General features: G+C 40.4%; 3 protein-coding genes across 6 annotated transcripts; 2 read left to right on the forward strand and 1 right to left on the reverse strand.

The window, feature by feature from the left end:
• The first annotated feature begins 3140 nt into the window (after positions 1 to 3140).
• Positions 3141 to 6977, forward strand: ppa2 (inorganic pyrophosphatase 2). 2 transcript variants are annotated; one of them, XM_074690292.1, is made up of 12 exons: positions 3141 to 3398; positions 3918 to 3982; positions 4097 to 4141; positions 4233 to 4286; positions 4759 to 4878; positions 5116 to 5202; positions 5335 to 5461; positions 5977 to 6104; positions 6222 to 6307; positions 6405 to 6474; positions 6582 to 6621; positions 6721 to 6977. In XM_074690292.1, exons 1-12 carry the CDS (start codon positions 3209 to 3211, stop codon positions 6741 to 6743), a joined length of 1035 nt encoding a protein of 344 aa, XP_074546393.1. In that variant the 5' UTR covers positions 3141 to 3208; the 3' UTR covers positions 6744 to 6977. The 2 variants fall into 2 exon arrangements, 1 of the variants encoding a protein (XP_074546393.1); XR_012599711.1 differs by lacking the exon at positions 6721 to 6977 and having other exon boundaries at positions 6222 to 6318.
• A 185-nt stretch (positions 6978 to 7162) lies between these two features.
• On the reverse strand, positions 7163 to 35969 carry tet2 (tet methylcytosine dioxygenase 2). Its single transcript, XM_074693738.1, has 10 exons — positions 35568 to 35969; positions 13699 to 16692; positions 13526 to 13616; positions 13327 to 13420; positions 13016 to 13224; positions 12750 to 12900; positions 12570 to 12659; positions 11915 to 12052; positions 11465 to 11819; positions 7163 to 11323 (listed from the first exon to the last, which is right to left on the reverse strand). Exons 2-10 carry the CDS (start codon positions 16646 to 16648, stop codon positions 9969 to 9971), a joined length of 5433 nt encoding a protein of 1810 aa, XP_074549839.1. The 5' UTR covers positions 16649 to 16692; positions 35568 to 35969; the 3' UTR covers positions 7163 to 9968.
• Positions 35970 to 37112: 1143 nt separating this feature from the next.
• cxxc4 (CXXC finger 4) lies at positions 37113 to 92627 on the forward strand. Of its 3 annotated transcripts, none has more exons than XM_074694952.1 (3): positions 37113 to 37130; positions 64673 to 65611; positions 91452 to 92627. In XM_074694952.1, exons 2-3 carry the CDS (start codon positions 64787 to 64789, stop codon positions 91494 to 91496), a joined length of 870 nt encoding a protein of 289 aa, XP_074551053.1. In that variant the 5' UTR covers positions 37113 to 37130; positions 64673 to 64786; the 3' UTR covers positions 91497 to 92627. The 3 variants fall into 3 exon arrangements, with proteins under 3 accessions (XP_074551053.1, XP_074551045.1, XP_074551036.1); XM_074694944.1 differs by lacking the exon at positions 37113 to 37130 and adding an exon at positions 55854 to 55959; XM_074694935.1 differs by lacking the exon at positions 37113 to 37130 and adding an exon at positions 62091 to 62733 and having other exon boundaries at positions 91452 to 92626.
• The last annotated feature ends 51552 nt before the right edge of the window (positions 92628 to 144179 follow it).

Genomic DNA, 144179 nt, shown 5'->3' on the forward strand with positions numbered 1-144179 from the left:
GAATACCTCGCGGACATTGTCACAATGTGACAAATATTTACAGTAAAGAATTTGTGTGCTGTGGTGCCGTAAATCATACACAGAAACACCGTAAGCTTACTATTTATTGAGAATGGAAAAAATGTTGAAATAGTCAAGATTTTGATGCATTTTTAATGGTATCTTGAAATGAAGACTGACACGTACCTCTTCAGTTCACTGCAGTGCATAGATTGATAAATGCTGTCGTAAACAATGTGAATGTCAGTTGCCTCCAAAGTTGCATTTCAATTTTTTAAATCTATTTTTTATTTTGATTTACTTTTTTAAAAATGTGGATGATAAAATTCTCCATTCAAGTTGAATTGAGGCTGTTATTCAGCGATTATGTTACTGTTTCTAAGACAACCAAGTTCCTGTTTGACAAATGATGAGTATCTGATTCCTGGTAAATCTTAAAAGAATCATTCACAGTGTGTTTCCTGCATTATTGTTTATCTGTACCAAAAAGTATCCTTTCCTGAATCAACCTACAACCTGACACTGAAATCTGGTTAGGCAGGTAATACATCAACACACTTCAATGATTATTGGTCATAGCAACCAGATACTGAGTCTCCTGACAGAACAATGAATGGATGCATTTCCTCCCCATTGAACCGCAGGTAATGAGGACTCTCATTGTGTTTTTAGATCACTGTGCAGTGTCCTTATACCACACCTGTTTGACTTCCATTAGACTGGAGGCAAACATACGACAGCTATGACTGGGTTTCAGCAGGTCATGAGATGAGTTCACCTTCATCTTGTGTACCATCATTATCTTCATCATAACTTTGTGGGTATTTATTAAAACTTAAACAAGAATAAAAGTATGTCTCAATTAAACAAGCACAGTTTAAATGAGTACAAACAGATCAGACGTCAATGTCAGTGGCATTGCGTAACCAAATGAACTTGGAAAAGTAAACCATACAGAACTGCTTTCTCTATACAAACATGCAAGTGGGTAAACAATCTTATCTCCTGTGTGTATTAATTGTTTTTACCCTGAAATAACCATGTGACTTTATAGAAGCAAGGTTAAAGCTTTTCATGAACTGCTTAGGAAGAAAATGTATTTTATAATCCATTTTTTTATGAAGTTGAAACCTTGGAATGAATCAATCAAAAAAGCAATCAACCAGTTTTCTGTTTATTGAGAAAAGAAAAAAGAAACAATTACGCCTTGAAATTTAGATAAAGGTCCATTAAAGGCCCTGCAGGGTGCCATTCCTGCAGTGAAAAATGATACTGCTCAGTGGTAGAAAACATTTTGCGTACTGTTTAATTTTCTAGCTTCTACCCTTCAAGCTGTATCAGTTCTCCATTGGCTCCATATGAAAAACACATTTTTCCACAGAAAGCCCTCAGTACAGAATATTGTGCACATACTTGTAGAAACATAGATGAAGACACAAGCATTTACACCTAGACTGAATTCCACAATATAAAAAAAGTACTTAGTGCTAGTCAAAAAAAAAAGGAGCTAATAACAACAAGCGCTACATTTAAAGTCTGGGGAACTTTTGTTGCTTGCAGCTGGCAATGATGATCCCACCTCTGTGAAACTTTCAAATCTCCCTTGTGAAATTCTTCAATAGTCAAGTTTGCCGCACTACATCAAAATGTAGAGTCATAGTATTCCTTAATCTTACTGACCGTGTGAACTAAAACACAATGGATATATTGTTGGAGGAATCAAAGCTGCTTGGCAACAGTATCAAAGGCTGGTATGCACTCTTGGATTGTGATAACCCAGCTTTTTTATGGCAGGTGATGTGTAATTTGTTTGAACAGCGACCAATCTATACAACACTAAAAGAAAAAACATCAAGGTGGCTGGGCTCAGTGTTTGTTCACTGCAGCACAATGGATGCATATGGACTTTGATCCATGATGTATTGTGAACCTTTCAATGATAAAATCCATTCCTCTGGCTCTAAAAAGAGAAGCAGCAAGGGACATTAAAGAAAGTGCCTTTTGTTCTTAAACTTAGGCCAGAGTTTCAGATAGAACTAATTGGCCATGTAAGATTGACGAGTTAGCTGTTAGCTTGTTTAGCTTTAAAGGCTACTCAAAAGGTATTTTATGCCTATCAGCACTTTCAATTATAGCTTTTTAGCTGTAATGAAAGCAGTTCTTAAAGAGAACAGAAAAATAAATGTCATGAATGTATTTGTTTATTTAGGACACATGAGGCTGAGTCATACCCCTGTTTCCCAGACGAGGGCGTTCTTTTCAAATAGCGTTAAACTAATAACGCAAACTCGTGTATTTGTGGTCTGTTATGTGGGTACATGTTGGCTAGGTGGCAGTAAAGTCAAAATACTGCACATGGCAACACAGTCAAGTGTCGTGAAGACTACGAGTACGACCAGGCTTCCGGTAGGAAGGACGATCATTTTCACAATAAAAGCCCACTCAGCGGCTCAACGTATTGTCAAAGAGTAAATGTTTAAGCCATAACATTTTTGAAGGGGGAACTATTGTAGCTAAAAATAAATAAATAAATAAATAAATAAATAAAATAAATAATAATAATAATAATAATAATAATAATAATAATAATAATAATAATAATAAAACAGTACAACATATTTTTTTTACTTACTCTGTAGTCATTTCATCATTCATTTTCTTAACCGCTTATCCCGTTGAGGGTCGCAGGTGGCTGGAGCCAATCCCAGCTGTCATTGGGCGAGCGACGGGGTACTCTGTAGTCTTGAGATAATCAAAATCTAGTTGATAAGCTTATTATTTTCAACCCTCAAGAAAACAACACTGTTTTTTGTGTCAATGAGTAAGTTTTAGTTATCTAACCGAGACTGTATCAAATATTCACATTATTAAGGTAAGAAAATAGACAATATGTGGACTATGGTCAAGACTTAACTTTCCCACTATTTGTCGCAGTTGCCTATCCCTGTAAACCATCTTTATTGCTTGAAGTCGACGTCAAAATATTACTGATTTATTGGCATGGATGATCATGGATGATGATGATTTAAGTCAGAAATGCTTTCATCTAATGACAGCTTTATTTCGACATCAACCATCAGTGAAAGCTTTTATTTTGAAAACCGCTTGTAGGAAGTCATTGTTTACTGTGGTAACTTTGTGTGTCCCCCCGGTGTGTGTGGGAGTGAGTCGGAAGGGAAGCAGGAACCCCGAAGGGGAAGAAGTTCCTATGATGAGACCGCTTCTGTTGCGCTCCTCGCTCGGCTGTTTGGTGTCAGGTTTTGGTTCATTTTCTGGTTATCGAAACAAAATCGTCACTCAAGCAGCAGCCGCAACTCACCTCTACTGCAGAAAAACGATGCATTATCAAACAGAGGAGAGAGGACATCCTAATTCTCCTGACTACCGGATATATTTTAGTAAGTTGACACTCCGTGTCGTGGGAAGAATCATACATTGACCTATATTGTGCCGTTCGAGACGTCCGTTCGAGTTTCATAGCATAACAGAGTAGCACCAGAGCTTGGTTCCTTGTAGATAACGAAGAGTCGACCTCGGGTCAAGGTAAAACTCTGACCTTTGAGTCACTAGCGTTACACCTTTTTGACATGTGGTGTCCCCTGAGTCTAACAGTTTTGAACAGTCTATTCATAGCCCCTGTGTCTGCAAGGCTGTAATGTCTCATAGGCTTAAAGCTATGAAGCGTTGCATCGCAAAGCCGTTCCTCACATGGTTCTACTTCCTGTTTATGTCACGTGAACAAAACCCCGCAAAAGAAGAACACGTTGAAGAAAACCCGCTATTTCTCACCAACAACCGTGAAATTCAGCCAATTTGTATCAAATCTAATTTCATAAAATTGTGCTGCAGATGATGTCACCCTTTGTTTACAATAATGTCTCTTTTTTTTTTTTTTTTTTCATTTGTGCTTTTCTTAGAAACAAAGGAAGGAAGTTACATTTCACCCTTCCATGATATTCCACTCATCCCAGAGAAAGAAGAGGTAATTCTCAGATACTCCAAGTTATTGCTTCTGCTGAAGAACACGCTGTGAGGTCTTCACGCCATAAATCTATTTTGAAGATGAACAGGTAATTAATTACTTTTCTTTCAACAGGGAAGTGGTGTGCCAGCTAAAAGGGCTAAGCAGAATGAGCATGAGGTACCAAACCCTAACATTTGATGTCAGTTCTATCAACTGAAAAAAATAAAACCAAGTATGTCCTGTATACAGCATTCATCTGTCTCCTCAGGTGCTCTTTAACATGGTAGTGGAGGTGCCTCGATGGTCAAATGCTAAGATGGAGGTAAGAGGCTCTAGATGAAGTACCACACTTGAAGTTTACTTTAAATTGCAATTTTAGTCTTGGTGTCCTTATTAGATGACATTCACACTATGACTTGCACACAGCAGTTTTAGCGAAGGTTGACACCGACATACGCGAGTAATAACACTTCATGCATGTGTAATATATTTTTAGGAATAAAACAATACTGTATCCCGGAACTTTCTTTAGTATTAGTTAGTTGTAAATATTGTCTGATGAGCTAATTTACGAAACGATTTTTAAAAAACTTTTAAAATACTTACAAGAAGCTGCTGCTATCCTAACTAGTTTGAGGCAAGAAGCTTGAGCTTAAAGTGCAATCAACATGAGAAGAAGTCATGCTTGAGGTCTGGTAAATCATAAACTCATATACACCTGTACACACCTACACACATCAACCTGTACACATGCACCTATACACATACACCTTCACAGCTGCTTCAATTTCCAGATTGCAACAAAGGAACCGCTGAACCCGATTAAACAGGATGTAAAGAAAGGAAAGCTTCGGTATGTTGCAAACATATTTCCCCATAAAGGCTACATTTGGAACTATGGGGCTCTCCCACAGGTGAGGAAACATATATCATGATAAATGTATAAAGCCTATATTTGATTTAAGTAAAAGAATTATAGTTCTTTTGAAGTTCTTAGTTATTAATTTTTAATAAAAGGAAAGTGTATATATTACTGTCCCTTGTTGCATTTTTTTAAATTGTATTTTTAATTTGATGTCCTGTCTGGTAGTGTAAATGTTTACAAGAAGTTTTAGATATCTGACATGTTTCTCAACTGTTTCTTAAAAAAGACATGGGAGGACCCAAACCACACAGACAAGGACACAAAGTGTTGTGGTGATAATGATCCTATTGACGTTTGTGAGATTGGAACCCTGGTGAGGCTCCTAGGGATAACTTTTTTCTTTGCACAACTACAAAAATGTTCTGCTGTCCTTATCTGGAATTTTTAAAGAGGAAGGTGTGGTTGGTTGATTGACTCACTGTTATTTTTTTTATCTGTTTGCTAGGTGTGCTCTCCGGGTCAGGTGATCCAAGTGAAAGTGCTTGGCATTTTAGCCATGATTGATGAGGGAGAAACAGACTGGAAGGTCATCGCTATCAATGCTGAGGATCCAGATGCCAAAAACTTAAATAGTGGGTGTTTTCCATAAAGATGAGTAATCATATCAAGAGGAATCCCTCAGAGAATGCCTCACATGGAAATATTTTTGAGTTCTCAAAAATATGAGTCCAGGAAACCTAGTTTTATCAAAATTATTGACAAACTAAGCTTGGCTGTGCACAAAGAGGAAACCAATGGACTCTGGAATGGAGCCAGAAATGCTGAGGAAAGCTGGCAGCTTGACACATAACTCAAGTTTTTATTGTCAACATAGCTCTGTTTACATTCATCTTTCCTTTCCAAAACATTCTGCAGATCCTTCAGGCCAAATGGACCCATCGTATGCATAAATATATTTTTATTTATACTACACAGGAAAAACACTGTTTTTTTTGTTTTTTTTACATTTCACCATGACCCCCAAAGGTCAACAATCTGTATTCTTTCTCTGCGGAGTTGATAACGTGTACAGCGCAAATGTAAGATTAGTGTAGTTAAATTGGGTCCATTCTCCTCACTCCATTATCTTTGCTTCTGTGCTCCCTAGACATAGAAGATGTTCGCAAGAACCGGCCTGGTCATTTAGAGGCCACTGTTGACTGGTTCAGGAAATACAAGGTGCCTGATGGAAAACCTGAGAACCAATTTGGGTTTGATGGACATTTCAAAGACAAGGTACTGAGGCCCTTTGAGGTTTAAAGTATACGTGTGAAACAAGACAATTTTTCTGAGTTTGAAGGCTAGTTCAAAAGCTGAAAAGAGTCATTATTTGCGTTCCTTTGAATTTAACAGGACTTTGCAGTTCAGATCATTAAGTCCACCCATGAGCACTGGAGGGCACTAGTGCAGAGCCAGACCAACAGTGGAGGAATTGAGTGGTAAGTTGGAGGTGAGACTGCCTTTGTGAGTGTGTGTTCATTTCATAAATGACTATGAAAGTGTAATAAACCCCAATCTTTCCCCTTATTTGTACAGCAAAAATACCACTTGCTGCAATAGCCCTTTTACTTTCAGTTCAGCAGAGGCCAGAAGTTTGGTCCAATTGGTAAGAACTTGCATATGTTGTCAAAGAAAGTTACAGGCACAGATAGAATTGACTAACCTGCATTTTAGTCAGATTTGGTGATTTTTTTTTCTTTTTTGACTTCCCAGGCCCCTCCATTTGGCAACAGATACCCTATGTCTCCAGAAGGTAAATAGACAAAGATGTAGCTAATTACATTTAGTATGTTTAAGGTGCAACATTTTTGAAGGTTCACATGATTGTTGTTGTCAATCTTCTCTTAAACAGTGGACAAGTGGCATTTTGTCTGAAGGTCTATGGTCATCATTGAAACTCAACAAACAAAACTCCTTCAGCTCTTGAAGCTGTTGGATCTTTTACATGCTGCCACTCTGACGTTTTCAATATGAGTCTCTACTTTGTCATGAGTAGAGAACACAACATGTTTTTTATGTTTAACACCTTGTTGATTTGCCATTGAATTAGAATGTAGTGGTCAACTACATTTTGTAAAAAAAAAAAAAAAAAGAAAGAAAAACAGTACTGTTTTGTTAAGGCAAATAAATAATGTGTGTATAATACATTGTCTTTTTATTATCTCATTTGTATCTACACATTTGAAGCCTTCAGCATGTGTTCAGTCAAGCACAGGATGTGGATATCAGTATTGACTTGGAGAAAGAGATCAGAATGCTTTAAATAAATATAAATTTTATTAAAAAAACACCCACATCTCAGCAATATCAGGAATGATATAATAAACAGCTTTCAAATAAACTGCATTCAGTACATTACAATACTTACAGTATTAATATCCATCCTTTATTCCATTGTTTTGTAGCAAACCAAACTTCAGGAGAACGAGGGAAGCCTCAGAAAAATAAAATAACAGGAAAAAACTTGCACCGTTTTATATCTTTAGTGTCTAACTGCAAAAAAAAAAAAGACCAAGTGTGTAACAACTGCTAGCTGAACCTTTTGAGCTGAGCACATATTAGTGCACAGATTCAGCCCAGAAAGTCATTCAAGTAATGTTGACTTACTCAGAACACTCTGAAGCATCTTCAAGTATGGCTATGCTTTTAACCCGCTATGTCTTAGATACCTCTCCTTTCTCAACCACAACCTGCTACTGTAGCTGGGTTCTGTACAACAATATTTGACATTTTTTTTGTAGATTTATTTTACAAACTGGAACAGTTACAAAAAACTAGGACCTCTAATGTCTGAGCAAACAGGATACTGTAACTGTAAACATTGCTTTGAAAGTTAGCACAGATTTATAAAGACTTCCTGGATAATCTAACCATGATGATTCTTTAAACCTGAAAGAGCCAAAGGGAAATTTAAAGATATGACGAGAATCGCTGATAGAGGAGCTGTGGGTCCATTTGACAAAACAAGATGAACTCAAATCATTTTGGAGAATGAGTTGTATTTCTGCATTACAGATTCTTGGTATGTACAACAGACATAATTTATTTTAATTTTAACACATTTACAATCTTTTTAAATAAACTGTTCTGTATTTCTTTGTTACATATTTTCCTGAAAAAGAACTGAAGTGCTTTCAGAAACTGAAAATGTTAGAAAAAGTGGGGAAAGTTACTACAACATGACAAATGTTTCATTTTATATCACATGAAATAATTAAATGGACAGGGAAACTCAATAATTTTACAATTGCTTAGTGGTTATAAATAAATTTAACTATTAACATGCACAAAGATGTGCAACAATTTCATCACTGCCCTGGTCCTGCCTCACAGCAAAAGCAAATTCATTGGGCGTTATTTATCAAACTTTCCCTTTAGTTAGGTCAGTGCATATATTTTCAAATTACTTTTAAAAATCACCCCTTTCTTGTGGCTAAAATTTAAGAGAAAGAGAGGGTAGTAGCTTTTTTAGTCTTTTTAAAGTGTAGAGGGCAATAATTGGATTCAGGGTGCAAAGGCAAATACCTGAATGAGAAAAACAAGATGGATGCAGGCAAGAAAATTTACAAAAAATGAAATTGAACTGTCCCTGATTTTACAGTAACATCATAGATTCAAGTTCAAATAATACTTTCTTGGGGTTATCAAAGTAGTAAGAAAGTAAGAAATGAACTTCTCTGCCTTTTGGTGGCCTTAATTTTAGCTGTTATTAACACTTGAAGTAACACACAAAGGAAGAAAACAGTTTAATCCTATTGCCAACGTAGTTTTGAGGTATATGACAGGTCTGCACTGTACATTATTTAAAAGCCTTTTCATTTCCTAAAGTCTCACATTGTATGTTTCTAGCAGGTTTTATAGCACCTCATGATATGAAATCAACTGAAACCCCCCAAAATACTATGAAATAGGCTGTTAGCATTCTTTACAACACAAAACCTATAACAGTAATTCCAAAAGGGAAATTAACTTACTGTACAAATCTCATCTGTTTATCTTACAGTTAGATTGCAATAATTAAAGACCCCACAGCAAGCCAGCTGCCCTCTGAAACTGACGCCGAGCTTACCCTGTTGTATGTTCCTCAGTGTATAAAAAGCACATTAACTAAGCACCACAGACATAAAACTACATGAAATATTCACAGTCCAGGTTTGTTCATTGAACCTAAGGTAAGGAACATTAAAAACAGTCACTGACAACAAAGTGAACCTGGAAAAACCTAAATCAACACCATTGTGTCTTTTTCCTCAAAATATCAAAAATTCACCATCAGAATGGCTCAATTTACAGTATAAATGACATTAGAAAGTAAAAGAGAACAATTCAGAGAAGCACCAAAACAATGCTGGTTTAAAAATGTTTTCACATGAGCTAGTAACAGTTCCATGATTTTATCTTACAACCCTCCATCACAAATTCATTACTTTTTGCTTAGAAATTAATTACTCCATGTAGGAAACAGTAAAACCAAATACAATAGTTTTGAGGTATTACCAATTCATATGACTACTATCAGTAAAAGTGCTCGGGGAAACACAGACTTCCCAAAACTCATTAAGATGCTGATCATTTGACAGTAGAATGATATTTTCAACGCCCTGTTGATAAAAGTAATTAAGTATCGATGGTAGAGTGTGTTGTGGTTATAGTGTGAAGGCATTCTCCTGAAATAAACAAGAACTTATTTTAGCACCTTGGATGTTGTCATTTACAAAGTCAGCATCTTGTGTCAAAATGACATCCCTAAAATTGTGTAAGAAAAAACAAAGAAATCAAAATAAAAGTTTGTTTGCATCAAAAATAGGTCCTTGTGTGTCAGACTGAGAGCACCATAGATTTTGACAGTGTGTCATTGCAAATGTTGACAAAAAATAAATACATCCTAAGGGTTTACTGGTAAAGCTTGGTTGTTAAAAATGGTGAAAGACCATATGTAAAGGATGATACATCTCTCATCTAATCTCAGGCTTCTTTTACTTTGTGACACTATGGCCAACTTTGGAGACAAGAAGGAGTGTTTAGAAAAGGCTAGTGGTGCTTGTGATAGTTGTTTGTCATAAATACCCCCATTAGTTTTTCTTCTTTATGAATTATTTTTTACACAAACTTACTGTAAGGCCCTGTGACCTTGGTGAAGGCGTATGGAGATGAACTGACATAGGTGTTTGTTGTGCATGACAAGGACCCCTCCATTAGTGCCTGGATAAAGCGCTTGTAAGGAGGTGTTCCTACGGTTTCCGATGGCTCTGGGTGCTCCCGCTTCACCCCTTTTTTGCTACTCTTGCTGGGTGTCCCCTCACCACCATTTCTCTCTGCCTCTTCTTCCTTCTCTCGAGCCTTCTCAGCCATTTTGGCTTCCCACAGTGCCAAACCGTGTTTGGCCTCATTCATATTTTTGTGCTGGTAGAAAACCAAGGATATGCGCGTTGGGTGGTTGCGGTCAGGATTTTTTAGGGGCGTTGTGGCATGGAGCTCTCGTTTTGCACACTCAATAAGGACTGAGCCGTGTGTTGGTGCCACTGCCACACCACCAATATCAGGGTCCAAGAAGTTGTGCTCATTGTCAGACCACATCTCTGGCTTTTGTGGGGTTGTGGGTGTCTGTGGTGTTCCAGGCTCTTGCTTAATACCATTTGGTAGACCTAACTCTGATTGTGTTTCAGGGTTTAAACACCCACCACTTAACTGAGGGGGAAGCATCTGTGGGCCAGGTGTACCCATCTCGGTTTTGATTTGCATATGAAAAGGATCTTGGCCTTGGGCTAAGATCTGGGGGCTCTGAGATAGGTAAGGATTTGAGTATCCTCTAAACTGGTTTCCTTTGCTCACAGCAGCTGTATAATCTAGACCTCCGTGGGCTGATGAAACTCTTGAGAGGGGGTCCATGAACTGGGAGCTTGGGGTTCCATTTGGACCAAAAGGAGGGAGAGATCTCATTGGGTGTACTGGCCTCATGCTATTAGCACCGTAACCATTGACCTGTAAAGCTGGCTCTCCATACCTTGGTGGATAGTTGACCTCGTAACGTTGATGCAAACCATACTGCTGCTCTGAATAAAGGGCTGGTCGTTGTTGTCGATACATGTCAAGGGGCTTTGGGTTTGAAGCATAGTATGGATGATAACTATCAAGGGACATTCCTCCATTACATTGATATCCTGGATATGGACGATTTGATCCATTGATGTAGGAGTTTGGTACATGAAGTGGAGAGGGGTAAGGGCTGGCTGGTGTTGGCGGCTGAGGAGGATACATGCTTCCTGGCTTGGAAGTGCTTGGATAAGACCCTGGGTGGTTGGGGAACCTGGGGTAGCTGGGTGCAGTTTTTGAGCCAGGATAAGGGGGAAGAACACTCTGGTGCTGTTGTTGGTGTAGTTGCTGATGATGAGCTCCAAGAGGGAGTGTTGGTTGACCTGACTGAAGAGTGGCTCCCATAGCACCTGGAACTATACCTAAAAAAAGCATACCAAAAAAAAAAAAAAAAAATGGTACAAGCAGTTAAGAAAAATAATCCTTAACTTTGTTGATGAATTGCAAAGTGTGTTGGTCTTATGTTTCACTAAGGGATAACATAATCTGGGTAGTCCACTTACCAGCCATAATGGTGCTGTGAGTTGAGGTCTCATAAGTGGCTGCTCTTGACTTTGACGACAAGGCCTTCTCTTGCTTATCATTAGCACTGTCCAACATGGCATTCTTGTTGGCAGCTGCCTTCTTGGCATCCAGCTTTTTTTGTCGGCAAGACTTGGCAGGTTCTGCAAGCATGCGCACCTGGCGGCGGAAGGCACTGAGTACTTGGATGGCGCCTGATTTGACTTTTTCCTGCTGACCCTCCTCACTTCCAAATTCATCAGTGTTGGAGGCCTTGTAGAGGGGCAGTACATGGAGTTGCTCATCCTCTGGTATTTTGCCAATCTCTCGGTTATCCTCCCGTGTCAGTGTACACACCTGCAAAGCAATGGATGGTGTAAATAGTTATCTTAGAAATGTCACTGATTTTTTTACACACATATGGGCATTTAGAGTTAAAAAATTTGACATACCACAGTGCTGCCACCCTGCATGTTGTGAAGATCTCTGTGGGCATGGGCACAGAAGTCCAGACAAGCAGTGACCCCAGAGAAAGGACGGCCCTCCTTCAGTCCCAGTCGACAATCTGGTGCCCTTTGTTCATGTTCCACCTATGTTCAGGAAAAACAAGGGGATTTTGGACAAGATATAAGGTTTCTAAGAGCTTACAACAACTTTGTTTGGGAATCAACTTAAATCTATTCTGTTGGGACATTCAGGATTAACTATCCCATAAACATGCACTTAACACAGTTACAGTTGCATTGGCCACCCTTGAAATCTGATTGCTCACTCCAGTGGTCTTCTTGAAATGTCATAACATGGTTGAATATTTGCCTTGTTAAAGGCAACAGTTACACTAAATTTAACAATTTAAGTTGGGTTTCAACTGGCTGCCATTGCAATTGAGGTTAAAGAATCAAGTTTAACAGTTTTTAAGTTTATGTTATTGTATTGTGTTGTGTTGAGTTACCTTTTAGAGTAAAACATTAGAAACAAGGTAAAATTATTTGATACTTTAAATGGGAAGTTAAAATCAATGTGGTAAGTAATAATCGCCCTTCCAGGTTTGTGAAAGCCCCCCCCCCCCCTAATTTTAAAATGTAATTTTCAGTGTGTGCTACTAACCTGGTTTCCATATGCGTCTGGTGCCATACTTTTATACAAGGGAGCCAATAAGGATGCCAGATTTTGGAAGTTGTGCTCAATTCTCTCTTCCTGAAAGCCAAAGATGTGTTAGCATAATTAGCAGTTACATACAAATGTTTCCATATTACACATTAAGATCAATATCTGTAATAATTTTACCTCTTTCACATCATCTCCAAGAAGCTTGAATTTTCTTGGAATTTTGCTGCGGGCAAATTTGCAGCCATTGTAGTACATGCTCCAAGAGCAGCCAAAGGAGAAAGAGGCTCCACAGGCATCTTGCTCTAACCCTTGGCATGCACAGGTCCTCCTGAAGCATGAGAAAACAAAAAAGTGCTGTCACTAATTCCCAGTGTATGAAGGTTTTCTTTTTTCATATTAGGTACTTTTGCACACATAATATGGCATGTATTTCTGTCACATACTCCTCATTGAGAGCACAGCGTCTCTGGGTGAGGGCTCCATGCTTTCTCAGAGTCTCACTGAGTTCGAGGTAGAGGCGGTCAGCCAGGCTGGGAAGGATGCCCTCCCAGACAAGAATTACCACAATGATGCAAGCTGTTTCACATGTGTGACCAGCACGTTCTCGCACCAAAACTAGTAGCTTTTCTTCAGCACTGGCACGTCGAATCACCTGAAACAACGCATAGCAATTTATACAAAGGGGGACATAGGATGCATAAAAGAAAGCAGCCAATTTGTCTATTTATTAAATTGAAAATACAAACAGTCTTACCCATTTGGCAATTGGACACCCTTGTGTACTTTTGCCTTCCTTGCCAGTGTAAATTACTTTTTCAATCCTGATGGCACGGCCAGTTAGCCCAGACCTTCAAAGCAGAAAAAAGGTATTAAAAAATACACAATTGTTATGTAACAATGTATGTAAGTAACACTTATTTTTATATTTTTAGAAAGTCAGATTTGTGATTGACCTTTTTTCCATGACTTCCCGTATACCAGCAACATTTGGTGCTGATCCCAAATGAGTGTAGTAGGGGCCTTCATCCTTTTCACTGATTTGTTCTGAGTAGCATACAAGAGCAAATGTGAATATTAATAGGCCAAGTGAAAATGTATGCATTAGATCTGTCATTATAAAACTCACCAACACAGTGGCATGATGCAATCTCATATTGTGTTTTCAAAGGGGTATCCAATAGATTCTTTATAGGGGTATCTAAAAGCTTCATTGGAGAGTCCATAAAGCTTTGTAGCAGCTGTTCCTTCTTAGGGGTGGAATCAGGGTGTTTCTTTGGAGTTACAATGGCTGAGGAAGCTGCAGAGGATTCTACCCCACTCAGATCAGTGTTGGTTGACAGGATTGTGACTGGCCCCGAGGATTCTATCTTAACCTTATTTGAATTGATGACAAGATTTTTCTTTTCAAAAACAGATGAAAGCTGATACTGCTTTAGACTTTGTTCCATGGAAGCCAAGATACTTCCCTGTCCCTTGCTTTGCTCACACAAGGATTGTTGATTCTCCTGCTTGATTCGCATTCCACATATTCCTGCATCTTGCATCTGCACCCGCTGATCCTGCGACTGAGAACCAGGCACCTCAAATCTGGGTCCGTTTTCCATTTTGATAGGCCTCAAGCCATGTTTACAGTCACTGATGCTTTGAGGGGGATGTTGAGGGCCCTGGCGCTCCTGCCTTTGCAACAAATGCGTGCGTAGGGCTGCATGTCTCGGAAAATCTCCATGTGGACTCTGGGGTCCCAGAGGTAGTCGAGGTCCCCTTTGGAGTTGAGTGCATGATACCTTTAACTGCTGTTCAGCTTTGGGATAAATCTGTGGTGATAACTGTTGGTTTACATCTCCTTGTGGTAAGTGAGATTGTGACTGTGAAGAGGTCTGTGAGATGTCCCTATGGTTTGGCTGGTTGCAGTGGTTGTTTGGCCGCTGCGGTTGAAACTGCTTGAGGTTACTGGTGCTGGAGTTTGATGTATAATGCCTTTGATGCTGTTGTAGTTGTTGCATCTCTGTTGTCTTATAGCTGAATATTGTGTGATTATTGTGCTGGAGTTGTTGATTATTGGATTGATTTGAATTGTTTCTTAGAGGATGGTTCTGTTGGAGCTGCTGCTGACCTGGGTGGGGTTGACTGTGAGGTCTGTAATTGGGTGACTTAAGTTGCTGCCCGTCATATTGCGGTGGTTGGGACAGGGGGCGTTGAAGATTTGAGTGCTGTGGTTGCTGTGTTGGTAAAAACCCTGGAGACAATATTTCCTGCAGGTCAGGATCTTTACATAAGTGCTCTGACTGCATCTGGGTATGGAAGCGGCTTTCTGCTTGCTGATTTGGGGTGAATTTTCTCTGCTCTGGCATTTTCTGAGGTACTGGCTGCTGCATTTGCAGTGCTTTAGAATTTGATTGCTGCCACTCAGGGGCAGTGTTGTGCTGGGCTGGAGCACAATGGGTCTGGACTGGGAGGCAGTCCTGCTGTTGCTGTTGGTAGCTTTTGGCCCCCTGGCTGCTATCTGTGTAAACTCCATGTGCCTGGAATCGTTGCACTGAATTTGGCTCCATCATCTGGCAGTGAACCTGGGGGTTAGCTGTCTGCTGCTCTGACTGAGGCCTTGCAGGGAAACCTCCCCACATATCCTTCCCTTGTGCCTGTGATGATGGGCTACTTTCTGGTTGCTGGTGGGAATTTGAAGTGTTCATCTCCATCCAGCCTCTCTGGTGGGGTGTAGAAAATGACAAGTTGGATCTCTGCTGAGACATATTCTCCATCCCATTTTCTAATTCAGCTTGACATGGCTGCTGGAGATTAGGCCCTGAAGATTGTATACCATCAGCTCTATGCAGGTTGCCTCCATTTTGGTTTAAGGTCTGGCATTTAAGCCCATATTGATGGCCCCTGTCAGTGCCATGGTGACTAGCTTCTGATTCTTCACCTTGCCCTATCTTCTGGATCCCAGAATTAGGAAAGGCCCTGTATTCCGCCGCTTCTGTCACCTGTATAGGAGCATGCTGCTCTAGAAAAGAGTCATGATTTGAGTCCTGCTTTGCTTTAGCATATAGACCAAGGGGATTTGTCTCATCTTGATAACACCTTGGTCCATTTTGATGTTGTGAGCCATTAGCTATATTTCTTGGTGGGATCATGCCAGGCATATGACCCAGAGACTGCTCCTGGGTACCAGGGTAAGATGGTGGTCGTTGCTCTTGCTGCTGTTGCTGCTGTTGCTGGTGGTGGTCTGCTTCAAAACTGTTGGAGTATCCATTCACTAAATAGTTGGCAGGGTTGTAGTTGTTGCCTCCATCAACATTGCCTGATGCCACAGGCCGCTGTTGCTGTGAGTCAGGCATCTGAGCTGAATTGGGCAGTCCTGAGGTTAAGGAAGGGGGTTGAGAACCTTCACTGGGTGGCTTGGTAGCTGTCAAACCGTTGACAGAATCAAGCCTTGGCAGAGATGTTTGTGGTGCAATTAACACCTGTTCAGGATAATACTGAGACAAAGTTTTCTCCAGTAAATCACCTTGAGTGCTTTCTATGGTTGAGGGGGGTGAAACAGCACCATTTGGAATTGGAGCTTGTCTATTTCGTGGTAAACTAAAAGCATCTCCGTTTGGAAAACTACAATTCCTCTTGTCTAACTTAATCTCCATCTGGGGGGTGTTGCATTCAAATTCTATTGCCTTTGTCATCTCAGGGAAGTTATCCAACAAACTGGTGCCCAAGTCGTCATTTTCTTTAATCTCAGAGTGAACTTTGAGTTTCTTGGATTGGTGGAGCAGTAAGGACTGCTCAGTGAGTGCATTTTTCAACTCTCCATTCATCAAATCTCCATTCATCATGTAAGATCCTTGATCTAACAGCCCATGCACTGAAGCAGGGCTGTCACAGTTCTCCCTGTGCCTCTTCATGGAGTTGGTACCTAAACTGGGCTTGTAATGGTTCCAGTTCGTGTCCCCAGTGATCTGCAGAGGGTCTCCCTCTGAGGACTGGCCTCCATTCTGGAGTTTGTGAGAGATGTGGTGAGATGAGCCAAATTGTGCTAACATCAAACTTTCTTCCGTCTCATGTCTGGCCTGTTCTGTTTCCATCTGGCCTGCTCAAAGTCCATCCACAGGGCTGCCCTCTGTCCGTCCTGGAATGCAGAAAGTTGGAGATAAGTTTGAGGCACCATAGTTATGATAACAGAGATAGATGTTCAATACACAAATTTTTACTCTGCATCAAAAGCTACAACTTATTAATTTAGGATGTATTGTGCTCAGTGCAACCATTTAAAAATGTGCAGTAAAGTGTGAAAGAACAAAACTGTTTTCTAGCCGTGCATATATACATTCAGAGCATATTTGGCGTGACAAGGACAGAGCATAAGGTCAGTGGGGAAGTGTTTACTCTATGGGACTGAATATATCTAAGTGGGAAATCTAAACCTGTGATGGAATTAGATTGGCTCTCATTAGTAATATTATCCTTCAGTTACCACCCAAAAGTAGTCAGAAGGTGGAAAGTGAGCATGGAGACAGAAATACAAACGCAAGTTCATCACAGGCTGTGGTTTGCTGCCAGCTTGCGATTTAATCACACAGCACGCAACACGGAGCATGGTGCATTGATAAACTTCAGCACTAGAAGTAGCAAGATGAAACGAAGACTGTTTGCTACATTGCTTTCCAAAAAATACAGGGCTATGCAAGCAGGAGCATAAACCCAGCATTTAAAATCTAATTGTCAAACTTGTTAGTGCATCTTCCCTTTAACTGCACTTAATTAATAGAGACAGAAAGAGCTTGAAACATGCCTTTTTGATTTTACTCAGTCCCCCATGTCATCTGCGTTTGTTATAATTTCTTGAAGATTAGAACTATGGAATACTGCACAAAATATTTAAAACACTGGGCATCCAACCGTTTCTTGCTGACCAAGCAAGCCAACCATCAGACCTACACATCAGACAATGCATCTGTCCGAATCCATCTTTTATATTCCATTACTATTAAGTGTTACCAAAGTGTATCTTGTTGAGAAAGCTTTACTAGAGAGTAAGACTTTAAATCCTGAGTTTACCTCATTGGTTGTAACATGAAAGATTGTATATAATTATAGAAGGCAGTATAACAATAGCTGATTGACGGCTTCAGGGGGGAAGGTCAATGTCCCAGATGGTAGATGAGAGGAGGAGATGACTGCTTGTCAGCTGTTCACTCCTGGTATTCCTCATCCTACATTCATTGCAATGTCAGATATGCAAATACAGTTTGGTGTTTCCAGCCTATGCATTGTGAGCTCCGGATTGTAACCCTAATAAGTGCAGAATGAAAAATCACCGCCACACATTTCCCACGATCACTTAATGGTTCACATTTTTATTAGTCTGATCCAAGCAAATGCAGTTGTTGGTGGAGCTGGCTCCTAAGAAAAACCTATGTATCTAAAAAATAACAGCAGTTTTGGGTAATTAAGGCTTCTGTCTTATTTCAGCTTAGTGCGTAATTGATCATTTTACTACACAATAAACACGAGTTCAGCAATGCTGCTTCTGGGTGTGAAAGGAACATAGATAAATAAAGCTGAAAAAGAGCTTCAATCAAAAAAATTATGGACAAACAAAAGCAGCCTTTATTTGTTAAGGCAACTCTGCCGTTGGTTTAGTAACAGCATTTTAATAATGTTTTAAAAGTGATGTATGGTAAAATATATCTTACAGAGTTAAGCAGCATACACTTTTTCTTTACCCCTTCTCTGCCAGAAACAAATACATCTTAGTGGTTCTGGTAGAACATTGATTTCTGTCTACCTCCCTTAATAATTAATGCATGTCACATCCTCAGCATCTGCAAAACAATTGCAGGGTGCAGGCACAATGAACTGCAGGCTAATCCATCATAATTATGAGCAACACTCCTGCAGACAATAAAAGCATGGGCAGCTAAGAGCAGTGAGAGGGGCCTGGATTTAGTTATAAATGCTCACGTAAAGTGGTTTACATTTTAAGCTGCTTTGCAGAAGAGAGAACCTTATAATGATATGTGGATTCATACTTGGCAGTTGATGGAAGAGTTCTCATATATATTGCAAAACCTGTTTGAATTATTTGGTTTTAAGTAATGATAATACTAAACTTAATGATTAGGACACTTTTCAACACAAGGTTTCAAAGTTTCTACAGAATTACAGTATTAAATGCCAGTAGAAAGGAAAAAATGAAAAAAAATATAACAGAGGTATGGCTGCATTCTGTTAGTCTTTTTTACTCTTTTTTTTTTTTTTTTTTAAAAAGTAATCTGAACCAGAATCAGAATCAGAATCACCTTTATTGGCCAAGTATTTTCAAGAATACAAGGAACTTGACTCCGGTTTAAACTGCACTCTCTCAGTACAAACGTGGATAGAATTACAAGAGTAGAAAAATAGAGTTTAAGTAGTAGAAAAAGAATAATAATTATTACAATATTAAATAAAGAACTCTGCCTTAAGTGTATGAAGTGTATAAGCTTCCTAGACCCAGTACAGCTACTCTTAATAGTACAGGAGCTGAAAAAGTTTGGATAGACAAGCAGGCTTATCTCACATATTTTGTATTTTGTGGTCTACAATGTGGTGTCTTTCCTTATTTATTGACATTTCTGCTTAACCTCATTTCAAACATTAAAAAACCATCCTCACGGCCAGCAAGACCCTACTGCCATGTGAATCCACATCTCTCCATGCACTGCACCAATTTATCAGCTCTTCAAACCTTTGTGTTCTTGTGACTAATAATATTTAACACTAGCAAGTGTTCAGGGTGTTCCATTTGTTGTTTTAAGCTGGTCAACGTCCAGCTTGAAGCATTCATTTTTAAATGTCTTACACAGGACAGTGATTAGTGCAAAGAGGTGGAAGATAATGTTTGTAAAAGAAGTTTAAGATAGTTGGTACACATATTTTTTAAGGATTTCCAGGGAGCTGGCAAGTATATATTCTTTTCTGATTTGTACTCTTGGAAATCTTAGTCACTTAAAAAACTGAATGTATAAGCAGTTTATAATGTGCCCTGAGCTTTGAGGGGCACAAATGTTCTTGCTATGGTCAAATTCAGAAAAAGAAAATGCTTGACAAACTTAATTGGAAAACATAATTGGAAACAGCCCTAGCTTCCCTCAAAAGCCCCCTGCTAATGTAAACTTTAAATATCTTCACCATAGGCAGTGACTGAAGTTTGAGGAAGGAAAAAATGGCTAAATATTTGTGGTAGTTTGGCATGTTCCATTTGGCGTGATCTTGCTTCACCATCGGGACTGATTATCACATCTGGAACTCATTACAACCACTCGTGACTCTGGATGAAGAGCTGTCTTTCTTTAAAATGTGTTTTATCATGTGCCTGATACCTTTTTGGAGTCCATTTAAAACTCAAAAAGCACAACTTTTTGTCTGAGAAGCTGTGAAAAACATGTTAAATGTTGATGTATTTTTGAACATAGATGGGTAACGAGAGTCAGAAAATATCTTTCTGATAAATAGAGGTAATAGTAATTGCATACTCTTAACAACATTCAGTATGTGGTCACATGAGTTATAAAAAAAGGAAAGTCACTTTTTGCTCTTGTGACCCCGTCTACTGTCTGTAACAAGGCAATCACACAAGACACTGTCAGAGTAAAACTCTGCCCAGGCGGCCGAGCTGGTAGACATAATCATCTGCTCCTCTGCCAATCACCCCCTCTAGGACATTAGCAGCCCTCCAGACCCCCAAAGTAAGAGTGCTAAATCTCCCACTAACGAGCCAAGCTGTTACAAGAGTGTCTGGAAGCACCCACCGTTGTCACAACAGAGCAGCCAGCTGCCTGTTAGCAGGTGGAAGAGAGAAGCAGCACACCACTAACAAAGACAGCTCTCAGGTCACTGACTCGGGATAGGGCCTCAGAGGTGTCTTTTAGTTTCAGCGCTGAGAAGAGAGCAGGAGCCACTCATCCAAAATACAGATTAACTTGTTTTTAACTTGATGAAATTAATTATTTTTTTTTTTTTTTTTGCATTTTCCAATAGGCTGAGGATCGGTTTCATGTACTAGAAGAACATATAGGTTTCTCAAACTTAGGAGTATCCAAGACTGTCCCACTGAAAACAAAGACAAAATTGCAGTAACTCTTCAGAAATAGAAATGTTTGAACAGAGTCGGATAAACACTTTAATTTGATTGATTGAACTGACTTCTTTTAATTTTGTATTCAGACAGACTTGTCTCAAAACTGGACCAACGTCCAACTGAAATTAAAGTAAAAATGTGAACTGCCATAAACAATTTGATCTACGTGCTAAGACAAACATGCAGAGAGTTTTGGAGCCTGAAATCAAGAGTCACATGAAACACTCAGACAACAAGTTGCAGAATTACTCTGCCTTGTAATCGCCGTCAGACATGGACGGATGCAACGTGCCTTAACGATATACCACTGTCAGCTTTGTAATCAGAAGTGACACCAAGTCTCTTTATGATAATGTCAGGCTTATTGGAATTGAAATGTGTTATTTTGATAAATGAGTACACGAGTACATGTGGGAACAGTGAAACATAAACTGCTCTATTTGATTAATGGCAAACAGAAAACATCTGGACAGATCTGTTCATTTTATCATGCTATGTTTGCGTTAGCAAGCTTATTCCCAAACCTTAACTGAATTATTACTTCCTCTGGATACATAAATAAAGTTTAGGTTTTGACTATAAATACTCCAAAAGTGAGTTGAGTCCCATGATTACTTTCTTGGGGTAGAAAAAAACTACACAGAGCAGTTGATGTGCAGTCAGCTCATTTAACTCAGTGTAGTTTGAGGAAAATGGAGTGAACTGATTTTCCCTCCTTTTTCTGACCCTTCCAAACACAGAGCATCTAATCCTTGAAAACACAACAATGAGATAAGCAGGTGAATACCACTTCCCGGCCCCATGTGACTGCTCCTTTGTTTTGTCTGGCTCTTAGAGCAGTCTGTAAATCAGTAACGCAGTCAAAGAGTTGAACACTGGGTCTCAGCTGCTCTGCGTGCAGCTCCATTCCTACGGGACACTCCAGGGTTTACAAAGGACCGCGCGGAGCCAAGCAGCTTGTCACAGTTGGATACACCCACACTGACAACAAAAAAATCTTTGCAAACCCAGAACAAAGCCAGAGATCCCAGCTGAGTGTGCATGTACAAACGGACAAACATACAAACACACACTATTTACATTATGGTGTAAGTCCAACTTAGACTATGCAAGCATGAGGACATGTAAAATATTGCTTTAATTCTTTTGATATATATCTCAGCACTAAAAGTAGAGCACTAAACTAAACCAGAAGAACGGCACAGCAGTGGTTTTAGTGTGGACGCCTGCCAGAGGTTATAATGCTTTGATCTATTTTGGTTTTCTGTCTCGTGCTTAATGTCCACCAGGGAAATGAGCCCTCTGTTTCAGTTTATGTGACTCAACTCTCTTGGCTTGAGCTGGATTCCTTACAAATCTTCCCTCTAGAAAGCATTTTCTTTGTCTCTTCTGTGCTGTTGTTTTGTTTCCCTCCCTCTCCCACAGCCTAAACTCCAGTCCTCTGGCCTGTAATTACACTCCAGGTTCCCCTGTACTTCAATCTGCTCTTTTCTACCCTTCTGTTCACTCTATCATCTAGCTTGTGACGTGATGGTGCTGGCTGCTAAATGGCTGGTGTAAATTCTAGACAGCCATTGCCCATAGTTGTTGCCTGTGTAGCTATGTACTCGCAGGGATTTATAGATGGTCAGTTGCTTTAAGTGCTTTGAAGCCTGGAGCAAAGCTGTATTCTTGGACACAGTGTGATCAGTGTTGTAAAACAATGGACACAGTTTGCACAAGAGTCACTTAAGTGTGGCAATCAATGCACACATCAGCAGATTCTTACTGAAACTTAACAGTTTATGTCTTGTGTTAAAAACAGATCTCTCTATTTATTGTGAACAATTTATTTCCTGAAGTCCATTAGATAACTCAAATATCACAGTCCAATTCCAAATTGGCCTTCAGATTTGTCTCAGGCCTTTTTTCTTCTTAACAATAACAGTTAACAAACTTTTATGCACAAGACTCTCACTGTGGTTTTGTTATTCTGAAAAAGAATCACTGAAATATGAGAGCTGCCATAGTAGATGGGGTCTATTTTGCGTGACTTGGCAGCAGTATGTGACATTCACCACTAACGACAGCTGCTGGGAAACCTCAGGTCTCTGCTCTTTCAGGTTGATACACAGGCAGCAAGAGGAAAAAGCTCTGCTGCTGAGGGGAGAGAAAAAAGGGAGCACTGTAAATCAAACACACACCACCCCACTCTTTTGTTGGACACTCCAAAGAATAAGCCCTAATCTCAAGAATACATTTCCTATTCTTTGCTTAAATGGGCTCATTGCCTTTTCCTGTTTGAAAGATAAGAACACAGTGCATGCAGCCAGGTCAGTTCATCTACTATAAATAATGGTTAAACCAGAATTCTTTATGACCTGAGTCACGATTCTGGTACTAATATTTTTGGCTTTACTTTTTTTTAAGTCTTGGCGTGAGCCAGGGGCCTTTTTTCTGGGACATATCCAATTAGTAAAGCGCTCAGGCAGGTAGATTGCATAAAATTCTCATATGTGCATTTAGATGAGTTTAGCAGACCTCTCACTCCTCATTTAAATAAAAAATAAAGACAAATCATGTTATGTAAAAATGAAATAGACCACTAGCTGAGTCCTTGTTTATGAAACTAATTTTGATAATGGATTTTTAGCGCCACACAGTAGAAATACAGTGATGATTGTGTATGCTAACAGTTTTAAGTTTGACAGATCAGGCTGCAAGCAACAGGGCTGTAAGTGAAACCTCATCCTTAGCAACCCCTAGCAGCGCAATCAGGTCAGATGACTTGCATTCTACACTGTTTTAAACCCCCCCCTCCCCCTGTAAATATAGAGCCACTGCTCTGCAAACCTCATGACCCTGGACAACATTTTTCACAACTGGGCATTCCAGCAGGCTATGTAAACAACAGAGATGTAGGCTTGGCAACAGACAAGTGTCTTCCGAAGATTGTTATGAAGTCTTAGATTTAAACTCTGTTATTGCCTCTAGAGCAGCACTTCAACTGTACATGCTACACCTGTGTCCCAACAGTTTTTGCTCCAGCTGATCAGTAGACAGCCTGAATCAGCTCAGTTAGCAATGACAAGAGGAATACTTAGACACAGATTTCCCCTGGTTGTATTTGAGTAAACTCCACTGAAATGAGAGTAGGGAGAGTGGAAAAAGAACAACCTCCCAAATATACCCTGTTTTGACTTATGTAGTGACATTAGCATTATGTTGTGACATACGATCACTGTCACAGTCGCACTTTGGTTTGGCACACTTCGAAGAGGTGTGCTTTGGCATAGTACACTTCATGCATTAGGACACAAATGTGTACACAGCGAGAACCATAATGTATTCAGCTGCGACCGCTCACTCAACAGTAATATTAAACAATGGCGGAGGTATAGGGATGTTCGATACCACTCATTTTCAGACCGATACCAGTACGAGTCCTCTCTCTTGAGTACTCACCAATACCGAGTACCGACACTACTGGTACTTTAATACTTAAAAATTAAATCAGCATTGACTGATCGTTTTGATCTAAGACGGCGCGGGCCCTCTGACATTAAGTCCAAAATGAAAAACAAACAAATCTCACACAGTTAATGTTTTTTTTTTCCTTTTTAAATAAAAATGAATAAAAATTAAAAAATAATGTCAAAAGTGCACAATAAAACTAATAACTTTCAGAGTTTAAGTATTTCTCTTTAAAAGTTAACTAAGGTGCAAAGTAAAACGGTTTAACTGTTAACTTTCCTTGGTTCATTCATGTTGTCTGAACAGGACCTGACCCATATTTGCCGTGGTTTTAAACCACAGCAAGTAGCAGCAACAACTGTCGAGAAGGACTTGCTTGACGAAAGATTTTCTTGCCTTGAGTATCTGCTGGTATCGGCAGCCTTCACAAGTACCGATACCTTGAAAAAAGGCTGGTATTCGACCGGATACCTGGTATCGATACTCGCCCATCCCTACGGAGGTGTGACCAAAACAACTTAACATGTGCTGTATCAGTGTTTTCTGTGTCCGTTGTGCTGACTAATACAACCGCGCTACTTGTAAATTGACACTTCATGATGCAGGCAGGCCATGTGCGTGCTTTAGGTCCAGCTCTTATTGGAGTAGTGTGACTGCAGGCTATACTGGCCAGCGGGGGAACAGCGCTGCAGGGGGGCCAATTGTGCTAAAGTACCGCACGGTTCGGTGTGGCTAGTGTGACTGTGCCCTCATACTCAAGCACTATGTGATAGATGTTTATCTATGTGCTGCATCTTACTGAGCCTCTTGTCACATGCTATGCTCATAGAGTGTTCACAGCGCATCTTGCATGGTTGTGTGAGCCCCTTTCTCTCCATCACTGAACATTTGACACTTTTCTCCCTCCTTAGAAACAAATGGCCTTTCTGTCTGCGGTCACTTTTATAATCCTCCAAATTTACATGCTAGCCACATCACTGTAAACACTTTTTGGGGTGCTTTTAGATCTTCCTCCTTTTTACCACATGAGTAACCTGAGAAACATGTGGGTCCTCTGATAACGCTTCAGCTGTTAGAAAGAGGAAATCCACAGATCAAACATGAAAGAGAGATCCTTGTCAAAAAACTGCACACACTTTTATAGCTACTTTCCTCATTGTCTTTATTCATTCAGATAAACACACACTGCCCCTTTTCCAAGAAGAATTTCCCAACTTTTAGAAAACTGCTTGTTTACGCCAGTGCTAATGTGAGGTTAATACCACTCTTGTGCTGGCACTGTGAATATAATTCAGTTCCTAGAAGTCGCTGCTCTCAGCTAAGAAATAACTCAGCAGACAAACCTTTGTAAAACCTCAACTTTAGATTTTTTCACTTATGTTTTTAACTGATAAAACTGGTCAGACGTGTTTTATTAGTCAGTAAGCTTTAGAAGAGCTGATAAGCAGTTTTGTTACTAGTCTGGCTGCTTAGTTGGTTCCACATGTCTCCAGTCTTTCTGCTGGGCTAAGCTGGCTGGCTTGATTTCTATTCAGAAATAAAAGTGGATTTACTCTTTCAACGTAAAGTGCTGGAATTTTGTACTGTTTTAGATCATGTTCTCTTTCTCAGAGTTATCCTTGAAAAGAGTGTTAGATCCATCTATGTCATATAAATCCATCTGTGCCACATTTTGGTTTTGCTTCTGTATCAGATTAAAATGTGGCCATCTTTTGTGGTGTTTTCTGACTGAATGCAGATACATTTGAAGGTTCTTAATACAGGATGAGTTTCTTAGTTCATGGTGTAACTTGTGATAATTCTATACATCAAAGGAAGGGAATCTGACTTTACAGCTTCAGGTCTAGTTTTCATGTCAGGTAGACAGGCCTGCTTCCTGTTGATACTCACTGTGGTCTTAATAATCTGACGTAATGATGGTTGCATCACATGACAGCCTGGAGCCAGAGTAGTCTGTTTTTCTTCTTTTTTTTCAGTTTCTTTCCTTTGATGGTTGACCTAAAAAGAGCTCTGCAGGTTGAATCTGCTTTCTGAGAAACTGAGTGCTGTTGAAATAATAACTCACTCATACCTGATGAATTTATGATCGTATCATTTGCTTTAATAATGCAAATACAATGTCTGATATGTCTGCGTTTTTTAACAATCCTTGTCTCATTTTCACATCATTTCTAATCTTCAGTGATTTTCACTGGTGGATGTGTGGAAAAACATGTAAATGTTATTCACTGCACTGCTTTTGTTTCTTTGAATCTAAAGATAAGACTAAAAGAAGGCAGGGGACAAACATTTCTGTTTGTAATCTTCCCTAGAGAGCCTCCTCCCCCCTGCAGAAGCAGAGGGGCTCTGTACAATTTACATTGTTCTTTATGTGTAATCCAAGACAGATGTGCCTGACTTCTGTAGGGTCCCACTGCAGACCTTGTGGTATGAAGGCATGAGGGCTGCCCTGTTTTCTTCTTTTGTTGTTTTATCATGTCAAAGACTAGTATTTTATCTTTCTTTGTCCATTTTCTTTTGTCACCATTTATGGTTACATTTATTGTTCTCCCATTAAAAAATACATCAGTGCAACTCTCTTAGTTACAGACTCTCCATTAACAGTGGTTTCAGAATGATTGTATGTGGAATGATTTGTGCATTTGCTGAGTGTGCAGCAGGCCAGGGAAGTATGAAGCGTCATTTTGACTTCAGTATTTGATATTGGCAAGGAGGGCCAATGTTTGGGATAGTTAGGGTGATTTTGAAGACCAGGGACCAACAGGGACATAAGAAATAACCACTGATAAACCATGAGCTGATGAATTAGGGGAAGCTTATGGATGAATATGATGAAACAACTAGAAACAGCAAGATACTCTATTATTTAATAGGAAAAAGAAAGTCAGACAGAATACAGGTAAAGCATCTTGAGTCTCCATCAAGGATGTTCAGATCCTGGTCTTAGCAACTGGGTCAAAGTTTACCTGGACCTTCTTTAATCAATACGACCACTTTCACCGAAAGATTTAAATTTCTTTAAGTTAAATTTTGTGGTATGGCTGTGTTTTGGGAGCTCCCAGACCTTTCTCGTACATAAGAAGCTAAGGCAGGGAAAGGAGCAGCAAAGAGTTCCAGGGGTACAAACAGTGGGCATTATTGACAATACTTATGACAGTTAAAATCAGGAAAAGCATAAAATATGGAGCTCTGGTGGAGGTGGGTTTATACACAGTCCTTGCAGTGGAAGCAGCAAGAGTAGACAGGCTAAAGCAATTTAAATAGAAAACCCCACTTTATTATTGGCATAGATGTAATCATCTGAGCTGACAGCTGATAGTGTAGGATGTTCAGAACAGCAGATGTTTTGTGCCTCTTTATCTGTGTTAGCTTTAACAGAGCCTAATATGCAGCAGAACACAAGTGTGCAAGTAACATGATGTAGTTGAGTGTTTTGGGCTTTTCTGACTGAATAATGAAAGAATAAATGATACATCACTGTGGGACTCCAGCCATGGGTCAAACTACTCTGCAGAAACGCACATGTGCACACCCAACCACATTACACCCACAACAACTGTCTTAGGGCAGCCTATGATAGCTCTCCACAGACACATGTTTCAAAAGGTGGGAACATGTGCCAAAAACAAGGGAGTCTGTGACATTAGCATTCATAATTCACTGAAAATATATGAAACTAGTTACAGAGAAAAAAGTGTGACCACTTGCAATATGTCTAATACAGTCACTTCATGAGGTAGTAGCTGCAGAGCTGCATTCAATGCTAATGATTTGATATAGTAACTAAAACTAAACAAGGCTGCTCTATTAAAGTATCATATTCTTGGTTATAAAGGGAGTATTAAATATCCTTAAGAAAAAACTTGCCAAAAACATAACAAAGAAGGTTGTTGCCTTTATCGTATGGACAACCAGTCTATCTCCGTGGGAGAGAAAGCAGATTCTTGCCATTTTTTGGATCCACAGGACATCCTGACATTTCGACACTACATAGAGAACACTGCCTCAATCGAGTTGTATTGTTCTGCGTTTCTTTTTCTTTTTTGGTTGGTTGGGATAAATATGGGCTTTTGGAAAATTTTACAGAATAGTTTGTTTCATAAAGAAGATAAGACCATGTCTTTGGTGCTGTAAGATCTATGGTTGTAGATTTCTGAGCAAGACCTGATGAGTTTGGGAGATAAAAATATAAAAATAGATGGGTTGAAAAGTTTTAAGGAGACAGCTCAGAAGGTTTTGGAGATAACAGTGATAGAGATAACTAAACTGTTTTGGTTATAGGGGATTGGCCCCACCTCTGTGCTTTACTAAAACAACTTGCTTGGCAGGTATTCTGGGAAAACTGGAAACACAAGATCGCATTCAAGCATGTACTTCTAGCAAACTTCTTTTTCCACTGAAATCCATATGAGAAATCTTAAATGATTAAATCCACTTAAAGAAATATTACATGATAATAAACTTTTAGGTACTTGTTTTTGACTGAGCATAAAATTGAGTAATTTTTATTAAAACTTAAGCCACAAAAACAAGAAAGAGCATTGCGGATCAAATGTATTGGGTAACAGCCCTCCCATTTTATGGATGTAGTGCCTGATCTCTGAGCCAATTATCCCTGTGTTGGACTGTTTCTTAGAAGAGGTCAATCCTGATCGTAGTTAACAGTTGAACATTAGCCCAGATCTGACTTCACAAACCTGTTAGTCCTGAATTTTCCTAATCAGCAACAGAAGAAAACCTGCCTGGGTTAAAAGCACCCTGTGCAAAGCTAACACAGAGTGTCTAAACCCTTTTCTGTGCCTTCAAGCTGCATCACATGGACACTCTAATTAAGTGATGGGCTTCTGAGCGTATAAACCAGCTAACAAGCTCTCTTTAACTCTTTACAATGCAGAATATTTCCTGTCCTTCTCCTCTCAACCCTTTGTCTGTACAACAGTCGATATATCTAACTAATTTGATGAACTGTGCGCAAAGCAAAGTTAATTTCTTTCAGAGTGCATTGTAGCCATGGTGACCATCTCATGCGCGCTACAAAGCCCATCTGGTCTAAACATTAGCTCTGCACGGCTGACTGCAGAGGAGACTGCTCTGCAGTGGTTTGCACATGTGCTTTACACATTGATCCAACCAGGAAATCGATAGTGCCACATATTCAGAAAACACATTTGGACTTGTGCACTCTAACATCCTTTTAAGCTATGTTTTAGAGGTGTGTAGTTTAAGGGCTGAGATATTGTGCTTCTACATCACATATTTTTCACTTAAGAGTTTAAATCAACTTTTATCTCAGATCACTTCCTTCTGTACCGTACAACTTGACAACATGATTAGCTTACAGGTATAATTATCTTCCAAACATTTACCCTCCTATTGAACAATCCAAATTCAAACCAACCTCCAATCAAACCTTAACTGAAGGTAGCAGTAAACAGAACATGGGCACATATAGATAATGCAGTGACATTAAAACATGGAAGCAGTGGAATCCTATAAAAACTACCACTGAGGATTTTCAGCCCACAGAGATAATGGTGTATCTTCAGCAAAACAGAATAGAATAGAATAGAATAGAATAAAATAGAATAGAATAAAATAGAATAGAATTGAATGTCTTTATAGATGTCAAATATAAGGCCAAAGTATAATGAAGTAGAGTCAAGAAAATCTTTGAATGAAAAAAATTTCATCATTGCTCTTTTCCCATCTGAAAAGTGAATGCAATGTTTCCTTTCCCATTGGTTTCCAGGCAGCTTGGCCTAAGCCACTGTTGCTAAGCTGCCTCTCTCCCTCCTCTGAGTGGGAGGCACGTGAATCTCATTGAATGGAAATCACAAATCCTTCTGAGTGAGGGATATTTTCAGTGATTCATGGCTTTAGTTTGAAGATTTATAAACCCTTCATAATGTCTCTTGCAACCCATTTTGCATTTTGTTCAATATTAGATGGAAGGTTAGTTTTTCAGTGTTGTCTGTGGTCTATTTTGAGGTCCACTAAAACCTAAACATGTAATTCAAACATGATAGAGCTTCTGGATTTTACAGTGATTGTTGATGAATTGTTGTGCTAATGCACACAGATTGAACTGTAGCTGAGACTGTTGTACTGGTGCAAGAGATGGTACAGCAACTTCCCTTGAATGCTGCATAATATTCATCATATTTACACCTCAAGCTTTAACTTAATTCACTTTTTGTAAACACTACATTTCTATACCGTACATTTATGTACATTGACTTAAACCGGGTCCAATTTGTCTGTAAGCAGTGTGCCATGGAAACACACCAGCTGCTGCACTCGTACATTCCACTCAGGAAACACAATATTGAGCCTGAGCCACTCGGAGCCCTCAGAAGAAGGTGGTGATGTCATTCAGAGCCTTTGGTAGGGTTACGCTTCTGAATGACATTCAGGACCAGTTGTCTGTCTTTGTGCTCTGTGTATAGACAACGGGGGGCCTAACCTTTTCAGTGACAGCTCCAAGCAGCCAAACGGTCCAAATCTGACAGCCATTTTAGAGGAGAGCTATCTCAAGCTGTTGTTTGGACCACTATGCAGCTCACTGAGATAGTGCTATCATGAGCTTTGGATATACCTTTTCAGATAACTGTCCAAACCAGCCAATTTTGACATGAAATGCATTTTGACAAGCAGTAGACAGTCCCTTTTTGTCCTGAAAGCAGTTTTACTTCCAATGGACCTCTTAGAGTGAGACCTGTGACAAAGCCTACTTATTGTCAAAGACTTGGATTCAACCAGAACTGAGTGACGATACACTTTATGACAGGAGACTTAGACTAGAGGCAAGAGCCTTGCATGGGGTTAAGACACTTTCTGAGATTTGTGATGCATATTGACATCCTGTTCCAGATTACTTTCTCCTCAAATAAGCACCAACACTTGAAAATAGACAATGTGGCTGGTTCTGGAGAAAAACCACTGGTTTTCTAGTTGACAAAATTTGATCATGTACAGCGATCCTCTAAAAGTAAATTTATTTTTTATCATCAAAGCCCTGTCCCTTCTGTTAAAAGTAGAATTTCCTGGTAAATAGATCATTTATATACAGATAAAAAAGCATCATGGACTAAAATTTGATTTCACCAGAGCCTGTTCACATGGGCTGAGTATCGCTGCATGAAAAATATGAAAAAAGGACTCTTCTTTGAATGGCCTAAAACTGTGTCTGACTAGATTTTTGGGAAATGAGTGTGCTGACTAATAGCTTAATCCTCTGCCATGGCACTGTTAAGGCCGTCACCTATGCAGGAACTATGTGCTAACCCAGTTACATCAGCATAAGAAAAAGCCTACTCTCAGTCTTGCCACGTTCACAAGCACAGACACTGCCGCCAACCTTACCCCTTCATTTCTCTTCAGCAGCATTCAGCAAGATTGTCCAAGCGTAGGAGAAGCCGCCCGGCGAGAGGCGGGAAGAGATGCTACTCGCTTTGGGGCAGTTATGTAACATCTCACTTGCTTCTCTCTTTGCGGAATGCCAGGATAGTGTTTGTAAACAGAGCGGCCATGTGCCTGTGCTCACGTGGAGGAAGCTTTTGAGTCGCTGCCCTCGCTGTCTCACCCCTGAGGTAAACCCTGACATCGATACACGCTCACAGGGCCAGCGACACTCCCTGCAGCCCCGTGCCACTCAAACAGGGCCTTATCACTGTCACTGCATAATTACGCCTTACTCGGCTAACGCACGGCAGCGTGGTCAAACAAGGCCACCAAACTTAATTTGTGAGTTAAACTTTATCTGATGCAGCAATCAAACTAGAGATATTTCTATCTCATACTGATAATAATATTACCAGTACATATTTCCAGTAGTGACCAATAAAACACTTCCAGATCATAATTACACAAAAATATTACAGCATAGGAACTTCATGGGAAGAGAAACCCAGATTCTTCCTGAGGGTTGGGATCTGATTCAGTAATTGCTGATTGAAGACGTGATTTTGAGATTTGGCTTGGCTTAATAATCCCAAATCTGTTCAACCACAGTGTTTTGCACATACATAGAGATGTGGTTCGTCAATAGACCATTAGGCAGGCCACAGAACTGGTCCTTACTCAATGCATGGATAAGGGTCAAGAAGGGCGACTCGTATACAACAAATGCAAAATTAAGTTGCATATCCTGGATGTAACATTCTATATCAAAACCCTGCAAGGGTCTCTGTCATTAATCCACAAACACTCCATTCTTTGTGTATAATTGATAGCAAATGTGAGCAAATGAGCAACCACAATACAGCTTTTTGATTCCAATGCAGCGTATAGTAGTTTACTGCCTCTCTTCTGCTCTCCACAGAAAAACAACCCCCAATAGCAGACCAGAGGGAAATCAATACTGCAGAAATCAATACAGCTCTGAGTATCTCGCCATTTTGTCTCATGAAAGCAGTCAAGCTATGACCAGCCAGCAGGCAGGTAGTGCAATCTAAAATGTCTAACCTGCCACTGGGCCTGTTTCTCTGTGTCACCGGTGCAACAGCCCCTGGCTGGAAATATGATTCTTGGGCTGGACAGAGCAGGGTCAGAGGTCAGGGCTTGGGTGAGGGCTTGGGTATTGTAAGTGGACAGCATTGTTGTGGGACGCTATGGCAACTGGACATTCTTCCTAAAGGTGATATTGTCTTTGCCCTAAGAGTGAAATAAAGAGGACTTACGGCCATGACGAAGGAGCTATCCAGCCGCACAGCTTTAACTGTAGGTGTGGATAGAAGAGAGCAGCTATGTGCATGTGATTGATCTATCTGGCCCTTCCCCCACTCAGCCCTTCCCCTATAGGCCCATTTATGCTCTGGACCCTTTTGCAGCTGCTGGTGTAACAGCCATGCAGAGCCTCCAGAAAGTTTGCGTGTTTAATTGGAGATTTTGTAAAATGGAATTATTGTGCAAATAAGGATTAGGATGTGCTAATCCTGCAAACAGTGCCACAGAAACAGATGGAAACACCAAATGTAAAGGTGCATTGAGACAACCATTTGGAATAAAGTTTCATAAGAGTGCAATGAGCTGGGTTTAAGGAAATCTATCAAAACTGTGCAAACCAATGTGAGTAGACATTTTTTATGATAAATAGAACAAGATAAACACCATCTTATACAAAAGATACTGAGCAGCATAGTTAAAACATTTAGTATGAAGCTAAGTTAACAAACTACTTTAAAAAGAAATAATGTGACAAAGTCTGCTTTTGTACCTGTGAAGTAATTCAATGTGTTATAACAATGTAAAAAAGCAGATGTGTCAACAGGAATATGGGATGATCACATGCACAAGCACATGTCCACAGACGCGCACAAGCACATGTCCACAGACATGCACAAAATTGCAGATCACCTGATCTCACACAGTCACAACATCCCTTTTAAAAACTATGGAGAACCACCCCCCAGTGTTGACTCTGCACAGTCAGTGACCATGCTTGCCATATCAAAACATAACCATGCCATTGCGTCAGAGGGGTACACCACCATTGTTGGTATAAAAGTTAGCTGACAGCTCACTAGGACTTAAAAAGCCCTTCCACTAAATGAAGCGTCATTATATTTTTAGCAAGAGAGGGATTCCCGTCGTGTTATGGCCTCTGCAAACCTAAACACAAAAACTGCTGAGGTAGCTTCCTTTCCACTCATGTTACTATTACCATTGCAAGAACATCACTTGTAGCCTAAATTTCTGCAAACTTAAAATTTAAACACAGCCTGAAGCCAGTCTGAAGTCCTGTTTTTCTTCTGCAGGCCGCCTCCACCATTGGGTAACGATACCAGGTTAAAGGCCCTGTCCTAACTTTTTACCTAAGGCCATGCTGTAGTGACATTACGACTGTAATCAGTGAATACACAACCCCAATACACAAACCTCAAGGAGATCAGTTAAATTCTAATGGTCCTTTCAAATGTAAATCATAGATTATCATTCAGTTGAATATGAAGGAAAAACTAACAAACAATTAGCTGATCACTAATTGAGATTAGATCTCAACAATAACAAACTGGAAATGTACATTTACATTTAAAATAGCCTGTACTTAAATCTATCAACAAAACATACAAAACGTTATAATTGATCACTACACTTGCTATTGCTGAAACTTAATCTCTATTTGTGCTAATCTTAAGTCATAACACTGTTAGTTAACTTTTACCTGTATTATAGCCAACTATGTGATGATTTAATGCATCCCTATACTACTTAACTTAACTTACCACTCATAGAATTTAGAACTTAACTTCCAATGAAGTATTTTATAAAGGATTGGCAATAAAACTCACAAATGAGGTAAATTCATCTTACACAAGTGCAGTTCACCAAGAGACACACAAAGAAGACCACAGATACACTCGTGTTAGCACTGTCAATAAGGTATTTGTCAATAGCTCTGAAGCCGAAAGACCCCAGCAATCACAATGTGGCTAAAGGGAGATTCTTTGAGATATCAAATGCTGGTTATTTTTCTCTGGTAATATGTCCATGTTTAGCTTCCTGTTTAAAAGATAAAAACAACAACAACAACAAATAAATGTCTGGTGGGAAAGAGGTAAAACCTGCTCCAAAATTACCAGCCTTGTTGCCCCAGTTAATGGTGCAGTAGGATAGAGTTTCATTTCCTTCAGAGCTTTCTGACCTTGTCTGCCTCCACTACACTACTACAATTCTCCTCTCCCCTGCCTCTCCTTGGGGTTTGCCTTTGTGTCTGCCTGTCATTCAGTGGTGAAAGCATTGAAAGCTGATTAACAGAGATACACAAAGCCAGAAACCATCCAGCTCTACTGCTGTGCAGAGTCTATGCACATCCAGGTTGGACTTTTACTCTCCGGCACATAGTCTCACCACTGTAGACTTAACACACACACACACACACACACACATACACACACACACACACAGCCGTGTATTTAAAACGAGAGGCTAAAGAGGTGGCACGATATTGTCAATTTATAACTGGGTTTAAATAAGCATAAATGTCAGAAAATATTTCCTCTTGTTCAAACAAATGCACTCACAGAATTAAAACACATGTGTAACACACCTTTTATGACACATGCCTAATAAAAAAGTAAGGTTTAAATATGAGTGGGAGACTGAGAGCTTCAAAGAGGCATTTAAAGAAAAACTCTTGAACAAGCAGGCAAAGTAGTCAATTTTTTTCAAAGGCAGCAGGAATGTTGAGTGAGCACAGAACAGATAAAGGTGTCTCTCAGTCTTTGCTGGCAAAAAAAGAAAGAAAATCGTCAGCCATATTGGAGTAGCTTTATCTAATATCCCCTCCTTATTATGTTGGCTCTTGCTTTTACGGTGGGGGACATTTGCCATTCCTCACCTGATACACTAAACACTGAATACTAAAAACAGCCCTGCTTAAAGAGAGGGAGAGGCTAAGCAGAGTATGAACACACTAAGCACATTCTCACCTCCTGTTTACGTCCCTCCACTTTGTAGAAATTCCAATAAACCGTCTGGATCTCCTCTTTAACAAATCCTAAAGGGCAGCCATCTTGCCTCCTTCTGTTCTTCTATGAAACAGACTATCCTCCACATCAATATTCATGGAAACCAGTCTGACGTCAGCTCTCATCATCAGGAGAAGCCCGGCTGTCGCTGTTTGGCGGCCTGAGAAGCACACTCATATGTGGCTCTGGTAGTGAGGCAACACAGGCACAGAGTAGACAAGACGTTGCTGCAGGTCAGGAGGAAGAGCCTCGCTTTGCTGGCAAACTGAAGTAATCACAAAATCACTTTCCTGCTGGGTCCTTCCCACACAAAGAGACAGGTTTTCTTTCCCTCCTCTGCTCCCTCCTCTTTTTTTTCTTCTTCCCTCAGCCGCACACAATAGTGAACACTATGATGGCTGCCCCGAAGCACTGGAGTGGATTTTGTGAGCAGGACAGGACTCCTCCCCCAGTGCACTTTATGGTGAATATTGCACCGCTCTCAACTGTCTGACTGAGGCAGGGTAAAGATGCTTCCACCCCCTTCCTTTTTTCAGACAGGAAGCCAAGTGACTCAGGGTTTTTCCCTCCCTTCAGCATTCTCAACTTCCTCCTTTCATTTTCTTCTTCTGTCATTGGTTACAGAAGTTTCCCTTTGGTGTAATAGCAATCATTTTTGAGCGTATTACGGCAGCTCTGAGAGCTGGCTAGTTCGGAGTCAAACCAGTTAAGCAGTCATCTCATTTTTCAGCCTGCGTGTCTTATTTTGGCACGCCTTGTCTGACTGGCAGGCTCATTTTTAGAATGGAGTGTAAGACAACTCTGCAGCCTGCATACAGGCAGCATAACTTTGCTTCATGAGGCAGCCAAGACCCACCTCCTGTTGACACTGGCCACGTGGGCCTGAGAGAGATAGAGAGAGCTGTGTGTGAGAGAAAAAAGGTGGCAAAGGGGGGTTCAAAAGACAAATTTAGACACAGAAGGTTGTTGTAATAACACAAGAAAAGATATGTTCAACAACAAGTGTTAGAAAGGCAGATAGACTTTTTTTTTGCGCTGTGGATTTCTGTTTTAATGTCTTTATGCAAAGTTTTAAGGATTACTTTGATAAGCATGCAAAAATGTGTTTTGCATTCTTGACCCAAAATGAAATCTTAAAGCAGAAACCTTTTTTATTACATGTTGAATCTCCACGTTAAACAGTCAACAGTCCTCTCATTTAACTGTTTAACTCCTATTTTCTCTCCTAACAGGTGGGTCCTGTCTGAAAATAATCTGCCTTTAGCTGCAGTCTAGGCTTAAACAGCGACCCCACCTCTTTCCCAGCAGCCCCTGCCTTGCTGCAGTGACATTTGTTGACTCAATAGTTTCAGGCCGAGAGCAGAAAAGGAGATTTGTTTTTACACAGAATGGGGGAGGGGAAGTGGCAGAGGGAGGAGGGAGGAGCCACTCTAGCTGCAGCACAGATCCTGTAAAAGACAAAATAGAGCCTTGTACACCCAGTCTGGAGGTTTTTTTTCTTCAAATAACTCAACTGTAACTCAGGTGGGTAGTGAACTCGTAAAGTGTGAACTATTTAACAACTCAGTGCAGTTGTGGTTCAGTCAAACTGTCATTCTTGTTGCTGGAGGGGAGTGTTTACTGGTCAGCTTTTAGCAGCAGACTCATGAATAATGTCTGAAATGATCAGAGGCCTGTCCTATTTTCATCATGAAAGGAAGAGATATCACTTAAAAGTCACAATTAATTTCCTCATTCAGGCCCAGATCATCCAAAAGCAGGAGCTACAGATTAACACATTTCTGCACGGTGCTTTTTAATCTTCATGGACTTTTTCAAAAAATAGCTGCAGACAAAAAATACAAGTTTTTGACAAATACAAATTTAGAACACCACTTTTGTCAAACATTCTACTTGTATTTATAACGAAGAAGCTAAAGTTAGCACTGTAGCAAAGCCAGTGTGCTGATACCAGTGAGTGGTCTCAGCTTTATTTGCAGGTGATAAGATGCTGTATATTTTCAGGGTTTCCAGGGGACTGCTGACAGTGGTATGTTTGTGTTTGTCTTGAGTCCGTAATCCTTGTTTGCATGTTGGCATAGACTAATGTGGACTGCAGCTCACCCAGCTGATGCTTTGCCAGCAACCTCCTGCATTGCTGTTTTGAAACCCTTAGAGGACTTGTGAAAACCTGAATGAAAAGCCCCTTTTCACCCCTCCTCATCAACTGCTATTAAAGTGCCCCTGAGCAAGGCAGTAAAACCACCTCTGCAGCAATGAAGTGCCGGTGCTCTGTGCTGCAGGGCTCTTTAGAGGTTGTTTGGTCTGGTCAGCTTCCTGGCTCTGCTGCTTCAGGTCGCTGCTGTAAACAAAGAGTGGGGCTCAGTAAACCTGTTTGTACCAAGAGCGTTAAAATACACAGGAGTTGCTCTGTCCATTTTTTTTTTTTTTTTTTTTTTTTTTACAGTTCTCAGGGTTTAGTTCATCACAAACCAAAACAACTGACCTTTCTCAGCAAACATACTCCTTGATTGTCTTTTTTTTTTTTTTTTCAGAGTTTAATTTTAGAAGTCACTTCATAAGTTCAGTGAAAAATGTATCAGTGCTCATCTTGCTGCTTTAAATGGCCACACTGACTTGAGCCATGTGTATTGCGAGCATCTAGGCTGGAGGGCTCCTTTCTTGGCTCCTTGCCCCCTCCAGAGCTACTGTAACTCGTAAATCAGAGATTATCTTGTCATTCCTCTCACCTTGTCACATTTCAAAGGCCTGGCGGCATGTGCCGTCACCTCATCTGTAAACACAAAGCTGTGGCCTCCCACCGACCCAGGGTCACCAAAATTTGGGCCCACTTGTCACTTGACGGATTTCACACCTGAAGATGACGCTGAGCATTAGTGAGGGATTTTAACAGTCCCTGATGCTCTTACTGATTTATGATAAACAAATCTAAGATAGAGGCCTGCCGGCTTCCAGGTCAAAGATCTGGCTCTGTGCCCTGAGAACTGTTCCTCTTAAGTCATGTGGTAACCTTAATATCAGCTCCTCTGACCAGATGTTTTAGCTTCACCTGAAGCTTTAAAGTATAGGTTCCTTTTTTTATTCTGGGAAGTGCGATTAGACTAGTCATCCCTTTTCATTTTACTCATGACATATAAAAATCTATAACTGATGGAAGTGGGGAAGTCTTATGAATGATAAAGCCTATTGAAAATCGTTGTGTGAAGCAGCTTTGCATTTCAAAAATGTAACATATAAAATCTCAATCCAAAGGTTTTTGGAATCTTAAACTTCTTAGACTGATCATGAATAAAGCTAAGAAAAGACGTATGTTTTCCTCTTAAAGGATCTGTGCACAGTTGGATCTGTATTCAATAAATAAGTGCATCATCTTCGCAAAATTTGAAAAGAATTTTTTTTTAAATATATTTTTCATGTGGCGCTCAATGAAAGTAGAATGATGGCTCTAGTGTGGTTCAATGTGGTACTAAAAGCCATGCCACAAAATGTTACTGATACTGGAAGCTTTTGACCACCACAACTGATCTTTAAATCTAATTTTTTGCTGCAGTGTTAGAAAGGTGCACATGGTTGTCACATGTTCTGACATGAGCTGCTTACCAGGTTTGTTAGAAACAATATTGAAGTAATGTTCTTATGCGTGAATAGTAAATATTTCCTGTGTTTACTTTGCATAGAATTTACTCAGAGTACACTGACAAGAGCTTACCTCCTAGAGTTTACCTTTTAGATTCGGTGTGAACCATTTGCTCCTCTTTAAGGTGGAGACTCAAATCAGTGCGGGCTGATTTGTGATGAAAGCCTTGATTTACAGCTCTCTCTTTACATTGTTAAATGTAGGGAGGAAAGGGTGACATCTGAGGCACCACAGAGCTACTGGAAGCTTGTGCTGAGGCTGAGAAAACTGGCACTTCCTACAAACAGCCGTGGTATTAGCTCACATCTCACCTTAGGCAATCTAAACACAAACTCTGGAGGGGTAATAACAAGGTAGCATCAGCTTGGGCCAATACACAAGCCACTGACAACAAGATCCCCCCTAACAAGATGTCACCCACTGCTGCCCCTCCTCCTGCAGTTATCTTAAAAGACAAGGGAGAGTCGTTAGTGTGGCTCTCACGTGGCCTAATTGTTTAAGCCTCAGCGGGGGGTCTGGGGACAGTGGCTGAGAGAAAGAGAGGGAGAGTTACTGAAAATCTGTTATTTTATTAAACAGCTTATCAGCATACCGGCTTCAGACATTTAATGCCACTTTAGCGTGTTTGACGTTTTCAACAATTTGTGATTTTGGAGATTTTTCTCACCTCCCAATGCCTCTGAGTGTTTTCATGCGTATGTGTGTGTGTTAGTTTGTGTGTGTGTAAGTTTGTGTGTGTGTGTGTGTGTGTGTGTGTGTGTTTTGTGTGCGTGTGTGTGTGTGTGTGTGTGTGTGTGTGTGTGTGTGTGTGTGTGTGTGTGTGTGTGTGTGTGCGTGTGTACCATCTAACAATTGACAGGGCTGCTCCATGAGCACAGCAGGGTTGGATAGGGCCAATCATTGCCTGCCACTGTTCCTGTGACGACCAACTGCTCTTGATAGGTTTAAGAGCCAGTTCCCGCGTTCAGGCTGCAGGTGCTTCCATCCTCCGCTTCATCACTGCCCCCAGCTGAAGCCTCTACAGACTCAGACCTCTATTGAGAGTGGGGGTGGCTTCTTTTTTTGTCCAACCTGCTGTGATAGCAGCCTCTCAGCCACTTCACCAACTCTTGGTCCCAGAGGGGAGTCATTGTTTGGGCCACTGCTTGAGCCAGGCAGATTCTGGTCCCGGAGATTCAGGCACGTCGGTTGAAAATCTCTTGAAAGAAAAAAAAAAGACAATGAAAACTCACACTGAAAAGCCAAACACCCCCACAAGGTGAAAAAGTCAATCAGTAGAAATTATCTGTATCTACTTCAAATCACCATCAGTTTTGGAGAGTTCACACATTTTTATTTTTTAAAGAAAAGACTAAATTCCCAGTCTGAGATTGCATTCTGCATAAATCAGCTGTTTACTTCCTGCACGCTGGAGTTTGACATGGAGGTGATGATGACCCCTGCTGGTGAAGCACTGTGACCTACAATACCCACAATCCTGACAGTTGACAGCAGTTTAGCAACAAGTCAAAACTATTCAGTCTCATTATATGAAGAAATTCAGGCTTTGCACAATTTCTACCCAAAATATGCTTGAATAGATCTTTACTGACCAAATTTCTATTTTGAAAAATTAATAATGTAGTTCCTTTTTTTAATCTATTTATTCTATTCATTTTATTATTGGTCTAATAACCTTAAAAATATTCAAACTAGAGAATTTTGGTAAAATAAAAGAATGTAGGAATGTTTAAAAGAGGCAGACAGCTGTTCTTCCCTCGGAAAGGAATGATCTGTTTAGAGATAAATGAAAGGCAGACGATGGATGTAAAATATGTCCCTATATTTTCTTTTCCAACGTGATTTTTCTCCATCGTCATACAGGTGGATTTCTTGTTATAAAATTTACGTTAAGATTCTGTATGATGAATATAACATATTTAACTGCCTCTTGAACATTAATACAAGATGATGGAGCAGTAGGATCATTTTGACCTTCTGTAAATCTAATCTTTGATATTTTCCATGTTATATTTATGTTTTAAGCTTTTATTATTTTTATTTTATTATTTTGGGGAGTTTATGCCTTTATTATGAGGGAGAGGAAAGTGGATCGTGTAGGAAAACTGAAGGTAGGGGACATGCAGCAAAGGGATGGGACTGAACAGGATTTGTGTTATGTTTGGTCCAAACAAGCAGATACTGTAAATCTGAATATTATACTGGAGAAAGCTGGTGAAAAAAACTTTTTTTTGCAGTGGCTTTATGGGCCCTCAGGCAGTACTGCATCAAAATAGACATGACTGTAGTTAGAAACACTACAAAAGCTCAACTCATCTGAAAAAATTACACAAATAGAGGTTAAAACTGTACAATGGAAACAGAAAACATACCTAAAATGATCCAGAAATGATTGGTGGGCCCAGGCCGTGGGTTTGGGACATCATAGATGTTGTGTCTGCTCCAAAAAGGAGAGGGAACACCTGGTTTGTTATCAGAGAACAATTCAAAAGTAGGCATTCTTGATGGTAATGCGGATGGGGTTCTGAATTAGGTACTTTTACAGGTACTGACAGAATTCTGTCAAAAGTACCAGGTACCAGTTAAAATAAAACCAAAAGGTACCACGTTTGGGTACCTAAATGCATCCTTGTGACTGTGAGGGAGTGGAAGAGTAGGCAATTTTCCATGCTGGACATGAACCCAGTATTACGAGGTTAAATATTGAAGAATAAATATGTTATTTAAAAAAAAAAAAGACATATATATATATATATATATATATATATATATATATATATATATATATATATATATATATATATATTATTGAACAAATTGATATTTTTTAACCACATTAACACAAAAAAGTACCAAGAATTTGGTATCATTGAGCACTGGTACCGGACATTGGTACCGTATCATTTCAAATGTGAAAGGTATCCATCTCTAATGGTAAGGGAGTTGTATGAGTGCCCATAGGGTCTCAGAAGGCCCTACTAATGCCAAACAATATATACAGAAGAGATGTAAAGATTCCTGGATTCTGATCAGTCACTGTTTTTAATGTCATAGATCTCGATGCAAACATCTGCGGAAAAGTTTACCTCTTACTGAGAACAAGAATAATACTTGCCAATATGTCTGGATTTTTTTTTTTACAATAATTCAAAAAACTGGAAAGTTAGGTCTGCTGTACTGCTAATTTTCACAGCACAATTCAGGAAAACGTCATGCAAAAAAGACACTTAATTATACTCACTGTAAAGCTAGCAGTGGTTCTTAGTGTATTATTACAGAGAAAAACTGCATGTGTTGAATGTCAGTCACCCAACTTCCCTTTAGTTATGTAGAACCAGAGATTAATCAATAAGATGATACTCCACCTTCATAAAAGCACTGCAGTAGATCATATATTGATTTAATTTTCCCTTGAAAGTTTCAGAGAACTCAAACACAAGGAGAAAGGCCGCTTTGTAGCAGCTTGGGGCCTGCTACCTCAATAAGACACCTGTTTCCCATCTGCATGGATTTGTGTGTGTGTGTGTGTGTGTGTGTGTGTGTGTGTGTGTGTGTGTGTGTGTGTGTGTGTGTGTGTGTGTGTGTGTGTGTGTGTGTGTGTGTGTGTGTGTCTGCGCTTAAATTTTGGCATAAGAATCTTTATTGGTTTTTCTCGTATATTGAGACAACTTTTGCATCCAGCTAGGATTCCATACAGTACTTCTGTAGGTGAAAAGGTAAACAATTCCGCTGCACAGGATTGTTGCTCAACTTGTATGTCAAGCTGGAATGATCCACAACCAGCCTGTTGAGCTGCCTGCAGCGCGTGGCTCACAAACAGCCACACAGCTGCCCAGCAGCAACAGCAGCTGCCGCCTCCTCCTCCTCCTATCCTTATCTTTGCACTGGCAGCTGAGACGCTCCTTCCAGATAGCACAGACATGAAATCATCCCTTCACCTGCTCGGGGCTTGGTTCAGCATGACGAGCACACAGAGCAACAGCCGCCCCCGGCCATGTTGTCTATCACCAGACAAACCTCCCCTTCCTCTGAACTACTGAACCATAAAACACTTAAACCTGACAGGAAATAAAAACAGATAAGGAAAGCTAAAGCTGGGGTTTTACTCTCAAAACAGTGTGTGAGGACGGGGGAGATTAGAAGTCAGATTAAGGCATCCGGAGCAGGATTCATCCAGACAGGGAGAGACAGTCTGGCATTAAGGTAATTAAGGTGATGTTTTGCAGCAGAGAAGATGTGCTTGTGACTCAGAGTGTGTAGCGTAACAGCTGTGGCGTGACACATAAGCCCCCCGTCGCAGCCCGTTGCTGATTGTGGCGAGTCCTTGGCTGTGACCTTGCTCTCCCTCTGCCCACGCTGCTGTGAGCAGGAGATGGTTGACGATCAATTTCAGTGGCGTGCGCTCTGCGGAGAAAGGCAGCATATGGTTGGACGTGATTTACGCACAAACACGTGCATACCCCCCCACTGCAACCTCCTCCACACATAAACAAGTACTTACATAAATTATCATGTTCTGTACTGTTGCAGAGATTTCTGGTGAGTGGTGATGTTGACTGCAGGTGTGTGTTTTAGTGAAGAGAGGAAAGGATGTGGAAGCAGGCATGAAAATGGGATAGCGGTGTTTTTTAACCATTGTTAAATGTAGCTTGTCTTTTTCAGTTTTGTGAAATTTGTTTTAAAGTAATACTTACATTTTCATTTCAAATTATCTTTTGGATGCTGTTTTCATTCCTCCATTTCACTGTAGACTCAAAACAAAAGAGCATATATATATACATAGCATTGTCCATATAGTTAATTTTGGCATAATTTCAGCAACATTTTTCAACATAACAGTTTTCAGGTCCTTTTAGGTCTTGTCTCTCTGCATTGTACCACATTACACATATAAATATAAACCTGAAACTGAAAATGCAGTTTAGATTAAGTAATAAAACTCCTTAAAATCTTTATATTTGCCATGTAGAAACTGTGTCAGGGCTCTAAATGCTCAGATTTATGAACTACCAAGAAGCAACAAGCAGGGAGGATGTTTGAACCAGTGATGTACTGTAACCTTTGACCTCTGGTCACACCCCTGCAGAAGCGAAGGTTCAGAATGACTCAAGGATTATAGGGAGCTGCTGTGTGTTGAGCCATGATGCTTTATAGTTCTCTGATGTGGTTGGGATAATGGGAACACACTCGGTTGCGGTCTGGTCAGGTTCATTTTGGTTAAATGATAAAGAGTTCGATTGACCAAGAACAAGAGTAGGAACTATTTATGATCTCAAAAAAACTGACATCATGATTTTCAAGTTAATACTCAAAATCTTGTTCATACATTTATATCTTATGCCTGGTTGACAAGGGGATGATATGATGACATAAAATCACTGTTCTGTCCATTCTCTGCTCTTTAAATTTAGGTGATGCCATTTCTGCTACCTATTGGTTTCTAGAAAGGGCTGAGGGAAACGCATGTTGATTCTATTGAATGGATGAGATTCGAAGCAGTTTTCCAGGATAAAGACTAAAGACAAGTTAAAATTAAAGTTGCAAGCAGCAGTAAGCAGGCCATCGCCCTATGTACGCCCGTCTCTGTCTCAGCCAGAAGCCAATCAGGTACATGAGGTGTGGTCCCTACAGCAAGCAAACATGGGTTATTTTGAACATAGTGTATGTTGCAGTACTGATCGTGGCTACTAGGTATGGCTGCAGTGTTTTCCCTACCAAGTGAAGTTAATTTTATTTTCCATATGGCACCAGACCACAGCAGAAGTAATTTGGAGCAACCTCTCTCATAAATCCTTGGTTTTTAATCTGACAGACTAAATAGCCTTATGTTATTTATCTAATATACATAGCAGGATGACATTGGTCTACCCACTCCCAACCTCACAGAATTAAACAACAGGTCTATCTCTTAATTAGCAAACACCATAGTACAGAATATCACCCACCCACTGCACCAATACATCACCCCATTACCCGCAGGGTGCAGGTACAGAACGATCAAGTTGAGAAGGGCTCGCCTTGGGAAAAGCCTGATCCTTTCAGCCATAGCTGCCCTGAACAGCAGGTCCCACTGATCTGTCCGTGGCTTGTATTGTATTGTTTCGTATTGTATCATATTTCCCTGTCCTTCACTGTTATGTTGACTGTACGATGTCCATTGTTGTTGCTGTCTGTGAGGTGCAATGTTGTTCCTTTGTAATGTGCAGTTAGTGGAAATGAATTCCCCCCCCTGGGGACCAATAAATAAGATAAGATAATGAGATAAAAATACTTTATTCATCCCCTAAGGGAAATTCATATAGTTTGGGCTCAAAGAATTAAAGACTCTGATGGCTGCAGGGAGGAATGATCTTCTGTATCTCTCAGTCCTGCAGTGCAGAGAGGTGAGTCGTCCACTGCTGCTGTTTCTTTGGTCAAGGATGATGTGAAGTGGGTGATCAGTGTGACGAATAATGGCCTCCACTTTCTTCTGTGTATACCTTTCCACCACAGCTTCCAGTGAGTCCAAACTGGATCCAACCGAAGAACTAGCTCTCTTCACCAGTTTTTCCAGACGCCTAAATCTAAATCTAATCTAACTTCCGCAGCCATTGGTGGCCACACCCACTGAGTAACAAAAAATACTTTGATAACTTTTCATCATCATTATCAGTGTGAGTAGTATATAAATGCCAAGTTTTGAGTTGACCGTATGAAAAAAGTACAAGTAGTTCAGCACCCCAATGGAAGGGTTCCAAAAAGTGGGAGGGCTCTTTATCAGGGGATCTGTCTGGATTAGTCTGTGGAAACGGCAAAAAGTGCGTGCCATACCAAGACAAACCGAAATGTACTGCTTGGTGGAAATTGGGCTTAATATGCATATAAGTAGCATACTAGCCCATTCATTTTTTAAGCACTTCTGGACACTAAACTATGCCACAAACTGAGAGTACAAATGGGTTTTTGTCACATTTCTAAAACAAAAAACATCTTTTCAATTACCGCATCAATCTGCATCCTGGGAAAAGTTGTCTTGAAAAAAAAAAAGCTGTGTAATAAACAAAAAAGAAATCAAATGCACACCTTGATAAAAGGTGTATTTTTGACACTGAGTGCTAGTGCTTATTGTCATCAGAGTTTTTGTCCCAGGAAACCACCAGCTTTTCCAGATAGTTCCCACAGTGCTTTCGACATAACCCCAAACAACATTTTTCATTTCAAAGTGTATATCATGTATATAATCTAAGTAGTAAAAGTGAAAATTGTAGTATGGCTTTATATTTGTCTTAAAAAGCTTATTAGACCATCCGGATGGGTAGCATTATGAAGAAAGTTACTCATTGAAAAAATACAAATCTATAAACATCCTAAATATCTTATCAACCAACGATAAAACGTCCAAATCAATTAAGGTTCTTCCTTCTTTGCACATTTTGAAAAAAAAAAAAAAAAAAAAAACTCAGAACACCTGGACTAAATCTCTGGCTCTCCATTAAACTTTAACTATTCTTTAGTTACTCAAGATACAACTGACTAGGTCTGGGTGTTGGAATTAAGCCAGAAGAAATAGTGTGGTTTTGCAACTGTTTGTAATCTTAGCTATAAAGAAAGAAGACACACACACAAACACACACACACACACACAAAAAGTAAAACCACAAACAAGAATCCTTGCCAACAAATTCTCCCCAGAGTAACTGGACAAAATCACCACATCTTTGGGAAAAAATTTGGGGAGAATTTGCTATGCATACAGAAATTAAGGGTGTTCGTCGTTCCCAAATTTCAATAGACTGTGGTTCACCTCAGTCACTTGTTTTTATTTCTAGAGCTGGCAGCGAAGCTGTGTTAAAAAAAGAGTAACTGATCATAATTCTGAATTTGAGTCTGATTTCTCTGCAAAGATTCCCATGTAAAAGAGACCTCTGAATTATTTGAATTTGACGGTGGAATATTTCCTGGGTCAGGACTACGCAAAGTGGGATGGCCTGTATCAAACCTGACTAGGGGATGTAAAAATCAGGTGACTCTCTAAAAGAATGGTGTAGGTTATAAGGGTCTTGTAAAGGGGCAGTACCACCTGAACAATAAGTCTTCTTTTATCACTCTGAATTAGAATAGTCTATTTTTGTGGAATACAATGCAAAACTGATGTAATGATACTCTAATAACTATAAATTGAATATTTTTAACTCAAAATTTGTTCCTTATTCTAAAGCAGTGTCTTATTCATTTTAATTTACAAGTAGTCCGATCCTTATTAATAATCATTGGTTACCTGTACTGAAGTTGCAGACTCTTCACATTTAGTGACATCATTATAGTATACAAATGGCAGTTACAAGACTTCCAGTTAGTACAAGTATAAGAACATTTATTGTAAACTGTAAACAGTCAGGCCATACATTCATCTCAGTAAAATTAAATACAAAGACTTAGGTCTATTCAAACAGCACTGAGGAAACGCGTGAGCCAGTGGCCTGCCTGGCAAACAACACAAGTGACAGGTTTAGTTTGACATTTCAAAACAACATTTAAATGGCATTTACAAAAGCTTAGTTTTACTACATTTTTACAACCCTAACTATGGAAAATGTATTTCCTGACACTGAGTTGGGACAAATCAATGGAAGGATTTAAAAGTTGAGTTATGCTAAAGACAACAGAAGTACATTCCAAGGCTCATTAGCAAACTAGTAAATTAATACAGAGGCATTTTGCTTCACTGTTTCTGGTTTGATTTCAGATCATGAAAATCAGACCTAATTTGCAACTTCGTTTCACTAAGGATTTTTTCTTTTTTTGGGATGTCATGCAAAAGCATGCCCAGTGGTCTATGTCTGTGTCAGTTACCACACCAGTACCACCGCTCAATTACATCCAAGTGATCTTTCAATAAATTTTCTGTGTGGTTTCCTCTTAACTGCTGTATAGTTGATTTGCAAATGCTCCAGTCGCTTGAGATTTTGCGTATTGAGCACCTGTTATGGGGTCAACAAAACACTCTTGGAGGTTAACAGTTAGATGACTGTAACCTTTATCCTTAAGACAATGATATGATCTCCATCCATCTGAAGTGATGGAGCTTCCTTGTCGAACATGCTTTTTTTATTAGGGGGAGGAGATGATTGGCTGAACGGTGAGGGACTATTTTGAGCACGGGTCTTCTCCTGGCCTCTTTAGTGCCCAGCGTTCCAAAACCCGATGAACTCCTGTTGCTGGCCTGTCCTCTGTTGTACTGAAATTCAAATGCATAATCAGTCATCATTGTTGCTTTGTAATGACATTATACAGATCGATAGTTGTTGGATCAGTGTAGCAATACTTGAGTGGTCTGTTTGGCCTGCATAGCCTACCTTCCTTTTATGAGCAAATTTCTTCTCTCCTATCAGAACGAGTTCCCCTCCAATTGTCTGTTTGCCTCTTCTTCTCATCCTCTTCATTGCAGCTTTGCAAACCCTCCACAGCTTATCAGCAAGTTTTGACATTGTTGCAGAGCTCTGAGTAATGCCCTCTTGCATCGTGTTGCTTGGTGTAGACAAAGACCTTAAGCAAATGTGTCATAGATCAACCACAGAATGTCTTTGACTTAATATTGTGTACTGAAGCCAGTATCTTAAATTGCCTTGGCTACAAAATGTGATCTCAATGTGACTTGAGATGTCAATGGAACTTGCAAGAACCATTGAGTAAGACATAAAAGTCAAAAAATGATTTGACTGTATTGTATCTTCAGACTCATTACTAAAGAATGGATGCATATGTAGCATCCATGTGGAAAAAAAATCCAGACTATTCAGACCTCGCTTCTCCTTGCTTTAAGTTAAACCAATAGCAGATGGGGACTGGTCAAATAAAGCCCAGTCAGTGTATTAGTTGTAGGATAATATATCAGCATGGCTTTAATACTGATGGCTGTATTATTTTATGGTGTAACCTCACTGACCTGTAGATGAAATGCACCCATGTTTGCAGCGGTACACAAGTAGGTTAAATACAGTTTCAAAATAAACAAATTCAACTTAAAGCATTAAATTCTATTTCAGCTAATGCTTTACAAATTCAATTCAAAAATCAAATTCAAGATTTAGCAGCACAAATTTCAGCCCATAGTCATGTTTTCATGTTTTTAACTGGTTATAGTCAAACAAACAATTCACTAATTGTAAAAGCCAAAGCAAAATCAGGAAAAACAAAGAATCTTTCCTCTCCATGGGGGTCCTTAATATTTGTAGGTAGTGGCAATGCACTTTGGCACATCTGTAGATCTTTGACTTTTGGCTCATTTGTGCTTCACATAAGTTTTCTGTGCTTTTAGTTCAGTCATATATGCAACAGTAAAGCAAGCCAGAGAGCATTTTAGTTCAGCCCTGTGTCTTCCTGCCCAGCTCTTGGATTACTTAAAAAAAAGACACACACTTGGCAGCAGCAGGCTATCAGCTCTCTTTTACAGAGAACTCCACCATAATGATATTTTTATTCCGGGAGACATGGCCTAAATGATTTCATGTGCTAATGCGATGGGCTTGGCTGTCCCTAAGGCAAAAGCACTGGTCTCATTAGGGTTTCTAGTCATGAAAGTGGTGAAAAGGGAAAAGCACTGAATGTGGTCGTTAAATACATCATCAAAGAGGTGTGTCTCCGCTCTCTCGTTAAAGTTAAGACAACGCAAAAGCTCCTCGCTTATGGGGAAAAAAGAGGAGGGGGAGGAAGCGGTGTATATGATAGGAGAAGTTAGTCAATGTTTGCTTGTATCTCTGTTTTTTGTTTTTAATTACTGTCATAACAAATTTTCTATGTGTAAAGAAGGGATTTAATTTCCTGGAACTAATAGCACTGGTTGCAAGGATTGGACTTTTTCCAGTAAATGTGCAAAATATCAGCCTTTAAAACTCTTTTGTAGCTTACCTGTTTTTCTTTACTTCCTTCTTTTTATATTTATTTGAATTGTATGAAATCCATGATGCATAGAAGGCTGTTATTTGAATCACCGTCATTCATGTGTTTGTTAATTTGTTAGTCAAACCAGTCTGAGTCATATTCAGATTCTTCGGATGGTGAGCTGTATGTTTCTTTGTATGAGCTTTCAATGGCTTTCCTTACTTCAGCAGACTCAGTGAATAACGTTATATGACTCTCACTACTTTTACATTTGCAGCTGAATCCAACTGCAGCCGGATATTAGCAGCAGAAACTTTAAAAATGAGTCATCCATGGCATTGGCAGTGTGAAACATATACTACCTACGCACTGTACATTAAATTTCCACTAGAGGGCAATGTGTCCAATGCATTCAGTCTGATGTCATAGGTATCACAAGGGCGACAAACCACACAAAGAGAAATGACAAAGAGTCCGTTATTACACTGTGAGCAGATTAGAGGAGTGAAGCACCTGAAAATCTGATCATTATCTCAATGTGAGGCTGTTTTTCTCCCTCCACTGTGAGGTGTGATATTATTTTTGCCATTGGTCTTTATACGTGATTACTGAGCAATTTCCCAGCTCTATATTTTTACAATGTCTACCTTGCAATGACATATTGCAAATTACATCCAGTAATGATGGAGCCAGCTGGATGATTTATGAATAAAGAAAAATGAATGAAGACAGACCTTAGGGAACAAATAAAATGTCATTTCTGTTCCAGTCTTGCTTGTTTATTAGAGGCAGTCTTGATGACGGAAAGCTAAGGATATGGTCTACAGTATAAGACATGTAGCAAAATGAACAGTACATATACGGAAATGATTTGTGTACTCAGGTGTTTCGGTGATAATCAGTAAATTTTCTCTTATTTCTAACAAAGAGCGAGCTTCCTTCCTCCTCTAGTATCTTTTCCATTTCCTCTCCCTCTCTTCTCCTTCGCTCCGTCTCTGCCCTCTTATTCCCCCTCCTGCTATCTGTTCCCCCCTCCTGTGGGATCATGGGAATTGTGCAAGTAGCGTGGCGTTCCACGCTCTGCCCGCGGCGCTCCAGGAGGAGGCGTGCAGTAATGACCTGCTCCTCAGCTCGCTCGCCATCATCGCCCTCACAATTAATTCCCGCCTCGCGTTCCTCCGTGGTGGCGGGGAGCAGGGTAGAGGGGGGGTGAGAGTGTGGGCTCCCTCATTAGAGCTTCTTGTAATGTGTCTGGCAGCAGTTCCCATCCTGCCACTTCTGCCCTTCCTCTGCTGCTGCCATGTTTGTTTTATAGATGCCTCCCTCTATGCTTTCGTGCCTAGCAGAATGACTGACACTGAGTGTGAAAGTGCACCTGGTCTGTGTTTTTACCCATCAGGGCTCCTGGAAACACATGAATACACCTTTCACATACCTGACATGGAAGGGAATATTTTGAGCAGGTTATTCAAAGTCCATGCAGCGAGCGTAGCAGCCCTTTCACAACAAACACAATTCATGGAAATGTCCAGCGTACTGTCACAATATAATGCCTTCAGAAACAGGTGATGACATTTTGGACGGCCGCTGACGACAAACTCAGGCTAAGCAGTGAACTTTCAAACCAAGTGGAAGAGAAACTGACCTGAATTTCAACTCTGAGCTTGACCAGGGACATTTTACAGTTTCCCCCTGCAGTGGTTTGCTTGGCATGGTGGGTTAGCCTGCATATTTTCCAGTTTAAAAGTATAAAAAGAGCAGCAGAAGTCAAAGAGAATGCCGTAAATATTTGAAATCATGTTGTGTATGAAAACGGGTTTGTTATTGATTTGCAAGCCTCTTATTTGATGTGCATATAAAAGTAATAGCACTGTCAGCACCTTTATGTGAAATTATAAGCTTTAGGGTTTCTGCTATTTCTGTTTTTGATATCACATGTGAAGGGCTAAAAAATGCAAAGCTGACTGCTTTGTAAACTCTCAGCCTCATGTTATGTTCCTTCACCTTTTTGGCCAACTCTCACTGAGATAATATCCTCTTTTGACAACAACAGACACATGTTTTATTGAAAATTTATAAAACCAACCTTACGCCAACTGAGGACCAGCTGAGTGGGTATTCAGCACCAAAACACAGACACATGTCGGGACCAAAAACAGAGCACAAGTACATTAATTTTAATGATCAGTAACACAATTTCACCTGCATGCAGTGGTGTATCCACAGGGGTTGTACTGGATCTGCTACAAACTAAAAAAAAAAATAAAAAAAACTTTGTTTGGCAGAACTAGAAAATAAATGTAGATCCTATTCATTGGTATATCTTTTACTAACAACTTTGCAGTCATTGAGTGATTCATTAAATCTCTCTCTCCTCCTGTCTGCAGCAAGTACTATGCGAGTAATTTGCAAATTGTTGGTAGTAACTATCAAGTAGTATTCTAACTTAAATTGCCCATCCTTAACTTTTTGTTGCATTGTGGTCTCCCCTTGGCTAGAAGCTAGAGGTATCACACACCAACGTTGTTTGCATGTTTTCATGGATGAGACAGTGGTTTATCAGCTCATATGCACAGATTCAGCGTGTGCAAAAGCTGTACAATCTTTTTGTTAGTCAGGCCCTGATGGTACCCTGATTACAATTCGACTCTACCCTCAAAAATTGCTGTTTTCTTTTTCCTGAAACACTACATGTCCCAATTTTTCTTAAAAGAATGTCATGGATTACAAGAAGATGACAATGTTCTGGCCAAGGGTAATTTCTCAATAGGATAAACACTGTAGGTTAACACAGTGTAAAAAGAAAATACAACACAGTGTGACAGCAAATCCTTAGGATAGCTGAACGGACAACAACGGAAAATATAAACTGATGTACTTAAAGGAGGTCACAGCAAACTAAGACCTTTTTTTACACAATGTCTCAAACTGTTCCGTGTTTAGGACAAAGCCTTACTGATCAAAATAAGGGCTAATTTTACAACAGTCATTCCAAGATAAATCTTTACAGAATAGAGATGAATACAGGTTTGGGTTTTACTTTGTGTGTAAATAAGAAGTGCGGAGTGATCCGTCTTTGGTTTTCCTTTTTGCATCACGGAAAAAGTACATCATCCACACTATGGCTCTTATTGAGAATCCACAGAAAAGCAGTTGTTTTCAACAAAGGCCATTTTCTCATAATGTAGGACTGACTTTTGCCCACATACCTGTATGAGTTGAGCTTCATGTGATTGGAGCGCAGAGCTCATCCACCTCTATAGTCGTTGAAGTCTGTTTTGCTGTATTACATTGATTTTTTTTTTCTCTGCTATTGTGCAGCAGACAGATTCAGCTCCTGCTATTGTGGACTTTGTCAAAGCCAAGGCTGCGGCTTGGAGTCAACACACAGATAAATAGAGGCTAGTTCTGTCTGACAGTTGTGTGAAAGAAATATAAAAAGTTGTATTCATTTCACCTGATATTGATACAATGATCACTGCGATGAGTGGGTCCGATAGTGTGAGTGTGTGTAACAGTGTCTCTGAGCTTGTCTTCCTGGTTGCTGGAGCTAGTGCCACGCTTCTTGCGTCTTTCCACTATCAGATTTTGTGTTAAAAAAAAATCAAAAAACAAGACATTTATTTCATACAAGGACATCGGTTAGTCCTGATTGAAGACTAAATGTTGGGGAGTCTTGAGAATACAAACTCAGCAGATGGCCCAAAATCTTTTTAAGCCTTCCTCAGCAAAGAAAATAGATCCAAGCAGCAGCATCACTGTCTTGACCTGAGGAAATATGTTGATGTCTCTGCCAATTAATTTCCAAATCAAGGTCTGATGTCTTCTGATAATAATTATAAGGGTATTAATAGGAATACAGATTATAAGGATGTTTACTAATAATAGAAGTAAGCTAATCAATCAAGGTGAAAATCCAATTAGAAAATAATTTATTATTATACTAATCATATGTTAATACCAATTGAAATGAATTCAAATAGAAATTTATCCAAATGATAGATATTACATTAAATTCAGAGGAAACAGCTCACTCAGCCAGTAGATGGATTTATATGAGCATTTCTCAAAGTGGATGTGTCATATATTATACCAACGAAAACAAAAAAAAAAACAAACCATTACAAGTTATCAGGCAACCAAAATTAAAAAAAAAAAAAGATTTAAGTAAAATCTGTTAAAGCTGCAACTGTAGGAGCAAGTCTGCAGGTCTGATTTAATCCCAAAAAGAGTCACAAAGCCAAATCTTTATCACCATTCATTACCATCTGCTCCTGTATGAAGGTTAACTGCTGGTGTAAGCAGGGCCACAAAGATACGCTGGTGTCATGTCCACATGTCAACATCTTCACCAGACAAGTCTGCGTGCAAGAACAACACAGTGTGAGCCACGCTAAAACTGACTCTTCCTGAATGTGAGTTAAGGACTTAACCGGCTGCTTCAAGGATGTTTGTGTTTGTTGAAGCTGTTTGTCCACCCTTACCGACAGATAAGCATGGCAACTGTGTTTGCACATAGAAGCACCAAAACAGAAGCATCCCCAGCTCTGGACACACTTCAAGTCTAATCATTTAACGTTTTTTTTTTTTCATATATTTAACTTTGATATGCTGAGGCATTGTTTTCTGAGCTCTAATATATATATTTTTCTTTCTCTGGTGATATTTCTGGGCAAATTTGTGCCAAACACACCTCTCATTTTGAAACTTTGTGGTAGACATAAACATATCCAATTGTATTTGGATTTACAAGTATAAATCTTTATCTGCAACAGCAGTGGCAAACATTAAAGAGGGGGTATTATGCGCTTCAATATTCCAAACATGGATATAAAGTAACAGTTCTGGATGTTCACACTAAATCTTTTCGCATTTTCAGACCGCTACATTTTCACGTGTTGTAAAAATCCCTGAATCTGTTTGCAAAGTGCTAAAAATGGTCCGTTCCAAAAATAGGACAAGCATCTTCACAAGACCCATCCAAAGAAAGCTTACACTTAACATGTGAAACCTTGATTTCACAAAGGTAACCCTAGGAAAGAATGCTTTTCATTTGAGATGGATTATTTGACATTGTGTGTAAGCTGCAGTCTTTAAGTTTTTTTCTTTTTCTCCATTCTGTATGCATCTGATCTCTGAGATGTACATATTAAAAAAGAAGTATATTTTCAGGGCTTAAAGAAAAGAAGTCCACCCACCCAGTTAAAAGAAAGAGAGAGATGTACTTATCTATGTGGCAAATAAGCTAAAATCTAAAAATTCCTAGCAGAAATCTTTGGGTTCATTCCCTGACTGCAAACTTTGTTAATGTAAGTAACACAGCAGACACTCTTATTGCCTGGAACTTGATGTTTTCTGTGGAGGTGACTGTGTGCAGAGCCAGCGCCTGTGCCAGAAATCAGATGTCTTTCTGCAAAGCTGCTAACTGGATAATTAAGGGTGCTCTGTACTCTCCAATTAGCAGCTGATAGCACAGGGAGGAGAGATCATTCCTCTGCATCCCAGGAAAGAGTCGCAAAACCACCTGGTACACATCATATCACAGCAAAAGGCTAATGCGTGTGAGGTGAGGGCGCCATACATTACAGCCTGCAGGAGGAAACAAGGCAGGTTTCCAAACAAATAGTGCCAAGGTTGCTGCTGCACTGTAGTGCATCACTGCCAAAGCCATAATCTCACGCTGTTTATTTTCCAAAGTTTCTCTCTCTGTTGCTCTCTTTCTCTATCTTCAGTCTCTTCAGCCTGAGTCCTCTTCTCCACGTCTTAAAGCCCTCAGAGGAATGCTGTTTTCCACAACAGCCTCTGTGAGCCCATCAGAAACACCTCCAGAAGCCTCGGTGCCCCTCTCCTTTTCAGGTCAGATTTCTTTTTTGGAAAAATTCTCAGAGAAAAATCTGTGACACTGTTGTGGTTTTCCTCTGCTTGCATTCAAACCTTCTATACATCCTGCAAATCTTTGTAGCTTTTACTTTCTAACCTTAAAAGTTCTGAGAAAAGAATGCTTGGTGATCACTAGTGAGGTCTGTGTCTGATATTTAAAACTACCATTTTAGAAAACTAAAGAGGGACCTCTGCCAAATTAACTTTTGGAGCTCTTTTTTCCCCTGAATCAGTGTGATCTGGTTATTAAAACCATGATAAAATTACTGAATAAGCTATTTCACAAAGCTACTCTAGGTCTATTCAATACTCTAGCTATTTATTCAAAATCTATTTTTAATCGATGGACAATATGTCATCATATCTAAAGTTTTATAGGTTTAAGTTAAAGTGTATTATTTTCTATTTTTGTCATGTTATTTGCATTGTATAGATACTCATAGTTTGTTTGGATATAAATTCAAGTATAGACATGAGTACCTGAAAACATCAAATTATATGTTTATACAGCGAGGCTCAATATGTCCTTTGATGTTTTTATTTGGTTAAATCCTCTCTTCTTTCAGTATTTTAATGAAACAAGTGTCACTCACAGAAATAAGCAGACCGCGTGTGTTCATGCTGCTTGTATCTTCAGCGTCTTTCTTGTGACAAATGTTCTCGGATCAGATTGAGACAGATGAATCAATGGATTCACACCATCAGCCCTCAAACACCCATGTCTTATGACTTCACTCCTCCCTGATTCCATTTCCATTGACTAAATGCGGGCTACTTTTGAATGTGGGGTCATGGTTATTAATTACTCCTCAGAGTTCAATTGAAAGCTCAGTGAGAAAAAAAAAAACAGGGGGAGGAGGGGACGCAGGGGGAGCGACGGCGGAGCATGCAGACAGGAACAAAGGCCTGCCACGAGGGTTCAAGCCTCCCTCTGCTACAGACTCACACACTGTACGCTCTGAAGACAGAGGTTAGGACCACCTAGGCAGATTTCCCCTGGGGGCTATTATCACCCAGAAGATAAAATGATTTTCAGACAGAGCAGCTTCCACACACTCACAGCCACACACAGATGTACTATAAGGTCTGATACTGAGGAAAATAACACTTTGAGGAAGGTTTCTGTCTTTGATGTAACTGTCACTCATGTCCAAGAACAACATTCCTGATTCATCATTATTTTAAGACAAAGTTCAAACAAATGTATTCAGAAATGCTCTGATTTTTTTTTTTTTTTTTAATTACTGAAAGGGATCTGTTCTTTTTGGGTAAACCAAAAATATTTTGTCATTTGTGAAGGAATATTAATTTTACTGTGTATTCTGCTGCTGTCCCCAAATATATCTAGACAACTCGACTTCAGACACTCTCGACTGAGACACCTATGTAAAAATTACAAACTGTCAATTGAACCTAATTCCAGCTTGTGGCCTCCACTGAAAATGTAATCAAAACTGGGAGAAAAGTAAAAGTTCCTGAGGTGCTCTACAACTGTAGTTCTCAAACAGGTGTACATGTACCCCTGGGGGTACGCAAGGGCACTCCAGGGGGTACACAAGATTTATAAATGCATATTCAAAAATAGCAACCAAGCAAAATTCCTGTAACACCATTTATTCAATCAATGTTTGAATCCATATAAGTTAAAGTTCATAAATTGAATATTATAGACACTGAAGTACAGTGCTGTGTTTTACACCTTTTTTCCAACCAGATCTGCTTTGCACATGTTAGGGGGAACTTGGCAGATATATATTGAAAAAAAAAAACATTTCCCAGAGGATACCTCACTGAAAAAAGTTTGAGAGTTGAGAGCATAGACTGTATATAGAGTGGACAGTGTGGCTCTGCTATTTATCATTGTACAGTTTTGAAGCCAAAATACCCCCCTCACAGGCACAGCCATTGGCAACAATTGCAGCAAGAGTCTGCGCAGTAGAGGCGATGAAGAATTCTGGGAGAATCTGAGAGGAGCTGAGTAACAAAAAATGATTATTTTTATTCTTTCGAGAGTCTAATCACTTCTAGACTCTACCTCCCGACATATTTTACAATCCCCCCAAAAAAATACACGGGAGAGGCAGTTGTCAATCATCATTAAACATTACGTAAAACCATGTTTTTAACCCCGTATAACTAATGAAAACGAAACTTTTCAAAAAGAAGAGGACTTGAATACATGACAGCCAAATGATATCTTTAAAGCACCTCAACAATCAGACGTGAGAAACATTTCTACGACCAGTATTAATTTTTTAAATTTTGACCACAGCCCATCTGGAATGGCTGGAAAGCCAGATTTTTAACCTATACTGCAGGCAGCCACTAGGGGGAGCAGTTTTTGTGGAGACCTCACTTTGAGCCAAGCAAGCAGACGTCGATTTTTTTTTACAGTCTATGGTTGAGAGTATTGAGTTCTACAATACTCCCCCAAAACATATGGAGGCAGTGTAATCAGGATGATCTACTGGTTTAGATTACCTCTACGTTTTCGATTTGTTATTTTTCACAGTGAGTTTAGTGTAGTATGTTATATTAAAGCTTGCCATGAATCATAAAGCTACTCTTACAAGAAAGGATATGTCACATTTTGGAAGGAGTGCACAACAGGCTACATACACAGCCCTCTGCATCAAGAAGAGTCACACCAATATATGGTCTCAGCACCCATTAGGAGTAGTCACTGAGTGCAGCATCTGGAGTTGAAGACTCAACTGTTTCCAAATAAACAACCCAACCTATCAAGAATCAGTTCAACATGTACTCACAGACCAGTTTCTGTTAAATACCCCACTGCGCTAAGGCTTTGAGGATCAGTTGCACCTGTTAAGTTTTTTCCAACTTAAGTTTGCAGCAGTGCTATCAATGATTGACAGTCACAATAACTTAACTGCCCAGATCTTAAAGACCTAAAAACTTGTGTCAGAAGCCCTCTAGGCACAGCAGGAATTCTTCAAAGCCAGTACTTCTGTAATACTTTAGTAATGGAGTATTAAAAACTGATGAAATAATGATGTGAAAAATTTAATGAAAATTTGTTTCTGAAAAAAGTGTTAAATTTGAAGAATAAAAGAGTTTTTAGAATTGATTGTAGAACATTTAACGTTATACTCTTTGCTTCTCCTCCGTGCTGTCTGATCCCTGCTCTCAATAAATTCATTAAAGTGTAGCCTTTAGCAGCCTGAAGGCCTGTGTCACACAGCTCACCTGCTGGGGCTGTACGGCTTAGAAAGGTGACAGTGTAGCTGTCAGATTGTTTACTTATGCTTATACCTGTCTCAAAGTTGAACCAGGGGTTGTTTTTTCCTCTGTCACATGTCATTTTGGCTGATTTGTCATGTAGAGTTACAGAAAATCATTGATGGATCATTTGATCGGTCCATTTACAAAAAGGTAGTTCGAAAGTAGAGAGTCTGTTTAAAAGCAAAAATTACTGACAACGCTTGGTTTTCTGTTTCACTTCTTCTGACTACTTCCTGACTACTTAATCAAACAGTTTATCAACTACTTCAACAAACATGTCCAAAACTTACCTGCCATATAACCCAGATTCCCCCAAAAGTGTAAATAAACAAAAAAAATATTTTTTTAATTCGTACATCCAGATATAATGCAAAGACAGCGTTTCTGTTGCAACTGTTTTTTTTTTTCTATTGATGTTCATTTAAATGCTGTGCCATTAACACGTATTAAACAGTTGAATAAGGAACAGTTAATGATAAAAATAGAAAATTGTGTAATTCCTTTGAACTAATTTGGTGAATTTGCAACAGATTACTAGCATGAATTGGTATAATAAAAGGCATTCCAGAAAAACTCAGTCAGCAATCTCCAATAGTGATGTTCCTCAGGTCAAAACTGCAAAGGACTGAGGGTAGACTCAGAGCAAATGGAGAAATCTCTATTTAAAAAAAAGAGACAAGGTCCAAAAACAATGGTCATGATCATCTGGACCTCAGGTAATACTGCATTAGAAATAGACGACTTTGCAATGAAAATCACTGCACAGGCCCAAAATCCATTCCAAAAGCTATTTTTTGTAAACACAATGTGTTACTATATACGAAAATGCAGGTTAAATCATGCAAAAGAAAAAGACACTATACAAAACCATAAAGAAATGCCACTCCTCTGGGCCCAAGCCCTACACACATCTAGGTGCAGGAAACTGTTTGTCTTTTTGGGAGTCATGGAAGAAGCATCCTCTACTCTGAAGAGAAGAGGGACCATATGATGTGTCATCAGAACAGAACTCAAAAGTCATTTTCAAACCATCAAACCAATAATTTCTCTAAAGACAGATTTGTTCCCACAGCCTTAAACACACAGGTCTGCTGCTTACCATCATCGGTCATAATGTACATTCAGTTACTCAGCCCTGTTAGGTCAGTCAACTGAGTATGATCTAAAGGTCTGGGGTTTGACCTTAGGTCCTGACGTCCACACACCAAAGTGTCCTTGGGCAAGACACTTAACCCCAAACTTCCCCAAGGGTTGTGACATTGTTTGTGAATGTATTAGTAAACACTGATGCATAGCAGCCTCTGCAATCAGGCTATAAATGAGGCGTGAAGAGGGAAAAGTGACTTGCATTCAGAAAGTACAGTGAGTGGTCAGAGGACTGGAGAAAGTGCTTTATGCGCACAGTCCATTTACCGTTTACTGTCTATGTGCTGAGTTCTTTTTTCTTCTTCAGTGGTGAATGTTTAGAGCTGCTATTTTTATGATGTCGGTGGAGCTTCTTGTTGAAAACACACAGCTTGTTATGGGCTGTTTTTATGATTTTTGTATGGAAATTAAACTGGTTTGGTTCATCTTTGAATTAGACAGGATTTAACTGCAACTGGAAAAGTTACATGAGAGAAATGATGTTGAAACAATTCCCTACCCCTTTCACCCCTCTGCATGTGCAACTTTTGAAATCTATGAAACAAATTTGTAGATACAAATTGAAATTTGAACTTTATGTTTGCCAGTTTATGACCGATTCAAACAAGGTCTTAAACCTTTTTTTTTTTTTTTTTTTTTTTTTTAAGTTTTCAACCAAATTAAGGTTGTTTTCCAGGTGGTGCTCCCTATAAGGCTAGATATTACCATTCTAAATCTAGTCTACTGTTGCAGGTTTCTCCAAAGTCCCACAGTTTAACTTCTAAAGAACAGCTGGTGGGCTGCTTATTGTGGAAAATCTTTATAACTGAGTGCAAATAATCTCAAAATTGCATCGATTGTATAATCTAAACCACTTACCACTTTATATACATTGATATCTGCTTAAGTGGGTATTTTTGATCAGGTTATAAACATTAACTAACTGTGTTCCTCCAAATCCTCAGGATTTGACCTGGTTTAGATTTTTCTCATCTTGAAAACACCAAATTAGTTTGTTTTGTTTTGTGTGTGTGTGTGTGTGTGTGTGTGTGTGTGTGTGTGTGTGTGTGTGTGTGTGTGTGTGTGTGTGTGTGTGTGTGTGTGTGTTTACACTTTAGCATAAATGAAACCTTCCTTGGAATATCTTTCTATTGAGAAAGCATGTCTGTTTGGTTTAGCTTTCTTCTTCTTCTTCTTCTTCTTCTTCTTCTTCTTCTTCTTCTTCTTCTTCTTCTTCTTCTTCGTCTTTGAAACAATCTTCTTTTTAAAAAAGTGGTCTTCTGAAACCTGTTAATTTGGTGATTAAATATTAATTAGCCTCAGTTTGGAGTCACAGAAGGATGGTCCCATGTTAACTTTTCTCTCAACTCCACTCCTGGGGCTCATGGATGAATGCTGATGTGTGGAAAAAGATAATCCCGAGCTGTGATTGGACTCATTATTTTCATCCAAACTCTAAGCTCATGCGCTTCAACATGAATGGACGTGAAGCGAGGGAGGAAAGGGGGGGCTCGTGAAACAAACATGCCATGTGTGCGCGTGTTGTCAGCTCGTGGGAGCTGCAGGCATGGGTGGCCAGCAGGCGGGATTTATTGTGGTGATGAATCCCGGAGGTTTCAGTAATTATGGCTGTCTCTGGACGGAGAAGGAGGGGGGACCCGGCGGAGGCGTTTTATCTTAATCACAGCTCAGCTCCATTCAAATTAATATGACAAGTTTTCCCCATCCTTATTAAAAGACGCATCTTAAATGACAACCCCCTCGCCTCCCCCTTCGCTTTAAATGCCTCGTCACGAAAGAAATATCAAAAATATTTTTGAAAATAGTGGAATAAGAAGCGGCAACCAGAAGAAGATATTTCGCGAGGATAATTTCTTCCCCGTGGGGCGCCCTGAGCCATCCATCCCTCCCTCCCACCTCCCGAGTGTTTCTATAGTAATTTCCAGCCAATGATCAGTAGGTGTCCACATCCCTGCTTCCTCACCTCAGCACCAATCAGCCACACACAGCGACAGGAGACACGGACCGAGCTGAGAGCAGGCAGACACACAATACAGCCCCCGGATCACGAGGAGGAGAGGAAACACCTCACCCCCTTTGCCATTTCTCCCCTCCTCTTCGTTTTTGGCACCTTTTGGCTTTTTTTATGCACTTTCCAACCTTTTTTCTACCGTCACCAGAAAGTCGATAAAATGCTTCTTTTGTTTTGAGCGCTCCGACAAACACACACACGTAAACACGCACACACGCGCGCCTTGCTCTCCTCCTCCGGCAGCCTGGTGTTTGTGCGTCTTCTCGCATCTATGCGATATTTCGTGGTAATGTTTCGTTACGCGGACGCAGGCTGGTAGCATCTTGGGAGCTCTTCTCAACAGGAACCTGGTAGGTGATGCGCCCTCTCCCTCTCTCTGCCCCTCTTTCTATGTGTGTGTATGTGTGTGCGTGTCCATATGCTCCCGTCCACTTGCATGCGTTTTAACCCCCGTGTTCCTGTCCTGATTTGTGTAAATGTGGCTGCCAAGTGATCCTAGCTGTGCCAGATTAATTTTTATAGGATTGTGTTTGCACTATTGCACCGCTCGCTCCTCCTGGGATTATCTCTGCATGACCTTTGATCTGAATGTCCAGCACACAGCAGACTGAGTGTCATTAAAGGCATCGTGGTGCAGCAGCTGAGGCACAATGGTTCGTCATCGGACGTGCAAGCTCTTTTACTTTTCTCTCCCCCTTCTCCTTCCTTCCTTCCTTTCTCCGTCTCTGTCTCTCTCCAGCTTCAAGTATTGAACATTTCTGTCTCTCTAAACTTTGTTTACAGGCTGAGAAATCAATGTCCGTGACTTGATTGCCTTTGGGCTGCGTATTTCGCTCCGGGGGTGAATTGATTAAGTAATAATGACCCTGAGGAGGGCTGATCATTAAGCCAAGGAGGTTTTGTTTACTGCCGGTCTGCGGGGTGTTGTGGATGCCACATCGACATTGAACCTGCAGATCTGGACTAGAGGCTGGATAGGTGGACTCCTAGTTTTACATTTTTGCATTCAAAACCTGAAATAATTCCAGGATTTTGCCAGAAATGACGTTGGATCCAGTAGAGTTTGGGTTTGTGTAAAACAGAAAATCAGTGTGAAGCAGAAACTGAGGGGATAGTGATATTTTATTGACTGTATATTTTTGTATTTTCAGGTAAAAATGTTTACCTGCTCTAGCATGCAGTTCAGTTTTGAGAGGACTTTAATAAGCCACACAGCATGATCTCCTCACTTCCATGTGTGCATATTTATAGTCTTTTTTTTTTTTTTTTTACCCGAGACAGCTGCTGGGTAGCACCATGGAAGTGATTTGAAATGCTTTAGTGTTCCAGCAATGGATCAGCTTTGGCAATTAAGAGAGAAAGCCCAGAAAAAGGTAATGGAAGTAGGGGGAGATGTGTCTAATGGGCTTTTATCTGTGGAAACCAAATCCAGACAGACTGCTGGAGAAAGAGAGAGGGAGGAAATGGAGCACCCCTCCACCACATGAACACACATACGCAGACACACATACACCTGTACACACACACTCTACACACACACACATCCCCTCCTGAGGCAGATGACACCATGGTTGGTCTGGTCCATGATGTGGATGTAAATCCACCGGTGGCTATCTGTGCTGTTATTGGGTAAATGTAATAGCGCTGGTCATGAATGAACACCAGGTGCTCCTAAGAGGCCAGACAGTCCTGTTTACATGCATGGACCAACTTCACTATTTTGATAAGATTAAAAAAAAAAAAAAGAAAAGAAAATATTTAACTATGTTCCTCCTGGCACCCAAAGCAGATTATTTTTAAGAGCTTATATCGAAGGCCTGAGGTAAAAGAAAACGTCTGTGTTGTAGTTTCTGCTGCCATAATCTGAATTCTGTTGAGGCTCTCCTCTAACTTCTCAAAATAGTGATATTTTAGTTTGGTCCCCTTGTGTATTAAAATGTATTTATTCGCTCTGTGAAGGCACTGATTGGACTTTCTTCCAAATGTGTAAGGATGCTTTGACAAGACATCTAAACAATGTTGAAAGAGTAGTGTTTTTTGAAGCATGCTAATTTTTCTCCCCATTAAAATAATGACAAGTTGGTCTGTCACAGCCATCATGTTATTGTCATGAGAGGAAGATCAGTTCTGACTGTTTGTGATAGTTCCAGTGTAAGACGCAGAGAATAAACAATGTGCCAGAAGAGCCGTCGGATGTTCAGCATAAAAGTTGAAATCTGATTAAAATGAAAACATTTTCCTCTTTTATGTGTAACTGTTGTTTGTTTTTGTTTGTTTTTTCGCTCTTAGCTCTGGAGAAGACAAACCAGGATGGTAACACATTGTTGGTAACCAGCTTCATATCCACAAAGGCCACTGCAACCTCACGATCTTCTCCCAAACATCGACCACCCTTCCTCCGCCATGTCTAACATAAACAATGCACTTTGCATTGAAAATGGACAGAACGCAGATGTTTCCCTCTTACAAAAGGATAATCTTCAGGATGGTGGATTAAGCCAGCTTTTGGATTATAACGCAGAAATGGAAAGGTACAGGTCTTTTGCAAACTTTTATAAAACCAATGGGGCATTTCCACAGACTGCTAAGATTGCCCGCATCACAACGCCCATTTTTCCCAGTGCTAGAATTGGCATGTCCCCGTGGAACTGCGATAACGCCATGCTCTGGGGAAGGAAATCAGCGGCAATAAACCCTAATAGGACCAGCATGCATAGAAATGACTCCCAGAGGCCGGGGAAGCCTGGCGTGCCGCCAGAGACGCTGCAAATGGCAAATAATAATTTCCTCTCTACCTTATCCCCCGAACACTGCAGACCTTTAGCAGGAGAATGCATGAACAAGCTGAAATGCGGCGCTGCTGAAGCAGAGATAATGAATCTCCCAGAACGCGTTGGAACTTTTTCCGCTATCCCGGCTTTAGGGGGCATCTCATTACCTCCCGGGGTCATCGTCATGACAGCCCTTCACTCCCCCGCAGCCTCAGCAGCCGTTACAGACAGTGCGTTTCAAATTGCCAATCTGGCAGACTGCCCACAGAATAATTCCTCGGTATCCAGTGGAAACCCGGCGAAGAAGAAAAGGAAAAGGTGTGGGGTCTGTGCACCCTGCAGGCGGCTAATCAACTGTGGTGTCTGCAGCAGTTGTCGGAACCGCAAAACGGGCCACCAGATCTGCAAATTTAGGAAATGCGAGGAGCTGAAGAAGAAGCCGGGCTCATCGCTGGAGGTGAGAACCGGGGCTCTGCTTCCCCTTCTTTTGTTATTATCCCCTCGCACTCCAAAGCATTAACCTTTTCATCCAGTCACGTTCTAAGCCCTTGAAAATTGTTTCCATGCCCACCCATGCCTGAACATCCCCCCGGCTTCTCAAATCTGCCTACCCGCCTAGCCTAATTGGCAGTAATTAGGGGTGTTTGTGTGGAGCGCAAGCTGAGCTTGGCTCAGACACCCCTAATTGCTGCCAGTCAGGCTGGGGCTGGAACGCATCCGAACAACCCCGAGCTTGGCTCAGCTCCAAGCAGGGCTGGGAAATGGTTTTCAGCAGAGAGCCATCCCTCTCTGCACCCGGTCATTTTAACCAATTATGGAAACCGTCTCTGGATGGGGAGAATCAATATCCCACAAAGCCTCAGCCTCCGACCACCAAGAGATGCTGAGAGTGATGGCAGGGCTGCTGATGGTGTTTCTCAAAACAGCCCCCAAGTTTTTTTATAAGGGATGGGAGGTTGATCCTCTCCCACTGATCCTGCATGAATTGATTTTTGCATATACAAGAGGGCTGAGATGAAATCATTTTATATTACATTTGTGTCATTATGGCCAATTATGGATCAATCTAGAGGGTGATGTGCATCAGAAGGGTGCGGAGGCAGAAAAAAGTGTCACTAAGGAGAGAGAAAAACATCTTAAGCAGTGGCTTAATTGACAAGTAGCAAGAGGCTTCATTAGGACACAATCAGAGGCTGTGTTGTTTCGTAAAGGTTCATTTTAATTGATTTATTTTGCTGTTTGCTTGTGAAGCGGAGAGGAAGATGTGGTTTTTCTCTTCACTCTCAGAGTTTGAACTTGCTGTCTGACTTTCACTGGAGGTTCTGTGGATGAGTCACCAACACAGGCAACCTAAGGCCGCATGATTTGCTCATTAATTAAGTAATTACACAGTGAGGAAAAAAGAGGTTAATTATATAATATTACCTAATGTGCTCATGGAAAAACATCATGTAAGGTTCCTTTTGTTCTGTATGGATGTGACTGCAGTTTGTCAGTGGACTGAATCCAGGAGAGGATTTTGAAATGCATGTTGTGCGGATGATGCTTTGGTTTCTTTGTAACATATCTGACAATACAAATACCAAAAATGATGTTTTTTGTTTCTCATAAGTGATTGGGACATTAGGGAAGGTTTCAGAGTACATAAGATGTGTACCTGGTGTAAAATGCTAAAGCTAATTTCTGACTGGCCTGATGTGACATAACATGATATTGTTGTGTTCATAACTCTCATAAGTTAGGTGTCATGTGCTTCATAACCCATTTCATCATGATAGTTTCCTGCTCAGGCTCCTTGTGTGTCTTTTAATGCCAGAAGTCCGGATAATCAAAACTATGCAATTTGTCATTTTGACAGAGATTTTGAGTGTGGGACTGTTTCTAACCTCTCTGCTCTCAGAATGTAGATCAGTTTTTACAAATACATCAGCAGTGAACCAAAAAATTAACCTCAAAACAATTCGAATACCACAGTTTGCTATTTTGAGGGAACTATTCATGCACAGCAAAGTCTCTTAACCATTTCTATACAGAGGGGGCAGACCTGGTGACCTTTGACACGACACAGCACGACACAGTATGATATGATATGATATCATTATTGGCACCATAAAAGTCTTAATGTACAGTTATGGTGAGACATATCAGCATGAATAAGTGCAGAAAGCATAGCACAGCTTGAATTCAAAGAACATGTCAAATCTGTGCAGAAGTATTAAAAATGCCAACTTCCAGATTAACAACTTGATTTAAAGTGAAAGTACTGTGAAAAATGTTTGTTTGCATTTGATGCTGATATGAAATCCATGATCTTAGAGTTTAAAAGTTTGTGTCATGTTTATTTTACAGTTTCTCATCACTGAAGCCAGCTGAAGCAGCATGTCAGAGGTAGCCTGCAGGTTGCAGTATTTTAAGGGCTTTTAAAATTCAAAATTAAAGAGCTCACTGATGGGTTAAAGGTTGTAGGTTGGGCATGTAAACACCAGGGGCTACAATCGGAAGCTCATTTAATGTAGACTGAATTTATCATGTACCAACAGGTGTCCCAAACAGGTGTCCAGGAAGCTGGCCTCACATTCATAATGCATGGGTACACGCACTTTTGGAAAACATCCATTTGCAAAGACAGTTAGAATTACCCAGGGTGTGAAAAACCCCCAAACAAATCCACACTTGCTTTTAAAAAGCTCCTCCACTGAGTTCAGTAATTCATATGATGGAGCTCTGCTGCTGTAATTGTTATTTTTGACTCTGCATCTGTAATTACAGGTGCACCTTCTGCTGCGGAAATAGGTTTGGAGTTTAAAGGCGTCTCAGAGGTGTGAAGTGCTGCTTATGCATCCACAAACTTTTTATGTGACCTGTAACAGAGGCTTCTTCTCCTCTGGAGTTAATGGTCGCTCTCGTTTCAGGGGGGATTTGATTGAGAAGTGGGACGAATCAGGTCCTGAAGTCAGTTTAGAGGAATAACTTTTGACTCTTTCTCGCATGCACTCACAGATGCACACAAACACACTTGCATCCTTGCTCTTACCAAACACTGACGAACAAACAGGCATGATCTGAGTGCACCTTTTGCCTCGGAAGAAGACGATAAGCTACTGGCAGCCAGTTAGATTTGGCTGTCAGTGTTTTCCACATGGGAATCACCCTGAACTAATTATATCTTAAGCAGCGGTGGAAAATGCAAATCTGAATTTTACTCACACCCCTGAAATCGGAGAGCCAATTTAATCTAATACCCCCTTTAATTTAGCGCGCTAATGCAAGGCCCTAGAGAATTGCCCTGTGTCACTGCTGTGCTGTTCTGCAGCAGATCCTGCTCCCTCTCTCTCTCGCTCTGTGTCTGTGCTGCTCTCAGGCTCCAGGATGGATTAGTCTGGCAGAGGAATCTCATCTAACCTAACATTTCCCGAGCAGTTACCTTTGCGTAGCTTGAGCTCCTATAGCTCAAAGGTCCTTCATTAACTTTCAAATGCAATAAGACTTGTATGAGGGCACATTGCATCTTCACCCTGCTTTGCCTCACCTGTTTGTCTCAACTTCTTTTTCTTTCACACCAAGACAAAAGAAAAGGGGTGTCGTCTTTCCTTAATTTTGTAGATGTAGAAGTTATTCCTGTCAGCTTGTGTCCCAGAACAGAAACAGTAACACAGTTGTGTTAAAATCGACTTCAAATGTTTGCACACTGTCATTTTCTGATGCATAAATTGTGTGTGGGACCTTTAAATGACAGTGTCTAGATCACAGGTTATGACCTTAGTGAAGACATTATTTAAACCTCTCAGTTTAAGTTGAAGGGTTTGACGACAGCACAACCACTTTTAGAGCAAACTGAGAAATAAGTTATGATGATAATCTTGTCTCTCCCATAGACTGTATAGAACATGGACGTAGTCTCGCTGACGTCACCCGTCTGTTTCTGGAAACGGAAAATGAAGCACATCGGCTATAGCGGCCATATTGGTAGTGGCAAGGGCTTCACCTACAGCCACAGGGCGCCTGTCGGTCACGTGACCCTGAGCTGTGCCTCTTATTGGGGGAGCTCGCAATCTTAATATCCTCTGAACGGCTGAGTTAGAAAAAAATTCACGCCCCATACAGTGGGTGCCATTAGTTCAATTAGTGACTCAGACAGGAGACATTTTTTGAACCAGGCTGTAAATAGGTTAATTTCTGCTTTGAAAATGGCTTTTTTTGGCTTGGTGTGTACGTGACTTCCGGTACTTACGGGTTTAGCCTCAAGCGAACACTCAACAAACAGCAGATTTAGCACTTCTGCATTGTCTCATATTCTCAGACCAGAGGTTGCCGCTTGGTCTCTCCTCAGATTTCACCTTTGGTCAGGGGAGTTAATATCAAGCTGATATGCACTGTTTTCAAGCTGTGATATGTTAAGTTATATCTTCATTTGAACTAATTCAGTCGTCTGTCAAAGAAACATATTGAGAATGCAACATTCATAGCAAGACTGTGTTTGTTTTGGTGGCCTGAATTTCAATAGAATCCAATTAATATGAGAAAACATACTTTTTCTTTTGTTATTGTGTGTTTGGGACAATTTTTGTGTTTTGAGTCTAATCTCTTACTATACTGAACAGTGTAATCATAGATTGACTATTTGACTCATAGCATTCAGGCCTTCTACACATGTAGCCACATGTAGCTGTTTTTCATATAAAATAGGTTTTACCTGAATAAAAAAAAATATTGCATTGTTTGTTTTTTTTCAATGTCATGACAGTTATCTTCAGTCATTTCCTTTCACAAACATCTAGCAGTATCTACATATTAACAGTGAAGTAATGTGAAGTTTACACTCTAGTTCAGTAACAATGAGTGGTTGATTATCTGTAGTAAACCCATCTGTAACCCACTCACTAAAGCCCCCTTTACACTCACATTACTCTTTACACACAAGCAACATATTACAACCCAGATATTCTGTTCAAAGTCAATTCAATACCTTAAAATATCAAAGCAATATAAACTTTATTAAAGTTAAATTCATAAATGAAAATGAATCAATGGAATATGTTCACGCACCATTTCGCAAAGGAGAGTGAGGCCTCAGAGAAAGTCTCCATGTTTCCCAGACAGATCTCAGAATCAGGATTAAATATTCTGTCAGGTTTTGTTTACCTAGCTAACTTAGAGAAATAAATGCCAATAAAAAAACATTTGTCTTTCCAGGTCTGTTCAGGGCCCTTTCAGTGGAGCCTTTGGTCGCCAGCCCTTCTTTCCCTTCACCCTACCACAGCACAAATGAATTTAAGTATAGGGTTTGTAGGGTTGAAAGAATCTGTCTGGATCAGTGCAATGTCTGTTAAAAATCAAAGAAGTATCAACTTTTTCCATCAAGGACAGTCATTTTACATAATAAATTCCACAAAACTCTTAATTTGCAACAGAATAGTGTGAGGAGTGAGGGCCTCTCCATCTGTCTGAACTGTCAGACATCCAATCAGACCTATTTTCTGTTTTCACAGGTATGATCTTTGTTTCTTTTTAAATTTTGCACGTCACTGATCCCCAATAAAAGAAGACCTCAAGTCGGGAGGTGAAATGTACCGATACTTTTTTTTTTTTTTTTTTTTTTTTTTTTGAGCAAATCCTCTTTAACTCTTCATTTTACAGGAGAGTGGCATCCAAATTGAATGTCAGCTCAATGGGCTGTTGACTGAATCAGCGGGAACAATTTGACTCTCATTGTGGAAAGAAAGCTATGAACTAGAAATTAATTAAAAGAGCTTCAATTTGATTTTAAGAATAACAAGATGTAGAAAAAAAAGTAGAAAAATAAAGTAACAAAAATCCAACTGAAGAAATTACTTATTTCAATTAGAGAAAGTCAAAGTCCAGCTTCCAGTCCTGAGTAGAAAAAAACAGCATCCTATAGTGTCCATAAGAGGATGTTCTTTTTCTCCCTTTCTCTCCTGCTGCTCTTTGTGCTGTGTTGATATGACGACATGAAATGGGTGAGATGAAAAGGTGGCACGGCTGCCTGGAAACCTTTGCTATTGTGATAAAAGACAAGGCCCCAAAATGCTAGAAAGCAGGACCTTGAGGAAAATAGCTCAGATTCAGCCCCTTAATGAGAGCACGGGAGCCAAATACGCAACGGCAGCCAGGTCTAATTTGTTTTAGGTGTGCTCAGAATAGATAAGGACGAATCTGTGGCCTTCACCCCCTCCCCCCAACCTTTGCCTCCCTGGAGATAACACTGAGTGCTGCCAGCCAATCTCCGTGGGCAAAGGAGAGGGGGTAAGGAAATTTAAAAATAAAAAAGAAGAAGAAAAGGCCTGGGGGACAGACGGCCTTTAGATCTGCAGATCCCTAACTTACTGGATTTATTCAAGCTCTAAGACTGCAGATTAATTTGGTCGCAGAGGTCTGGAGGAGTGTGAAAAAAAAAGGAAAAATAAGGCCTGAATGCTGCCACGCATCTTAACCTAAAGGGCAACCTTAAGCTTCTGTCAAGACAATGGGATTTTGCCACCTGAACCATGATGCAGACCGCTTAATTATACAAATCTTCCCTGCAAGCTACCTAAGAGCACAGGACCCCTTATGCATTGTCATGCCCTTTTTTCTCCCTAGTCTGGTCGTGCCTTGTAGATTTTCTGTCAGCTTCCATTTGCACTGAGTAGCTGTCGTCCTCAGGCCTATCTCTGCATTCAGGAAGGCACAACAGCACGGCACTGTTAAAGAATTCATCGTTTTTGCCACCACAACCAATTAAGGCCAAAGCGTAATCGAAGGCGTCTGGACGATGGCCTTACATTATGTGGTCCGTCGCCTCCTCTGGACTTGTTTGATTTAACATCCCTGGTTCAGCGGTGCAGGAGAACTCATTGTCATTGTCTTTATTATGGTAGGAACAGAAAGAGAGGCAGACTCAAAGAGAGAGGCAGGGATGGGGGTAGGAGGCAGCCCAGTGGAGGGTGGACAGCGTGAAAGAGCAGGTGCGGGAGGACGTTAATGTGTGGCACTTTAAATTTTAAACAGATGAGAATAAATAATTGATGCCGACTCTGGCTGAGAAGTTAAAAGGTATCTCATCATTACTGGGAGCCTGTATGAAAAAGTGTGAGAGAAGAGTCGTCAGCCAATGCATCATGGGACAGCAGTGAGCTCAGCATGTCACAACAGGATCTTTATACACTTGGAAAAAAATTAAAAGCTGATTTATTTTCATTTCTGCTTTATGCATACGCTCAGATGCAACGATTTAACACTAGCATGAAGTTTTCTTTTACAGAGATGTTGTTTCACTGTTTTAATGTAAGATGACAACAGGAAAACTGGGGATTGAAATTGTGAAACTGCAAGAGTTAGATTAAAAATATTTACCATGGTATTCCAACGAGACACGCACCGATCGATCAGTGCCGATTTCCTTAATTTTGGGTGATCGGTGATTGGGGATCGGTGATCTGCCCCCCACCTCCGGGAAGGCCTGACAGCCAGCCAATGTTGCTTATTGCTCTGAGACCTAAAATTCAGGACACTTCATTGGTTGTTTAAGTTAAAACATAAAGATTTTATCGTTTCACAGGTATTGTTTGATGATTTTCAATAAAATAAGATTGGAACAGTGTAGGTGTATGCTGTCAGTAATAAAAAATACAAAAAAAAGTATTGGCCCAAATCAGTATCGGCAGGTCAGGCCTTTTAGAGATCAGCGATTGGTGATCGGCCAGAAAATTGTGATTGGTGCACCTGAATTCCAATATCAATTTTTTGTTACTGTCCAAAACACAGGAAAATTTCAAGAAAGGATGAGACATGTAGGAAGCAGACAGAATACTGAAGTGTCTTGCTGAAGAATAGTGGAAAAACTGAATATGTAGCGGGTTTTCTGAGAGGAATGTAGGTCTGATAATTTTCCAAACAAAGGGTTTACATGGCTTTGTTTGGCGATGGTTGAAATCAGCACAATTTTACATTCATGCTGACCCCATTTGCAATGGTCAGTAACCTAGCTTGATAGATAGTGTTTCACAGTGTGACATTGTTGGCAGTATTTTGATCTAGATGACGAAGCTACAGTTGTATATCAGCTGTTATTGGTGGTTATTTTAGAATATAAACTAAATTGGATCAATGTGTAACCAGCACAGTGGAAGTCAGTCTGCAAAAAGGACTGAAGGCAAGTGGTGCTAGCTCTGCTTAGCCATACTCACTAAACCAAGTTGAAATGGTTTACCCAAGGACTCCGTGATTCAGTATGTTGAGTTTTTTGACTGTAAGTTTTGTCTTACCTCAAGACTAGTTGGTAAATTAGAACATAAATTTACTTGTATGCAATGCCTAGTTGTTGCTTTAGTATCATCCCATTGTTGGCAAGATGCCACAGAGCAGATGAGGTGGTTCGAAAACTTGGTCGACTCATGGTTGTCAAGTTGGATTTAGGAATCACATTTTTTGAGTAATTTACAAGTGTTCATTCAATTTGAATATGTTGAAGAAATATGCCCTGGTTCAGTCAAAAGCACAGATAAGTGATCACCACAGAAACCTGAATAAAACACAAGGTGTTGATGGTGTGTTCTCTTTGTAAGGATTTGTATCACAGCTCATCTTTGCTTGACTTTTCTCTTTAATACTAAACAACAAAATTTGACCATCACATTTTACATGTTGTTAATGTGTCCCAGTTTTTCCTCAGTCAAAGTTCTAACTGCCTTCATGAGAGGTACCACTATCTGTCTGTTTTATGGAGGTTTGGATACTTCTTGTGCTAAAAATGATGGTGTTTATCCGGCCCTGAAGAACGAAGTTCATTAACCAGACCAGTACATTTAAGAGTGAAGACCAGAGATGGTTTTAGAACAGTTGTGTTTTTCTGTGGAAACATAACAGTCTCTTGGCACAAAGACAGTTTTATGGGGCATGCCAGATCAGTGCTTTAGCAAATTTGTGAGACATTTTCAACTTTAAACTTGAGTCTGGAGTAATCTGTTTCTGATTTTTCTAAGTTTTGTGACCCAACTTCAAGAAGTACTGAAATAATACACAATTCTCCTCATCACTAAGCTGTTTCGCAGAAAGACAAGGCAATGTCTCAAGACGTCTTGTATTTTGAGAAGCCTCATTCTCAGTGTTTGCAGAGCTTGCTTTGTAATAGGTTATCCATCAAAACTTCTTCTCCTTTATTCGGCTGACCTTAACACAAAATCATGTAGTTATGAAAACAGACCTTTAGTTTTTAGTCTTCTTTGTCAGTGTAAGTGCTGGTATGGGATTTTGGCCGTGCAATTTAAGGATCAGCTGCTTTTGAAACTTAGGTTTTCAAGCTTGGTTGGCAGGAAATCAAACCAAGAAAAAAACAAGATCTCAGTTTGGATGCTGAGAAAAGATTTGTGTGTTTGCAAACGGTATAAATGACAGGCTTATTCAAACAATTGTTATGTTTTGTTAAAGTAGTAACAGTTTCTATAGATCTTTTCATATTTCCCTCTTGCAGAATTAATTCCAAGACATATAAACTTGTTTTTTTGTGCATAGAGAAGATTATTGTACTGACTTTGGTAGTGTGAAACAAAAAACTACAGAACAGTCCTTTATCTGGTTAACTTGCATCATCCCTTGGTACAATAATGAGTTGCAGAATAGAAAAATCTAATCTTTGTTAACCTTGTTGTAGTTTGCAAAGTAGATGAAAAGTAATAAAGAGGGCAATAGGATTTCAGTCTGTGGATGCTCTAACTGCTTCATATCTGTGGTTTAAGATGCAGTAAATGACAGACGGCTCGGTGCCATTCAGCCACGAAAAACTGATGTGAAAGTCAATTTGTGAGTGACGAGTGTGATGGGAGGGATCGGCCAACGTGCTTCTAGCGTCTCAGTTTCTGCAAGTCAAATCCTCGCATGCTGCCACCTCCTCTATTGTGGCTCTGCTCTCACATTATGAATATTTCATAGCAAGCATCTGACACCATGCCCAGAAACATATTTCAAGGTGTTTTTTTTTCCCTGATAGAAACCCCGGGGTTAGAGAGTGTCGCAGAGGTGTGAAGTCAGCGTGTGGCCCCCAGGCAGAGGATGGGATTTATGATGCAGCGGTTGATGACATCAGGTGGATATTTTCCTTCCTGAGCAGAGACCCTTTGTCCTCAGCTTGATGTCACTCCCAAAAAAGACCTGTTTTGTTAACTGTGTTGTGTTGAAGAGATAAATGATTTCAATCTGCTCACAGTTCAAGCTGTGTTTTGACAAAGTGTGACCAGTTTCCCGACTGATCTGTAAGTGGAGAGACAAAGTAGGGGGGAGTCTGTTGGATTAGCTCTGTCTTAAAGCAGCCTGAAGCATTTTTCATTGCCCACTGGCTCTCTCCTAATGACATCTCTCTGCCTCTCTTTTTATCTCTGTCAAGTTTCACCTCCATGAGTAACTATGGCCTACTTATGTAATTCCTCATTTCATGTTGGCTTCAGGTGGAATATTAGTCTTATGACTCTAACTGGATGACCTTAATCCTTGTTGGTTTTTTCTGCTCAGGAAGTTAAACCTAGTGAGCTGACCTTTTGCTGTTCTTATCTAAAATACAAAACATTAAAACAGCGTCAGAACTTTTGAACACCATATCCCACATAACTTCTTGAACTGGTCAAATGTCTCATCAAAGATTCACATGAAGGTCTCTGAAAACCTGCTCAAAGAAGACCAGACCGGCTTAAGAAACATCATAAAGTTTAAGAAACAGCCTTGCTGATGGCATAAGCATGTTTGAGGCAACTTTTTTTTTAGCAGTAAAAGCTCCATCCGAGAGTAACGCACCAGAGAGAAAACAAGATTGCAGAAACATCTGATAAAGAGAATAAAACTTTTGTGTAGAAGTCTGCTCTTGCTGTGTCTCAATCCTCCTACACGTCTCAGATTTATTTATTGACCTGGAGAACTGTGAGGAGATGCTGGCTCCAAATTATTTTTCATTCAAATATTGTTTTTAATGTTATGGCTAGACTTATTTATCAAAGAGAGATGGCAGTGTCTGGGATGTTTTTAAACTTGTGTCATCATACAGACAAGGTTGTGTCTGTAGTTCTGAAAAAATTAAAGTATGTGCTGATTCAGGAGGGAGAAAGTAGGGTGGCCTTATATTCAGGGTGTACTAATTAGGTCTTGTTCTTAACAGTGGTTATCTGTAAAGCTTTTGTACCTTTCATGACTGGTGGTGGCTAGATCTCTAAACATGCCACAGGGATGAAAGATTGAGAGACACAGTGATTGTCCAGAATAAAGTAGCCAGAGTAAACCAAGTCTGTTATTAAAAACAAAAACTGAACCCTTTAAATCATCTATTTCTAAGAGTTACGTCAAAAAAAGAAGTTTTTTTTAATTAATCTGAGTGCTCTTTGTCCGTTAAAAACCCTGTCCTACTCTTATTTTGAACAAACCAGTAATAAAGGCATTAAAGATAAAGGCAGTAGTCAAAGTAATCCAGTCTTTACTCTGAATATGAATCAGAATTTACCAAACTGGATGTAGAGCTATTTATCTTTAGCTTCCTGGTGCTGCTGCTAGCACTGAAATAAATACACTTCTATCCCTGTCAGGCAATGTTTCTACCAAAATGCATTTTGAGAGTCACAGTTGCTCCTCTCCTTGGTCCAAGAGTTTGCACTGAAGGATCAGCTTTCTTCAACAGAAAAAAAACAGCCCATACACATTCCCACCTGGGTGTCACCTGGTACAACCATAGATTGACCTTCTGCCCCCTGAGCAGCTCCACTGGAGCAGGTGGAGTTTGAAACCTTTCTCAGGGGCGCATCAGTCATGCTAATGAGGGTAAATCAATGCATGAGGGTTTCATATCTGTTTGAGTCGCCAGAATGTAGACTTTATGCACCGCACTTGACAGGTGCAAACATATTCAAGATCTTATTTACTGAACTGACATTTTTGTTTCTCATGATTTTGATGCCAATTTTATTTGACTCAATTTTCCTTTAAGTGAGAGCAATTAAAGATTCGACTGAGGCTGTGTGCATTCTCTAAGCCTAACCTAAATATGATGTTGATTTACAGTAAATATGCAGAGCTCTGCATATAGACCCTCTGAGTTTAAGGGCTCCCACACAGATGCTGAGAAATCTGCTCAAAACAAGGAGGCCTGCTCCTACTTTGCATTTCAATTTAACATTTCAGAGAACTGGCAGCACGTTGCCTCGCTTAGCCCTCGCTTCGTTACACCCACATGGCTTCTTGCCGTGCTTGCTGACGTCTTCCGCTGTTCAAAGGGCTGCAACTTGGCGGAGAAATTGGGGAAATCCATACTCGATCCCTCAGGTATCTACACACTTTAACGCGTGTCCTGCTCATCTTCCCCCTCCTCCCCTGCTCACCAGTCCTACCCCTCCTCCATGCCCTTCTCCCTCCCTCACACTGCTCTGATGTCCCTCCGTGGAGCTCAATTGACCTCACTGCTGCATCTCTTTGTTTAGTTTTAACTGAAATTTCAGCAGCACCTGAACAGCAGCGCTGCTTTCTCCAATAAAGGATTTGCTCTGGGAGGAGAGCTGGTTTTGCAGCTGCCTGACATAAAATTGCTTTACTCAAGTGAGGACTCTGAGCTTATATAAACAGAGGCTGGCACTGTTGTACTTAGTAGCAGGTAGGTGATCCCAGCTACAGACTGCAGCCTCTGACCCAAGGGTGCTGCCTCAGTTTCAGCCTGTTTGTGTGGGCAGGGATTTTCCGTGCATCATAAATGGAAGAGACAGGGCTTCTTTAAGTCACCGGCTCTCAAGTCATGGTATCACCTGGTGTTTAAGGTTGTATTCTGTGAAACACGGTGAATCAGAAACTACTTCATCAGTCTCATTGTTAAGCTTACCACTAAATGTCAGAACAGTATGAACAGATATGTTTAGACACTTGGATGTGCAACTTCTTCTTCTTATAATGGTAAATGCAGCTGATGTTGAAAAGCAAATCTTTTGATCTAAGCCACTCTTGTTAATTATATGCATTATTTTTAATGGGTAAGCTTAGTTTTACCAGATGCATCTTTGGTCAGATATGCTTTAGTTTTATTCTGCTTTTGTTTTGTTCATTTGGCAGTTTCTGTGTAAAGTGTGACTTTACTGGTTTGTGAGGATAAATGGAGGTCAGGATAAATGGTTGTACATTAATATCACATGATCTACACAAATGGGACTGGAGCTTGCGTGCTGGGTCTCCTGTGTTTTTGAAATTTAGGCCACTGGGTCGAGGCAGAAGAAAGACTGCAGATTTGGTAAATGCTGAAAACCAAGTTTTGCGAGTTTTGTGTCATCATGTTTATTAGCAGGAGTTGAGACTGAAACAGTAACAGACATCAAAGCCCTGTTTCCATCAAGCAGTCCAGTATGGATCAGTACATTTTGGTATGGGTAAAGCCTGTTCCAGTTTGCGTTTCCACAGCATACTGTGCCCTTCTTGATAGGCAATGTGTAAGCCAGTTGCAGATAGTCGCATCAGCTACATAAAAGCATGAAGGCATAGTAGTGCAACAATGCACCCCACTAATAAATTCAAAAAAAGAAGAAAAATGGGGCATGGTAAACAAATAATAATAATAAAACTTAATTTGTTGAATACTGAAATCTCAGAGGTTTTCAATTTACCATATTTATTTTTAATATATAACCTTGCAATGCTGAGTTTATGTCCAGCGTGGAAAACCAACAACTCTTTCACTCCCTCACAGACACAAGGATGTGTTTAGGTACCTAAACATGGTATCATTTGATTTATGTCAATTGGTACTTGGTACTACTGACGGAATTCGGTTGGTACCTATAAAGTACCTAACTTGGTACCCATTCCTACAGAAGGGTACCAAAAAGTGGGGTGGTATGGGTTGATAATTTGGGTCATAATTTAGAAGAGGTCAAAGGTTTTAGTCTAAGGGCTCATCATACCAAGATGGACTGAATTGAACTGCTTTGTTGAAAAAGGACTGTATTAAGCAGTGACCAATACTGGTACCAGTATCACAGGTTTTGCTTTGAATCGGTTGTAAAGATTTCTTTGTCAAAGTTTGTGTGAGGAGCTTTCAATTTGAAACAAATTGTGTGTACATGTTTCTGTTACACAAAGAATCTTATTCTGCTTTCAAATGCAATACTCAATCACAATTTTTCCTGAGGAAAATGTGAAGAGAGGCCAAGTCAGCAGACGACTGTTATAACCCATTATCTGACTGCTACCCTGCGGTCACGGTTTCAGGATTTAATTGAAACTTTGTGGAAACGGTCCATCTTCATTCTGATGGTCTCAGTTGTTGTAGGTCACCAAGAGACATCAATATTGATTTCAATCTTTTGCATTAGAATAAAAAAACCTCTCACAGTAGCTTTAGATATCAGTATAAGTATAAATAGCAAAGAAGCTGAAAATTTAAAAAGTTCTGTAAAACTTCACTTCATATGATACTGAAGTTAAAACTTTTATATTTAAAGGCACTTGTCAAATTATACAAGAGGTTATTATTGTTGACAGTAAAAGCGATATTATTTGCGTTTTTTCACCATTTCAACTGTTTGTCTCATTCATTTTGTCATTCTTTTGAAGAATAACTGCTTTAACACATTAAATGTAGTTAATATGAAATATGTGGTCAAAACAAAATTCATTCATTCAGGTCATATGAGATAATTTTACCCTGGCTGTGATCAAAATTTGAGGCAGCTTTTTTTTTTTTTTTTAAGAAAATTCAAATTCATCTTCCCTAAGTAACCGTGTGTCGCTCAACTCTCAGTGCTATCAAGTAGCCTGCACTGAGGCCATGCCCCAATCAATGATGTCATAAGCCCAGCAGGTGTTTTGCTGCTGGCAGCTGAACAGAAACATCTGCTGTGATATCACTGATTGGGGAGAGGTGAGCAGCAACTTGTGCCCTATTTCAAACATTTGGTTCTTGGTGTTTAAGTTTCGATCAACATATACCCTCTTCCTCATAGAGTGACTTATCGCTGTCCTGTACCAGATGTGCGACGCCTGTTCCAGTCCACGGTCCACCCAGTAGCTCACTGTTTGATAGAAAGTGTATTTTCTGAAGCCACCGAGGCTTGGCCTGTCTCGCTGCAGACCCTCTCATATGGAGGGCTGGTAAAATATACGTCCTACAGGAATACTGCGCTGTAATTACATTCCCCTATTAGCATACGGAGGATCGGAGTCACACTGCACTCAGCCTCCAGCAGCACTTTGCCATATGGTCTGTCTGCGCTTCTCAGGCGAGATTTGGCAAGACTTCTGCAGAAGGTCAAATATCAAGTCAGAGGACGGTGCCAGAATTGCATCTATGCTAATTGCTCTCCCTCTCTTTCCCTCTGCTCTCTCATCCATCTCAGGCTCCTCGCTCTTTTTTTTTTCCCTCTCCTCCTCCTCTCCCACTGAAGTAAGTAATCTGCTTTAGGATGTTTCTGAGATGGAGATGGATTTGGTTTTCCTCCGCTGCCCCTCAGCCTAATCTCCCCCCTGTGACCACCCCGCCTCTCTCAGGCGCGGCTATTAAGCACACCATCATACAGCCCTCCCCTCCCTCATACATGCCTAGTCAGCAAAAAACCTCCAAATTCCTCATTACTCACAAACATCCGCAATACACTTAGCCAGATTTGCTCCGAAGATGCCTGGTGCAAGGCTGGACCTTGAATTAAAGATTGTAGCCTGAGTTCAGAGCTTGAACACAATGGGATGCTTGGTTCCTTTGTCAATATATTGGTGTCAAAAACCGAATCCAATGGAATGGTTATTTGACTTTCTTAAATTCAGTGCAAAGGAAAATCTTGTGAAATTTGACATTAACGATAGAGTGTTCATCATAGAAATAATGTCATACCAACTTTTATAACACTGATGAAAACATTTTGCTTATTGGTAATAAGTCTGCAGAAATTGTGCATCTTAATTAACTATAATTTTTATTATTTTAAGAATTTTTCACCAGTAGATAAGATTAAATGATAGATTTGGATCCAGCATTTTCAGCGTCTTTAAAAACAGCATATATGACATTTGCATACCCACACACCATAAACTCCCTACTTTCTCTGAATCAGCTGCTCTGTCTGACTGACTGCGATATAGAAATGGGTTGATTCTGAGAATTTTTTTTTTTAATGTTCGGCAAAACTGTAAAAAGTATTATTATTCTGTCTATGGCTGTCCACTCTGAAAAAAAAAGAAGAAAAAAAAACACAGTTACAGCGACAGGACTGTGATAAAAGAACAGCATTAATCCCAGAGCATTATGATTTTTACTTGGTGTTATCTCTTGATGATGTTCCCATTAGGGATTGGTATCAAGTTAAGTATTTTTATAGGTACTTAAACTCAAACGATACCATGTTTAGGTACCTTAATGCATCCCTGTGACTGTAAGGGAGTGGAAGAGTAGGCGATTTTCCATACTGGACATGAACACAACATTGCAAGTTTATATTTTGAGAAACAAATATGTTAAATTGAAAAACTTAAAATTTTTATTATTTAACAATATTATTAATATTTATTACCACATAAACACACACAAATATACGGAAAATTGGTACCATTGAATACTGACATCAATTGCCAGGTACCCGGCATTTGTACCAAATCATTTCAGTTGTGGAAGGTCCCAAGTTACCACATTCAACTCATACTTTAAAAATTCAAACCCCAGATGATAGTTGATAGTTTAATTTACCAAGCTTTAGCTATTTGTTTAAAATAACTCAAAACTTGTTTTTTTCATGTCAGTGTAAAATTGAATAAACAGAGGTTTTTAGGAATCTTAGGCTTGGAAGGTGTTTTTGAAATTCTCTGTTTACAGTGTCCTTCCACCTGTAAGTACACTCATACTCGTTGACTTGTGGATGTGGGGTCAATATGAAGAGAAAATAATGTTTCCAAAAATATCCATCTACATGTGGATGAGGTCTATAAATAGGAAGAAATACAAGATATTCTGAAAACAAATCAATAAAATGGAAGAACTAATTAAACTTACAATGCGTTGATGCTTAGTAGAGTGTTGTATTTCAATGAGTTTTCAGAGATTTTAGTTGATATGGACAAAGTTCAAGTAATATGCATAGACTGTATAAAACATGGAAGTAGCCTCTGCGACGCCATTTGTCTGTTCCTGATACCATTAAATGAACTTGAAGCCAATTTGCAGAAGCGGCCACATTTGATACCGGCTGTGAGTTTCCAGGTACAGGGTGCCCGTCAGTCTAGTGACCTGAGCTGTCTCTCTGGTTGGATAATCAAACGATCCTAATAACTTCTAAACCACCGAGTTAGAAATAAATTCAACCACCGTACAGTGTGTGCAGATAGTGAAATCAGTGTTTTAGACCCAAGCCGTTTTTTGAACTATGCTGAAATTATGCTTTTAAATGCCGTAAGAGTCTGTTTTTGTTTCGTTTTTTTTTTTTTTGCGGGGTGTGTACGTGACTTCCGGTCTTTCTGCAGCCAGCCTCAAGCAGATTCTTGATGAACAACAACTTTTAGCACTTCCTCATAGACGTCATTTTTACTAACCAGTTGCCCCTTGGTAATAGGCTATGACAGTGATGCCACACACCCCTGGTGGGATATGAAGGTATTGCAAGTGGGCTGCCAAATCATCAAAATACTATGATTTTTGTGTGTGGGTGGAGGGGGAAGGTATGACTTTAAAAGAACAAAGTTTTAATTGTTAAAACTCAGTTACTTTTAAAAGGATATTAAAGATGTTCAAATATTCTTTTCATTATTTTACCTTTCTATGTGACAAGCAAAAGAGAGATAGGAACTTTTGTTGTTATCGGCTGGACCACTTTGCAGCGGGATGGTATAGTAGTAATCAGTTCAGTCCATTATCATCAATCTCTGATAAAAAAGTGCTCTGAGAAGACTTTACATGGCCTCCATATTTATGGGGTCAGGGGTGGGCTGCAAAACTATGTGAGACTTAAAAGTTGGCTCTTGGTTGGAAAAGGCAGGGAACTGCGGGGCTGTGATAAACACTGCTTCAAATTGAATCATTTCAAAATGAAAGCTTTAAGTCAAACAAAATGCTGTGTTTAATTTATTTATTGATTTTTACTGATTATTCGTGTCTCTTGTAAATTGTCATATAATAAACAGGGACAGTGATGAGGTCTTTATGGTGTGTATCTCTTACTGCCTTTATTCTACTGCATTACAGTAAACGTTAGTGTAGTTTCTGGTATCCCTCTGCTTTGCCTTTGAAATTGTCCAAATATCTGAGCAATCATATAATGTTTGCAAAATTTATTAGCTTTTGAAAAGTAGAGCTCTGAATTTATGAATATAATTTTCCCACAGCGGATGCTTAATCCCATATTGTTTTGTCCAGATATTATCACCAGAACTGTTGTTGTTGTCGTTGTCGTTGTCGGCTGTCACTGATATTTGTTGTTAGTTTTGAGAGGGACTGGTTGGGTTGCTATATTGTAATGCTGGACTGGAAGCAGTGGCATGCAGATGAGTCGATGAGCGGTCTGTCCGTGATGTTGGCCCTGGAGAGGGACTTTTTATAAATGGCATTGGGTGGCTAGAATATTGGCTACAAGCTTCAAGATGAGATTTCAGCCCCCACCCACTAACACCGGTAACTGTGCAGGTGATGGATTGCTCTACCTTCCAGGTTTGAGCTTGGCAACGCCCCAATATTCCTGCAGAATAAAGTGACAGGCAATATATAACACATCAGTTAAGGCTGACTGCACTGCTGAAACTTCTCCCCCTCCCCTGCCTCAGACTTGATGATCAGCCCTGGATGTTTGGCCAGCTCCCAAAATCTTCCTTTACCTTGATTCAGATGAAACATTTGTTATTCAGCACATACCTTATACCTGTCTCCTGATTTCTTCTATAGTAGTTTTGTACAATTCCCAAGCCATTTGTGTCACTTTCCAGCATATTGTTAGATTTTCTCTGAAATTACTGCAGTCTTAACTTTTTTTTTTTGGTCTTCTGTTCTGAGGTTTCATTCTTACTATGCTTTTGCAAAGTTTTAGGCAAAAGAAAAAAAGTTTCAGCTGATTGGCATTTGCACATGTCCTTGTGTCTGATGGAGATATCTTCCTTTGTTTTATTTCATAAAATAATAAATGATTTCCCATTGAAATAGCTCAAAGACTGATGAAAGTATACTAGTTAACAAGCCTAAACAATGGAGGCTGTAAGTGGCCGAGGTAAGAGTCTACATGGCATCGAACGGTTTCTGAGGAGGATAACAGTTCCACTTGGCAAAATGTGCCTCAAAGATTGCAAGGATGAAAAAAACATAGAAGTTAAAAGTTACCTGAAAATTCATTTTCATCAAAGAATACAAAGCAGCAAGAAACAAAAGGCAAAAACAATAACACAATGGCTGTATTTATTGCACTTGATGATCAAAACTATTTTAGAAAACTATATTTAACAAGCTCTCTAGTCACTTGCAACCCAGGTTTACTCTGCGTCACAACACATCCCTACCTGCTCTGCTCAACGTGGTTTCCACACACGTTCATACTTTGACAACAAGTTTCTTCACTGACATATCGACTTCCTGCATTAGTCCAAGAAGTATGACAAGTTGGATGAAGATTTTAGCATAAAAGAGTTAACTGCACGCACAGGAGCCCTCTGGTTTGCATACACTATCAGCGATTTGGGAAGCCTTTTAGACCAGATCTGAGCAGGGGCATGTCGCAAAAAAAAGAGGGTTGTGCTTTTAGGCAAAATATGTCAAAGGCTATGCAGGAATGTGGTGTTAAAAGCTTTGGCTGTATGACCCACACTTTGCAGCTTGTAAAGGATAAATCACAGCTCAAAAGTAAGGACTGCTCTGTGTTTTTGGCTGCACAATAGTGACCTCATTTGGTAGATATAAACCATAGTGTATGTAAATTTTGGCTAACTACATCTGAATTTTCCCAGTTTAACAGCATCAGCCATTAAAGGGAAGGTGATTATGAGGAGGGTAGCAAAGGGCCTGAGTTGCAAAGAGGTAAATTTCCAGAAACTTTCTCACTTTTTTGTTCCTTTTTTTTTTAAATTAAAACTTTATGTAGTCCTCAGGTGGTGCATTTAATGATCTTGTGTTGTGGGTGTCATGTCCTCAGTCAGCAGATTCGAAGTGATCAAGGAAAACCTTGGATATTCAGGTGAACTTGAAAGAAATGTGGTTGTTCTAGCTAAAATATATGTACACTAGCTATATTTAAGTTCTTTGTTATAAATTCCCAGCTTATTCACATGAATTCCCAGCTCAAAATAATTCACATTGTGCATCCCTACAGTCCATCCAATGTATGGTGCAGTGGCTGCAGGATGCATGAAAAAGAGTGACAGTTGACAGTGTTTTCTTATTTATATATATTTTATTTGCGGCCTGTCAGTGCTGGAGATTGCCCTGGTTCCCCAGTTGAAAAAGTTAATAAATTATGGGTATTGTCAGAGTAATGTACAGGCAATGTGTTCATTCTGAAACACATGAGCAACACTCCCACAGGCTGCTGTTTAACCTGCCCACTGCCACTGTCTCTCCCAGCCTGTGATTCCTCCCTTTCTGTCTCCCCCCATTTATCTGTCTCTGCCCTGCTTCTATCTGCTCCATCTCTACTCTGATTTTCCTGCCACCACACTTTTTTTTTTCCTGGAAGCTGTCTAATCTCTTACACTCCTTTAGCTCAGGGATTTTTGAGAATTCTTCGAGAGAAATCGGGGGAAAGGAGGCAGAGAAGGAAAGCGTAGCTGGCTGAAAAAAAATTCCACCCGTAATTATGGTGATTTAAAAGTTTTATGATGTTGTGCGTGCCTTTGTGTGTGTGTGTGTGTGTGTGTGTGTGTGTGTGTGTGTGTGTGTGTGTGTGTGTGTGTGTGTGTGTGTGTGTGTGTGTGTGTGTGTGTGTGTGTGTGTGTGTGTTTGATGGTGGTAGTAGTGGGGGGCATCTGTGACAAGGCTGGCTGGGAGCACAGAGCTGAGGGTGAGTGCCAGACATGTCTCAAGAGAAACCGGGGCACATTTGCAATCACCCCGAGTTCAAAAGGGTAATTTATTCACAGTCTGTGGTTAAAGCGGGGCTGCTCAGAATGCCAGTGGGATTGTGCTGGGAAGCAGACTAGTAGAGACACATTATTTTCAGTTTTTTTCTCTCTCCTCTCCTTGTTTTCCTTTCCCCCTCTCTCCCTCTTTACCTCTCTTGCCTTTTTCCCTCCTCATCGCCTGTTGTTGTTTCTGTGAGCCCTGTGCGGCATCTTTTAACACACGCCGGCGAGCATATTTCACTTTTACACTCATCCGCATTGACGTCCCGGTGCTGATTGAATTTTGAGGCGCTGCGGCGTCTGCCATTATCATCCTCATCGTCTTGAGTGGTTTATCTCTGGCCTCAGCTCGGTCTGACGCCAAGGCTGCAGGGGGGGGAGGAGGGGCAGGGGTGGGCTGGGGGTTATGGACCAAGTTGTTTGTGTATTTTTTATCATTTTTGTGAAAAAAACCCTAACCAGCATGTTTAAGATAGTTTGTGGAGGTTTTTGTTTGTGTGCACATTTATGTGCCCTGCAGAAAATTTTGAAGAAATCTCTTTTACGCCCGCCAGTGTCTGCTTTTAGCCAGCGATGTGTCTCAACAACATCATCTCAATCAGCCAACGTCGTGGCCCCAGCATTAACTGCACCTGCCAGGTTCAGTTAGGATCAAAGGGTGTCATGGCTGCCCAGAGACCTCACACCGCCTCGCCAGAATCAGCAGAAATTATTCCACCACATGTCACTTTTACTGTGTCGTTATCACCCAAAGCCACGAGCAGACATTTAGAAAACACTGCCTGCTGTGGTGGTGTGGTGGGGTTAATTTGAGGTCTGGAGAAAAATCTCTTCCCTCTCCTTCAGTCGGTTCAATACTCAGTGGTGTGCATTCATTGCCAGAGCGGGAAATTGTCTCTCCCTGTGTGTGTCGTTGTAGCCAGGTTGTTATGCATGCTCTGCTGCAGAGGCTGCCGTGTTGACGTGAGGCTGAGCTGTTGCCACAGCGTCTTGATTTGAGGTGAAACCTCGATGTAACACTATCAACCCTTTACCTTCTCCCCTCCTCCCTTCTCCTCTTGTTTTCCTTCTTCCTTCATCCCTCTTTGTCTCTCCTGTTCTCCCTGTTGTTTCTGTTTTCCCCTGACTTTTTTCCCCCTCCCTCCCCACCAGTTGATGGAGTGATTTCGTAGTTGCATGCAGGTGGGGGAGCAGACAACGCCGGGCTGTGCTAATTGAGCCTTCTTTGTGCCTGGTCACTGCAGTGTGCCGAGGCGAGCAGGCCCGGGAGTGAATCCAAGCAGCACTCAAGAGCCCCGCTGGATCGATAACGCAGGAACTTAACAAAACAGAGACATGCCGAGTGCCCAGATCAGGGTCATTATTGTCTCTGGCGAGCCACACTTCCACCGGGGACTGATCAATGTGAGAATATGGATCAAGATAAACATTCTCACCTCCTGTTTGCCTCAGCTCTTAGAGCCTCACATTCTTGACAGGAAGCAGCACAGCTTTAGGCTGAAAGTACCACTGCTGTTGCGCTGTGTGCAGTGCAGATGCTCACATGATGTCCACTTCATTCAGCATACACGTCTGTTGTGTTGTCTTTGATATGGCTTGTTAGGGAGACCGAAAACTAGTTCTTGAAAACCATGTTGACTTTTAGAGGAAACTTTGGCTCTGGAATGGACTGAGTGAACATGAGCATCTTGTATTTTTTAATCTTTTCTTGATCTCTGAAAAATGTTAACTGCATTTTTTAACCACACCCCTTCATGCCAGTTGACTTAGTTCAGAGCTAAAGTAAAGCTAAAGGAGTTAAATACTACAGCACTGAAATAAGTCATCTTGCTAACAGGTTACAGTGTTGTTGAACCTGTTTGGATATTGTGTGGAGATTTGTTGTAGCTTGTTGTGTTGTTGAATTGTTTTGCTTTACATTGATATCACTTTTTTCAATTAACTCTCAGCAAGAAATCAATCTACATCCAACTAAAACTTAAGAGATAAGTTAGCATCTGTGAATTAACAGTTTTGATATACTGTGCTAGATGTAGCTACAGAGCTAATAAATTATCAACTGGGCTAGAAACAGTGAGTTTCAATTAAACTTTTACTTCAGTGGTTCTAAACTTTCTTCATACAATGTTTTTTTTTCCTCAGTAAATAACTTGCTGAGCTATGTGTCTATTACTATTGTAGAAATAACCAAAGAACACTTAAGCAACAAACAGTGAATCTGATTGGTCAGAACTGTTGTTGTTTACATCGTGACTTCAGATCAGCTCTTGTTTTGAATCTTTGTTTCATGAACTTTCAGACTTTCAGGGTTTTTTTTCCTTTCTTTCAGATAGCTTCAAAGTAGACGTAGCTTTAAGTAATGGCTTAAATATTATGTTTCTTTCATCCAAATTGCTTTCAAGCAAAATAAAAGAAAGTTAATGGAGCTATGGTGACATAACAAGTAGGCAGGCATCATCTCGTGTAATTAATCAAAAAAGAAAACAGGAGATCTTTGAGAGCATGTTGACCCTTCAAAACATGACAGTATTTCATTTCATCCAGGACTTGAAATTGGTGATGATGGTATCCTGCTGCTCTCGTTGCCTCCATTATTCACTTGGAAGGGTAATAGTAATTGCTTAATGTGCTGTGAAAAATGGTAAATGGTTGCTAGACATGGCAGGAATGTAGCTTCCAAGCTGGTGTGATAATAGGCTAGACCTTGTTGAAAAAGTGAGTTTGGCAAAGGAAAGAATGTCTGAACTTTTTGAATCAGGAAGGATTCTTGTGTTGTTTTGTTTGAAAGACTGAACATGTGCGTGTCAGGTGTTTTACAAGGGGAATCTGTTTAATGAACACAGGTGCTGATAACCAAGTCAGATTAAGTGACTGAAATTTTTCCTGTCATTAATTATTTTTGTTTTGTGTTGTTTGTTTTGACTATACTGAGTTGAACAAAGCTATCCTTTCAATCCAGAAATACCTGCTGTAGAGGTTATGTGCTTTAAATAATCACCGCTAGATTTTCGCTTGGTGTCATGGGTATTTATTGGAAAGCTACTCTTGAAAAAGTGAAAACTACAACTTCAATGTGAGTTTAGTGAGAGTTACAACAACTTTTCTTGACCCTTGTGGTAGTTTTTGTCATTTACCGCACAACTGTCATAATTTTACAATATTTTTGTTTTTTTGTCATAAAATTGAGCCCATGGTTATTCTGTTTATACCTATTCCAACACTTGCAGGGCTTCAACTTGCTAGCACTGAAGCTGTTGCTCTATGAAGTGACAGAAAGCAAAATAGGATGTTCTCAACTAGCTAAATATGAAATGAGTGTAATTAAGAAAAACAGCAGGTAATGTTTGCTCTATAGACAGTGCGTAGAATTCAGCAGCATGTAGTCGAGCAGACTTGATAGGAATGGAATATGATATTCACATGTTTGTATAAATTGGTACCTGAATATAACAATCCTTTTGGGGGGTTGTAAATAAAATTATCCTTTTCTATTCCCATATGCAGCAGCACCCCTTCTGAGGAGGCCCCCCCTTTCGTATTTAATTGTAAAAACTTGACGAAGAGAGGATCATACTTATCTTGTATCAAAGGAGCCTTTATTCTGTGGAGGTAGAGGTTGGGGCGCAAGGAAAATTATACAAATTTTCCATGTCCCACATTGTACCTTATAAAGGGGGTTGGAATACTAAATCTGTGTGTCTTGTGTGTTCCTCTTTTTTTCTTTCTTTCTTCTTCTTTTTTTTAATAATAAACCTGACAAATACATTTTGTGATTAATTACCCATTAATCCCTGTCCTCTTAGCACCACTGGAATTATTTTCAGGAGCTCTGCCCCTGAAAATTTTCCAAAGTTGCCACACTTCCCTAAAAGCATGAAGTCCTCCCTGTTGGATGAGGCAGGTAGTGAAGAATACTGTGGAAGCCAAAGTTTAATGTTTATGTTATGATGAAAAAATCTGATGCTTTGCTTACATTTTTACATTTGTATCAATGCTGGGTGTGCAAACATTTTTGCTGTTCTCATCTTAGAAAATTATTGCTCTCTTTCAGCCTCAGATGTATTTAATTTGTCGTGTCACATGTCGCTCTACCTGGTTTGCACTGGTCATGCGATAAAAAAAAATTATCACCTTCATTTTCTCTTTCATAGTTAGTTTTCCTGAATATCTCCTGCTGTTTTTTCACTTCTTGCTGTTGGCAGAAATCTTAGCGGCCTCAAGTCGAGGCAGGTCAGCGTAAAAAATTTTGGTTGGTCACATTCACACACAGCTTACCCCAAAAACAGCTGTTAAATATTTTTAGGAATTTTGTGCTTGTGTAAATAGAGTTGTTCAAAATGCTAGAGGCTCACTTAGTGCTGGTCAACTTGTAGAGCAGTTTATGTAGTGCTGTAGTCAGGATTTGGAGCTCTTCACACATCTAAAATAAACAAGCAAACAAAAAACAGTATCTCCCATCCTCTGTTTCTTGCATGGACTTAAGAGCGTTAACTGTCCAGCAGCCCTGCACATTGTAAATCATATTTACATTTTGTACATAGGCCTGAGTGTAGGAGCCTGTCTGTGGCTGAAACATTCATCAGCGTGCCTTTTAAGAGCCACTGATGACACTTGGTATTAAAATGTCAAATTACCCTCCACTCACACTAAAGTGATTTTAGTTGTGATTATGCACTATTCCCCTCCTGTCAACGGCGGAAAAAAAATAATCAAAAAATGTGCTAATTGGTCATGGGGATTGGTGGAAGACTTCAGTATTTTATGTCTTTGACTTCCAAATGAGTTTGGGAAAGAGGAGGCTGTCACTCTGGCACAGAGGTTTTTGGGGAGGAGGAGGAGGAGAAGAAGGAGGGGCGGCTGCTGGCGCGGGCTCAAATTGAAATGATGCACTGTTCCCCCTCACTGCAGCTAGAGCTCACAGTAATTAAATGCCTCATTGTTGCTTCTTGGGAATTTGTATTGAATATTTCATCCAGCGTAATGATTATTTGGGTGTGGGTGGGACGTGGATGTAATCACCTTGGCTGGCTCTTTGATGAAATACTTGGTTTGGCGGTTGTGCTTTATTGGCATTTTAAGTGCCCTTCTGGGTTTTTACTTTACCTAATGTCCACGTTTTATTTCATTCTGCTGTCATCCAGTCCTGGTCCGTTTTTTTCATGAACAGTTTACTTTGAAATCTTTGAACGGATTTAAATTTTGTTTTTTATACTGAAGAGAACTCACATTGCAAACTCTTAACCAACATCTCCTTCACATTTTGTCTCCTGCAGAGGACGCCAGTCAATAATGGCGAAGCTTTTCGGTGGTTCTTTTAGAAAGACGAGCCACAGCCGCCTCATCCAGCAGCAGCAGCAGGACGGCAGGTGGGACTCTTGACTCTCTGCAAAAGCAGCTCTCGATGGATTCACAGAATCCAGTGGGCCCAAAATATTTGTGGAAGAGGAAAGGAAAAAGTGGATGGACAGAAGGAGAGATGAAAACATAATGGTGTTGTTTTAACTCTGTAATTTCCTTTTCTGTGTAATTATTGTACCTTTTGACAGTATCATAATGTATATTTTTGGTGTCTATGAATGTGTTTTCAGTGTTGTGGCTGTAGGTTTACAGCCGATCCTATGTAAAGGACTCCAACAGACAATCAAACCAATCTCACTGAATCTGACAAACAGAAGAGGCCACAAAGATTGATGACATGATGAACACAACACTACCCTGGAGCAATAACCGATTCTGTTGATTATTTTTTATCCTTTCATTTCTGTTCACTCTATAACTACTTTATCAAGTTGTTGTTTTTTTGTTTCTTTCAAAGACCAGGGCTGAAGAAGATGTAGCGGATGGTGACAGACATAATGACACATTTCCTCAATTGAGTCGACTCACAGTGAAACAGGGCACATTGTCTTGTGTGATGAGTCGATCTTCTTTTAAAAACCAAACTGGGTGTCATTTCATTGTGACAGCAGCCGAGGTTTATGAGTCAGATTTCTGTCTGGAGGTCATATTCTAAAAGTTTGTTTGTGTATTCAAACAAAAGTACTCGGGTCACCAAACCTTCAAAGCTGTTTTTTTCTTTAGTTTCAGTTTCTAAAGGTTGTAACTGTCTGAGGTAGAGCTTAATGCCAGTAAAAGGAAGTGTATGTTATGTTGAAAACAGTCAAATTGAGAATTAATTACAGTACACTAAACTATCTGACATATCAGATGTTGTTCTGGAGGTAAGGGATAGACCGGACTGGAACAACAGTGCTGTTCTCTAAAAGAAACACATTCCAAAACAAAATTATTCAATAAGTTACTCATTGTCTTAAACCCTATTGTTGCATGTGTAAATGTGTTTTGGTTTTAAAGATTACTAAGAATTTGTATATTGTTGTTGTGATGCTTTTATGTGTTAAATAAAAAAATGACTTCAGTTTAATACATCTCTTGATGGTAGATGTTTGATGAGAGGATGGAAAAATGAGCCACCAGGAAAAAAGAAGAAAAAAATTATTGATCAATTACGATCATCTCGTAACAGAACACTTTTCTTCCTACGTGCTGCAGAAGATCAACAGAAATAACATCCAGGAGGAGACAGGAGGAATATAGCAGCATTGGTTGCCTCCCCAGTCACGTATCCCCTTGAATACTAAAACGTTGCATGGAGAAGAGTGGTTCCCAGAGGCAGCAGACTTTAAAGGACTAGTGAAATCCCATGTGGTTTGTCATGCTGGAATGCACTTGGGGTGGGGTGGTGGGGGGACAGGAGGGGAAGCAAGACAAGGAAGGATGGTGGATTTGGGAGGAGGGGGATAGGAAGACAGGTTCCTGAGATAGGCTGAGCTGAACTGAGCGATTGCCGGGTCTCTGGGTTTCCCGGGTAGAGCAGGGCTGGGGGAGTAGTTAAAGAGGAAAAGAGAGGACAGAGGAGGCACATTTGGGTAGTGGCTGAGGTGGGGACAGGGGGGGCCGTTGATGCTGAAGAGAATGAGCAGAGAAGGAGGAAATCATCCGGGACCGACTTCTCCCCTCACTGAGCACGCTTGCCATCACCCAAATTGAGCTGCTGACTGGTTAGGGCCGACCGGGAAGACGACTCAGAGTGCTCTGTAGTGGCGCCGTTAGCTGCAATGTGGCATCTGAGGCGCCCAATCCCCCCCTCGCTGGTCATCAGAGGTTGATAACGTGCATCAGGGTGCTCTGCCCGCTCACTCCCTGGCCGGTGAGATTAAATAACATCAGAGACAGCTCTCTCTAATCCCCCCTCCCACCTCCCACTCCCAGCTCTGGAACTGGGATTTAAAGTCTTCCTGGTAATGTTCACTTTCCTGCTTTAGAGAGGAACAGACAGAGGCTGAGGATGTAGCTGTGCCATATTAGTGAGTAAAGCCTGGTGCACGTTGGAAGATTTTTTAAAATCTTTGCCAAATTTTAAAATGTAGGAAACCCATGGTGGGATAAATAGTGACAGATTTGACAGTTTTGTTCTTAAAGCGTATGATGTGCAATGAGACAGCCAACACAGAACAACACACCAACAAATTCTATTCACCAACACTTGGAGTCTTGACTCTTTAAGGTAGATACTCGACAGTAAACACAACATTCAAACGGGGCTCCTCCTCCTTGGCTCAGTGCCAGCAGCAGCGCACACCCACAGCCTCCAACTGTGACTGCGTGAACCCGATCAGTAGCCTAGCAACCACCTGCAGCATCCCGTTTCTTCATGGGCGAGACTCAAGAGTTGAGCACCTGACTTGACATGTTAGCACGAGCTAACCTCTAGGTTATTTGACACATACCTGCTCAGCAGAAAGCTAACTCACGTCGCTCTCCGTCCCATGCTGCTCTGAAAGCGAGTGCCAGAAAGCGAGTGAAAGTTGAGACAAGCTTCACCTTCGTTTCGTAAAAGGCTTGATCTGATGGTGTTTCATTACACTTTGGTTGTGTTTTTCTTGCATCGTGCTACAATCAGTATTATAAGTGGATGGGGTAGCTTCACTAACACACTGGGTGTGCTGTGGTTGGCTGACGTAACCACACTTACTCTCCACCCAGAAACGTTGAGATACAACCAAAACATCAACTTACAGAGAAGAGGGTTCAAGGCAGACACAGACACTGACACGTATGCATAGAGGCCCAGAAGTTACGACTGAGCAGGATTATTCCTGTAAAAGGTGACATTTTATTTTTCAGGAAACTCCTGTAGACTCTACTTTTAAAGTTGGCAATCTCCTGAAGCCAGATTTGATTTTAAAATAAACATATATGATGAAAGCTTAGATGGTGAATAACCTTAATTTTTAATTCTTAAGCTGCTTGGATTTCAGTTCATATACCTGTTATAAGATGACTGTAAATGTAAACACTTCTGTTTTTCTCATAAATAACTGGTTGGCTCTCTATCTCTGATGTTCATCTAAGTTTATGTTGTGCTAATTCTGTTTCCATGACTGCTGCATTTGTTGAGCTTGCTTTACCAGTGAGCTTGTTTTCTGATTGGCTAAAGTTCATTTACACTTGACAATCTACAGAGTGTTAGCTTTGCTGCCCACTGTTCCCCTCACATCAATGGATTACTAATCGTAAATATCGAATACGTCTGATATTTCAAATCAGGGCTGCCCTGATCATCTAATGTGTGCATTTGGGGAAGCAAAATCCCTCTTAACTTGCTAAATCTAGTGGAACAATAGCTTGTACTATCATATATTGGAGCCTCTGCAGAGTCAGAAGGGTTAAATCTGGCCCAAAATCAGACCAAGTATCTTAAAGTGTGTATGCAACTTTTTGGCAGGTTACTAAAGATATATGGTGTATGATACACCCTCAATCCTTGTTGAGCTTAAGGTTAAAGCAGACACCGTTTTTGACATAATGAATGAATCACTGATTAACTGAAGAGCAGTGAGCTGGAATGACAGTCAGATCAAGTTATGACGTCAATATGGTCTGTGCGACCATGTCGAGCCGTCTCGTGGAAGCTGACTGATTCATATCACAACATGAAAAAACCCAGCTCTGCACAGTCCTCCTTTCAACACCCTTTTTACAAATCTAGAAACGTATGAATATCAGCTGTCAGTTGAATAAAGACCCAAAATAAATCCAGGTCTCTGTGATGTCAGTCATGCCACTGGGTGCCAGAGGTTAGTGGGCCAATCAGATGTGCTTACCCTCTCTGTGTCCTCCACAGGAATGCAGAGTCTCTGTGATAATCCCTTTAGGGATTCTGACTGAAAATGCTCCCTCACTCTACTGGCATACTTCTGACAGAGAAGGGGAAAAACCCACACATCATCCTGCATGGAGGCGCTTAAGAAGGACATGTACTCCTGGTAAATAAAATACTACAGGAATATTAACATGCTGACAAATTAACCTGTCTATTTCAAATAGGATTATACTATAGTTCAACTATACAAATGCCTGAAAAATGTTTGATGTTATTTATATTGTTCAGTTTTGATTGAAAATTATCCCAACAATTTCTAAAACTGTTCATTTAGAGTTTATCTTTCAGCCTCTTTTGAGAGGATTGGATGGTGGACAGAGGAGGAAACAGGAGGTTAGGAGGGGAATAACATACTTCAAAGAGCCAATTAGTAAGATCAGCAGCTTAAAGGCCTATACATATTTTTCAAACAGGAAAAAACAACAGCTATGAGTTGCATATTTTTTCATTAACGCCACCATATGGAAGTCATGAAGAAATGAAGGGGCTCAAACTAGATGAAATTTAGTTCAGTGTCTGTACTATATATAGGTTAAGATATCCTCATATGACAGAAATTATACAATAATTGGATCACGCAAGTCAGGTCATTGCTGGTAGAGTGGCATTATGTCAAACTGATATTTTGTTAAATCCTATTCATTTTGACAAGATGACATAATTTAAAAAATAATCACTATAATATATATATATATATAATAATAATAATATATAATAAAATAAAATATATAATAAAATAATCACAATATTTAAATAATGTTTATTTTAAAGAAAAAAAATAAATAAATAAAAACATATACATATAAAAAACAAAAAAAACAAAAACAAAATATATATATATATATATATATATATATATATATATATATATATATATATATATATATATATATATATATATATATATATATATATATATATATATATATGCTGCATAATGTGCCTATAACCAAAATCAACTAAAAACCCTTTTTTTGTAATTTACATGTCTCATGACACTTTTCTTCTAATTTCAATCTCAACCTGTGTATTTGTGGAGCACATACATATCCTTACATGTAACACTTTCCCACACTGAGTCAGTGGCACACACCGAGGACAGAGAATGAGACAGAGAGGGAACGACACATACAGCCTCCCTCCCCTCCTCCGTGCCTCGTCTTTCATTATTTATTTACTGTCTGCAGTTTTTCCATCGCACGCATATTGATGCGTAGAGAGCAGGGTGTGAGTGCGTGTCAGAATCATTTCCTGACGAGGGAGACAAGGTGGAAGTAATCAGCAGAGCGCTGATGCAATATGACAGCCCCTAGAACCACTGGTACACAGTTAAGAGCAGGAGGGAGAAGAAAAACATCTCCCCACTGAAGGAAGCGGCAAGATTGCACAAGCGACATTTGGGTGAAAAGTAGATTTACAAAGTTCTAAAAGTTTGTGGGAAGGAAAATCTGATTCTAGCGCTGTTTTGTTCTCCGAAATGTCAAGCAAACGTATTGTGTTGCGTTAATTATATACCTCTATAATTTCATTCAAAGAGCTGCACTGGCTTTTGCTTTGTTCAGAAAATGTTAACCACACAGGGTGTTTTTTTGTGAAACCTTAGAGACTTTTAGCATAAGTTAGTCTATATGAAGTTGATAAGAACTGGTTTCTTCAACTGTGGTTATTAACTATGTCTAAGATCATGATCAAAAGCAGAAGTTTTCTTTCTGATGACTAAATTCACTATATGATCTTGTATTTTTCAGTGTTGAATTGGATGATGAAAAAGCAGGACACAGACTTACAGGGTCTGCAAAGAAGTCAGCAAGGCACCTGGTTGACATGATCTCTCTCGACTAATCTTGTCTGAATGTCCCTCCCACTCTCTCCCTCCCAGGCAGGTGTAGATTGATTAGTTATCCTGCAGACATCACAGAGTGCAGTGAGACAGCAGAGCTCACCAGCCCTTCCCCCTCAACTTCCTCATGTAACACACCTGTACGGGTCTCCCTCACACATCTCTACATCTCTATCTCATACGTTTCCACCTCTGCCTCTTCTGTCACCTTTTTGTCTTTTGCATACAGACAAACATCCTTAACCCTTTTAACACACACACACACACACACACACACACACACACACACACACACACACACACACACACACACACACACACACACACACACACACACACACACACACACAGTATCTGCACTTGAGCGCATGCAGACACCATCTGCCCGTCCTGACAGGCTCAACCTTCCTGTGTGCAGTAATTGATGAATGAGGAAGACTGCGCATTTAGGGTCTCCCCGCCTCTCCCTGTCTGCATGCTGACCTGGGATAGCAAATGGGTAATCTCCATACTAAATCATACACACACACACACACACACACTCACACAGCTACACATTTGAACACCCACGGAGAAGTGTAAGCATGCTGATTGACTGATTGGGCCGGCAGGTTTCATGACGGCTGGCAACATTTCTCCACATCATGTCAACGCCCTGGGCAGCAGGAGTCTCAGAGCGATCTCTGAGGGATTGGGTAATTTCAGTCAGCAGGGCAGGATTCCAGGACAGAGCCCAGGTAACAGTCCAAATATACAAAACTTAAAGAAATAATGAAATTTCTCTCTACTCAGCCTTCTTATTACTTTGTTTTGATTTAAATTGTAATCATTAGCAGCTTCTTCTACACAAAAGCTGAAATTTGTTGGGTAGGACTTGCTGAGGAAGCTTGAATACTGACTTAATTTCATCTAGTTTTATTTTGTTCACAACTGTAGCACAAACTAAACGGACAATACAAATACAGCAACAAAACAGAGAAGAGGAGGTTGGGCTAGGAGAAAATACATGTTACAGTTACCTCTAGATAAAGCACTGTGAAAATTGTCAGTACACCAGGCAGGAGGGAAGATTCACAAACCCTTGCTTTAACTGTCCCAACACCCAACCTTACACCATAACTTCAATACTGGTTGTAGCTCCCAGTTTGAAGATCTTGTACAGCAGACACCTAACTATCCAAGGCACACTCTTAAAGCGGCGTATACATTGATGAACCATACTGTAAAAATCAAAACAGTGTCAACAAGAAATACACTACATTAAATGTATACAGAGTTAAAGAGGGGGTATAGTGTTTTTCTATATTTTGAACATGGTTATGAAGTATCAATGCTGGATGTACATACTAAACATTGTGCAGTTGTTTGAACCTGTTGGATATTCATGTATTGTGAAATTTCCTGAAACTATCTGTAAGGTGCTCAAAATGGTCTGTTCTAACATTAGCATAAGATCTTCCTGATAGCTTCTGCAAGACTTGTTGAAGTGATGAGGTCATCCTCTCAAGATCACCAAACTAGTTCATGACACGTACGAGTGGTGTGCCTCAAACACCAAGCTCTGCCCAAAACAGGCCTCCAGAAGGCTGGCCAATCAGGCTGGCCAATCAGAGGGAAGGGGGTTTGTCGAGCAGTGAGCCTTAAAGAGATAGCAGATAAAACAAAGTGTTTCAGTATGAGGCTGTAAGAGGGGTTCTCTCTAACACTAATGTGAGAAACATAGGGATTTTCTTGATCTATAAATCATGTAAAACTACTGTGGGGATACCAGAGAGATAGAATAAACCCTTAAAAAAGGCACAACACCCCCTCTTTAAGTTTAACTATTCCCTCAGTTGGTTTAACTCTAGGAGTAGCAACATCATCATTTAGCTAGTGAGAAACTGGGATTCACAAGACAAAGTTCTGCTCCCACAGAGGAACTTACAAAATGTCATATTTACATTAATCAAATGTCAAAATATGGAGCCAACTACGTTTCATTCATAACAATTTTGCACAGCGTCGCCAGATTTGTTTGTGTTTCAGAAAACAGAAAAACCTTAGAGTACTAACTTTTATAGTATCCTGTCTTTTTTACACTGAGACTGAAATGTATGCAAAGAAAGGAGTGTGTTCATTATTACCGACAGGTGTTAATGCTGTCTGTCTGCTACCTGTCACCTTTTTCAGGGTACTGTTTGCACCATGAAACTTTACCTGCCGCATAGTCCCTTGCACTAAAACATGTTCTTGCGATAAACGTATGCTCTAGTTTTTGAATTGTTGAAAAAATTGGATCACATCCTCATAGATTTCAATGTATTTATTTTTAAGTTAGCACTTATTAGTGGGCATCTGTGTCTGCACTTGGCATACTCTACTTTTTCTCAAGTTTTTCCACATACAATCATTTGATTGATGCAATACAGCTGTGTAAAAAGTTGAACGTTCAGAAATTTAAAAAGTCTATAGAATTTGGTTAAGATGTCCTTCATCAGCATAAAAGAAAATGCTCATACACTTTACCTATGAAGAGATTTCCCTACCCCCTATCTATGAAAGGTATCACCTGTCCCACAGTTTTATCGTTCATCCATGCACCAACCACTCAATTCATCACCCACCCATCCATCTTTCTCTCAGTTTATCAGCCTCTGCATTAACCCACCGATACATTCACTCACCAAGTCCAGCCAAGTGATTCAATGATCGCATTTCTTCAACCAATGAAGACAAAAAAACCCACTGAACTTTGCTGCTATCACCACACCAAAGTCTCAGAGTGAAACATACAAAAGTGGTAACGCCACAAGCACAACAGTGAATGAGCTGAATGTTTGGAAAGAGAACAGGGATGGAGGAGTGAGGAGGAAGGACAGGGAGGGTCCATGTGTCAGGTCCCATTGGGGACAGAGGATGGCGGCGACACTTACCAAAGCAAACAGCCCAGAGGAGCAGAGTACTTCACCTGTCGCTGTGGATTACTCCATTATCACATCCACCAGTCCCACAGTGTCCTATTCCACACACTCAATATTCAAAATTCATACAAGGAGCAGAAGGATGGGTGCTATGAAATGTTAAACTGCAGCATGGCTCAAATATTTAAAGGGGCATTGTGATCGTCAGTGAGAGAAGTTTGCTACTTTATTTGGTTTGGTGCGTGACGAGCTGCTTTACTTTTTGATCATCTAGAAGTAGTCACACAACAAACTAACTTTAGCTAAGTTTTTCTCAACATTTTTAAATGTAGTCCAGAAAGGCTGTGGCATGGCTCAAATAAAATTTAAATGCAAAGAAATACGTATTCATATGTACACACCTGAAAAGCTGTCAAAGATGTCAGCTGTGGGTCAGAGCTACAAACATAATGCTAAAGCAGCAACATGTGGTCAAAACTACAGAAAAGTAACTCTGTAAAAACATGATTCTTGACAAAGTGTTTCTGTTTTGAATCAAATAAATGGAGTCAACCATCTAATTAACACTACTTTTCTTTGTTCGGGACAACTTTTTTGCAGGATACAAACTGACAGGGTAATGTATTTATTCTGGTTGAAACATAACAACAAGCAAACGTTGTAGACTCACTTTGTTGCGAAGTTTAGTGAAGAGAAGGTGAACAGACAGTATGTTCAGTGTTACTCAACTTGGTGCCCTAAGACGTGTAACTTGACTGCATCCTTGTTATGTTCTACCAGTGCTCATCTACCAACTCCAAGCAGAGCTAACATAACCTCACTCTTCATTTTATTGATAGACTCTCAAGACTGAACAGACCACTGCAGAATAACTGCTGCATATAGGTTGGAATGAACATCATCATGAACAGTTTAGCCTAGCACTTTAGCACTATTTCTCTCCTGTTAAGCTTTCTTCTGTTTTTTGTCATTTTTCTTTTTTGCCAGTCAACCAAGTGTTCATCATTACTTCAAAAGAAATCCTTTCCTTATGGAAAAAGGGCAGCAGATAAAGCTTCCGATGATTAACTTTGCAGGCCGGCAAAATATAGTCAAAGGGACTTTCAGTACTTATGCCATGGATGGACTTGTGTTCCACTGGAAAAGTCAGACCTGGCAATTGATACTAAGAAATGGTATTTAGAAATAGTTCTGAAAATATCATTTTAAATCCTGGATTATGAATATGCACATAATAAAAAAAGAGAGACTATATCAATATCACATAAAGTATGAGAAATTACACTAATCGTTACATTTTTTTCATTGTGGGAAACCCCCTTTAATATCCTTTCACTTGGAGTTTTGAGACAGTAAAAGTTCCTATTTTTCCCTCACTGATTATTTTCAGTAGTTAAACAGTTGAATTTTCGACATTGTGGTTATCTGAGAACTAAAAATTCAGCTTGTCATTTTATAGCTGTATATGTCACATTTGCATTATTGTTCATGTTATGTGACGCCAATGAAAAAAGTTAAGTTTAGCAAGATATCCCACCATATATTTCCCAAAACTGATGGCTGCAAGGGAACTAAGCTGCACCATGCCTTTCCCCTGCAGCTATATTGAAGGCCAAACCTCACGTAATACCACTGTGGTTTAGCTAGGCAGCAAATAGAACATGGGAAATGGCACAAAAGACTTATCCCCAGTAAAACGCCATCCCTGGAGAGAAGAGTGACACCCAGGAGTCCCTCTGCTCCTTCTCAGCAGCGTGATTAATAACCCCAGTGCCCCATAATCTCTCTATCATCTATCTATGTAAATGCCCCCGGACCTGCAGCGCCAACACACTTTGACAGATAGCTGTTCCACCACACTGGGCTCCGTGCATTTGTGAGTGGGAGAGGTAGATAGTGTGTGTGTGTGTGTGTGTGTGTGAGTGTGTGTGTGCACATTTTTGCATATGTGCAGAGCCATTGTGTGTGTGAGGCCTGTGAGGGGTTCTGGTAGATGGAAAGGGAGATGAGGAAAAACACACAGTCCTTCTGCATTCTCACAGCCAATGCGGCCTCACAGACACACTTATTGTCTGTTACCAACACAGTAAAAATACACAGTTGGAAAAGATGGCACAGCTTACAAGAACAAGGCACAGGGGAGGTTACAACTACTCAAACAAACACAAAAAAACAAATGACAAAATTAGATTCAGCCAAAAGTTGAATACATTGTCTTTAGTCCCATCAGTCCCACTTTTTCAAAACTGGCAGTTTCAATAAATAGGCTGAATATGATTAATTAGGCTTCTCAAAGCACCATTTAAATATTTCATCAATTATTAATGCTTGTATCATTTTTTATTCAGTGGTGGTGTCTTGTTTAGACTAGTATGTCTTACTTGGTTTGTATAACTGTGAGAGTAACCATATATGGCTTATGGGAATAAGAGATTATTTTTTATTTGTTTATTATTATTATTATTATTATTATTATTATTATTATTATTATTATTATTATTATTATTATTATTATTATTAGTTCTGTATTGATTGATTTATGTATTTATTTATTTATTTATTTATTTATTTATTTATTTATTTATTTATTTATTATTTTTGTTCTGTTTTAAAACCAGTCATGAGAGTGACTACCTCAAACATCTCTTCATTGTTTCCTTTCAGGGAGAAATGGTCACGGCAGGATTTGAAAAAGTTTTTAATTCCTCCTGTGCTCACTTCCAGAAGGAGCCCTCGAGATTGCCAGGGTAATGTTTATGTTATTTGGATCTCGTCCCACATAGTATGAAGGGTTTTACAGTTTGGCATCTACAGTGCCTCCCAAAAACTGTTGTCTTGAGGATGGGGGATGGTGAGTGCTGATCTGGATGCTTTGTGTTTTGTCACATCCCTCGGGCAGTTTTGGGCTCAAAGACAAATAACAAAAGAGTTATGAAAAGGTCAGGGAGTAACATTGTATTAATGTGCAACTCAGTCTGTCTGACATAAGAATCAGATCAAACATCTTTTTCAGAACAGGAGATCTGGCAAGATTGTTTTTTGTCTTTTCTTGTTAAATCCTACCGCATTTGTCCATTTGTTATTCACTCACCTTGAAAAGGTAGATCAGTGTGGGTTCTTTTAAATGAAAATGTAGATATTAATCAAGATCACTTCTTTTGTTTACATTAGTACTCACCCATGACTGGCTGGGAGTCCTCAAATCTGCACGACTTTAGGTGTTCATGGATAACACTGAATTGTGGGAATGTGCTTTTGCAACAAAATCTTGACCTAATCCAGGTTTATACCTGCTGGTATACCTGACCACGTTTGCTTATAAACAAGACACCTCCATCTTGTAATTGATCATTACAGCTCACTGATTGTTGGATAATTACAGTGAAGCCAAAATGAAAACAGACACTTATTGATTAGATGTCTTTTAGATGCTGTTTGGAGATCCATTACCTTATCGTGATGTCATAACATCTACTGTTATGTAGACATCTGTAAATATAGACTTAGTGTTCACACACTATCTGAATGATTTTTGAGATGAGGTATTGTGAACTCTAAATTATTTTTAGTAACACTGTCACCTAAGCGCCAATGCAGTCCACACAGCATGCAGCACGAAATGCAGAGGGGGATGTTTTAGCCAGAATGTAGTTTGATCTGACAGTGTGCAGAGACTCCAGGCCACAAGGTGGCGAGGGAGTGAATCAAAACAGATCCTCTTCATAGCATCTTTAAATCATCCTTATGTTAAGACCATACTTAAACATTATTATAAAGGATACATCAACAGTTTACTTGACCTGCAAGTCGGCTGATGAGAATAACATTGTTTTGAGAGTTCTGCAAACTATGAATTTGAAGGATTGTCTTTAGCCGGGCAATAAGTGGGATTGAGTAAAATGAGCCGGTGGTGAAACAGAATACTATCAGAAAGGGTAAAACCCCTTGTGGGACTTTATTTCAGATTACCAACAAAATAAAATGTTTTTACATCTCATTAGATCCATTTTCAACATCCATCCATACAAAATGTAAACCCTCTCTTGGTTCTCTTTCTGTCTTTCCCTCACCTCAGTCACCCCAGCTTGAGGTGTTGCTACAGCCCACACTCCTCTTTGATTTCCCACATAGTTAAGGCATTTTAAACCACTGGCTACATCATCACTGGCTACATTATCCCTTAAACATTCCCCATTATCATTGAGTCAGAGCAGAAGATATTCTCTTCTGGTAAACATCGTAACAACTTTTTGAAAAGGTTTTCCTTCTTTAAACAGTGCATAGATGATTCTGACTCCTAGATAAGGCTCTAAAGCTTGTCCATAAGTTTCTCCTTGATGTTTCTTCAAAAAGCTGAAATTATAACTTTCATCATGTTGTTTGAAAGAATTCACAGCTTACATTTACATCAAGAAATTAGTTTTGACTTTAAAAGCTGTGAGAGTTATCCCCCTACAGGCAGCAACTAATGATTTATGCAATATTTATGTACAGTTCATAAGATTATATGTATAGTTTTGTTTAGCAAATAAGAGAAACAGACTTCCTGTTACATATGAAGCCTAAAGCCAATCAAAGCAGCTCTTCAGCCGCTTTCTAAATGATGGAAAAACCTGAAAGAAAAAACCCGGAACTGGTGGTTCTTAGATCTTTCACAGAAACAGACCAACTTAATTATGATTGCCTTTATTTAATTGTAAGAAAATCTGAGTCACTTTGGTTTTGCTTATATCTAAAAGTACCCTTTAATTATAGCCTCACATGAGAGGAAGAGGAGAGGATAAATATCTACAAACTAACAACTCTTACCAAAAGATTTCACTTCCTTAACTGAATATCTCCGTATCCAGAGGATAGCCTGCTCCCAGCTCATACTCCAAAGCACCTTTTTCAGCAAGCCGCCCTCACACAGCTCTTCAGAAGGGAGACATGTTGTTAATAATTAAGGCTGTGGCTGCAGGCACAGGGAGGCTAAACTTCCTCTAACAAGTGGCTCTCTGACAGCGCAGACATATGGCTCTCGCTTCCCCACATTCTCCTCAGCCCTCCAGACTTGTGCATTTCACACACGTCCAAGGCGGGGGTGAGAAACCTCCATCCTGACTGCCAAAGAACAATAAATCACATTCCTAATGGTGGACAACAATCGGATAATTATGAGCGCAGCCACGTGGCACGAAAAGGGAATTTTCTCCTTCAAGTGTTTAACCTGAGTCTTTGCCTAATGCTCTGACATACGATACAGTAGACCACATTGTTTTTTATTTGGAACAAAGATCTTCCAGATGTAGAGATTTAGAAAGATTATAAACACCTCACACTGCAGTTGTCACGGCACACAGAGCCTACAGAAGCGTGGACCAAACAATCCTGTAATACGTCAGGAAGAGCAATTTGACGTGGACAATCTCTCTGATGAACTAAGAGAAGAGAGAGAAGTCAGAGAAGGTGAAACAGAAGTCATCTGTTTACTATTGATATAGCGCCAAATCTCAAAGTGACAACCTCCAGTGTTGAAAAATAAAGCTAATGTTGATGTGCAAAAGAACTAAAAAAAAAAAAAAGGTGCTTCCTTTAGTGCTGCTTCTGATGCACACTTGTAAGCTAAATTTTAGTCGACTTCTCTGATGCTTACACATGTAATGTAACGTATAGTCTGTAAGATTTAACACAAAAATGGTTTGGGATTTGGCCCTGTTTGTTTTCATGAAAAGAACAAGGCCCATGATTTTTGTTTTTGTTTTTGTTTTGTTTTATGTTTTGTTTTTTTGTTTAGGAGAAACTAGACTTATTACATTTCAAAAAATCATACAACACGTATCTCAGACTTAACTGTAAAAATTTCCATATGTTTTGTCTGTGGCTGAAAATCAAAGAGATGGACTAACAGGTATTGGTTTTGGTCTTTTCATGTGAATAGTGTTAGACAGCAAAAAAATGATTTAATAATAATAACAGTAGCCCTCAAGTTTAATTATTACATTGACACAAGCCATCACCACATTCTGTGACCTGCCCCAGCTGTCATCTTACTCATTATGCAAGCCAACTTAGAAACTTTCGAGCATCTTTAACTTTTGTATGATCCTAAGAGCAAGTTCTAGGCTTGAACCATAGACTGGAAAAATAAACGTCTGCTTGCTCAGCTCGAAGTGAGGTCACCACAAAACTGCTCCCCCTGGTGGCTGGCTGCAGTAGCGGTTGAAAAATCTGCCAGCCAGATGCCAATCAGCCATTCCAGATGGGCTGTGGTCAAACTTTAAAAAATTAATACTCCTCGTAGAAATGTTTCTAATGTCCACTTGTTGTGGTGATTTGGCTGTCTTGTATTCAAGTCCCTTTTTTTCTGAAAAGTTGCATTTTCAGTAGTTATGCGAGGTTAAAAATTAGGCTTCTCGTAACGTTTAACGATGATTGACAGCTGTCGATCTTGTGTATTTTTTGGAGGGATTGTAAAATATGTTGAGAGGAAGAGTGAAGATGTGATTAGACTCTAGAAAGAAAAAAATAACTATTATGTTTGTCATCCAGCTCCACTCATATTCTCCTAGAACCCCTCATCATCTCTACTGCACAGACTCCGCCTGTGATGGTGGTATTTTGGCTTCAAAACCATACAATGACAAATGGTGGAGCAAGCAGCTGTCCACTCTATATACAATCTATGGTCTCAACTTGTTGTCACACTTATGAATTATGACCAGTGATGAGCTGATGGTGGCCAATGAGAACACATCATGCACAGCTTTAGCCTTTTATGTTAAAACAAGAACAAATCTTGTAAAAAGAAAAACACTTTATATAAACAAAAGGAAGCAGAAATCACAATGTCATGTCCATATCCAGTCATTACATCAACAGGACCATTAGTCATAGCATACTGTTATGGCCCATTTGGTCGTAGTGTTAGCCACATGCAGGCCAGAAGACCCCTGTTCTGGGCCCGGGACAACAGATTCATTCGTCCCTTCCTATTTGTGGGCATGGCCACATGCATGACTGCCAAAAATTGGCCAGTTCTGTTTTTTTTTTTTTTTAAGTGCGGCAGGTGTACAACATCATACGCCGAAGAAACTTTCTGGAAAACCGCTATCCAACATCCAACATGTTTGATAAAGCACAAGAAAAAACGTTATCTGAGAAGAAATTGACTCTTTATTGGAAGACTATAGACTGACGAAACGGCTGTTCTCTCCGCACATTTAATCTTTAACGGTGATACACAAGCGCAACATCCACCATCTTTAAAACAGCCTAATAGGTGTGGTTATCCTGCAATCGCAGCAGCAATGGTGGAGTCTACCACCAATAAATTTAATGCACTGTTGGGGCATTAACCTGGCTCATGCATACCACTAATCGATTTCTTTTCTTTTCCATTTTTATCACTAATTACATGTATACAGGCATTTGTATACAGGTGTTTAAGGTTGGACCCAAAAGCACAACTGGACGCAGATGAAGAAGTGAAGTGGCTTTAGTGAAGGGAAAATGGGTATACAGGAGGTATTTAAGGTCTTAAGTGTGAGGCGGGAATCTGGAGAGATGTGAAGGCTTGAGGAGGAGGAGGCTGGTAAGTGAATCCAGGGAGAAAGTGTGGCGGCAAGGCAAAGACTGGACGGTTGCACTGGAGGCCCGTGGAGGCACTGGAAGAATGGAGGACAACAGAGTTAATCACTGGTTAAAAAAAAAAAAAGGAAAATCTGAAGAGCTTAAAAACTTGAAAAATCACAAGAAAACTCTAGAGAGCTGGCTGAATTATCACATCAGATGTGGGAATAATCTGGCTCCGGAAAAGCCTCACAGCAGGGCTTAAATGCAGGTGGTGATTGCAGTAATCCGGTACAGGTGTAAAGGTGCAGGTGGAGCCAGAGTAAAAGGGAGCTGCTAAAGCTCTGTAGGAAGAAGGAGACGCCATGCAAGAAAACATCTTCCCAAAAAGTCAACTTAAAAATGAAAACAAAACAAGTTGCAATCACCTCATTTGGACCAGTGATACCTATGGTGATACTTTATGGAAAACAGTTGAGAAACATCATTTAAAGCAACCGTTGCCTTTCTTAGCTGCGTCCTCTCCCTCCTTCTCTCACTCTCTGAGTGGGGGGATGGGGGACAAATCTTGTTTTGATGCTGGCGCTGTCAGGGGGTTCGCCAGAGAGGATAGTAAACACTGCCTTTGCAGAACATTTAAAATCAATCCTTCAGCCATAGGCCTCAAACCCCCCCTCGATTCTGTCTGTCCCTCTCCCTCTCCCTGCTTTCTACTTCTTTTTCTCTCCCTCCTCTCTGTAATGTGTCCGCCGCTCTCGGAGAATAGAGGCAGCACTTAAAAGCCGGGCATCAGGGCTGAGTTTTGTGACAACGGCTCCGGCTTTTATTACCATGCTGAGATGTGACCAGCAACCCACCGCCACTACCACCTGTCCTCACCATGCACGCATTTAGACTTACAGGCGTACACATACATACACACAAACATACTCAACATTGCCCTGATGAGTATATAATCATGTCATTAGCCTGTGGGCGTTCAAGGCAGTGGCTCATTTGCAGCTTCCAAACCGTTACCTTTGCTCATGATTGGCCAGAATATTAGATGAAAATCATTTTGTTTGCAGCGTTATTGCCTGATTAAGTCATCATCTTTCAACCAATAGGAATAACCAGCACAGACTTACGAGAGAACTAGTGATGGTTGAGTGGAATACTAATAAATATATGCTCACATAATACTAAAGATACTTTTTAGGTGTCCTTTGAAATGCACACAAATCCAGGTTCTTACCAACAGCTGATATTTCTCAGCATCACACCTGTGGTTTTGTCTCGCTGTGCACCATTAGATTGCTGAGCCGCTCCATGGTGTCGAGCAGCTGGTAGAAAGCGTGTGAAATCTGACCCCAGAGAGGGTAATGTGAACCTTGGTGAACACAGACAGCACTCTCACTCTGTGCCAGCCACTTGGCGGATTGTGTGTGTCACCCAGCACCTCCTTCCTGGTGTGTTTCATTCAATTTCTTCAGGGGGTAGGGTCACAGGAAGAGCAGAGCTTTCCTCTTAATGCAACGCATAAGGACAAACTGTCCTGAGACAAATTCTTGTAGGCCATCTTTCCTTTGTTTTTAACGCTGCATTTATTTCTCTTTTCTAATAAATTAATGTAAACCAAAGAAACATTTTTTATCATGCATTTTTGTGATACTGTTCCCTCAGCCTCGAAACAGCATAGTGACATAAAAACACTATATCTGACATGAGCAGATGGACCACAAAAAAAACTGAGTATTAATAGAAACAACACAAAGATTTATGAGAAAAATAATACAAAATTCCTGAATTTGATTCTTCTTTTATAAACTACAAATTTACATTTTCAAAAATTTGCTTTAGAATAAGAATGTTTTGACTGTATCATTTCTAAGATTGCATTACTTTTGGCTTAAAAGCTTATTGGGGTGTTAGCAAAGTTGGCTAACGTAGGCCACCATACATAAAACACATTATCCTCTCATGAATCAGCCACATCCAAGGCTGATAAGTAAAATAATTGTCATCATACGGGTATTTGAACACTTTGATTACTTTTGAGTCATGTGAGCTGACAACTTCACTGGTTTATCAACTGGTCTTATTTGGAGAATTTTGTCCAGCATGTTGAACCAAGGGGATTTGCCCCATCATTAGTGGAACTTCTTATATAGCCACATAAACTAATAAAGATTAGAAGAAAACCAATTTGAATAGGAGTCTTCAGACGTCATGATGCAGACCTTACCTTAAGTGTGAGATGGACTATATCAGCACGCACCAGACGATTTTAAATAGATCTGATTGCAAATACGCCGGGATACTAAGAATCTGCTAAAATAGGATAAATAGGCTCAAAGTCTGTAAAGGAATAAGCACAAGTTACGCAATGCTTCTGACATGTCTGACTGGAAGAAGGGTGAAGTATTTAAAACAGTTTGATGAGTCTCTGCTGTAAGGTAATCAACACGCAGCTGGACATTTACTGGGCTCCAGATTTTATAGGACCATAAGAAGAGAGGGCTCCACCAGGACAAACGTGCAAATGTGCTGGGGTTAACAGATGCTCTGAGCACGCAGGCATCGATCACTGAACTGTTCTGTCTTTTAAAGATGATTTAAACACACCCCTCCCCTCCCCACTGTGAATTTAAACCAAGGGATTTTTCCAATCAAGGGTGGATTGGAATTGGAATCATGTTGTGGGATCCACTTGTGATAAGAGTGTCACCATTCAGTAACCACAGATTGCCATTTACCTCTGATATATGGGCAAGTTACATATACTCTATGAATTTCTTTCTTTTTCTTGCTGTTTTATTTAAAAGGAACAACATGCTAAGGTTTAAGCAGATTTTGTCTGTAATTTGCATCCTGGAACATGGAAGTTTGCAAAATAACGTTAGAGGCCACCTGTATGAGCTTCACCTCAGAGGATGAGTTATGTAAATATGATAAATTAAGGTTTATTTAGGGAGGAAAAGTGAAGGTTCCCTAACATCAGACAAGATTTAATCCTGTAAATATGTGAAGAATTTCCAAATTGTCCATTTCACCTGCAGTTTGTTGTCTCCTGTTGAACAATGAAGAGAACAACTCTGGTCCATCTCAGAGCTGACATTAAAAAATGTCTGCTCCATCATTCAGTTAAACTTCTGTCATAGTGCTTAATAAGTTTAACAGTAAAAAAAAATATGGAGAGAAAAAACTCATGTGATTTTATGAAGTTAATTTTATAGCTCTGCCAAGATGACTGCCCAAGGGCAGTATGCCAATTCAATCTTGGTGTGCAGCCATCCTAAACACAAATGAATTAAAAGTATATCGTAAAGGCAATACTGTATTTCACTGGTAATATAAAACTACTAAACAAGGCTCTGCTTTAAAAGAAGACTCACCTTTGGGCATTTCAAATAACCAATTCATTAAACGTGATGTCAATTACACTGAAGCCCTGTGTCAGTTTATCGTTAACATAACTGTTTGAATGTGATAAAATAAGATTTTAGTTTTAGTGGAAAAGGTTGGACAGTTAATCCCTAATGAGAATAAGCAGGGTCACCGATTAAAGGTAGTGGTTTGTCACTGTTGTGTGGTTTGAGGAAGAAACTATAAATTGATCATCACACAGGAGTGAATGAACAAAAAGCCCTTTTTGAACCGAGTAATATGGTTTGTGAACTTATTTATACCTTTTTGCCACACAGAGGGTTTTTAACCATTTTTTTCCCTAAATGGTTTCCATTTCCAACCACCCTCTTAATCTGGTTGCACTTTTAAAGGAAAAGCTTGCAGGAAAAATGCATTTTAATAAATCCAATGATCTTCTGAATCCAAATCACGTGATATTTAAATTTTTCACAAGGCTTGTATTGAGATGCAAGACAAAAATACAAAAAGAACGATCAGAGGACCAGTTACCTGGACTTTTATTAACAAGCTGAAATAAAATTGCTGAACTCCTGATTGGTTTGTACAGGTCACTCCTTGTTATGGAGTTGGATAAAGTTTCAATTCAGTGCAATGTCATTGTTCCCTCACACATTTAAAGCTTCTCTGCTTTTCTTTTGTGCTTGTCTTGACACAGTGTAAGCTAATTGTTGTCCAAAGAAGTTTCAGGTGTTTTCTAGTTAAAAGAAATCACTCTTTAATTGTTTGGGGCAGGCTGTTGAGTTAGTGTGGATAAATGTGTTTCTGCAGCTGCTGTCCGTGGTTCTGATCATCGGCTGGTATAAATGAGAGTGTCATAAGCCTCTATGCAACAACATTAATTGTCTGATTTAAAACTTTTGGCAAGATGAGGGCCAAAAAAGACCAATTGTAGGGGGCGATACGGGTTAAGTTACACCTTTGAGTTGGGTGTTTCTGCAGAATATTGTTTTACTTTTTGACCTGAGTTAGAGGAGGAGATAGGCTACTCATATTGTATGAAAGGCTCTCACTCAGTAACAACGTCATAGCTCCGCCCTCCCCATGCCATGTGCTCAGGTTCTTGTCTTCTTCGTGAGTTTTGGTCAGAAGTGTGTGATAAATGAGACTGTTCAGTATTCTTTTTATTCATTGTGTGCGTACATGAGAATTAAAGGTATAATTGGTAGTTTGATTTAGTTACACTTTTTGTTATGCTGGTTAAAATGATCTATATGTACCGATGGCAAGAAATACATGATGTGTACAGATCACAGAGCGGAAAATATCCGCTATCTACAGCAGGAGTAAAACAGGGAAAACACCAACCAATCGTCATCCCGGGACACCATGTTTGTAAACCAATCAAATCCTGTCACCGTTCTGTCCGCCTCCTGTGGGTACATTTCACTGACGTGCACATGATTCAGTGCGCGTGGCTGAGCTGAGAAGGAGCAGCGCCGCAGAATGGCGGAGAAGCTACCTATAGGTTGATTGCCCGTTGCCGCTCCTCCAGCTAAACAGAGCAAGAAAAGAAAGACGGAGGCTTTCTTTTCTTGCTCTGTTCCCCTGCCTCTAATTACTGCCCCTCTCGCTCGACCTCGGGCATGTCCCCTCTGACTTGATGGGGTACTTGGCTCTGGGCTGTAGTTTGGATCAGAGTCTAATAAACTCTCACCACAGGGGCTCTGACAAGCAAAAAAAAAAAAAAAAAAAAAAAAAGATATTTGGTAAGTCCTAGAGAAATGTACATGTACTATTTGTATTATAGCTTAACTCCTGATATTATGTCACAGGTAAAAGTGGACGATTCTAGCATGACAGTCGCGAGTACTGACAAAAGCCACGTTTGTTTATTGTTTTTTTTTTTCGCTTTACGTTTTAACGTTTTCGTGTTTCCTTACCTCTAAATGAGACATGACTCCACGTAGTGCAAAATATAAAATGATGTGCTGCGTCCCTCTTTCAGTCATTCACAATCATACTTGCGAATCAGCGGCGCCCGTGCATGTGAGCGGGGGCGTTGCTTTGAGGGAGCCCCAAGGGGAGGGAGAGGAGGGGCTAGGAGGAGTCCTGACGAGATGCTACATTCAAATTCATGCTAGGTTTTCAGGACTGCCAACCCTGCCTTTAAGTGAGTACACACCATACTGAAAGTTGACTGCATGTATATTTGTATGTGTGTCCTACACAGTTTAGAAAGGTCTGGTACGTGTAAAGTAATCATTTAGCAGTTATAGCGCGAGTAGTCAGATATTAGCACTAGTGGTTAGCTATTAGCGCTAGCGGTTAGCTATTAGCGCTAACGATTAGCATGTCAGCTCTTGTTCTGTCTGTGGACTTCTTATCTGTTACCTGAACCTTTTTTGCTTACTGCTGATGTCTTTGTTTGCTGTCCTTCGTTCTATAAGCATCTGAGTGATGTTAAGATTACTAATAATGCTACAGTTTGATTGATATGTATGTAGAAATAGAAATAGAAATAGAAATAGAAAATACTTTATTTATCCCCGAGGGGAAATTCAGGAGTCACCGCAGCATTTAAGAAAACAAAAGTAAGAAAGAGTATAGAAAGTGCAAAAATGTCCATAAGAAATTAGATTAGAAATTAGATTGTAGCATTGGTTTATAGTGACAGTGTTGATTGTGTCCTTTTTCTGTGTTCCAGACCACACGCACACATACACACATAAACAAACAATACAAAGAAACTCTGTATTATCAGCACTACTGACTTATCCGGGGACGGATCCCTAAAAACCGTGACGGGCTGGCCTACTTTTTTGGGACCCTTCCATATAGGTGCCAGACTGAACCGATCCGTCTTGGAAAGTAAAGCAACACACTGCAGACTGTTAATTGGTCAAAAGAATCGTCACTTACCCAGACAGCGGCTGCATTTCTTCTGGCGGCACACAGACTTCTCCGAAACAACTCCGAAACGAACAAAGCTTGATTGCACTTTGTATCAAAGAGCTACATATCAATCACAGAGAGGACAAAATGCTGCATGTTTTCCATCTATGCTCTTTGTTTACTGTGTTGCGTTTTTCTTCTTTGTTGGATTTATTAGCGGGGTAAACTGTGTAGCGCTGCTACGGTGTCACATTATTGTTTAACAGCTGTGGCTTTCGGCATTCAGCTCACACGCCGCCCACCACAAGAGGGCACAGTTTGCTGTGGAAACACAAACGAGATCAGGCTTAGCTGTACCAAACTGTCCCAAACCGTACTGAACCGACTCAGAGTGCTTGGTGTAAACGCAGCTGAAGAAGACAAGACCGACTGCTTTGGTGTTCTGACCTACACCCCCAAACATCACGACTCATCCCAGCATTAGAGTTACGAGTCTTCTCAAACATATATCTTTGTAACATGCAGAACTATAGCAAGCGGATGACTGGCATGGGTTAGCATAAAACTGGTAATAGAGAAAAACAACTTTTCAGACTAACTCAAAGGTTTAAACTACACCAAACACATTGCCTCCAACATTCATTTAGGAAATTTTTGTTATAAAAACTTAATTTAACAAATCTGAGTGTACCTTATGGCATGCCAGCAGCTCTATGACCTCCTACTTAGCTAAGTGCTTCAGCATGCTAATATGCTCATGAACAAGGTTGGTGAGATTATTTGGGTGTGTTCCTGTATCAACTTTTCCAGATGAGTAATAGATGCAATTGGTCAGTCAACACCTATAACATGCCTGTGTCCACACACTTTACTGTGGCACAGCTCTGTGTCTAAGCACCTGTGTGGCTGTGTATTTCTAGGTAAAACTAGTCATTTTAAATATTTTACAAACTGAGATATTGCTGCTGACTTCTAGTTAATTTCATTGTCAAAGGCAGTTTGTGCTGAAATCAGCACAGAGATAATGGATACCAACAGAAACGCCATCTTCAGAAAACATCCGTGAAATATGGAATTCTTCTTTTACTCTGATTTTTTTTTTTTTTTTTTCTGTTTTCTTTCCAGGAGGACGGCTTTCTTCATGCATGGCTTCCGTTTGCTGCACAGTGAAGAATGTTGTTACCAGGCAACAGGCATAACAATGACACAGGTGCTGCTCCCTCTTCCTCCCTTTCTCTCTCATCCAGTGTTCATGGGGTTGGCTTCTTTTTCTCAATAATGTTAAATGGCACTTGTTCTAAGTTCAGCATGAATTTGTTACGCTGATAAGAAGGCTGAACCTCGATTAGTCTGAACATCCTGAGCTGAGTTCACTTTTTTTCCTCTTTTATTTTTATTTTTAATTTTATTTTACTTGAAGCACATGTTGCTTTTCTTTTCTTTTCTTCTTTTTTTTTTTTTTTTTACTCTTCAGATATTTTTGAACAAAAAAAATTCATAAAAATGTGCTTTCATTTTTTCATTATGTAAGATGTTTTTAAATGAAGGAAAAATCAAAACTGTTTTGAAGCTGGTTCAAAATCTCAGTGTCCCAATTATTATTTTTGTTGTTGTTGTTGTTGTTTTTGTTTTGTTTATTTCTTTTTGCCTTTTTGTTGATGTTGAAAACATTTTTTGTTACTTTTTGAGCCTCATAACAAAAAAATGAACTGATTAGAGAATTTAAAGTGTATGAAGATTGAAAAAAGTAGATAATCAGCAAGTTTTACAGCAACAACAGCTTTATGGAAACCTAGAAGACTATTGTTGCACTTCTAAAAACAGATTTTTCTTTTTTTTTTTAAATCCAGGCGTAATCCGGCTCACATTTTTCAAAACACCAAATCACAAACAAAGAGGCAGGAGTGGAAGAAAAGCAAGGGCAGAACTAACAGGCTGTTAACACCAGCCTGAGCCCGGTCCGCTCTCCTTCGTGTCTGCCTCCTTTTCTTGCTTTTCAGAGACGGTAGAGGCTTTGAGCTTCGATAAATTGTCCCCCTGCCCCTCCCCCACCTCTTCCTCTCTCTGTCTCCTTTCTCCCTTTCCCTCGATCTCCTCTCGCTGTCTCTCTCCCCTTCTCACTCACTCTGTTCTCCTCTTCTTCCTCCCCTGCCTCCCCTCCCGCTCCACCTCAGCCAGCAGCCCTTAATCAGAAGGCTGCGGCTCCCCGCTCCACCCTCCATCCTCCTCATCACCCCCATCCCCCTTCCTCCCATCCTTTCACCACCAGCCGTCACTTCCCTCCCAGCACTCTCTAGCTCCCTTTCTCTCTCTCTCCCTTTACATTTTTTCCTCCCCCTGCCCCCCTGCCGCCCCCACACACACCTCCTTCTACACCCCTGCAGTTAGCGTCTGCCAAAGGCCGCTTCTGTTCATCACTCACCCGTGCACTTAGCAACAAAAGATGTGTGGTAATTTCCCTGTGCGCGCGGCGGACCGCCAGCCCTGGTCACACCCCGGGGGGGCGATGCAGGGAATGGAGGTAGATGAGAGATGAGGGAGGGGTATACTGAGGCTTTTTGCTTCACCGCTGCTCGCCGCTGACCCCCATGTCACGCATGATCGACGTGGGGGAGAGCGGAGGGCTGCGGCTGTGTGACTGGCAGGCCAGGGAGATGAATGTGGTGTGACAGGGAGGGTGGATGCACGCACTGTCAGAGACGTAGTAAAGGTGGTGTGATAGTGTGTGTGTGTTGAAAGGGTTAGGGGTGTGTGGATAGTGAAGGAAGGAGCAGTGTTGATGGTTTCCAACAGCCCTAAACGCTATAGCGTGTTTGTTAGAGTGACTTCCTTGTGTGAGTGGCTGCTGCACCTGCCTTTCCCCACCTCAACCTGTCATTCTCTGTATTTGTGTCTCACTATCAATCAGCGTTCACTATTTTACCTCTATCAAACACAGCTTTTCAAATATCTGTTGATTAGGTTTCTCCAGACAACAACACAGCAACAGTACTTTTTCTAAAGCAATACCAAGAATCTAAACAAAAACTAACAAATTTAGACTCAAACTCATTTCACTCTTTACCTCCTACCTCCTTTACAACTTGTTTTATTTTATTTCCTTTACTAATCTTTCTTATTTGGCTTTTTTCTGCTTGCTTTGTATCTCTTTCACCGTATTGTCTTGCACGTTTCCCGTTTTCACATTTTGGTGCTTTAAAATTGAGAAAGAGCAATAACAGCAAAAAAAAAAAAGACGTAAAACACACCCAAGTGAGTCTGCAAATTCTTTCCCACAAACATGTCACAATGCAGTTTGAGCTTACAGATGTAAATATGAAGCATGGATGTGTGACTTCAATCATCGGCACACAGGAGGAGCATGCAACAAGGATTTTAGTGTGTAAAGCAGTTTCCTGGCAATGAAAGAGTGAAGGAGCTTTTGTGCGTGTGTGTGTGTGTGTGTGTGTGTGTGTGTGTGTGTGTGTGTGTGTGTGTGTGTGTGTGTTAGGGTGGTGGGGGGCCGGGGTTGGTGTGCAGTCAGGGTACGAGGACACCTCCATCCAATCTGATCAATGGTGATATTAATCTGAGCACGAGTCAGCCCCGCCGCCCCGGCATTTGATTAAAACAGGGAAGAAATATGACGTAACCAATAAATCTGTTTGTCAAAATGGCACGTGGCTCGAGAGGAAAGGAAATACTAGCACAGATAAGGCGCTCTGAGGGGAAAGGAGGGAGAGGAGGAGAGGAGAGGAGTAGAGTGACAGGAAGGTGGATGCAGAGGGGGGGTGGGGTGACTGGTGACTGACCTCCTCAGCATTTCCGCTGCATAAGCGAAGCACTGAGGCTGAACCAAATCTTCACCTGCCTGCCTCCCACTGCACTCCCACTGAACCACCTTTCCCTCCTCTCTGTCTCTTTTTTCATCCCTCCGTTTCTGTCTTTCAGCGTCTCTCACAAACACACCAGAAAAACAGAATTATTATTGAAAAACTGTCCTGGGACTGTGGATGTGTGCTTGTGTTGTGGAGTTACAGGCCTTCGCATCTCACTGGCTAGAAATAGAACTCAAAAGAAGAACTGGATTGTAAACATGCAACACACAAGACCTTTTAATACAACCAAATATGGAACAGTACATTCAGAAAAAAAACTATTGTGGATTTTTTAATGTTAGACAAATCTCACACACTATTTCAACTTTGTTTGTTCTAATCTTGCAGTTGAGGTTTACAAAACTCATGCATTTTATTTCACCAAGGTTAGGTGATATTTTATTATAAACAAAACATTTTTTAATATCTGAAGTTCCCTCTCCACTGAATCCAGAAGTTGTTTTAGATGTTTCCATCAACAAAAGATTTTTGCATCATCAGCAAATAAAATACACGTGAGTGACCTGACACCCAACATAAATCATTGATATACAATATGAAAAACATTGGTCCAAGTATTGAACCCTGTGGCACACCACTGGTAGTTTTTAACATGCACCAGTTATTCTGCAGTGGTCTGTTCAAACTTGAAAGCCTCTCAATAAAATGAAGAGTAAAGGTACGTTGGCTCTACTTGGTGAGGTTGGATTTGGTAGATGGGCACTGGTAAGACCTGACCAGGTCCCAGAACAGGTCTCAGAGCAGTGGGCTGTGGTGATGTTCGGTACCACCAATTTCCTTCCCAATCTGATACTGAATAAAACTCAGGCCGGTAACAGTATCGGTATTTTTTAAAAAAAAATAGTGCGATCATCATCACGAAGAAAATGTATTTTTAAATGAATTTAAATGAAATGAATGAAATGTTATTTATTATTCCTATTTTATAGTACAGATTTTTCTTAACTCACCATGACTGTACCATTGCAATTGTTTTGTGTAATTGAATAACACCTGGTGCTTGTAATCCACTATAAATGATCAACTCTTTAGGGAACCTTACCTAAATAAATCGAGCCTTTTTACCCATGTGAGATTATCTCCTTGATATACATACTATCACTCCAAACTAACTCATGCAGCTATTTATTGAAGCATGAAATTATTTTGTTGCTTATTTCATGATCATATCTATTAATTCAAACAACTCCAACAGCAACAGTGCTCTACATATATCACAAACAGCGTCTTGGCTGTTTTGCACTCTGCCACTCTGTCCTATACAAACTGCAGGCTACAGGCTGAGACAACATTTTGGTTACTTTTCACTGTGTTCCTGTTAATGATTTACATTTGACCTCAAATGACTGAAGTATCAAAAGTATCGAAACTTTGGTTTGAGAATCAATTTTAGAGCACAGAGAGCTGGCATCGGAAGTATTGATATTTCAATATCGATCCACACTTGCACATCGCCTGATACTACACAACAGCACAATCTGAATTTACAAAGTTTGCTTGTTGTCATGTTCCAAAGAACAGCTCTCTGTTACTAGAAATAAATACATTACCTTGTAGTTTTAAATTGAGTAAAAGAGTTGCCTTGAAAGAGGAAAAGTAGTGTCAAAAATACTATTTGCTTCAAAACAAACACATGCCTTGGCATGAGTCACATCCTCACAACAGTGGGTGCAAGTGCTCAAGGGAAACAGAGTCTTTATCCAAGGCAAACACTAGCATTTCCAGATAGTCCTCACAGCACCTTTAACTTGGATGAGTAGGAAAAGCTAGTCACTATGCTAAGGAAAGAAACACATGGTGTGGTTGGAGGAAGGTGTGCTCACATGTGACTCTTGTTGCCCGTATCATTCCAGGCTTTATCTTAACTATGGCTGGCAAGAGGTTATGTAATTGATTAGTGGTCTGCAGTGTTTCATATCCAACTCAGCTCAGCTGCTTGCACAGCAGACAGAAGAAGATGTATGTGTTGCTAAGTGGAAAAACAAATAAGTTCTCTGGCTGCAAAGTAAAGCTCTGTAAAGTGTGATATGATACAGTTAGAGGTAGGCACAGTTCATCAAAAGTTCAATCATAGTAAGCATTTATGTGTTTTCAAACATTTATTTTATCTTATTTTGAGAATGATTAATTCATCAAATTAGTTTAAACCAATTGAGGTTAAAGTAAATGCTAACAAACCAGTGTTTGTATTCTTCCTTTCACAGGAAAACAAGCTGTCAGTAAACCCAGTATGCATTCAATGTTGCTCTAATTCCAACAAAGCAAGTCAGTCAGTCACACTGGTGCCATAAAGTGTTGAAAAGTTTTCACATATTTCAGAAATTTTCTCATCTCTGTGCTCAGAAAACAAAATGTAACAAAAAGAGAAAGGTGGATATAGTCTATATTGGGAAATAAAATCTCAGTACTATTTTTAGTTTCTATTTCTGACCACAGTAAATACTCGCTGAGTGTCTATTCAAGTTTAAAGCAGTGAGGGTTTAAGTTCTGTTTCTGGAGGCAGGGGGAAAAAGAGGACTGTGGAAGAAAGTTTTCCATTCACTAAATTCTTCTCCTCACACTTAAAATGCAGTGGCACTCTAGCCCAGGGTTCAGATTAAACTGCCACACCCATCCTGCTCTTTAATGCAGAAAATGTGGATTTAGTGAGCTTTATTAAACCAGAGCTCTACAAAGTGACATGAAACATTTTTATTTTCTTTCGTGTTGTTGTCTTGTTTTTATCATCTTATTTTTTAAACTGGTAAAGTAAAATCTACATAGGAAAATATATCCACAACTGCCCTTGTGCTGCCCTTTGATGTTCACTCTTAGGCCCCATTTACACGGAGCAAAGATTCTTCCTTTGAGTTTTCAAAAGCCAACCGCGTTTACATGAGGACAGTGTGAAAACGATCCGCGTTCATACGACTCCAGGAGAAGTCTCCTCTTCTGTTCTTTCTTTTTCTGCCGTTTTGTTGTGTGAGACGGTCGGCAATCCAACCATAACGCGCATTACCGCCAACTACTGGCTCAACTGGAAATGTGGCTGAGCGCGGAGCCTTCACCTAAAACTGCGAGTGCGCATGCGGTGACGTCAGCGTTTCACCCTGAGACGCTCCGCTCTGTGTTTACACGAAGCTGGATGGAGGAGCGGATTCAGATCTTTCCACTCTGGGGAGCATTTTCAAAACTTTGCGTTTTCACTGAAAACGCAACGTGGTCTCGTCTAAACGGAAGGCCAAAACGCAACAAAATGTTTGCGGAATCGACCGTTTTCGGCGTCGTGTAAACGGGGCCTTAGCTTGTAGAAAGCACTGATGTTATTTTTTTCTTCACATCTGTTTGTTCCCATGTTAAAGGAATTTAAAAGATTGGAGTTCTAGCACAGGTCATTCAGACAGAAAACAGCAAACATATCTAGATTTTTTTTTCTAATCATATTATTTTATTTTGTTTACAGAGGTCACCACACTTTCCTACTGATCTTTCACTTGTAAGATGTTTGATTCTCACAGGTCAAAACCCCTTGATGACAGTTTTTCAGTTTTATAAGAATTAGCAATGCCAGAGGCAAACTAATCACGTTCATGTTGGATCAATCTGCAGAAAATATTTTGAGCTTCTGCTTGTTGACAGAAATACAATAATCTCTTTATCAATGTGTTTTTGCCCACATGTTTCTCTTTAAGGTGTGTGACTAGAGGGGAATAAGTGTAATGACGTGCAGTGTGTCTTGTCCTAACTGCGTAACCTTCAGTAACATCCACTTCTACCATTTTGAAGTAAACACCTGTGGAAAAATACCCAGTAGTATAGGTGTAACTTTAAATTTCCATCTAAGAAGACAAATTGGATAAAAGTATTTTCTAAGGATTTGAAATGTGATTTTAAAACGCTTGTGTTTTTATGGAACTGAAAATGTTTTCAGACTCACCATCTGATGCCATGTGGATGGAGGATGCCATGTGCTGATGTTTTCATGTACAAACAAAACTTCACAGCTGCTGTTTACATTGATAAATATTGAAATGTTACTCACATTTCAGTTAGCCAGCTTAGAAACACAAAAGAGATGCATTTGTCCTTTTCCATATCCTCTCAACCTCCTCACACCTCTAACCCTGGTGTCATGTTAACCCTTCACCTGAGAGCCCACACCTACATTTAGCTACTACACGTCTTTATGGTCCATCAAAAGTAGTCCAGCCCCCATGCTAAATGGTCAGAGCACTACTGTGTGTGGATTATTATTATAACACAATTTCACATGTTAACCCTCAAAGGTTGTGTGGTACTTCCTGTTTGTCAAACATCAGACTGTTCAGTCCTGATGTATAGAGCACACTTAGACTGCCGTTTCAGACAGTATGTTGTGTAGGTGATGCTGTTAATTAAGTTGAAGAGGGGATGACTCATCAGTAACCTGCCTCTAAATGTCACTCCTTCACTTCTGTCTTTATACCGGTCACCATGGAAACCATCCAGACGGATGTTATTAGGAGAGCAAACTTTCTACGCCTTTTTTGTTGTATTATTCCTAATTAGTGCTGTGAATTTAAAGTTAAAACATTTCAATCAATCAGACTTGATTTCTAAAGCCATATTTAGACAGTGCGGTGTGATACAATCGTAGTAACATAAAATACATTTAAATACAATGAAATATTGAAATAAACCATTTATAACACCCTTGACTCTCCCATTGTCACCCACAAGAAAAAAGAAAACTTCTAAAATTAAAGATCCTCTGGGGGAATGCTATTAGGTGTTGATTAGGAAACACTATAGGCAAAATAAAATGTTAAAAAAAATTAGATAGAATAAATTCAGTTAAAAGCCAAACTAGTATGCTTTTAAAGTATCTACACTCTGTGTCAGTCTTTGTTCTGACCTTTGGCACAATAAGAAGTCCACAACCTAAACAGCTGACGGCTCTGACAGGCTCACATGACAAAAGCAAAACTGATAAATTAAAAGGAGCAAGACTGTTACACAATATTAAGCATTTTACTCAAGATATCACAACTTTATTCAACTGACACACACACACACACACACACACACACACACACACACACACACACACACACACACACACACACACACACAAACAACAAACAACAACAACAACAACAAAAAACTGAAGGTATAAAAGCTGGGATTTTATAAGGGATGAATAACCAGGAGGATTTTTTAGTTAAGGTAAAACCTTCAGACATCAAGGTATCTGGTATAAATAACACATCAACCAAAGGGGATTTCAGGGCAGCACGAGGAGGGCGGTCAGTTCTTGACATCCAGGTTCGTCAATATCACACTGCTGATGGTTCCTCAGAGGGGGAGAGCAGGAAAAAAATAACAATCAGTCAATAAAAAAATGAACATATGTTTGGATCTTAACGGCAATAATGTTTGAGATTACCATAGCAAACCACTTAATTAATATTTGGTCACATCTCATTCACACCCAGTTTAAAACTGTCACAGGAGCTTTAAACTGAGGGGGGGGTTCTCTCAAACTGGACTTCCTGGTTCTTATCATTAAGTACAGAGTACTGCTATGTTATTTTCTTGAAAACAAAAACTTTCAAAATAAAGGGGCCACATATGTAAGTTTTGTTTTTGCAGATTTTTTTTTGTTGTTGTTGTTAAAGGGTTGACATGTTTATTACTTCTATTAATTCTACACAAAGACAAAGTCAGTGATTTTGAGTGTATCATATTCTTTTTTTGTTTGTTTTAATCATATATTTCCATTCTAACAAATGCCATACTGTTTCCTCATTTACATCAATTTAATGTATGAACTAGGGTGAAACATATAAGTAAATATTACAGTCCCTGATACTACTATTTGATAGATGTTGACAGTATTTTCAACAGATACTTTTTGAAGTGTATCTAAAACAACAAGCTCACAAAAATTTTCTCCTGTTGTGGTTGAGACACCAACCAAAGAACACTTTCCATCCTACACTGGCTCTTAACCATAGCCCTGAATGAAAATCTGTCAGGGAGGCATTGTTCTTTATTAATGTAATTTCCAGTAATCCTGGACAGCTTGAGTAAAGAGAGTAAAGAAATCTGTTAGAACAAAGGGTAGTCCAGATGTGGTGGCTGCACTTTGACTGTGTGTGTGTGTGTGTGTTTACAGTTACTCAGCTGTGTGTTTATGATCTCCATGGCCGGTCTCTTAGCATGCAGGATCAGTCCCAGTGCAGTGATGGGTGAGGAGGGGAGACGCATATCTGGGCCCTCTCGCTAATTGAGCGCATCACCGGACCCCAAGGTCTGCCTCACTGACGCTTTCTTAATCCATGGCTGTTTAACGCTGGCTCTGCTTGAGTAATTAAGCAGATAATCTTCAATTAAACCCAGCTCGACCCCACAACCCCCCCACCTCCCGCATCCTGAGACAGATGGGCCTCAGAGCACTGAGCTCCTCTTCCCCAAGATAAATGGTCCGCTCCCCTGCCACGCAACCCGGGTGCTGCCATGCTTTATAGCGAGTGTGTGTGCCATTATCATTTTTTACCACTGGGCTTCAATATTGCCACGTTGACACTTTTCTGGCTTCCCTTGAGGTGTATACAGTATGGACAGAAATTATTGTAGTATGCTAAGACATTTGATTTGTGTATGTTTTTATTTTTTTAAACGCTCATAGATCTGCGTATTAATGTCTCAAAATAAATAGTGTTTATTCGTAGGGGGAAACACATCTAACACACATGACTGGACTAAACAATCCTCATATTTGGTGCTTGTCATATTCTTCAGTCAAATTAAGGGAACTGTCTTGGGGCTTGACCCTCATGCTAATCATCTGATGCTAATTAAAAAGGTCTTACAGATGCATGCTGGGATTTTAAAGCCCAAATGAGGAGAAACAACAACTGGGGCACCAGTTTTGCTCCTGTATGTGTGTAATCAGTGATTGCACATGTAAATTGCCCCTTTATTTGGCAAATGTTTAAATACTTCGAACCTATGTACAGGCTCACACAATCTGTGTGCCTTATATCTTTAGCAAACACAATACAAAAAAAAAGTTCAAAAGACAAATCGGTCATTCATGTCATTCCAATTCCAAGTTTAAATTTATGGTACTGTTTTTTTGTTTGTTTGTTTTGTGAGTTTTGTAGAAGCAGGACAGGCAATGTGACCAAAAATATTTTTTTCTTCATCATGACAGGAGTAACCTGTGGTTAGATGTATTGGTTTGGTTCATCGACACTGGCTTCCCTTAAAATCTTGAAAAGAATTTGAAATCCTTTCGAAAGTGGTTAGGCATCATCACATTCTAAAGAGCTTAGTTCAGTATTACCAATCTTGAATGCTCATGTATTATTATGGGAGGCAGAACCTTCAGGAATCAGGCTACTCTCCTTCGGAATCATCAACCAGTCAGGGTCTGGGGAGCAGACATCCTCTCTACTTTTAAAGACTTTACTTGAAAGTTTTCTGTTCGATGAAACTCATAGTTAGGGCTGGCAGTGGCATAGACCAGCCCTATTTCTACCAAGCAGTTTGGTTTAGATCAGCATAGTTTGGTACAGGATGGATCGGTACAGCCTGATCCTGTTTGTGTTCCCACGGCCAACCATGCCCCCCTGTGGTAGGCAGCATGTAAGCAGGTTGCTAATAGCTGTGTCAGTTACATAATAGAGTAACGCCCAAGCGTGCAACACAGTGTACCCTGCTAATCAAACCAACGGAAAAAAAAAAGAGCCATGATAAACAAAGAGCAACAATTGGATAACATCCAGCAATTTGTCTTCTTTGTGAGTTCCATGTGGCTCTTTGTTACAAAGTGCAATCTAGCTCTGTCTCAGAGAAAGCTGTGTGCGGGTAGGAGGAATACAGCTGCTGTTGCAAGTGACAATTCTTTCGACCAATTTACGGTCTGCAGTGTTGTACCTCCACCTTTTGGGATCAGATTAGTTTAGTCTAGCACCACAACAAAAGGGCCCCAAAAAGTGGGACTCTCAATTATTTAGGGAACTGACCTGGGATTAGTCTGGAAATGCCACAAAATGCGTGCTATACCTAGACGATCTGAACTGAACCACTTGGTAGAAACAGGGCTTAGGCTACTATAGGCTTTGATTGTGAGGGGGAACTTACGGCGCAGTCACACTGTCCAGCCAAATTGTGCCATGCTCAAACACAATTGCACCTCTGCAGTGCTGTTCCACAGCTGTAGAGTATGGCCAGTGGTCAAACTACTCCAATATGAACCAGACTTTAACAGGCATCACACACACGCACGGCCCGCCTACGTCATTATAAAGCGTCTGTTTACATGAACTGCGATCCCATCACAGTCAGCACAATGAGACACAGAGAGCATTGCTACATCAATGGGGACTTTTTGACATATGGTAAGTTGTTTTGGCCTGACACAGCCCTCTAACGACCCCGCTTTGTTTAAAATGATTGTCCACAGGTGTACTCGCAGTGATCACACGTCATGGATCACACATGCTGTCCGTGTGCTTGTGCTCGTGCATGAACAAAACTATGCTGGAGCCCACCTCTCCAAAGCTTGCCAAAGCAAAGAAGTGAATTGTCAAGAATTACAGATAACTTCAAATAAAATAAAAAGTAATTCTAATTATGTCTAGTCAAAATGTTTTAGGATATCTTAAATTGTAATAACAGATATCTACAATTTATTTGCAGATATCAGTAATTCACATTTTAGAAATCCATAATGACGCAGTAGATATTTTGAATAAGAAACCACAAAAAGGGCTTGCCATACGCTTTATATGGACGGCTACTAAACTACTTTTTGCTTGTTGTCACAGCCTACAGCCCACAGCCCAGATACGTCGCAGCACCAGGCTGCTAGCACTGCTACATTTAACCGGTTTCTGACATATGAAGTTCAAAAAGTTGTTTTGAACAAAGAAAATTAGCTCCAAAACAAATACACTCCTGGTTCAAAGTCAAATTTTTACGATAGTGCATGACTCCAGGCCAGAAGGTGTCGAGGCAGTCCATTCAATATGGATCCTCCACATAGCATCGTAAAGACTTATATAGAATTCAATAAAAAAAATCTGCAAATTGACTAAATGTGTTAAATAACCATGAAATTGATGCATATTCACCCTTATCATACAAATAATATTGATCTTTAAATTAAATGCTTAGTTTTACAATTATAAAATATCACAATGTACATTTTAAAATGTCACAGTTTTGATGTTCAAGGTCCCATATTATGCAAAAAGCACAAAATGTGATATTTAATAACAAAACCTGTAGTTAGTAATGCTTCTGAATGTAAAATCCCTTCCTAAAACGAGCTGTTTGGATTTTGGGGATTCCCTTTTTTGACCAATCAGGAGCAAGTCTGACCTGATTGGTCCACCAGAGCAGAGCCCCCTAACCGCCCATTCCCCTCCCCGCTGCTGGAGAATGCCGAAGATGGAGAGCCATCACTGCTTTGTTTTTTGGCTGTTAACAGCCACATAGTTCCATGCACAAGCTTCCCATCTCAGAAGAAGACAAGACTAAGTGGCTAGAGTTCATTTATCAAGGAAATGTGCCAGCTACACTCAGTAAAACTGTGCATGTGTTCTACGGCCGACTGCTTTTCCAACTTTGGACAGTACAACAGAGGGCTAGCAAATAGACTGGTCCTGAATCCAGCCACATTACCAACCATCCGCCAACAAACCTCAGACCCTGGAAATGTTAGTATTTCAAACGCTGTGTGCTGTGGAGGAGATGTAAGAGCTTTTCCTAAGTGTCCCCCCTGTCTCTGTGTTAGCTTCAGGATGCTAACTTTAGCTGCCGTTAGCCTGTTGTCTTAGCCTGTAATGTTACGGTAAACAAGCTTCGCTGTTTTCTAAACATTGTGCACTCGGAGCTCGTGGCACCGCTCTCAGTGACGCAGAAGAACGGGGCAGTATCAGTGTTGGCTCATTTACATATGAAGATCATGCCCACTAAATCAGACCGTTCTGAACAGTGAGGCTATGAGAGCCTGGAAACAATCCTGCTGCGCTTGATTTATTGGCTTTTTGGACCAAAACATGTTACTATCATTTCATAAAGACATCAATGATCCATATTAAACTGCAGAAAAGGAGTACAATACGGGACCTTTAATTAAAGTATTGTAAATGCAGCATTTCTAATAGACGTCAGTTTTAAAGCATATTTCAACATGAAATAATCTGCTTCTTTATATGACCTCTCTGAGCAAATGATGCACACACAGCTTTATTGTTCACTCATACTTATTCATTTGTTTGCAACAATTTCTTGCAGCTGTTTTTTTATATATGTCATTCATGTTTTGGATACCTGTTGCAATCTCCCGCACAGAACCCAGGAGAGCCAGCTGATTTTTGATCACCTTGTAAATACTCCTGGTGAGGGGACGGGGGCTGTGGGGCTGACGCTGGCGACATAGATGTTGAGGCCTGTGGCGCCTCCTCCTGAGGCACCACCAGATGTCCTTATGTAGATGAATTGGGGTGTGGCAGTATGCTGATTGCAGGTTGAGGGTGCGCGCCTGATAATTTAGAATGATTCTGATTCACTAGCATACACACGGTGGCTAGAAGAAAATTGGCTGGTGCGCATGTGTCATAAATTTGTGAAAACTTGTGCACAGAGTAAGAACATTTCGACGCATTTATTGGTGAATGAGGCCCAATGAGCCTAAAAACGCCACAGATTTCCCCTGGAAGCACACAGCACTAACATTTAGGATGCCTTATGGGACCTCTGTGCTATTTTAGCCTCGTTCTAACAATCTGATCTGCACATGCATATCAGTGCCGCTCACACACACATAACCCTCAAACCCTCTCCCTCCCACACACACATGCTCTCTCTCCCCATTTGCTCTCTCTCTTTCTTTTCCCTCTTTCTCGAGCCACTCCTGTTTCCACGGTGGTAATTAAGCCATCAAAGCGTGCAACCATGCCCATCCTCTGTCTCTAAGGTGAGAATACAGGCCCACATGTCAAGTGGAGCGCAGCCACCCGTGTGTCTCTTTAAAGGGGAAGGCACCAGGGACAGGCAAAGAGAGGTGTGAGTGTGTGCGTGTTTAATGTGTGTGTGTGTGTTTGTGTGGCTATCACTACAGCAGCTGCAGTGTGCTGGTAGACAACACAGTGTGACGTAGCTCTGCCACACTGTGCTGGAGATCCACAGAGGACTTTTTGTGTTCAGCTTGGTTTCCTCTGCACTTTTTTTATGAAAGGAGAAAAGTAAAAGGGGCAAAATACAGCCTGGATGTGGAGGTGTATCAGCACATATGAAAGCTTCTTCCTATTACACACACAAACATTCGCAGACATACGCAATCACACACACACACAAACACACACACACTCGTCCCAATGTGCTCTTTCTGGCTCTTTCATTAAATTCCACCCACGTACACTCACTGTGCACTGCTGTATGTAATCAATCTGTGGTGTTCAGAGCATCCCAGCAGTTATTTCATGTTTATTTCCTTGCACCAACAACCTCTCTCATCTGTGTCAATTTTAGTTAATGATGTCCTGTACCTTCAAGAACGTCCTCTCTGACGTTTCCCAGAGACGACCTGTTGCTTTCAAAATTGGCTGAGTTAAGAGAGTTTTGTTGTTTATGAATAAACAGCAGCAAAAACAACTTTATTATGCTTAATTACTCTATCATACTTTGTACATTGTGCAAGTCTTGCAGCAACTTTTCGCTGAAAGAAATCACAAAGTGGAAGAGGCAACGCACCTCCAGACCAGCGGCTTTGGGCAGATGTTCAGATCTGCAGCTGTTGTCTCAGGCTGTTGGATGGCAACAGTTACCCACAGGTGTTACTGTATATACAGCCTTAAATCTCACCTCAAAAGGTGCTACTTTATCTAGAGTCAAAGAGCAGTGACTGTTGAAAGACTGGAGTAAAAGGTCAACATTATTAAAATGAGAGTTATGATCCCAACATTGAGCAGAGAACTGGCTGTATTTGTTGTAACAGTGTGGGAATACTTTTTATCTAGGACAGGGAGGATCAGCAGCACTTACACAAAGATGAAAAGAAATACATTTATGATTACTGATGAGTAAATCTTCACTGAGAACACGGTTAAGTCCCAAAGAAAAAGGTCAACCCATGGTGTGACAACGAGTGTGGGTAAAAGACTTGGTAATATCAAGAATTTCAGCCACTACACAATTTGTGGAATTATCACTGTGAGAATTAAATCCTGAGCTAAAATATTACTCTGTCCAGATTATTAACAGAAGTTAAAAATGCTGTGAACTCAGATTAATGCAATATAATGAGCCATCCTGCTTTGATAAGCTGTAGTTCAAAAGTGTTAAAAGGATCAGTGTTCACCATTTGACAGGAAACAGTGCAGCCTGAGGGGCAAATTTCATTAAGGTGAATAAAATCTGTATCCATTTGCCAGGCTGTCAGTTGGAGGTAGAAAGACAAACCTTCAATTAAAACCTTTACGAAGAGGTCATTGATTATTGTTTTTTTATGCTGTTTGAGTCCAAAGCCTCGTTTCCAGCAAGAGGTTCAGTTTGGTTTGTCTCAGCACAGCACACATTTTGTTGCGTTTCCTTTGACCAAAACTGGGACGGGTCCCCAAATTACCGACACCTACCCCCACCTTTTGGTAGCCTTGTGTTAGGGTGCCAGCTATACCGAGTTAGTCCATTGATGGGTCAAAAGAATCATCACTTCTCACTCGACAGCAGTAATAAAGAACAACATATAACCCTGCCATGTTTAAAGGTCCCATATTTTGCAAAAATCAGTTTATTAAGTCTTTTAGTGAAATTTGTGGGTCTTTGGTTTTCCTCCCGGCCCACAAAATGTGATATTTAATGAAAAAACCTGTACTTGGTAGTGCTTGTGAATGTAAAATCCTGACCTAAAATGAGCTGTTCGGATTTTGGGGATTTGCCGACGTCAGCGAGTCCCTTTTTGACCAATCAGGAGCAAGTCTGACCTGATTGGTCCACCGGAGCAGATACCCCCGAACCCCCTCCCCATTGCTGGAGAGAAATCTCTCCAGCTGAAGGAGAGTGCCAAAGTTGAAGAGCCATCACTGCCTTGTTTTTGGCTGTAAACAGCCACATAGTTCCATGCACAAGCTTCCTGTCACGTAAGAAGACAAGACTTCGAGAGTTCATTTATAGAGAAAATGTGCCAGCTACACTCAATAAAACTGTGCATGTGTGTGCTAGTCACTTCATGGCCTACTGCTTTTCCAACTTTGGACAGTACAACAGAGGGCGAGCGTGTAGACTTGTCCTGAATCCAGGCACATTACCAACCATCCGCCAACAAACCTCTGACCCTGAAATGTGAGTATTTTAAGTGCTGTGTGCTGTGGAGCAGATGTAAGAGCCTTTCCTCAGTGTCCCCCCTAGCTCTGTGTCAGCTTCAGGATGCTAACTTTAGCTGCGGTTAGCCTGTTGTTTTAGCCTGTAATGTTAGAGTAAACGAGTTTCGCTGTTTTCTAAACATTGTGCACTCGGAGCTTGGTAGTCATGGTTACATGGCGCCGCTCTCAGTGATGGGGAAGAGTGGGGCAGTATCAGTGGTGGCTCATCTACATATGAGGGCCACGCCCACTAAATCAGACCGTTCTGAACAGACGGGCTATGAGAGCCTGGAAACAATGCTGCTGTGCTTGATTTATTGGCTTTTTGGACCAAAACATGTTACTACTATTTCATGAAGCCATCAATAATCCATATTAAACTGCAGAAAAGGAGCATAATATGGGACCTTTAAATCTCTAGTCCCAAGTTTTTCTTCTTTATTAGATTTATTACCTGGGCAGCGCTGTTTTTGTGTCATTACATTGAACAGCGCTGCCAGCCTATCTTCTTTCCAATATCTGATGACTTATTCAAGCAAAATTCACAGAAATTAGCAAAAATGTGAACATATCAGCATGATTTAATATGTAGCATAAATATGTTTAGGAGAAATGTATAAGGCATGTATTTTAATTTTCTTGTTCGACCCATGTTCCATCCCTTATGTTACAGAGGAGTGGGGCTTTAGGATCTTAGGACCTGCGTTGCAGTCAGCGACCAAGGGGAGCTCAAAAAGTTTGGCTTCAATCAGAGAGGCCGTTTTTCTATCAAGGCTTCGTGCAGACTGTCTGAAAAGGGTTGAGTCAGAATGTCATAATTCCTCACTCTACTTTTGCAGTCCCAAGCAGTACACAGACCAAACTGTGAATGGTTTGGTGGTCAACAAATGAACCAGGACTCACTCGATAGACATTGTGTGTCTGTCAAAAAAAAAATCCATATTAATAAATCTAGCAGTTTCATTTAGTCTTGTTGGCATCTGTGTCTGTCACTGACTTTTACAACCAGGCAATGATTGTGGAAAACATACCATTTTACAAAGAAATCAGAATTCACGTTGAGAATTTTTTACCTTCTCCTGTGACTTTTTTTTTTAATGTGTGTGTGTGTGTGTGTGTGTGTGTGTGTGTGTGTGTGTGTGTGTGTGTGTGTGTGTGTGTGTGTGTGTGAGTAAACAGGTGCACAGCTCAGTACAGTAGCAGCAGATCTAGAAACTCTCCTGGCATGTTGCCAGGTCGGTAAACTTCATCCCATCCCAGCTGTGACAGAACATCAGAGGGAACAAAACCCAAAAGCCCTCATCCAGTCAAACACGGGCCAGGAGCATGGGGACTGTGTGCAGACAGACATGACACAGACCCTGACCTCAGTACCAGTCTGCAGTGGGATGTCTGACCCCGGGGCTTGTTTGTGAGAGTACTAATTAATTTGTATGAATGGCACAAAATGCTGAGGATAATTACAATCCAAATCAACCTCCAGAAAAAATATGAAAACTTTTATTGTTTTGCTTGGAAATGCAGTTTATCTTTGCATAAATGTGCAGCCAAAGTGTGATTTGTGCAGTATTTTGTTTGTTGTACTGACAGATTGTGACCAATAATGGTGATCTCAGTTTCCCTATGAGACCGTGTGACAGAATACTATTTTTTAATTTTATTGGAATTACCTCAAGCTGGAGTTAACTCTTTTATCCAAAGGGGAACAGTAGGGTTTTCAAAAATACACAAATAAAAAAAGAGAGAAAATAAACAATGGCCAGATATCAAACCAAACTTTCCCAAATCTCTTGTTAATAATGACCAAAAAAAAAAAAATCTCACGAGGCTACACAGTGGGGCAACGGTTAGCGCTGCAGCCTCACAGCAAGAAGGTCATTGGTTTGATTCCCAGCTTGGCCGGTGGGCTGTTCTGTATGGAGTTTGCATGCTCTCCCTGTGCATGCAGGCATCCAGCTTCCTCCCACAGTCTATCAGGTAAATGGTCACTCTAAATTGTCCCTAGGTGTGAGTGTGTGTGTGAATAGTTATCTGTCTATGTGTCAGCCCTGGGATTGACTGGCAAGCAGTCCAAGGTGTACCCCGCCTTTCACCCAATGATTGGCTCTAGCTACCTGCGAACAGGAAAAGGATAAGCGGTTCAGAAAATGAATGAATGAATGAATGAAAAAAAATCTCACAATCACAGACCTGAAAACACACATTTTAAAACTATAGACTATAGATTATAGACTTCAATTTAGGTATAAACTTCCATGTATCAACCCCAATCAAGTCCTCATTACTACTCATATGTCATGAAAGCCATACACACACACACACACACACACACACACACACACACACACTGAGCCAGTTGTGGATTTCAGAGGGCTGCTGCTCTGTAGCGGCTGGTTGCGTCCCCTCATGTCACTGTCTGCTCCTAATGGCTGTAGGAGACCTTGCGTAATTAGGAGAGCTTACGCCTGCCATGACGCCTGTCTCTGAGAAGGTAATCCTCCCATGATTCTCAGTACAACCACAAACACACTATCACACCCCCACCCACCCACACATCATCATCATCACTCTTACACCTCTTTTTCTCCTCATTGCCCCCTGAATGGCTGCCGTCTGCTCTCTCTGGCACAGTGCCCCCGGTGGCAGCATGTGTGGTGTATTCCTGCATATTGGTACCTGGGGGAGGTGATTATCAAGATGAGCAGCATGAGAGAGGAAGCCTAGTGTGCTTGTGTATGTTTGTGCGAGTGGAGGTGACTGTGTAATTCATCTTTATGCTTAAACTCAGATATTGCTCAACGAGGAATGGCCACAATAAGTAGGAAGAGATTGTTGATCATATTCCTGTGAGTCCCTCTGTTCTGAATTCAGCCTTATTGTAACGTTGAGTCATAATATTGTTTTCAAATTTTTATTGAAAGCTGTAACGACCGAAGTTGCACTCATCCCTCCATCTGGTGAGTACGGTGGCCTACAGGTGAACACTCTGCCCTACCAATATGTTTTAGTTGAATTCATAAATTATGCAAATGTAAAAGACTCATAAAGCCAAAAAGAAACACAATGCATGTGCAGATAATAAAAAAAATGAGCAAGAGTGCAAAGCTGAAACAAATTCCTCAAATTTCCATAAAATACAGTCAGTGTAATTTAAACATAAAAGAACAACTGCAACAGAAAAAGGCTGCAATAAAGCTATCACTATAGCAGACAAATCAAGCATCAAATTTGCCATAGATGGAATGTCAAAGAGTGATTCAGTTCTGTGTAATTAAAACAGAATCCAAAAATTCCACTGACCAAATAGTCTAAAGTGAGTAAGGTGGTGAAGATCCTGCCATCTTTTGCCGTTTGTCTCCTACTTACTGTTAGTTGTTTTAATTCTTTGTCTTCCCTCATTTATTCGTGATAAATATCCTGTGCCCCAGTATACCTTATGTGCATGTGTTTCCATGTCAGTCTTGAGTGTTTCCTGTTTTATTTTGTATTTCTTGCTCCCTGTGTATCCAGTTTAGTTTTACCTCCTGCCCCTGTGTTTCTTTCCTGTTTGATTGCACTCATTAGTTTCACCTGCCTTGTCACACACCTGTGTCTTGTTCTCATTACCCTGTGTGTGCGAATAGTCAAGGGCAGCATCCCAAATCGCAAAATTCTGCCCTTACTGTTATTTTTTTTAATGTGTTTCAGTGCATTTTCACGGACAGAATGGAAAATCACAGTGCACTTTGATTTCTCAGCTGATTCACTTGAAACAATCTAAAAGATTAGCCTGGAAAAGTGGACACTTCTCACCTTCAACAATCCTTATGTTGGATACATAGATGAAGGGGTAATCGAACGTGATGTCAGGTAAGTGCAAAGCCGCGTTGATTAATTTAGGACAACACTACCCTGTAAGATTTCCTGCACTTTTCTTTCAGTGCATACTTCATGTAAGTGTACTAACAGAAGTACACCATGTCATGTTTCCTTGTGCACCAAGTATTTTTGGACCTGTAAATTTTTGTTTTCTTTTTTTGTAGTTTTGGTTTTAGTTAAATAAAACTTGGTTGGTCTGCCATTGGGTCCTTTATTTTTTTTTATTTATTTATTTTTTTTTAATCCTCAAGTTGTGACCAGGCAGCAACCTTCGGTCTAGGAATATGACTCAATGCGGAAGTGCTACAATCTGCTGTTTCTCGAGTGTTCACTTGAGGCTAGCTCCGGAAGTACAGGAAGCCACATACACACCAACCAAAAAAGCCTTTTTCAAAGCAAAAATTAACCTATTTACAGCCTGGTTAAAAAAAAACTAAGTTTACTGTCAGCACACACTGTATGGGGGGTGAATTTTTTTTTCCAACTCAGCGGTTCAGAGGCTATTAAGATTGCGAGCTCTCCCAATCAAAGGCACAGCTCAGGTCACATGACTGACAGGCGCCCTATAGCTGTATGACTTGGATTCCCGATTTGCTTCTTTTTACGTGTCAGAAACAGATGGGTGACGTCAGGGAGACTACATCCATGTTTTATACAGTCTGTGGTTGTGACACATTCAGAACACAACGCATGGCTAAGTGTTAGCAGAGCTTCAATCCCCCTTGCTAGTCAACGTCTACATGCTTGTGATGGTTGCACAGCCTCAGGTCAAGCAGACCCGTGCCAGTTTGTTTGTTGCAGAGCATTAAAGCATTTTGGCAGCAACTATTAACTGGAGCTGCAGAGGCAGTAAATGGCTAACGGTGGTTGGCAATGCTCCAGCTCACATACAACATATAGTTGGCATTTTAACCTGTGACAATAAAAATATTAATAATTTCTTTGACCAACTCGTAATTCTGGTGCCAACCATTAAGGATGCTGATGTTTTGGGTGAGACGTCAAGGTGGATACCAGCAAAGAAGCCTGTTCCTCCTCACCGACATCTTCTGAACCATTGCAGTGCATTGTTGGCCCTACAGTCATTATCACACCATGTGTCATAAATTGAGAAACACTTTCTGATGCTTTTATCTAACCTGCAACAGCAAAAAGACCATCAGAAAGACCATCAGAAAGGGGGATTACTCTTTTTTGTCATGTAAGATTCACTGTTAGGGCAGCAGCAGCATATGATCTAGAAGTCTCTATTTTTATTTCGCCCTAAAAGGTTTGCAGTGACAAATAGGTAATGAAAATAAACAGAGAAAGGGTTTTTATGCTAAAGAAATAAGAAAAAACTTTTATGATATCATTAGCAAGACATAAAACATCCCACCTTGTCCACAGGGGTCACTAAGATCAACACCAAATGAAGCTGCCTCACAGGTTCACAGGAGCATCGAGGCTTCAGCACTCATCTAATCAGCAAAATTTAACGAGTCCCAAACCAATAACTCACTCCAAATGACATAAACAACAAAGCTACATTACATCTAAATATCTCTTTATAATTCCACCCACAGGACTTGCATCAAGTAGCTTAGGTAATGCCTAAGCCACGGAGACACTGAAACAGCAGAGACGTGTAATTATTCTCATCTGATGTGTGCTCGGAGTCAGGGTCGTGGGTTTTTGATGCCTCATGAGCGAGGAAGGAGGATGAGTGAAATTACACACAAATCAAGGACAGGGCGTCAACAGAAAGAAGTAAATTCAGAGATATCTGGAAGCAGAAATAATTGTCATCAGGTAGGCTTGTCTTCGTGTGACCTATTGCTATGTTATCGTATGTCTCCAGACTGAATACATTACATGCTTAATCTATGAAAAATTAACGCCAGTGGTGTGATTAAGTTCTCTCTACGTATGCTAATGATGTGGTGATAATAGAGGAGGTCTGTGGTCTTCGGTCAGCGGCCTGTGGTCCTGAAGGAGAGAGATATAACCTTTGTCTCAGGGACGGCAGATATACGAGCCAGGCGGGCGCCAAGGATTATATACTGAGGTCCTCGCCAGGAGATGGAGGGGGGGGGGGGCTGTGACCGTAGAATAATTTCAGGCTCTCTCCCTCCCTCGAGACCACACGCTGTCTGAGCAAACCACCACCACCTCTCCTCCAACCCCGCTTCGTCTCCTCTCTCCCTCCACCACTCCCGCCAATCCCCTAACTGCCTGCTGATGCCGGATGTCTCTTCTTCTCCTCCTCAGCGTAGAAGGGGGGAGGAGGAGAGGTGGTTGTAGGTGGTGGAGGGGGGAAGAGACAGAAACTAGAGTCAGGTTCCTGTGCGGCTGCTGCGGCTAAGTGCTGCAGCAAATCATCCCTGCATTAGGAATATGGGCAATTAGCACTGTGGCACATCCCTCCAGACACACTTGCACTTACATGTCTGCACACACATGCACAGGCACACAGTTACTCACAGAAATATGCCTCTCCTCATCAAAATGCATGATTATTTTGCATCTTTATATGGGAGGAAGATGTGTGACCAGTGTTAGATTAGTTTCTCTGTGATTCTAGATTTCAGTTTGATTCATATTTCACCAAAACACCCACATACAACTAAACTACAGCTGTAAAACCCTTGAATTAAGTAATTAAAATAACACCAAGCATGCTTCCTTCTCATAATAAGATGTCTTAAACAATAGAGTCATCTGAAGCATTCAGGTGTATGCAGGAGGATGCAGAGCGAGAGATGCCGTTCCACCTTAAGAAAGGTACCTTAAAAGATTATCTCGGTTATTTCACCGCCACTGAGCCGGCACTAATAGTCCAAGGCAGATATTGAAGAGCAGCGCAGGGCCGCAGAGATCTATTAGAAATTCCCATCTACGCGCCTCATACATATTGATTTCTGACACCAAGCAGCAATGAAAGGCCCAGGGGAATAATATATTTAGCAGGGTTTGCAGTGAGGAGGTCACAGAGTGCATAAAGATTAGCTGCACAGACCCCTGACAGGACCATGTGCGAGCCCAAATTGTAGACAGGCAGGCACGCACTCATGCACGCAGAAGTGTGCCAACACACACGCACACACACGCACGCACACACACACACACACACACATACAAAAACACAGGCTTATATATTCAAACTGTACACGCTCAGACATTTTAAGAAGAGAGATTTCATGATGTTAGAAGAGGGCAAGCTTTGGCGGCTCTGCTTTTTAAAGATATTAACCTCGCATTGGATGGAAAAATAAAAACAAGCACAAGCTTCCGGTGAAACATCCCTGGCTTAAAATATTTTTGCTATACTTACGATGCAACCTTTTGTCTATTTGTGGAAAAGAATCCACTGATAATTGATTCAGCCAATAATCAGTGGGGGGTTGTAGAATAATCTAATGTTTCCCTGCATCAACAAGGGCTTCCTGTTAAACTGTTTACTACTGTGAGGAAAAGCAATCAGTGAGGTTACTCAAGGACAGTAAATACATCGACCAACTCAGAAGATGGACACAAAACCAAGAACACCCACACAGCCTTATGCCACTCAATAAATCACCAATGTATGGTACTTCCGTGTTTTGTGCCAAAAGCTAAAAGTGCAGTTCCTCTCGTGTCTACTTGACAGTGGTAGCAAAAGTCAAGGAAGCCTCATGACGTCCTAAAGAAATAAACTTGTACTGCCTGGTACAAGAAATAGATTTGCCTGTTTGGCTTCGGAGGTAAATCCTTTTGTAACTCATTTGTTCTGATAATATTAATGCTGAGGGTGAAGCATAGATTTGCTTAGTAATGGCTAAAATACACCAGATGTGTCTGCAGTGCGTTTCCATTCCATTGCAGCAAACGGATCAAATTGGTTTCATTCAAATCCATGTGTCAACTTACACTGAATCCATTCTGATGTAGTACATCTGCGTGGCTGGTCCGCCATGTTGCAATTCGAGTGGGACAGGAAGTTGTGACCAGAAACTATATATAGAAAACCCATTCACTTTCAAAATAAAACAGACCGTGTCAAAATCAGTTTGTATTTAGCTTGACTGCAATGATAAACGGATATAATGTGCAGAGCCAAACCAGGAGTCAACAGATTTTAGGTTTTACAGCCCGACATGAATGAAGAGAGACTCAAAGGATTGAAAAGTGCGGGAACTTCTCAGTCTCTTGGCTCCAGCTGTCTGTCAGTCAGGCTGCTTGTCGGACTGAACACACAGTCGGCGTAAGTCTACAAACGCAGTCAAGACGCAGATGCAGACGTATCTTGTGTATTTCAGGCGTAAGAGGCATGATGAATTACCAGATGGGTGGGTGCATTTTAACAGTTTGAGATTAATGGCGCAGTCATTCTGGCGATTAAAACTATGTCATACTCAAGCATGTTTGCCCCGTGCAGTGCCGTTCCCCTGCTGGTGAGTACAGCCAGTGGTCACACTATCCCAACAGTAACCAGACTTAAGGCACACGTAGCACACGTATGGCCTGCCTTTGTTATCGTGAAGCATCTGTTTACATGAAGTGTAATCTCATCAGTCAGCACAATGATATACAAAGAATGCTGAAACTACTTCAGTGACTTTTTAGCTCATGTTCAGTCGTTTTGGTCCGGCAAAGCCTTTAAACACCCGCTATTGTTTAAACAGATTGCCGGGAGGAGTCGTTGCAGCAATCATACATTTTGGATCATACCTCATGTTCACACACTTGTGCTCTTGTCTGAAGTGTACCGCGCTGAGGCCCACCTCTTCAAAGCGTGCCAAAGCAGAGAAGTGAACCATGTGACCACGCCCCCGGTCACACTGACCAAACTAAAGCCGCGTTTCCACCAAGCAGACCGATTCGGTTCGTCTCGGTAAAGCGCGCATTTTGCCGCATTTCCACTAACTTATCCCGGGACAGATCCCTAAAAACCAAGACGAGCCGGCCTACTTTTTTGGGACCCTTCCGTATGGCTGCCAGACTGAACCGATCCGCTCTTGGAAGGTGGAGCAACACACTGCAGACCGTTGATTGGTCAAAAGAATCCTCACTTACCCCAACAGCAGCTGCATTTCTCCTGGCGGCACACAGACTTCTCTGAAACAAAGCTTGATTGCACTTTGTAACAGAGAGCTACATGCCAATCACAGAGAGGACAAAATGCTGCATGTCTTCCATCTTTGTTTACTGTGTCACATTTTTCTTCTTTGTTGGATTCAATAGCGGGGTAAACTGCTACGGCGTCACACTATTGTTTAACAGCTGTGGCTTTCATCATCCGGCTTAGACCCCGCCTACCACGAGATGGCACAGTTTGCTGTGGAAACGCAAACGGGATCAGGCTTAGCTGTACCAAACCGAGCCAAACCGTACTGAACCGACCTGGACTGCTTGGTGGACACGCGGCTTAACTGAACTACAGAGTTGAAGGGTGCTTAAGCACATTATGGATTGCCAGTGTGACCACACCCTAAAAGGCCTCTCCAACTCCATCTTTGGTCCTTCAAAACCTTTAGCGTAGATAAAAATTAGCTTGCGTCAACATTTCTAATAGAGCAGCTTCCACTGTTTGGCTCTATGGGACACTTCAGGAACCAATAGCATCCCAGAGCGATGTCACTGGTTGTCATTATTGTAGTTGCTGTAGTGTTTGGCTCAGGATGTTAAACTCAACTTTATCAGAAAAACTTTCTTTAAGCCTTATCTGTTAACCCTAAATTTAAACTGATTTTTCCACAGTCATCATCAGCCAATCATCCTGCTGCCATCAAACTTTATCTTTTTTCTTTGTTAGGCAGTATGTGCAGAATGACAGTGCAGTGACCCTCATCCACCCAATTCATCTTTAGTTCATCACATCCAATGTCAGCGGTTCGTCACCAGTTCACTATCATGTTTTATGACTGCTTTCCATTTCCATCCTTGGACTACAACAAACAGCTTTATTCAGGGCTAGCTTTGACTCATCTCAGCCTAAAAATATATGATGGTGGTTCAGTGTGGTTGTAACTATTGAACACTTCATAGTTTATATTTACTCCAGGTCTTAAAATGTTGTCATTGAAGTTGGTTTAAATAGAAAATGAGCAAAAGTACAATCTGTCAGTGAAGGAAATGTAGAAAAAAAATGTATTACTTTAGTTATAAAGTTTATTTCTGGTTGAAAATAACTCCAATACAAGTCCAATTATAATTTGAGTTTGAGTACAGGAGTACATTCGTTTTGCTCCTGTCCATGTGACTTGCAGCATTTCTGTATTTGGATTTCTGTTTTTCATGATGGTTGAAAACTTTCTCCCTGCAGAACTTTGTTGCAACAATCTAAATATTTTAAAGTCTTTTCTTTTCCACACACTTTGTCATTTATGTGTTTTCTCACCCTGCAGTGATGTCAGCTCTCAGGGCCACCTTACGTTCATATCCCTGTTAGTCTACTTCAGTGTTCAAACTGTAATGCTTTGACTGCGGTGGTTTCTGAGGCTAAAGGTTGTATTTGTTCTGAATTATTTATGTTTTGATCACTCCTGATTTTGTCACCTCTTCCGCTCCTGTATATGCTGTCTAAGTTGGACTCTCATGTTGCTGGATTGGAGGTGGAGGCGTTGGCGATGTGGTGGGGTGGACCAGAGTGATTCTGTGATGAGCTTGTCCAGGTGAAAGGGTAATTGCTTCGAAGGATATCAGACTGCCAAGAGCGAGGCTGCGACCAGCAAGAGGGAGGGCTCGACTTCTCTGCGAGAGCACTTAACACCGCCTCCCCGTCCATCCATCCTTCCTGCTCTCACCTAGCTTCCAGCTTGTGCATGCCCAGTGCCATCAGCATCTCTCCATCCACTTTTTCTCCCCCTGTATCGCTCTGCCCTCCTGCTTTTCCCTCCTTCACAGCAGCACTCGGAAGCCTCTTCAGAAATTACAATCGCTCAGGGTTTAGGCAATTTGACCAAATGCAGGGCCTGCGTGTAAGGATCGGGAAGGGGAGGAGGGGGCGGTTAGGACTGCAGGGTGAGCCGGAGGGGCGGACTGGAATGAAATTACCAATTCAATGGATGAAGCACTGCATGACAGTGGCAAAGCGTGGACATAAAATGAGGATTATCCGATTTAAGGAGGGGGTGAAAAGTGCCACAAAGAGTTCCAAGTCTATGAGAACTAACGCCCCCAAGTTTGCTTTGATTACCGTCTTAACTAGAAATGTACTTCTTTTACCAAACCCACTCATTGTTTTGGTGAAAAACAACAAGATTTGTAGGAAAAACGTTCTTTAAGCACTTTATGTGAGAAGGCAGAGAAAAACATGTCATTCTGGCAGATGACATTTGCTCATTTCAGAAGAAATACAAACCAGGAAGCAGAGATCATTTTAACCTTACAACATTAGAAATAACAGGTGAAGGTCAGATGTGGGAAAATGACATCGATCTCCAAGAAAAAATGCCAATTTTATAGTGTTAAAAAACACTGGACCCAATTTCACATAAAGAGATGTGATATACAGCATCATGGGTTATAAGTGCCTGGAGGAAAACTCCTCTGTGCCATCGGAAACACTGGGGAAGGTATTCAGCCAGGGCTGCCTGCTCCAAGGAAAATATATGATTTCTCACTCCATCATGGGCTGGATGGCAGGTTTTGGAATGACAGTCCATGTCAGAGGTTTCTGTCTCACTTTGGTCTTTTATAAAACCAAAACAGGAATCATTCCAGGATCTTCTTTTTTGATCATTTTCTTAAAGAAACATCAAATATTTTTGCAACTTCTGCCTCAGTTTTTACATGTTTGAAAAAAAAAATCATTTCAATCACTTGTCTTTACCCATCAACCCTGAGTATGACATCCTGATGAGGCCGGCTATCACACCTTGATGACAAGCCTCACAGTTCAGATGGCATGAAAAACAAGCATAAGCTAATCCTGATGCAAACCGCTGAATTTGATGAATCGCAATCATTCAGCGCGCCGTGATGAATGGCGATGATGCTAACTACGATCATTCATCAAGCCTCCATCAGTTATCCTAAGGTGGCTTAATGTTTCATCCTCTCAGACCTCAGAGCGAGCGGACAGCCATCCCTCATCTTAGACACCTGACTGCCACAGCTCCACACACACATTTCAATCTTGTCTTGTCATCTCCCCCCTCCGGCGCCAACACCCTCCCTCAAAATCATCATTTTTATCAGCCCCAGTAAACCTTGGGCCCTGGACAGCATTGAAGATGCAGATTTTTATGGACTTGAGAAAAATGAAAATCAGTTTGGTTTAGTGCGTCTGCTGCTGTTTGTGTATGCGTGTTTCTGTGTGTCTTTTTTTTTTAAGCGGGAGCAGCCAGGATGAGGCTGAAGGGGGTATCTGCAATGACAGGAGGTCTTTCAGCGCGTTGGTTACAGTAAATTAGCATTCGAGCTGCACTGCACGTTTAGCACTTTGCGATTGGGTTCAGCAGAGGCCTCGCCCAGACTGTCCCTGGGGGAAACGTCGGCAGCGCTACAGCGGCTCAATGGGCGGGACCGAGCTGTCAAAATTCGATAATAAAGCACCGCGGTGCTGGCGGATAAATGCGTGTGAGGGGGCATCCATCTTGCAGGCGTGTTGCTGAAGAGGATGCTGCTAAATGACAGTGAGGACTGGTGTGAGTGTGTGTGCATGTGTGTGTGTTTACATGCACGAGATGACTGCAGGAAACCAATGCGAAACCAACTTTTCTTTGCAGCTCAGTTTAGCTCACTATAAAATCTCATCGAAAGAATTATGATTCAAGTGTTTATTCAGAGGGAAAGCAGGATCAGGAGGAGGAAAACATGAACAGGAGGAATACAGAGGTGGAGGAGAGGAAAAAGAAAGACAAGGGAAGAGCAGGGAGAGAGCAGGGAGATGTAGGGAGGAAATTAAATGTCGACCAGGCACTTAACCTTTCCCTAATAATGTGTGGCCTGCTGAACCAGCAGAGTCCCTGATGTTTTATCAATACTTCTAATTAATGTGCGGCTGCCATATTTTTGACAGTATTTATACAATATGGCTGAGTAATGCAATCAATAATATTCATATTCTATACCTTTCTCCTTTTAAAATGTGCATACACTTAAACACTCGTAGCCAACTTCAGCATTAGCCCGGTGACATTCTTGAGTTTTCTCATTTCTCAAAATCCTATCACCAAACCAAACTGATCCTAACAACATATGGTGCAC

The sequence above is a fragment of the Halichoeres trimaculatus genome, unplaced genomic scaffold (assembly GCF_033239565.1).
Source record: "Halichoeres trimaculatus isolate MK-OKI-2021-1 unplaced genomic scaffold, fHalTri1.1 fHalTri1_scaffold_2, whole genome shotgun sequence".
Taxonomy (NCBI): domain Eukaryota; kingdom Metazoa; phylum Chordata; class Actinopteri; order Labriformes; family Labridae; genus Halichoeres; species Halichoeres trimaculatus.

What these genes read in the sequence shown, in the direction of transcription:
- tet2 (XM_074693738.1), bottom strand. Translation starts at nt 16,648, where the DNA reads ATGGAAACAGAACAGGCCAGACATGAGACGGAAGAAAGTTTGATGTTA. An exon ending in TGCATCATGCCACTGTGTTG is followed by an intron (nt 13,617 to 13,698) that starts GTGAGTTTTATA and finishes TATGCTACTCAG; the next exon opens with AACAAATCAGTGAAAAGGAT. An exon ending in GGTGTCCAATTGCCAAATGG is followed by an intron (nt 13,225 to 13,326) that starts GTAAGACTGTTT and finishes GCGTTGTTTCAG; the next exon opens with GTGATTCGACGTGCCAGTGC.
- cxxc4 (XM_074694952.1), top strand. Translation starts at nt 64,787, where the DNA reads ATGTCTAACATAAACAATGCACTTTGCATTGAAAATGGACAGAACGCA. An exon ending in AGCCGGGCTCATCGCTGGAG is followed by an intron (nt 65,612 to 91,451) that starts GTGAGAACCGGG and finishes TGTCTCCTGCAG; the next exon opens with AGGACGCCAGTCAATAATGG.
- ppa2 (XM_074690292.1), top strand. Translation starts at nt 3,209, where the DNA reads ATGATGAGACCGCTTCTGTTGCGCTCCTCGCTCGGCTGTTTGGTGTCA. An exon ending in GGTCAAATGCTAAGATGGAG is followed by an intron (nt 4,287 to 4,758) that starts GTAAGAGGCTCT and finishes TTCAATTTCCAG; the next exon opens with ATTGCAACAAAGGAACCGCT. An exon ending in AGATGCCAAAAACTTAAATA is followed by an intron (nt 5,462 to 5,976) that starts GTGGGTGTTTTC and finishes TGTGCTCCCTAG; the next exon opens with ACATAGAAGATGTTCGCAAG.